Source organism: Xenopus tropicalis, chromosome 6, assembly GCF_000004195.4.
Source record: "Xenopus tropicalis strain Nigerian chromosome 6, UCB_Xtro_10.0, whole genome shotgun sequence".
NCBI classification, from domain to species: domain Eukaryota; kingdom Metazoa; phylum Chordata; class Amphibia; order Anura; family Pipidae; genus Xenopus; species Xenopus tropicalis.
This window is the reverse complement of record NC_030682.2, coordinates 5,965,652-6,076,194: the sequence shown is the minus strand read 5'-3', so window position 1 is coordinate 6,076,194 and position 110,543 is coordinate 5,965,652. Positions and strand designations below refer to the sequence as shown.

Sequence of the window (110,543 nt, the reverse complement as noted above, 5' to 3'; positions counted from 1 at the left end):
CAAATTTTTCTCATGTGTTGCTTGTTTTTCCTTACCATTCATTCCAATTTTAACACTGTGTTTCATCAATAACATCGATTTTAAATCTGTGAAAAGTTCATATACAGGTATCGGACCCCTTATCCGGAAACCCGTTATCCAGAAAGCTCCAAATTACGGAATGCCCGTCTCCCATAGACTCCATTTTAATCAAATAATTCAGAATTTTAAAACTGATTTCCTTTTTCTATGTAGAAATAAAACAAAACCCTGTAATTGATTCCAACTAAGATATAATTAATCCTTATTGGATGCAAAACAATCCTATTGGGTTTAATTAATGTTTTATTGATTTTTTAGTAGACTTAAGGTATTGAGATCCAAATTACGGAAAGACCCCTTGTCCGGAATACCCTTGGTCCCGAGCATTCTGGATAATGGGTCCTATACCTGTACTAAACTTTAGAAGTACAATTACAATATAGATGGTCCCCAACCACCCTACACCATATAGAAATTATTAAAAACAAACATAAACTGGCCAGAACATATCTCATATCCAGTGTTATATTACTACACAGTTTAAAATACATAGATCATTAATTGAATAATAATAATGGTAATCACACCATCAGAAATTACTCTTACCCTTATCTTAATGAAGCTACACACCCTGACGCAAAGGAATTCAAGGCCTGTAAAAAAATCAATCATATTTATAAATACATATTACTAGCACATCATCGAAATATTAAAAATCATTATAAAAAGGGTTTCAGACTCCACGCATCATTGAGGCCATCTGGAGCTAGAGTATTAAGCTTCTTTATCCATTTGCCCTCGAGTTTCAGGAGAACTTTTCACAGATTTAAAATCGATGTTATTGATGAAACACAGTGTTAAAATTGGAATGAATGGTAAGGAAAAACAAGCAACACATGAGAAAAATTTGACTTTTGATGGACACTTCTGAATACCAATCAATGGACACAGAGGGTGGAGTTATGGTTTAAATGGTTCACCTTGTTTAAGTAATACTTACACTTGAGAAAGGGCGTCACACTGCCCGAAACATGTTATGTTTTTTGGTCTGAAATAAATAGCATTTTAGCAGAATTCTGCTTTATGGTGCTCTCCTCTATATTTGGATTGGTGACCTGAAATGTGGGTCCCCCATGATTCTGCATGTGTCACTGGCCACCCGTGATCCTTCTGTGGGTCCCTTTATAGAGGCGACAGACTCGGCCCCCCCTCTATAGTTCTACAAAACTGCACACAAGATTAAAACCTTTACAGTGCAATAAAGTTTAAATGAGTGCTGTTCAGCTGAGAATACTCACAATTTTTAAAAATGTTTTATTTACACATTTTACTCTGGAGTCCACAAAACGTTCTCTTGCATAGATTACATTTTCACCTCTCAGTCTCCCCTACCTCATATAAAAAGGCCAAAATAAAGGATATAATAATCTCTGACCACACCTTAATCTCCTTACATATACGAAATCCTCTGCCTCAACACCGATCATTTAATTGGCGATTCCCCTCACACCTCTCTCACAACGAGGATTTTACACAATATATCAAGACCTCCCTAGCCAACTACATAGATGATAATAAATAAATCTATTCAATATCAAATATACAACCCTTCAACAGAAACTTTCTCAAGCCTATGCACAACTGAAAAACCATAACAACAAAGAAACTGAAAGAAATCAACAATCTCTTTGACACACTATTAACTGAGACAGCGCAGCTAATCTTAGCTTACAAACGCAACAAATACTTCAGATGGGGCAATAAAGCGGGCAAACTATTGGCAAACATAGCAAAAAGACAAAACCCACAATCTTACATACACAAGCTTCAGGGAAAACAAGGCTGAGTTACCAACACAAACAAATAACAGAAGAGATGACACAATACTTTCAATCCTTTTACAATATAGAACCAGACAATCCCACAGAAGCAACATCAAATTCTTACAAGATGCACACCTACCAAAACTAACAATAGAGGAAAGAAACATCCTAAATACACCCATAACAGAATTAAACATCCAAACGACAATGAAAAAGTTAAAACTAGGTAAATCCCCAGGCCCTGACAGCCTAAGTGTGGAATTTTATAAAATCCATGCACCAGAACTTATCCCACTACTCCAAGACCTATACAATAATACACTAGAAGGTCTCCCACTCTGGCCAAAAGCCAATGAAGCCAGAATAATTCTCCTCTCAAAAAAGACAGAGACCCAACCAATCCACAATCTTACTGCCCTATCTCTCTCATAAACCAAGACCTCAAAATTCTCACTAAAATCATGGCAGATTACAACAAATCTTACCTAGAATACTATCCCCCTGTCAACAAGGCTTGACAAAAAGACACCACTCAGTTAAGGCAACATGACAGATCATAGCCCTAATATACCAACATAACATGGAAGAACACAAACATGGAATTCTAGTAAATCTAGACACAGAAAAAGCATTTGACAGAATATTTCATGCCCATTTACTGAGAATACTTCAACTATTAACTCTTCAAGCCTTATATTCTGCCCCAACTGCCTTTCTCACAGTCAACAACCTAAACTCAGACCGCTTTGCCATTAAAAAAAGGCACCAGACAAGGCTGCCCCCTATCCTCTCTATTTTTCAATCTAACATTGGACCCGCTACTTAGACACCTCACACAAAACCCACTATTCCAAGGATTCACAAAAGAATGCTCACACCACAAAATCGTAGCTTTCGCATGTGATATATTATTATTTATTGGCAAACAAGATATCCCAATAATCATTGAGACCATCAACAGATACACAACTTTTACAGGCCAAAAATCAATTACGACAAACCAGAAGCCATAAAACTAAAACATACCCTTACCTCTGACTGGACCCACAATTTTCCCTTCAAAAAAGCCCAACACCACATTACATACCTGGGCATTAAATTCACGGACCACCACACTGACACATAACCCAAGCTATACTATATCTCCAATGTGACCTAAATAAATGGAAAGCAGCAAACCTAACCTTTCTAGGAAGACCATTATTATACAAGATTCAGATGCTACCTTATTACCTCAAACAAAAAGACCTTAAACTAGCAAACATGGCATTTCAAGTATTTATATGGGTAGGCAAAAGACCCAGAATTGCCATGCACAAACTTCAACAAATGAAAATCAATGGAGGTATCAACTTTCCAGACTTACACAACTATAATGCAGCTACCCTTTTATGTCACACTGGGGACTGGATATACAACACTAATACATACAGCAACCTAAAAATTGAATATAATCTTATGGAAACAACACGTCTCAATTTCCTCCTTTACTTACCACCAAATGATCTAACAACTAATGAGCAAAATGACCCTCTATGTATTCACACATACAAAGCCTGGCTCACAATCAGACACTAACATAAAACCACCCAAAACCTCTCTCTATACCTACCCTGGACAGGAAACAAGAATTTTCCTAGTGGCCTAATGACCAATACTTTTATAAAATGGAAACAAGAAGGACTCCACTGCATTAGAGACAAACTCAGAAAACTCTCCCTCGTGACATTTACAGAAGTGACCACTAAAATCCCCTTTCTTCAAACCCAACACTTCTACTTTATGCAAGCCTCCCACTATGCAAGAGAAGTCTTGTGGCAACTAACAGAACAAGACCTCTCCAGCCCCCTGAATCATATATGGAAAGGAGTCAACACCCACCACTCTACAGCATCCATTCATAAACTTATCAGACTAGACCTAGATCACACACAAAGACACATCTCTGAGGAAATGGACAGCTGTTATCCCAAATACCGATGGACAATACATCCTTAAACTCCACTCATATGCCATGAGACTCCCTCCTTCCAGCCAGTACCAAATCATGGCCTTCCAACTATTACATCAATCTTACTTCACTCCATTACGGAGATTCAAAATGGGACAATTTGACGACTCCTGAATGCCTGAGATGCAAAGAGGATGAATGCTCTCTATCCCATTGCATCTGGCAATGTCCAGTCATTCAATCCCTATGGTTATAAGTGTATGACTACTGGCACCAACTGACAAAACAAAGTTTTACACCAGACATGGGCCCTCTTCAGCAAAATAAAAAGTGCACAACATATAACCAAAACCAATAGAGCATTAGCAGGTAAACTGGCCGTGGCAACCAGGAAAGCCATACTTCAGGAGTGGCTATCAGCTACACCGCCATCCATAAGTCCACCTACATCTTGAATCTCTCCCCAGACATCAGACAACTGACAGTTGATACATTTATATATACAACCTGGTATGATCAAGAGAGTCTCAGAGGTACCAAACCTTTACTACACGCCACAATGGCTTCAGGATGAAACAAATCATTGCTGCCTCCCAGGATCCATAATATAACAGAAAACCTCTTAAATAACTTTTTCCAGGACCGGTGAACTCAAATGTAAATAGTTTCTACTGGTTTTATCGAAAGCTTTGTATTATATTCTTTGTTTTGATTTAATTATAACTTGGATTTCGACTACAACATACTTATGGTAATATGGCACACCTAAGTATTGAGACAACCAGATACAAGACAACTCGTGCACATTATTATACTCTGTATTGATACCGTATATACCCAATTCTGTGTCTTGCAATGGACATTATTTTGCACATGTGGAATCTGATTGTTACAAAAAAATAAATAAAAACAATAAAAAAAAGTTTTATTTATTTTCAGACTTAAGGTGGTCATCGATGGGCCAATTGCAGCTGCCGATATCGGTCCCTTAGACCGATTCAGCAGCTTTTCGGCCCTTGTAGGGTCAGCAACAATGGGCCTGCCCGACCAATATCTGGCCTGAAATCGGGCAGATATCGATCGGGCAGGTTAAAAAATTTAGTCAGATCGGGGACCACATAAATAGCTTGTGCGGGGCCCCAAAGTTTCTGTTGGCAGCCCTGTGTGATAACACCCTATAAACAGTATTATACTCTGATTTTTGCCTATTACAGTCAGGCAGGACATTGTTCCTCCAACATTTTGGAGTCCTAATTGTGATCTCTCCCCCCGGCACCCCCTGTGCTCCCCCTAGTGTTATTGTTCTGCCACTGCTGCTAACTCTACTTACTGTACCTAGGCAATAAGATACTACCTACATAGTTACATAGTTACATAGGGTTGAAAAAAGACCAGTGTCCATCAAGTTCAACCCATCCAAGTAAACCCAGCACCCACAGCCTATACTTACCTATCTATACACTCACATACATACACTATATATACAACCACTAGTACTAACTGTAGATATTAGTATCACAATAGCCTTGGGTATTCTGATTGTTCAAGAACTCTTCCAGGCCCTTCTTAAAGGCATTAACAGAATCTAGCAATTACATTACAAGTTAAATCATCAGAATACTAAGGTGCCCATATAATGATTACTAAGGGCAAATTTAAAGGCAACATTACAATAAAAGAAGAAATTAAAAGAAAAGTTACCCCTACTGCATTTAGGAATATGTTGGTGCCATATAAATAGCTGTTATAATTATTAGTAGTATAATTAATAATAATACCTCCTATCCCTGAGACTTTCCTGCCATTGTCATGTAGTTGGTGGGAACCTCTTGGGATCCTGATGAGACGACGATGGGGGTGATGTTGATGCAATCCCCTAACTCACTGGTTTGGAGCAGGTTTAACTTGACGTCTGTACTTAAGAGTTAATCAATTGGAGCAGGACGTGCACTTTGATCAATTAGAGGCTAAAGATTTGACTTTGGGAAGGGTGCTACCAGCCAATCAGGATGCAGCATTCTATATCCCTGTCTCACTTTTTGCAGGTCATTAGGAGTCAGTGGGGCCGATTCATTAAAGGGCATTAACGCTTATCTCATAGTTTTTTGCGTTAAAAAGCATGCGATAAATAAGTATCGATTCATCAACGTTATTTCGCATGCGTTATCACTCATATCACATGCGTTAAAAAGCACATTATCGCAATGCGTTATTTACATCGCATTGCGGTAAGTATCGTATAGAAATAATACTAACGCATAATTCACAGACATATTTGAAGCGTAAAATGTGGTGATAATTACTGTGAATCTTAACACCTCCCAGGAGTGGGCGTTACTAAACAAAATTGTAGCTGGTGATTGGCTGTGGTGACAATATGGACTTTGCAGTGGGATTTTTTCAAGTCTGTGTTGGCCCCAGAGTGATGCAGCCGCCAGTTTGCAGGGAAATGGGCATTTTCAGAAAGTTACTGCTACGTGCGTAATAGCGTGTGCTAATATCGCATGCTACGAAATAACGAATAAATATATATCTATACAAAATTTCACTTAAAAATTGATCTTCGCCAGATAAATAATGACAAGAACATCGCTTCTTAATTATGACAAGTGTCCTCTTAGTGAATCGATCGTTAACTTGCAAAAAATAAGAAGTGATAATATTTTTATAATATGCTATAAATATCACTCGTTTTTTGGCCTTTAGTGAATCAGCCCCATTGTGTCTGGCCACCTGTGAAATTTCAAGGGCCCAAAGAAAGAGAAATAAGGGGCAGGACAATAGACCCCAGGCAGGTGTGGCGCCCCCAGCAGGGGCCTTTAGTAGTTTCTTTAAATTTTGTGCGAAGCCCAGACACCCCAACTCCTTTATCATCGAGATAATGGAAGTGTGTGCTGAGCTGGCTTATCATTGGTTTAAGGCGTAAAAAAAATATTTTATAATACACTTGATCCCAACTAAGATATAATTACCCTTTATTGGGGGCAGAACAGCCCTATTGGGTTTATTTCATGGTTAAATGATTCCCTTTTCTCTGTAATAATAAAACAGTACCTGTACTTGATCCCAACTAAGATATAATTACCCCTTATTGGGGCAGAACAGCCCTATTGGGTTTATTTAATGGTTAAATGATTCCCTTTTCTGTGTAATAATAAAACAGTACCTGTACTTTATCCCAACTAAGATATAATTACCCCTTATTGGGGCAGAACAGCCCTATTGGGTTTATTTAATGGTTAAATGATTCCCTTTTCTGTGTAATAATAAAACAGTACCTGTACTTGATCCCAACTAAGATATAATTACCCCTTATTGGGGCAGAACAGCCCTATTGGGTTTATTTAATGGTTAAATGATTCCCTTTTCTGTGTAATAATAAAACAGTACCTGTACTTGATCCCAACTAAGATATAATTACCCCTTATTGGGGGCAGAACAGCCCTATTGGGTTTATTTCATGGTTAAATGATTCCCTTTTCTCTGTAATAATAAAACAGTACCTGTACTTGATCCCAACTAAGATATAATTACCCCTTATTGGGGGCAGAACAGCCCTATTGGGTTTATTTCATGGTTAAATGATTCCCTTTTCTCTGTAATAATAAAACAGTACCTGTACTTGATCCCAACTAAGATATAATTACCCCTTATTGGGGCAGAACAGCCCTATTGGGTTTAATCAATATTTAAATGAGTTTTAGCAGACTTAAATAGTGGAGATCTAAATGATGGAAAGACCCTTTATTTGGAAAACCCCAGGTCCAAAGCATTCTGGATAACAGGTCCCTTACCTGTACTAGATTCCTGAACCACTATAACCTAGATATCACTATCTAAAGAAGTGGCTAAAAGGTCCTGCCATCAGTGTGTGAAATCCCACCAAACTCACACACGCTCCATACAGTCACCCAATACCCCACTCACCAGTAATCAGTCTTAGTGGCAAGAAATGGGCCAAACCTGCCCCTCATACAAACAACTCCCCAGTGCCCAGTACTTACAGAGAGAAGCTCCCCATCAGGTAAATAATAAAAAAGAGAGAGACCCTGCCTGATTTGAAACTAAAAAGCACCAACACGCATTTCACTTCTTACATTGGGGCTTTATCAAGGCAAATGTACTTCTGTGTTACACCTATATTTATAGCTAAATGGCAATACAAATGCACCACTAAAAAAGAAGCAAAGAAAAAGTTTGTTTCCTTGCTTATTTTTTAGCGGTGCATTTGTTTGTTATAAGTAATTGTTACTTGAAATCCCAAAAGCTGACTGTTTAGCCAGCCTGACTGTCTCTTCTCAGCCTTTCAGTTACAGCTTCTAATGCTAACGGCCTCCTGCTGGACAAATATGGCCGCCCCCTCATAGAGGAACATGGGGGATCAGATAGGGAATGTAAAAGCTTGGCCAAATACTTTTATGGCAATTATAAAGCTCATGCAAAGACAATGTTATGACAGATGTAAAAAAGGTTTCAGTTCTGGTGTCAGTATCTCTTTAAGTGGGCCATTGTGGACAAGTTGCATGACTTCTTGTATGGAGTAGAGTTTGAAGTACGAACAGTACATATATATTTTGACTACTGCTAAACTTGATGCCACAGGGCACCGGTGGTTAGCTGCACTGTCAAACTACTCTTTCACCCTCAAGTACAAACCAGGGCCTAGGAATATAGGAGTGGATGCTCTCTCTAGACGACTGGGTCTGCCTGCCCTGGAGGATGATGGGGAGTGGGAAGAGATATCCAGCATCGGTATGAAGGCCTACTGTGCTACAGCTGTGGTAGTGGATGACAAAGTGGCTTTTTCTGAGTTGAGGGTTGTAGATTCTGTTGGTGGAGGGCCGGAGCCGTACCACATATGTACTGCTGTCCCGTTGCTCTAGTAGGGGGAGAATCCAAGTTAATCAGTCGCAAGGACATGGTTCAAAGCCAGAAAACTGATCCTGTGATAGGGCTCCTGTGGAGAGCATTTAGCACCAGAAATCCTGCTGAATTTTTCCAATGTGACTGGGGGAAGTTCTGTGTGGAACAAGGACTGTTATACCAGTTGATACCATATCATAATCACCCTGGGAGGCGGCAATTAGTGTTGCCCCTTAAATTCAGGAACATTGTTTTAAGGAGTGCATGATCACCATGGACATCTTGGAATGGAGAAGACTTACAGGCTGGTCCAAGACCGTTTTTTCTGTAGGAGGTGCCTATGGTATCTGCAAAGGAAGACACTCCCAGTTCTCGCTGCCCCCATGGGTCACTTAAAAAGTTCAGAGCCCATGGACTTGATGTGCATGGACTTTCTTTGCATTGAGAATGATTTGAGGGGCATCGGTAATGGTCTGGTAGTCACCGATCACTATACCAGGTACGCCCAAGCTTTCCCCACCAAGGACCAAAAAGCCTCCACAGTATGGGAGAAGTTTTTCATTCACTACAGGTTGCCAAGTAGATTACATTCTGATCAAAGCAGAGACTTTGATAGCTGTCTTATTAAAGAGCTTTTGCAACTGTTGAATATTGAAAAGAGCAGAACTACTCCTTTCACCCCCAGGGAGATGCCCTTCCTGAGAGATTTAACCGGACATTGTTGGACATGCTAGGTACCCTGCCAGTGGAGGATAAAAACAGCTGGAGTAAGCATGTGGAGGCTATGGTGCATGCTTATAACAGTACTCAGCATGATAGCACTGGTTTCTCTCCATACTATGTTTGGGAGGGAGCCAAGGTTGCCCCTTGATATCCAGCTGGGTGTATCTACAGATGGATTGAGTCATTGGGACCACTTTCAGTATGTTTCTCGATGGAGGGAAGGCTTGACTACTGCCTATCATTTGAATGCTGGTAACAAAAGGAGGTATGATCTTAAAGTCAAGTACAGAGAGTTACTTCCAGGTGACAAAGTGTTACTGAGGAATTTAGGGGTGCCTGGGAAGCATAAGCTGGCTGACCACTGGAGAAATGAACTATTCGATGTGGTGAGCAAGCTGCCTGGGATTCCGGGGTACAAGATAAAGGGACCAGAGGGTCGAGTAAAAGCCTGGCATAGAAATCACTTACTCCCTGTATCTCAAGCAAGTGATGTTTCTACGGGTATTGACATTGAGGAGGGTCAAATGGAGGGTACTTCTGACTCCCCCAACGCCACGGAAACCCCACCTAAAGTTCAACAGACCCCTATGGATGCTCAAATGCCTAAACCTGATGGGGGTGGAAATGATGTAGCCCAAAGTGACTCTCTTCCCTCTGAGGACCGGCCTATTCCTGTGAGGGATAATTTGAATCCTGCATCCCCGGAGTTTGTACCAAGGTCTGAGACAAACCAGAGGTTGTTGCTGATGGAAACTCTTTTAATGAGGATTTGGGTAGGGGACTCCCCCCGAGAGAGGTGAGACGGGGTGCGCGAGTTCGGCAGCCCCCACCTGTACTGACTTCTTATGTACCACATGCTGGGCTTTACCATGCCTGGGTAGGGGCGGTGTCCAATCTGGTAAATATGCTGCCGGTGTTTGCACCGATTTTGTATGCTTCAAGTTATTGCATTACTTGCAGGGGGAGAATGTAGGGGAGCTGAGTACACTTGTCTCCCCTCTGTGCTGTTACTGTGCAGGAGGAGCCCCCCCCCCCTGTGTGAGCCGACAGGAAGGAAGTGAGAGAGACAAGGGGCTGGGAGCGCACACAGGGTTCTGTATAAGGAAGTAATTGGGAACCCTCAGTGGCAGGAAGTGCGTTATTTTAGGGTGCAGAAGGAAAGGGGGTCCCTGTCAGGGCTCTGAAGGGCAAAGCGCGCTCTCCTCAGGGCACGGAAAGCCAAAGGGAGTTCTTCTCAAGACTCTGAAGTACTTGCCCCATAAGTGGGGATTCCCCTCAGCAGTTCAGGAAGTACCGGCTGGGTTATGTGAGGGAAGTTGCCCCTGGCTGGCAGGCTGTATCTATCCCTGCAAGTATAAAGGTACAGTGTCCTGCCAATAAACCCATCAGCCTTCCCTGTGTGTGTTGTGGATCAGAGAAGTTTCAGAGGAATTTATCAGTGTACCTGCTCCTCCATATAAGCGGAGGCACAAGGATCCTGTAGCGCCACACGCAGGTAAATGCGTTCAGCAGTAGCAAAAGAGGCTACACAGCTTTGTATGTCTGGGTGACAGGTCCCCTTTAAAGGGGTCAATTAGGACCCCCCCAGTGCAGCTGTAATTGTGCAACACTGGCCACAGTCACTGCGTAAGACCTGTCATTCATTAAAGGTATTTGTGCTGCTTTCTTCCCCCCCATAAATGACATAGATAAAATGCTGCTTCTGGAGCTGACTGCTGCTGGCTTTTGATTTTGTGTCTCTTCTACTTGATTAGAAGATAAATTGTGTTTGGAAGTAAAAAATGTGTTTCTACAAATTTACTGCAAAACTGTCTGAGTAGATTGTTCTGTTTCCTCTGCCAGAGAGACGCCGGGGGCGGCTGTTCTACTGCTGATATGGACAAATGCAGACTCAGCCGTGGCTCCCGGGATCCCCAGCTGCTGGGTAAGTAATGAAAGGGTTAATGTTATCTCTAACAGAAAATAACTGCCAGCCCTTTAGAAATGTTTACATGAGACTCCCCCACAGCTGGGCTCTCACAGGCATAGTGGAGGATAAGGGTGACCAAGCTGAACTATAACTCTCACAGGTGCTTGCAGAACAAACCCTGGGTGCTGGTGGTTGTTATCTTTTAACCTGGACGATCGATATCTGGCCACCGTTAGGACACGCCCACCCCTCATGTGAAACCCAGACAGGGACCTGAGAGGATCTATAGGGAGCTCCAATAAAGGGGCCATTGTTACAGATAGGGTTAATGTTAACTTGATACCCCCAGTTAGTTGTGCCAGTGATGAATACATTGCTACCTGCGCCTGATTACTTTGCATTTTTGTATTTAGTGTATTTATTCATTACAGTAACTATAGGATAACCTAATACCCGAGATATTATGAACTTCAGTATGGGAATAAGTCTAACAGCAATTTATTCTTGTTTCTGCAGGTTTCCCAGTGGTTCAGTTGGAGAGGATACAGTTCCATTCTGGGAAATATAAGACAATGTCTGAAGATTTTAAAAGGAAAGAGCAACAAATACTGATTGGGCTTCACCTGAGTAAGTGCACTTTAAGTCATTTTATTTTGCTGTAAGTGGAACAGCCCCATGGGCACTTATTTTCTACAATTTGTAAGTAGATCAGTTTGCTTTGGATAAAAAGTTCCCTGCAGGGCCAGCCAGTTTAGATCAAATTATTTAGGGGGGCACCCTTCTGTCATTGAGCCTTGAGAAAGAAAGAAACTCCTGCTGTTGGTTCCCAGTAGCCGCACACACAGGGGCACATTCAGGCTTTTGCTTCTTACCTTGCTTCCCAGGGGGTAATGCCGGGCTCAGCTTGCCTTCTTCCTGGGGAGTTTTCTCACTGGGAGCCCCACGCCGGCTTCCAACCTCCTGGGCCCGAGCCACTTGCACATTCCTCTGCTTTTGCTTTCTGATCTCAGCCAGACTTTTTTTCTCATTACTGTCACTGCTGTTCCTTCTCCTTGATCCTTGGGTTCCCAGAGAGGAGGAGAGTGACTTCGGACTTGAACGTTCAGCCTGAAGGCTAGGCCCCAAAGCCTGGGCCTCACTTTGTCTGGTATCCCAATCAGCTCTAGCAGGGCCTGGGCTTGTTCTGGAAACAGCAGAGCTCTCTGACCCACACCTTACAATGGGGGGATCAGATAGGATCTGTGCCACTGTGACAGAATGCTCTGTTATACAGATAGCTAGAATCTCAGCCATAAAGCAGGGCAGGACTGCTGCTTACAATGGGGGGATCAGATAGGATCTGTGCCACTGTGACAGAATGCTCTGTTATACAGATAGCTAGAATCTCAGCCATAAAGCAGGGCAGGACTGCTGCTTACAATGGGGGGATCAGATAGGATCTGTGCCACTGTGACAGAATGCTCTGTTATACAGATAGCTAGAATCTCAGCCATAAAGCAGGGCAGGACTGCTGCTTACAATGGGGGGATCAGATAGGATCTGTGCCACTGTGACAGAGCTCTATTTGATAGAATTGGATTAAAACTTCATCCAGTCTAATCTTACTGTATGTCTTCTGCTCCAAGAAATATGAACAAGGGCATTATGCTGCTGTATAGTGAAATAAACACAAACAATAAGGTGACTATAGATCTTTAAGGGGAAGCAACATTGTCATGTGATGGTATATTCAGAGGTGCACTATGGGTGACAGGTTATGTCAGGACTATGGTTACAGCAAGAAAATAGATCTGTTCTTTTAGAGAAGTAATAAGAATGGGACATTTCTGTGTTTTTATTTGAACAGAGAACAAGGAGGAGAGGAGGAGACTCAGTGCTGCTGGATACAGACTGGTTCCATATGGATCAGGAATCACAGAGATGAACAGGGAGAGGAGAGAAGGGCTTGGTGCAAGGAAGCAGACAGGAAGTGACACAAACAGGAAGTTCCCTACATGCAATGGCTTTGTTGCCAGATCTGCCCACAGTAACCAACCTCCGGTGCTTCAGAAACCTCACGCCCAGGAGATGAATTCTGCCCCAAAAGCCCAACAGAACCAAATGCCCCAACTTTGCACAGTAACTGGGGGGAAGCTGATTGTAACCCCCAAATTAACAAAACACACACAGCCTGATGCTGAGGAAAAGCTACATGGAAGTCAGAAAAAGATAAACAATAATTCAGGCAAAATCCAATATTCTACTGTACATCAGACAAGGAAGGCATTAGCCCAAAGCACAAAGCAAACTGTTTTCCCTAAACCATTTGGGGTTATAAATCCGTTTGTCTGTGTTAAGTGCAAGAGAAGGTTCGGCAGCAATGGGAACCTCCTCATCCATCAGCGCATTCACACAGAGAGACCGTTCTCTTGCACTGATTGTGGGAAATGTTTCTCCCAGAGAACCATCCTCCGAGAGCACCGCCGGGCTCATATGGGAAAGGGGCCCTTCCCCCACAGCACTGGGGGCAATAAAATCCCATCAGGTAAGGGCAACTTTCAGAGGCACCAAGGGGCGAGTGCTAAAGGGAAACCACTTACCTGCACTGAGTGTGGGAAATCATTCAAATACAAGTCTGAGTTGCAGAAACATGAACGCACACACACCGGGGAGAAACCTTATGTTTGTACCCAATGTGGTAAAGGCTTTTCCCACAAGGCGAATCTTAATACACATTCAGTTATTCATTCTAGAAAGAAACCATTTACCTGCACTGAGTGTGGGAAAGGATTTATAACAAAACAGCCTCTGCTTGAGCACTTCCTGATTCACACAGGAGAGAAACCATTTGCCTGTCCAGAATGTGGGAAATGTTTCCGACTAAAGGAGTTTCTTACAAGCCACCTTCTGACTCACACTGGATTAAAGCCATATACCTGTACTGAATGTGGGAAAAGTTTTGCTAACAGGGGAAATTTTTATCGACATTGTCATCTTCACACTGGGAATAAGCCCTATTCCTGTACAGAGTGTGGAAACTGTTTTGCAACAAAGATTGAACTGCAAAGGCACCGCCTCGTACACACTGGGGAGAAACCATTTGTCTGTAGAGAGTGTAATTCAAGCTTTGCAAGGTTAGTAAACCTTAGATCACACCAACAGCTTCATACAGGAGAGAAACCATATAAATGCACTGAGTGTGGGAAATGTTTCCGTATGAGGAGCCATCTAGAATCTCATAAGAAGACTCACACTGGGATTAAGGCTTTCGTCTGTGCAGAGTGTGGGAAACAGTTCACTCACAAACACAGCCTCCGCCATCACCAGCTGATGCACACTGGAGAGAAACCATTTGTCTGCAATGAGTGTGGGAAAAGCTACAGGCAGAAGAGGAGCCTAAATGCTCATCTACGAGTTCACACAGGAGAGAAACCCTTTGCCTGTACAGAGTGCAATAAAACCTTCCAATCAATAAGTTGGCTTCAATCCCACAAACAGACTCACACTGGCCTGAAGCCCTATCAGTGTAATGAGTGTGGCAAATCCTTCTTAATGAAGGGAAATCTTAAGGTTCATCAGCAGCGACATATAGGAGAAAAACCTTATACCTGTGCCGAGTGTGGGAAAAGTTTTACCACAAAGGGAAGCTTACACAAACACAGTGACACTCACACTGGGATAAAGCCATACACCTGTACAGAGTGCGGGAAATGTTTTGGAGGAAAGAATGAACTGAAATGCCACCAATCTATCCATACTGGGGAGAAACCATTTGAGTGTACAGAGTGTGGGAAACATTTTGCATCTCGTTCAAAGCTCAATAACCATCAAAAGATTCATACAGGGGAGAAACCATTTGAGTGTACAGAGTGTGGGAAACATTTTGCATCTCGTTCAAAGCTCAATAACCATCAAAAGATTCATACAGGGGAGAAACCATTTGAGTGTACAGAATGTGGGAAAAGCTTCTGTTATAGATGGCACCTTACAGCTCACCAGCGGATTCACACTGGGATTAAAGCTTTTGTCTGTACCGAGTGTGGGAAACAGTTCCCGGCCAAGCACAGACTCCAGCAGCACCAGCTGATTCACACCGGTGAGAAGCCGTTTGTCTGTACTGAGTGTGGGAAAAGCTACAGGCACAAGAGGAACCTAAATATTCATATGAATTCTCACACAGGAGAGAAACTTTAAGACAGTTTGTTCCAAAACATTTTGACCAGAGAATGATGCCAGTTTCCACAAAACATCTCACAAGCTTTGGCCTAACTGATCACACAAATTTTTCCTGGACCCCCACTGGTGACCTGAAATATGGGTCCCCCATGATTCTGCATGTGTCACTGGCCACCTGTGATCCTTCTGTGGGTCCCTTTATAGAGGCGACAGACCCCCCCTCTATAGTGCTACAAAACTACACAAAAGATTAAAACTAGGGATGCACCAAATCCACTATTTCTGGATTCGACGGAATACCGAACCAAGTCCAATTTCTAATTTGCATATGTAAATAAAGATATGGAAGGGTTAAAGACCGGATATATTTCAATTTCTGTGTTTATGTGACAAGGATGAGGAATTGGAATTGATTCAGCCAGGAGTGTGCTCAGATCACACATTCTGATGGGAGGGGGAGTGAATTCTCATGGGAGGGGGGAGGAGAGGGCTGAGCCAACTCTGGCCGTGGGAAAGATGGATTTTTCTGAGAGTGGAAGCCACATACCCTAAGAACAAGTTTACAAAAAAGGAGACAAGAAATCCTGTGTTTCTTTTGGTAGAGGACTCAGCATTTCTATGAGTGCTTATGGCTGTATTTACATAGACCTTACTGAGTTTTTAACCTTTCCTTCTCCTTTAAATAAACACGGACATGTTTTAAAGAGGACATATACCATCATTTTTTACAATGCACTAAACAATACAAAATAATGTAAAACATAAAAAAACACAAAAAAAGTGCTTTTATTTTAAAACCTTTCCATCAGTGAGTTGGCATGTTTATTTGTGAATCAGGCACATTTGCTTTGGAACATACCATTGCACTACAACTTAGCTTATTGGTCAATAACTAGATTATTAATCTGGCAGCAGCACAAACAAAACTGTGCAGCCAGGGAGCAGAGAGACACAGAGGGAGGAAACTGGGAGCTGTTGAGTTAAGCCTGTCAATCAGTGCTGTGACCACTTCCTGTGGGAGACTGAAGGGACACGCCCACCTTCCATTTCACTCTGGCTACTGACTTGGGAGGTTGTCTCTGCAGCTCTCATGTAATGGCAGTTTTAGGAGGTAAAATGCTTCCAAAATGTCTTTTTTCTGCATCATTTCACATTTTGAGGGAGGATGAATATTATAACTGAATATGAACTTTATATAAAATGTCTCCTTTAAAGATAGAACTGATCTAGATAGAGTTATAGGCTCCAAACCAAAAGGCCAAGAACCTTAGACAGTATCTTGTACAGCTGGGGTGTAGTCAGGCTGCTGCCTTGTGTTACACTGTTTCAGGGGTCAGTCTCCCCCAGCGAGTCAGGTCTGTCAGGCTGCTGCCTTGTGTTACACTGTTTCAGGGGTCAGTCTCCCCCAGCGAGTCAGGTCTGTCAGGCTGCTGCCTTGTGTTACAGTGTTTCAGGGGTCAGTCTCCCCCAGCGAGTCAGGTCTGTCAGGCTGCTGCCTTGTGTTACAGTGTTTCAGGGGTCAGTCTCCCCCAGTGAGTCAGGTCTGTCAGGCTGCTGCCTTGTGTTACAGTGTTTCAGGAGTCAGTCTCCCCCAGCGAGTCAGGTCTGTCAGGCTGCTGCCTTGTGTTACACTGTTTCAGGGGTCAGTCTCCCCCAGCGAGTCAGGTCTGTCAGGCTGCTGCCTTGTGTTACAGTGTTTCAGGAGTCAGTCTCCCCCAGCGAGTCAGGTCTGTCAGGCTGCTGCCTTGTGTTACACTGTTTCAGGGGTCAGTCTCCCCCAGCGAGTCAGGTCTGTCAGGCTGCTGCCTTGTGTTACAGTGTTTCAGGGGTCAGTCTCCCCCAGTGAGTCAGGTCTGTCAGGCTGCTGCCTTGTGTTACAGTGTTTCAGGAGTCAGTCTCCCCCAGCGAGTCAGGTCTGTCAGGCTGCTGCCTTGTGTTACAGTGTTTCAGGGGTCAGTCTCCCCCAGCGAGTCAGGTCTGTCAGGCTGCTGCCTTGTGTTACAGTGTTTCAGGAGTCAGTCTCCCCCAGCGAGTCAGGTCTGTCAGGCTGCTGCCTTGTGTTACACTGTTTCAGGGGTCAGTCTCCCCCAGCGAGTCAGGTCTGTCAGGCTGCTGCCTTGTGTTACACTGTTTCAGGGGTCAGTCTCCCCCAGCGAGTCAGGTCTGTCAGGCTGCTGCCTTGTGTTACAGTTTTTCAGGGGTCAGTCTCCCCCAGCGAGTCAGGTCTGTCAGGCTGCTGCCTTGTGTTACACTGTTTCAGGGGTCAGTCTCCCCCAGCGAGTCAGGTCTGTCAGGCTGCTGCCTTGTGTTACACTGTTTCACTTTTACTTTTTAAAACATTTTATTGAAGTTTTGCAATAAACATGTAAGATGAATAATGACAAATTATTTAAACATAGGTTGTACAACAATAGTCACATTCGACAGTTTGTCTTTCAAAAAGATAAGAAATGAAGAAAATAGAATACTTACAGAGAAACAAAATAAGTTATATAAATAGAGAAAAACAAAACAAAAACAAATTAATTAACTTTGCCCAGTGGATAAACTATAAAAAGAAAAGGAAAAAAAAGTTTCCTAGAGAGCAAAATCAAGGATAGTTTTGCTAATATCTTCGTGAATTAGTGAAATAAATCTATATATGCAGCATTTTATAAATCTGATCCTTATTACTTATATCTATAGCATTAAAGAAAAATGACCAGGTATTTTTAAAAGGAATCCTGGATTTAGGTGCACTTGTTTTTCCCTGGTCGTACTCCATATCAGCACTATCTGGGATATCCCCGCCCCCATGCCCCATCAGAAGGATCCTCCCCAAAGCTTTAAAAGCCACCCCCACCCCCTCTATGGCGTCTTTTTTTCCTTCTGCTTTCCTTGCTCCATTGGAAGCAACATTTTTGCTTTTTAGCCTTGGGAAAGCATTAGGTGACCGGAAATGGCACCTAGGGACTGGGGTTTTTTGGTCCATGAGATCTTTTCCCCTGCACATTACCTCATATCCTGGGATCTTCGGCTCTGTTCTGCTTGATAAGGTAGGACAATGCTGTTTGGTATATTTGATCCCATGTGCCTTTCTGGTTTGTCATAATGGCATCCAATGGCAAGTGCTAGTCCCCCCATCCGTATGCCCTCCCAGGCCGTGAGTGTCTGGTGGCAATGGTGTGTGGCCCGACACACTTAATATTTTTGCGGATGGGCGAGGGAGGTGGAAGTTAGCAGTCCTCAACATTTAGTTAGTGGCCTGAGTCTGGCGATCTCCATATTCCTTTTTGTTCTACTGTGTGGAGAGATTTTTTTTTTTTTAATAGAGCCAGAGTTCAAAGCCTACTGCCTCCCTCACAAAGTCTTTCCTAAGGTTTTGTATTAAGAGGTGTTTAAAAAAAAAAAAAAAAAAAAAGGGCCTGACACCCCACTGTCTTTAAACATTGGGCTGCATTATGTACTACAAATGGGTTAGTTTGCCTGCTAGTTGCTACATACCTGGATAGCTTTAGCTGAATGTAACCAGTCAAATATTATGGTTACTTGCAGACAGATTGGGTGATTCATTGAACCTTTCAGTTGCTCTGGATTGTGTTACAGTTGCTAGGGCAGAGCCATGTAGTAACCTTGGGAACTGCCTAATGAAATGCATTCCTGAGTAGCCTCAGGTGAATGTGATTATGTGCTAAGCTACACTCTACCTGAGCTTTCCAGAGATTGCAGCAGTCCTGTGTCATGGCTACTTGCTGATACATGGGGTAATGCGTCAACTCCTTTCAGCTGCCCGCATTGTGTTATGGTTGCTAGGGCACTGTAGTGTAGTTACTAAGAACTGGCTAATTAGATGCATTCCTGAGTAGCCTCAGGTGAATGTGATTACGTGATCAGCTACACTCCAGCTGAGCTTCCCAGAGAGTTGCACCAGTTCTGTGTTATGGCTACTGCTACTACACCAGGTAATGCACTAATATAAACACCTTCCATAGTAAGTGAAATAGTAGTCAGGGCATTATAGAGTTGAAGTACCTCTGAGATCTGTATCTGCATTAGCTGGGTATAATTATGTGTATGCACATGGATCCAGTACTTTGCCATCACGATTGTAGCCAGATTGTATTGCTGCATTAGGGCTGAAGTTGTTCAGGTGCCTCGCTAGTAGTAGCCTGGCTAATTATGTTTAAAACTCTGTATAAGGGTCTGTAGTATAACCCTACTGGCTAATAGGGGTGTAACCAGAGTACCTCTGCTGAAGGTAATTATGTAATTAGCCAAAGGTGTTGTGGCTCTCATTCCAATCCTGAGTTCCCAGAGTATAGCACCATGGCCTGGGAAGGTAAGGTTCTGTATACTGATTTTGTTTGCTGGTTTCCTATAATCAGTCCTCCTTTAGGAACCTCTTTCCAGTTTTTGATGCCTAAGGTAGGCCATAACTATTGGCTTAGAGAGCTATAGTATTATAGAAATCGAGAGCCCTTTATTCTGATCACTTAAAGGTGTTTTGTAGCACACTGCAGAGGGCTGTAATCCTACCTTGTCAGCTAGCAGCAATTATTGGCCGTGCTTTGGGGTCCCCAGGCCAGGCTTGTGTTGCTACCAGTAAACTAACACAATTATTGATTTGTGATTAGCATTATCTGCATATGTGTTAATAGTGTATTGCCATGTAGTTTTCTTTCAGGCTATGCATGGGCACATTGCCATTAAGTGTTCCTATACTTATGCTGTATGTTTCTCTGTACAATAATCACCAGCAGATTTTTTTTTTTTTTTTCACTTTTCTAAGGTTTAGAACCCTGTATTATGCATGCTTAAACTGCAAATGTCTGGGTACCAGATAATATTCATTAGTTCTTGAGCAACCATTGGCTGGTAACAATTTGGGCAGTAAGCATACCTAAAGCTTTAGCTGACTGAATGTTTGCTGTACTGGGCAATGTGCATGTTCATGAATCTGCAGCCCAAACAGAGTGCATCTCTAGCATCTCCAAATATGTGCTATTAGCATGCCTAAAGCTGCAGCACAATTCATGGTTCCTGTATTATGCATGCTTAAACTGCAAATGCCGGGGTACAAAATAATATTCATTAGTTTCTGCAGCAACCAGAGTCTGGCACCAGTTTGGGCAGTAAGCATACCTACAGCTTTAGCTGATTGAATGTTTGCTGTACTGGGCAATGTGCATGTTTATGAATCTGCAGCCCAAACAGAGTACTATCTCCAGCATTTCTTTTATCTGTGCTATTAGCATGCCTAAAGCTGCAGCACAATTCATGGTTCACTGTGTCCTATTATTGATAAGCTTCATAAGCTGTTGCCAGTTCTGGGTTTTGTAGGCCTTTTTTGCAGTACTTCTAAGACCAGGTAGTATGTATGGGCCAAGCTGCAGGTTTCATTGGGCCCTGTGGGTATGCAAGCGGAATGCATTACGGTTATAACTACATCTGAACCAAAAGGGTTATGCTCACATGCTGTAGTTCAACTGTGGGGCCATTGGGCCTGTAGTAATTATTGAGCCTGGCATAAAACCATGATCCATAATATGCTGCAAAACAAACATTCCTCTGAGTTTGCAGTTATTCTAGAGCCCAGCAACATGCATTCCTTTGTGCAGCAGGGAGGCATCACTTTAGTATATACACTTGGTGAACAGCATCTGACTTGCATGTTCTACAGGGCTCTCTCATGAGTTTGATCTACATGGTAAGTCAGTCCAAAAACATTAAATAGTTAAATAGGGGCTGGCTCCATGACCGGTTTGAAGCAAACCCATCAGTGTGTTCATGAATCTCCACATTGCTAGTGTATAACACTAGCCTTTTTTGAAAGGTGCCAGTACACTTGTTGGTATTGCCTCTTGGGAGCTAAAGGCTGGCAGGTTGCAGCCAATCTCATGGCATCTGCGGGATTGCAGTAGCTCAAGCAGGGTAATAAGATGGCATGTACATTACATCTTAATTATGTTGCTGGGTATCTTCTCTGCCTTGAATAGCTTCACAGCTAAACGCTTGTTTTCGAAGCTGTTTTTTGTTGACAGGGGTTAGGTGTTTTTTGCCCAGCAAGCAGCCGTTAAATAGACTATGCATTACCTTGCTAAGCTATCATTGTCACTTCTGTTGGGTTCGGAGGGTCTAACCCTTGCATTGAATTGGCTGTGGGATTACAGCTGTTTAGGCATATTGTATACATTCTACAGGGCTTGAGAATATATAAAGGTTCACCTGGCTTCCAATTACATGCTGTAAGTAAATGTTTTGGGGTAGCTGCCATTCCATACCTGGTTCCCCCAAGAGGACACGTGTTTGCTCTTTGGGTTTTCTGTTATACACTGTTCTGATTGCAGGGCATATGGCAGGGAATGACCTGGTCTCTCAAGGGATGTGTCACATTCGCACTGCTTGGGATGACCTATGCTTTCCAATTTATGGACTGTGCCATCATAGTCTATAGAGGTAAGTTCTACCTACATCTCCCTGCCTAGGGCCCAGTTATCTGGCCCATAGTATTGCCTGCGCAACAGTTAATTACTTGCCCTGAGGTATTCTCCCTTTGGTGAGGGTGCCTCCAGCTGGGAAGCTTGAAACAGGGTGTTTTTGACTTCCATCAAATTAGTCCGGATACAGGGCATACACACTGGTTAGGTCTAGAAGCTCTAACCTTAACTCATACTTGAAAGACATTCCTTATTCCTACCCAGTTGTCTACATTGGCTGGGATTGTCTTCCTGTTCCTATGCTATATATTAGTTTAGCGGCATGGTGGCTATGAGTATGCCTTCCCGTCCAGGGTATATCATATGTAGTGGCATTGCCGTTCATGTCTTCTGTCATGGGTTGCCCTGCTTGTCTCATTTTATGCTAGTCCCCATAAAGGGACAGCATATAGCCCAAAAATTAGGGACTGTTTTGTCATTGCAGTACCTGAGATTCCTGGAATTAGGTTACTCTTGTGGAGGGTTATCATTCTAGTATGTGACCTCGGCATGAGAGCAACCTTTAAAGATTGTTATGGGATAGAATGCTACTAACGGTCAAGAGGTCAGCATAAGCACATATAGGACTCATAAAGGTCTGACAGGGCTCACATGGTTTCTGCCTATAGTACTTCCTTCATGATGCATATCTTCTACCTTGTAATGTTCATGTTGCATTAGTTCCAGATACTGATATGTATAGAGACCGGATTCTCTGCTATGGTTTAGCAGGTATTTTCCACTTGCGGTGAATTTCACAGCTGTCAAATGGTATGTCTCTAAATAGTTTTGTGAAATTCTGGGAGTTTGTTCTTATGGTGTGTCAGGCACTGTCCACCTCTAACCAAGTGGCGATGAGATGGTCAGTTTGGGGTCACACTCACTGTGTGTGTTTCTCTGTGTAGGTCTGGGTCCTAGCAGGATCTTCTTTCCTTAGTATCACTGTTCATTCTTTCTCCTGGTTTGGTTTGAGATCAGCCAATCCTATTAGAAGTCTTCAATACATTGCTAGGTTCTTTTCCTGAAGTTGTTAGCATGACAATGGATAGGTTACTATGACGTTCAGCAAAGTTATTGCAGTACCATCCAGAAGTCTGCCAGAGCCTAGTTTCCCTCCCAACTGGGTATTAGCTTGCTATGTCCCAGATAGTGCTGATATGGAGTACGACCAGGGAAAAGGGAAAATTGTATCATACTTACCGTGATTTTCCTTTCCTGGGAGTACTCCATATCAGCATGTTCCCATCCCTTATGCAATGGTAGTCTTAAAGCTCGTAACAAAGACGCCATAGAGGGGGTGGGGGTGGCTTTTAAAGCTTTGGGGAGGATCCTTCTGATGGGGCATGGGGGCGGGGATATCCCAGATAGTGCTGATATGGAGTACTCCCAGGAAAGGAAAATCACGGTAAGTATGATACAATTTTCCCTTTTGCTCTGATGGCCCCGCGCCGGCTCAGCTGATTAAGATAAGAAATCATTTCTGTTATAGGAGGGGTTTCCTCTTTTACCCAATAATAAAATAATGCTTTTTTAGAGGCAGCCATAAACAAAAATAATAATTTATAAAAATTTTGTGCTAAGCAGACTGGTAAAATGCTTGATAACACCTCCTCTTTTTTTTGTAATAGAGTAAAACAAGGAGATAAATTTATATTTAATTCAAACTGTGGTTCAAGAATCTTTCCACCATGTTCTAGAAGTTCCCAATCTTCGGACAAGACCATAGGTAGTGGAATAAATTTAGTGCAAAATGTAAGGTTCTCTTTTTGCAAATCTCTCACGTTCTGTCTTAATATGAGATTTATTTTCCCTATATACACCAAAGAACATGGGTATAATAATAAATATATACAAAAGTCCATGTGGCATGTATATCTGCCCCTGTATAGCAGTTAGCAAACCAGTCCCCTTCAATGAAAGAATTGCTGGTAGAGCTATTATAACAATTAGCACCCTAAGGGCAAAGACACATGCGGCCATTAGTAGCTGCAACTTTTTAAAAGTTTACAAATTATTTACAAAAGCAGAGAGCAGCTTCTCTGTAGTGGTGAGTGAATCTGTTCCATTTGGCTTTGCCAAACAGTTTGAGAAACAGAGTAAAAATTTGCAAAATGCATTGTAGTCAATGGACTATATTGACCACGCATCAATATAATTTCTTCTTACCAGCTAGTGATGCGCATGGCTGCCAATTAGTGATGAGCAAATTTTTTTTGCCAGGCATGGATTCGCAGCGAATTTCACCATTGGTGAATTGTTTCACGAAACTTCTATGAAAATTCACCATGGAAAAATTCATTGCGCATTAAAAAAAGTTGCGTTCACGGGAAAAAAGGGCACGGACACGTCAAAAAAAGACACAGGCGACAAAAAATTAGTGGAACAAATCTGTAACACCAATTTTTCACTGTTTCGTGAATTTTATGGCGAAATGGGACAGATTCGCTCATCACTACTGACGTGGCTACATTAAAAAGCAGTTGAATCTTGGGTGATCATGGGCTCAGCTGTTTGGACACAACTCCTCCTCGGGGCGGCAAGGATTTTTTTGGCAGGGGGGCCTACAAGTCTTTATAGTTGTGTGAAACGCGTGTCTGATTCAGAGGATTTGCCACAATCTCTAGAGGCTGAAGGTTTCTCTCCTGTGTGAGAATTCATATGATTATTTAGGCTGCTCTTCTGCCTGTAGCTTTTCCCACACTCAGTACAGACAAACAGCTTCTCACCGGTGTGAATCATCAGGTGCTGCTGGAGGGTGCACTTGGCCAGGAATTGTTTCCCACACTCGGTACAGACAAACGGCTTCTCACCGGTGTGAATCATCAGGTGCCGCTGGAGTTTGTACTTGTCTGGGAACTGTTTCCCACACTCGGTACAGACAAACGGCTTCTCACCGGTGTGAATCATCAGGTGCCGCTGGAGTTTGTGCTTGTCCAGGAACTGTTTCCCACACTCGGTACAGACAAACAGCTTCTCACCGGTGTGAATCATCAGGTGCTGCTGGAGGGTGCACTTGGCCAGGAACTGTTTCCCACACTCAGTACAGACAAACGGCTTCTCACCGGTGTGAATCATCAGGTGCCGCTGGAGGCTGCGATTGACCTGGAACTGTTTCCCACACTCGGTACAGACAAACGGCTTCTCACCGGTGTGAATCATCAGGTGCCGCTGGAGGCTGCGCTTGGCAGGGAACTGTTTCCCACACTCGGTACAGTCAAACAGCTTCTCACCGGTGTGAATCATCAGGTGCTGCTGGAGGGTGTGCTTGGCCGGGAACTGTTTCCCACACTCGGTACAGACAAACAGCTTCTCACCGGTGTGAATCATCAGGTGCTGCTGGAGGGTGCACTTGGCCAGGAACTGTTTCCCACACTCAGTACAGACAAACAACTTCTCACCAGTGTGAATCTTCATGTGCAGGTTGAGGTTGGACTTGGCCAGGAACTGTTTCCCACATTCGGTACAGACAAACGGCTTCTCACCAGTGTGAATCATCAGGTGCCGCTGGAGTTTGTGCTTGGCCAGGAACTGTTTCCCACACTCGGTACAGACAAACAGCTTCTCACCGGTGTGAATCATCAGGTGCTGCTGGAGGGTGCGCTTGGCCAGGAACTGTTTCCCACACTCAGTACAGACAAACGGCTTCTCACCGGTGTGAATCATCAGGTGCTGCTGGAGGGTGCACTTGGCCAGGAACTGTTTCCCACACTCAGTACAGACAAACGGCTTCTCACCGGTGTGAATCATCAGGTGCCGCTGGAGGCTGAGCCCGACCTGGAACTGTTTCCCACACTCAGTACAGACAAATGGCTTTTCACCGGTGTGAATCATCAGGTGCTGCTGGAGGCTGCGCTTGGCCAGGAACTGTTTCCCACACTCAGTACAGACAAACGGCTTTTCACCGGTGTGAATCATCAGGTGCTGCTGGAGTCTGCGCTTGGCCGGGAACTGTTTCCCACACTCGGTGCATCCAAAAGCTTTAATCCCAGTGTGAATCCACTGATGAGCTGTAAGAGACTGTCTATAACAGAAGCATTTGCCACATTCCGTACACTGAAATGGTTTCTCCCCTGTATGAATGCGTTGATGACTATTAAGCGCTGCTTGAGATGGAAAGCTTTTCCCACACTCTGTACACTGAAATGGTTTCTCCCCAGTATGGATAGATTGGTGGTATTTCAGTCCATCCTTTTGTCCAAAACATTTCCCACACTCTGTACAGGCGTATGGCTTTAACCCAGTGTGAGTGTGACCGTGTTGATTTAAGGATTCTTGTTTTGTAAAGCTTTTCCCACACTCAGTGCAGGAATAAGGTTTTTCTGTAGAATGAATAACTGAATGTTTATTAAGATTCGCCTTCTGGGAAAAGCCTTTACCACATTGGGTACAAACATAAGGTTTCTCCCCGGTGTGTGTGCGTTCATGTACGCGCAAATCATATTTATCTCTGCATGATTTCCCACACTCAGTGCAGGTAAGTGGTTTCCCTTTAGCACTCGCCCCTTGGTGCCTCTGAAAGTTGCCCTTACCTGATGGGATTTTATTGCCCCCAGTGCTGTGGGGGAAGGGTCCCTTTCCCATATGAGCCCGGCGGTGCTCTCGGAGGATGGTTCTGTGGGAGAAACATTTCCCACAATCAGTGCAAGAGAACGGTCTCTCTGTGTGAATGCGCTGATGGATGAGGAGGTTCCCATTGCTGCCGAACCTTCTCTTGCACTTAACACAGGCAAACGGATTTATAACCCCAAATGGTTTAGGGAACACAGTTTGCTTTGTGCTTTGGGCCTTTCCTGGCTTTAGGTTTTTCCCTGAAATATCAGTTCGCTTTTTCTGACTTCCATGTAGCTTTTCCTCAGCATCAGGCTGTGTGTGTTTTGTTAATTTGGGGGTTACAATCAGCTTCCCCCCAGTTACTGTGCAAAGTTGGGGCATTTGGTTCTGTTGGGCTTTTGGGGCAGAATTCATCTCCTGGGCGTGAGGTTTCTGAAGCACCGGAGGTTGGTTACTGTGGGCAGATCTGGCAACAAAGCCATTGCATGTAGGGGACTTCCTGTTTGTGTCACTTCCTGTCTGCTTCCTTGCTCCAAGCCCTTCTCTCCTCTCCCTGTTCATCTCTGTGATTCCTGATCCATATGGAACCAGTCTGTATCCAGCAGCACTGAGTCTCCTCCTCTCCTCCTTGTTCTCTGTCCAAATAAAAACAACAAAAGACTCAGAGTCAGTCACAGAAATTAAAAACAAGTTCCACTTACATAACAATATTGAGTGCTTTATGTAGCGATGTATGCCCTTATACTTAAAGGGGTTGTTCACCTTTCAGTTACCTATTAATATAATGTAGAGAGTAATATACTGAGACATTTTGCAATTGGTCTTTATTTTTTATATTTATATAGTTATTTAATTATTTATATTTTTGTTCAGCAGCACTCCAGATTGCAGTTTCAGCGGCTTTCTAGTTGCTAGGGTCCAAATTACCTTAGCAACCAAGGAGTGGTTTGAATGGGAGACTGATACAGGTATAGGACCCATTATCCAGAATGCTCGGGACCAAGGGTATTCCAGATAAGGGGTCTTCCCGTAATTTGGATCTCCATACCTCATATCTACTAAAAAATCAATAAAACATTAGGATTCTTCTGCCCCCAATAAGGGGTAATTATATCTTAGTTGGGATCAAGTACAGGTACTGTTTTATTATTACAGAGAAAAGGGAATCATTTAACCATTAAATAAACCCAATAGGGCTGTTCTGCCCCCAATAAGGGGTAATTATATCTTAGTTGGGATCAAGTACAGGTACTGTTTTATTATTACAGAGAAAAGGGAATCATTTAACCATTAAATAAACCCAATAGGGCTGTTCTGCCCCCAATAAGGGGTAATTATATCTTAGTTGGGATCAAGTACAGGTACTGTTTTATTATTACAGAGAAAAGGGAATCATTTAACCATGAAATAAACCCAATAGGGTTGTTCTGCCCCCAATAAGGGGTAATTATATCTTAGTTGGGATCAAGTACAGGTACTGTTTTATTATTACAGAGAAAAGGGAATCATTTAACCATGAAATAAACCCAATAGGGCTGTTCTGCCCCCAATAAGGGGTAATTATATCTTAGTTGGGATCAAGTACAGGTACTGTTTTATTATTACAGAGAAAAGGGAATCATTTAACCATGAAATAAACCCAATAGGACTGTTCTGCCCCCAATAAGGGGTAATTATATCTTAGTTGGGATCAAGTACAGGTACTGTTTTATTATTACAGAGAAAAGGGAATCATTTAACCATTAAATAAACCCAATAGGGCTGTTCTGCCCCCAATAAGGGGTAATTATATCTTAGTTGGGATCAAGTACAGGTACTGTTTTATTATTACAGAGAAAAGGGAATCATTTAACCATGAAATAAACCCAATAGGACTGTTCTGCCCCAATAAGGGGTAATTATATCTTAGTTGGGATCAAGTACAGGTACTGTTTTATTATTACAGAGAAAAGGGAATCATTTAACCATTAAATAAACCCAATAGGGCTGTTCTGCCCCCAATAAGGGGTAATTATATCTTAGTTGGGATCAAGTACAGGTACTGTTTTATTATTACAGAGAAAAGGGAATCATTTAACCATTAAATAAACCCAATAGGGCTGTTCTGCCCCAATAAGGGGTAATTATATCTTAGTTGGGATCAAGTACAGATACTGTTTTATTATTACAGAGAAAAGGGAATCATTTAACCATGAAATAAACCCAATAGGGCTGTTCTGCCCCCAATAAGGGGTAATTATATCTTAGTTGGGATCAAGTACAGGTACTGTTTTATTATTACAGAGAAAAATTCTGAATTATTTGATTAAAATGGAGTCTATGGGAGATGGGCTTTCCGTAATTCAGAGCTTTCTGGATAACGGGTTTCCAGATAAGGGGTCCGATACCTGTATATAAATAACAGAGGGGCTGAATAGAAAAATAAGTTATAAAAAGTAACATTAACAATAAAACTGGAGCTTCACAAATAATCATTTTTGGCTGCCGGGGTCAGTGACCCCCCACATAAAAAAGCTACAAAGAATTAGAAGAAGTCGTCAAATAATTAAAGAAAATGATAAATAAAGTTGCTTAGAACTGGACAGTCTTTTTTGGTTTATCCCACCTTGTGAGCACATAAAAGTTTTGGACTGGGACACCAAGGGCCGAGCAGAGCCTGATGTAAGGGGCCCCACAGCTGAAGTTCTAGGACCTTTTCTTCTTTTTATGTATTTGGGGATACACAGCGATATCTCAGCAACCAGAGCGGCTGCTTCCAAATAGACACATTCTGGGCTAATTCTGTGCGGGCAGCTGTGCTCCCCTGTGTCTTTTCTTTCTTGTATTATTGCTGCCTGCCTGGGGTGATGCGTGAAGTAAAGGGGGCGAGAAAAGGGGAGGAATAATGTCAAAGGGGTGTGGTTACAACACAATAGGCGGGTCCCGGGGGGATTAAGAAGAGATCAGGAAAGAGTAATGGTAAGACTGAAGCAGATCAGGGGCTTAAAGGGGTTGTTCATCTTGTAGAAATTTATATTCCGACACAATTTGCAAATGGTCTTCATTTTTTCATTATTTGTAATTTTTTTTAGTTATTTATTTTCACTTCAGAAGCTCTCCAGTTTGGAGTTTCAGCAGCTATCTGGTTGCTAGGATCCAAGTTACTTTAGCAACCAGGGAGTGTTTGGAGGATAGATACTGATATATGAATAGGAAGGGGGCTGAATAGAAAGAAAAGGAATAAAAAGTAACAGTAACAATAAAACTGGAGCTTCACAGAGCTGCCGGGGTCAGGGACCTCCCATTTGAAAGCTGGAAAAAGTTGGAAGAAGAAGGCAAATAATTCAAAAACTATAACAAATAAATAATGAAGACCAAATGAAAAGTTGATTAGAACTGACCAACACTGCGCAGGAACGGCAGAGACCTGGGGAAGATTTCAGCAGATAAGCTGCCTGTGCTATTGGCATAATAATTCCCCATAATTCCATGCTTCCTGCTTTAGGGTTTAGGGAGGGCCCTTTCAGCACAATAATGGCCCCATGAACATAGTCAGGTCCTACAAAGTGGGTTCCCTGGGATGGGAAGAACCCAAGTACACAGAGCCCTGCCCTGCCGCTGGAAAATTCGTGAATCTTCAAAAAATTTTCAAAATGGGGAAAATATTGTGCGTCAAAAAAAAATGTTGTGTGTGAAAATATGTTTGGCTAGTGATGGGCGCAAAAATTTGCCTGGCATGGAATCGTGGCGAATTTCTGCGTTTCGTCATTGGCAGATTTTTTCAAAAGAATTGTCTCTCATCAAAACAATTGTCACGCGGCTATTTTCTTTTTTCTTGACACGCGACATTTTCGCCATTTTGCGAGATCTTTTGAATGAATGAATTTTTCGCTGAAGCAAAATGGGACAGATTGGCTCATCGCTACATTTGACTAGAGACAATTTTTTTGACATGAGAGACAATTCTTTTGATGAGAAAGACACTTCTTTTGACGCGAGAGACACTTCTTTTGACACGAGAGACAATTCTTTTGATGAGAAAGACACTTCTTTTGATGCGAGAGACAATTCTTTTGATGAGAAAGACACTTCTTTTGACACCAGAGACAATTCTTTTGATGAGAAAGACAATTCTTATGACACGAGAGACAATTCTTTTGATGAGAAAGACACTTCTTTTGACGCGAGAGACACTTCTTTTGACGCGAGAGACAATTCATTTGATGAGAGAGACAATTCTTTTGACACGAGAGACAATTCTTTTGACGCGGGAGACAATTCTTTTGATGAGAAAGACAATTCTTTTGACGCGAGAGACAATTCTTTTGATGAGAAAGACACTTCTTTTGACAGGAGAGACAATTCTTTTGACGCGAGAGACAATTCATTTGATGAGAGAGACAATTCTTTTGACACGAGAGACAATTCTTTTGACGCAAGAGACAATTCATTTGATGAGAGAGACAATTCTTTTGACACGAGAGACAATTCTTTTGACACGAGAGACAATTCATTTGATGAGAGAGACAATTCTTTTGACATGAGGGACAATTCTTTTGACGCGAGAGACAATTCATTTGATGAGAAAGACAATTCTTTTGACATGAGAGACAATTCTTTTGACACAATAGACAATTCTTTTGATGCGAGAGACAATTCTTTTGACATGAGAGACAATTCATTTGATGAGAGAGACAATTCTTTTGATGCGAGAGACAATTCATTTGATGAGAAAGACAATTCTTTTGACATGAGAGACAATTCTTTTGACGCGAGAGACAATTCTTTTGACATGAGAGACAATTCATTTGATGAGAGAGACAATTCTTTTGACGCGAGAGACAATTCATTTGATGAGAAAGACAATTCTTTTGACATGAGAGACAATTCTTTTGACGCGAGAGACAATTCTTTTGACATGAGAGACAATTCATTTGATGAGAGAGACAATTCTTTTGATGCAAAAGACAATTCTTTTGACACGAGAGACACTTCTTTTGACGCGAGAGACAATTCATTTGATGAGAAAGACAATTCTTTTGACATGAGAGACAATTCTTTTGACGCGAGAGACAATTCTTTTGACACGAGAGACAATTCATTTGATGAGAGAGACAATTCTTTTGATGCAAAAGACAATTCTTTTGACACGAGAGACAATTCTTTTGACACGAGAGACAATTCTTTTGACACGAGAGAAAATTCATTTGATGAGAGAGACAATTCATTTGATGAGAGAGACAATTCTTTTGACACAAGAGAAAATTCATTTGATGAGAGAGACAATTCATTTGATGAGAGAGACAATTCTTTTGACACGAGAGACAATTCTTTTGACACGAGAGAAAATTCATTTGATGAGAGAGACAATTCTTTTGATGCGAGAGACAATTCTTTTGACAAGTGACAATGTGTTTGACAAACGACAATATGTTTGACGCTAGCGACAATTCTTTTTTTGACACGCAACAATTCCTTTGACATGGGCGGCAATTTTTGGATGTGCAGTGAATTGTTCACCTCCATTTTTGTGTGTCTAGTTGGGACTTCATATAACCGGAGCCTTAGTCAACACTAAATTGGTAGTGGCCATGTATGCTGTCACGTATGTCACGTATGTCAAAATAAATGTCTCTCTTAGGGCAATGATACACTGGGTGATTTGTAGGCCCTGTTAAAAGTTTGCTACCATGGGCTACAAATTTCCCTGAAAATGCCCTTTGGTAATTGCCGTATTTTATTTAATTACTTATTATTACATTACTATGTCATTTACTTGCAGTGATTACAATGTGAAAGAAGCACAAGGAATTTTGGGATTTGTAGCCCGTAGTGGTGAATTTAATGCAGCTAAGAATCACTTTATATCATTATTTGCAGAAAGTCAAAAATCATGACTAGTGATGAGCAAATCTGTCCTGTTTCGCTTCGCCAAAAAAATTCTTTCAAAAGTTTCGCGAAACGGCGAAAATGTCACGCGGAAAAAAATTTGACTCCCGCAACTATTCTTACGACGCCTGCGACTATTCTTGCGAAATTTTTGGCTGCGCGACTATTCTTTTGACGCCCGCGACAATTTTTGCCCGTGCGACTATTCTTTTGACGCCCGCGACTATTCTTGCGACAATTTTGGGACACGCGACTATTCTTTTGACGCCCGGGACTATTCTTGCATCAATTTTTGGACGCGCGACTATTCTTGCGACAATTTTTGGACGTGTGATTAATTTTTCCGCGGCATATTTTTTTATCCGTTTCACGAAACTATCCGCCAATGGCAAAACGTGTAAATTCGCCACGAATCCATGCCTGGCAAAACATTTCGCCCATCACTAATCATGACTTCCCCACCCCCAGCAATGAGCCAATGGGGTTTCCATGTCGGTCCCGCAATGCAGTTGTCATCGGGCTGAAACCAGAATAACAGCATGTAGGTAGTAATTCTCTTTAATTATTGGTCCTTCACACTGGCAAACTACCTGCTGGGGTTCCCTCTGGGAAGCTGCTGCCACTCAATCCTTAGTGGAGCTTCTAGCTGCCCATATTTACTGTCTCAAAATACTAAGGGCCTGATTCACTAAAGTGCGCTAAAATTTATCGCACGCCTTTTTTGCGTTAAAAAAGATGCGAAAAATAGCGCGCGATTCACTATAGTATTATTGCGTGCATTAAGTCACCATATTGCATGCGTTATTTTTTGCGCGACCGCATGCGCTAGTTTTAACGCATGCATTAATTTTCGCGCTGAAAAGAATACGATCGCATGATTCACAAACACTGAAATTTTCAGTAACACATATGCTATATGGGTTAAATGTTTGCAAATATTCTGCCAACAATTTTGCCTTTAGCCCATTTTGCTGAATAGTAAAACTTGCGCTAATTAGTACGTAGCGTATTTTCTGGCGAGTGGGATAACTGCCAATCCAATGTTTTGTTGCCAGAATAATCGCAATATTATATTTGTCCCAGTTTAATAAAGTGCCCATAACATATTTGCCATTTATTCTGTGTCTAAAATCTCTAACTGAATTTAAGCCACTTTAGCAAACAGACCCCTAAGTATTTGGCTAAATATTTTTAAAGCCCCCCCCTATTTTATTATCTCCAGCACTTCTTTTTTTTTCTTACTTAGATTTTTATTGGTTTTTTGGTTCTTTTTTTGCAAATAAACATTTATACAGCACCTCTCTAGCTCTCCCAGGGCAAAATGTTGCCAGTTTTATGCTGCCGATTGTCGCATGCGTAATGTCTCGACAATTAGCGCTTGCAATAATTAGTGTGCATGCGAAAAATACCGTGACGCTATTTATCGTGACAAAAATATCACATGCAGTATCGCGCGTAATATAGCGCAAGTGTACTAATAGTGAATCATGCGAAAAGTCGCGAAAATTAAGACGCGATAAAATTTTTACCGCACGCTATAAATATCGCACGTTTTATCGCACCTTAGTAAATCGGCCCCTAAGTGTGCTATAACCCACCTTTTCTATGCTGACTAATCTAGTTACTAATCCAATTACTCAATCTAGCAGTGGCCCCACCTCTTCCCCACCCTCTGATGTCATGGGCCCCCAAACCCAGCCACTCTCTTACCTTTGCATGCCTGACACAAATGAACCAAAGAAAGTGGCCAGTCACAAACACAAGGGAATGCGTAGTGGGTAGGGGTTGCTGTGTGCTTCAGAGAAATCCAAAATTATTTTTGCAGGGGAAGCCCAGTGCTATGTAGTTACGCCAGTGGTCCCTATATGCCACATGACCTCTGTCCTTGATATTATAATGTTCTATTTTTGTATGTTAAAAATTTTTATGAGAGCAAATTGTAATATTGCTAGTCAGCTTTCAGGAATTCAATAAAACCTGCTGCCATTAGCATAGTTTGGCAATTTGATGTTGAAAGATATTTTTTTAGCCATTTGGATTCAACAGAATATGTAATTTTCAAAAATATATGGGGGGGGGTTGGCCAATTTTGATGATGTTCCCAAAGATCACCTCAAAGCTTTCACTTTGAAGCATCTTTTCTCCCATATATCCTTAGGTACTGAGATAAAACATCCTAAGTATGTAACGCAGGTTTTTGCTAAATAGTCCGATGCCAAATGTGAATAGGTTTACCTTAGTATGTGGCACGTAGGGGCCCCAAGATGAAGATTGTATGATTTATCATTTGTCAGTTATTGTAAAATAAACATATGTAGAGCATTATATGTGGGGTAAAGCTACTAAAAAGTATGTTCACCCCACACATATATTTTTGTAAAGTACACATTCTCCCAAATCCAAAATGGGGACATGCATCTTTCTACTCCAAACTACCAAACCATAAAGCTTTCCAAAATTTTGTAATTTTTATATTTCCAAAAATCACCTGAGAGCATCCACTTTGCAGGACCTTATCTCCCACATATCATTAGCTAACCAGATAAAACACCCTAAATATCAATTCCAGGGGTGCACGGAACAGTTTGATGCCCAGTGTACATAGGTTTACCTAAGCATGTAGAGACCTCAAAGTTTTACATAAGGTAAAAGTTGGAAAAATGTACAGTGGCCCCTGAAAACCATATATATTTGGACAGTACATGTTCTGACAAATCCATAATCTTTTTTCTCCAAATTACCAAATGGCAATGATTTCTAAACTTAGCTGTTTTAATGGAATTTATGAAAATCACCTAAAAACCTTGCAATTTTCTGACTTCTGTCTCAAAGTTTTACATACAAAGGCAAATCAATCCAAATATGAACCCCAGAGGTCTACTGAACAGTTTGATGCCCAATATGCATAGGTATTCCAAAGTGTGCTATATGTACGGACCCCAAATGAAAATATTGCATATTAATTTTTTCGCCTGCCAAATCAGCTGCTGCAAACAGAGCCCATAACTACATATCATTTGCTTTAAGACCCCCATAACTATACAAAGAACCCAGAAAACCATATCATTTTGGAAATTACTCATTCTGATGAATCCAAAATGCTTAAAGATGTCTTTCTACTCCAAACTAAAACATGGCAAAGATTTTTACTTAATTTTGATGGCATTTCTGAAATTCACCGAGAAATGATGTAAATTGCCGCATTTATCTCACATGCTTTTTTATATACAAAGGCAAATCACACTAAATACGAATACCAGAGGTCTGCTGAATAGTTTGATGCCCAATATGCATAGATTTACCAAAGTCTGTGGTGTATACTGACCCCAAATGAAAATAGTGCCTACTGAGACCCTGACTGTGTATTATCAAAAAACAAAATGATAAAATTAAGAACTAAAAATAATATATAAGCAAAAAATAGTACGTGTGTGTGTGTGTGCATATGTGTACATCTCTAAAAAGTGTGTGAGTGTATAAATATGTGTAAATATGTACAACAAGCCAAGAAAGTAAAAAAAAAAAAAGTAAAAATTGTGTATAGCTTATGTGTGTAAATGAAATAATGTGTATATATATGTGTGTGATAAGTCCCAGGACCATGGAGTTTAGCAGGCAAGTGAATGGGTGGGCACAGGGGGGCTAAAAGGGAAAGTTCATTACCAAGGGGGGTGGTGGTGCAGCCTTTTCCTGCAAGCCCTTATTACATATACAGGTAAATCATACAATCATGCATAGACAGGTAGAGCATGAAATTATTCATAGACAGGAAGGAAGGTGCCATTTTTACCTGAACATCTCCCACCCATCCGCCCGTGTTAATGACAGGGGGTTGTTTTGGAAAGGGGTACATAGTAAGGAGCCATGGAAAAGTGGGGATTTGGTTGTATATATTGACTGTGCCATTGTCAAGACACATTTACCCATTATGGATTCACCAGACGTAGTGCTATGAAAAAGTATAAGTGATTGCTGTTGGGATATGTAACCATAATGGGTAGGCCCACACAGCAATGCTACTATTTGCATTTTATCCCTAAAAGGCTTTAATTTAAAAAAACAATAAATGGCAGACACTATGGGCAGTTATTTATTTACAGAACATTTTCTAATTGGGCCAGTGTGGTTAGTGGGTACCGCAGGGGTCAGTCCTTGGGCCTTTGCTGTTTAACTTGTTTATTAATGACCTGGAGGGGGGCATAGACAGTACTGTTTCTATTTTTGCTGATGACACTAAATTGGGCAAAACTATAAGTTCCATGCAGGATGTGCCGCTTTGCAGAGCGATTTGACAAAATTAGATAACTGGGCAGCAAACTGGAAAATGAGGTTCAATGTTGATAAGTGCAAAGTTATGCACTTTGGTAGGAATAATATAAATGCAAGTTATACACTAAATGGTAGTTTGTTGGAGGATCCTTAATGGAGAAGGATCTAGGGGTTTTTGTTGATAACAAGTTGTCTAATGCCAGGCAGTGTCATTCTGTGGCTACTAAAGCAAATAAAGTGCTGTCTTGTATAAAAAAGGGCATTGACTCAAGGGATGAGAACATCATTTTGCCTCTTTATAGGTCCCTGGTAAGGCCTCACCTTGAGTATGGGGGGCAGTAACAGTGAGTATGGGGGGCAGTGACAGTGAGTATGGGGGCAGTAACAGTGAGTATGGGGGGCAGTAACAGTGAGTATGGGGGCAGTAACAGTGAGTATGGGGGGCAGTAACAGTGAGTATGGGGGCAGTAACAGTGAGTATGGGGGGCAGTAACAGTGAGTATGGGGGCAGTAACAGTGAGTATGGGGGGCAGTAACAGTGAGTATGGGGGGCAGTAACAGTGAGTATGGGGGGCAGTAACAGTGAGTATGGGGGGCAGTAACAGTGAGTATGGGGGGCAGTAACAGTGAGTATGGGGGGCAGTAACAGTGAGTATGGGGGGCAGTAACAGTGAGTATGGGGGGCAGTAACAGTGAGTATGGGGGCAGTAACAGTGAGTATGGGGGCAGTAACAGTGAGTATGGGGGGCAGTAACAGTGAGTATGGGGGGCAGTAACAGTGAGTATGGGGGGCAGTTTTGGGCTCCAGTCCTTAAGAGGGATATTAATGAGCTGGAGAGAGTGCAGAGACTGCAACTAAACTGGTTAAGGGGATGGAAGGGTTAAACTATGAGGTGAGACTGTCGAGGTTGGGGTTGTTTTCTCTGGAAAAGAGGTTCTTGCGAGGGGACATGATTACTTTGTACAAGTACATTAGAGGGGATTATAGGCAGATGGGGGGGTTCTTTTTTCCCCATAAAAACAATCAGCGCACCAGAGGCCCCCCCTTTAGATCAGAGGAACGGAACTTTAATTTTAAGCAGCGTAGGGGGTTCCTCACGGGGAGGGCAGTGAGGAGGTTGGGGAATGCCCTGCCGGGGGATGTTGGGTAAGGGGTTCCTCACGGTGAGGGCAGTGAGGGGGTTGGGGAATGCCCTGCCGGGGGATGTTGGGTAGGGGGTTCCTCATGGTGAGGGCAGTGAGGGGGTTGGGGAATGCCCTGCCGGGGGATGTTGGGTAGGGGTTCCTCACGGTGAGGGCAGTGAGGGGGTTGGGGAATGCCCTGCCCGGGGATGTTGGGTAGGGGGTTCCTCAGGGTGAGGGCAGTGAGGGGGTTGGGGAATGCCCTGCCCGGGGATGTTGGGTAGGGGGTTCCTCAGGGTGAGGGCAGTGAGGGGGTTGGGGAATGCCCTGCCCGGGGATGTTGGGTAGGGGGTTCCCCAGGGTGAGGGCAGTGAGGGGGTTGGGGAATGCCCTGCCGGGGGATGTTGGGTAGGGGGTTCCTCACGGTGAGGGCAGTGAGGGGGTTGGGGAATGCCCTGCCGGGGGATGTTGGGTAGGGGGTTACTCACGGTGAGGGCAGTGAAGGGGTTGGGGAATGCCCTGCCGGGGGATGTTGGGTAGGGGGTTCCTCACGGTGAGGGCAGTGAGGGGGTTGGGGAATGCCCTGCCGGGGGATGTTGGGTAGGGGGTTACTCACGGTGAGGGCAGTGAGGGGGTTGGGGAATGCCCTGCCGGGGGATGTTGGGTAGGGGGTTCCTCACGGTGAGGGCAGTGAGGAGGTTGGGGAATGCCCTGCCGGGGGATGTTGGGTAGGGGGTTCCTCACGGTGAGGGCAGTGAGGGGGTTGGGGAATGCCCTGCCGGGGGATGTTGGGTAGGGGGTTCCTCACGGTGATGGCAGTGAGGGGGTTGGGGAATGCCCTGCCGGGGGATGTTGGGTAGGGGGTTCGTCACGGTGAGGGCAGTGAGGGGGTTGGGGAATGCCCTGCCGGGGGATGTTGGGTAGGGGGTTCCTCACGGTGAGGGCAGTGAGGGGGTTGGGGAATGCCCTGCCGGGGAAGTTGGGTAGGGGGTTCCTCATGGTCAGGGCAGTGAGGGGGTTGGGGAATGCCCTGCCAGAATGTTGGGGGGCAGATTCTGTTACTGCCTATAAGAGGGGCCTGGATGAGAATATCCAATAGCAGAATATCCAAGGCTATTGTGATACTAATACCTACAGTTAGTATTAGTGTTTGTATATTTAGTTTATGTATGTGAGTGTATAGATGGGTAAGAACAGGTTGTGGGTGCTGGGTTTACTTGGAAGGGTTGAACTTGATGGACACAGGTCTTTTTTTAACCCTATCTAACTATATAAAGGCTTGCACCCTATTGCAAACCTTCCCACCCCCTTTTTCCATCACCAGGCAACGTGTCTGATCTAGTGGGGCCCACACAGCACAACTAGATTTATTCTGGTCTAATAATAATCCATGGGACACAAACATTTCAGGGAGGGATTGGGGGGCACTTACTTATCTCAAGGCTGTTCAGTTTCCATTGATGGTCATCAGAAAGTTGATCTTCAGAAAGTTGATTTGCTAAACAAATATTCATCCGCTCCAAAAGAACCACTGGGAATCCTGTAAATACAAGAAAAAATGTATACATATGAATGTCTGCTATTAATCTCATATGGGAAACCAGGCAATGTTTAGCAGTACCCATCTCTATTCATCTAAACCCCTCTATTACAGATCTGCCCTTTGCTGTGGGATATTCATGTTTTTTTTAATAAATGCTTCCCCCTCTCAACCCCAACTGACCCAGGTCATTAGTTCATAAGGATTTAGTCTAAATATTCATTATCTTTCCTTTATGTTTATCAAAGGCTACTTCTTGTACCCTTCTTCCAGCTCCGGTGGGAAAATGACAGTTGGGGGCACAGTGACATTTAGGGGTTAATATTCTGGGCATGAGGTACAAGGCTTATTTGATACTTACTCTGGGGAAGGCCACTCATTTTCCTTTGCTCCATCTTCTGCAATTCTTCAGATATCGGCTGATATTTCCCAGAATCATTCTTTATCCTTTCCAGTCTAACTACTGGGAAACCTGGGGGGGGGGGGTTTAAATGAATTGCATTGAGTCTGAGAAACTGAACTATGAAAATCTCCCTTAACTCAGGCCCAACCCATCCCATTACTCAGCCTTTAAACAGTTTCCTACACACATTTCTCTAGAGAAGCTTCCCCCCATGTAGCCTTACATACCCTCAGTGAGCTCTATATGCTGCTACCTGTAATGCTCAGTGCCACACCCCTCACCTTGCCAACTCCCCATCTTGCCCCTCCCCCACACCCCCTCATACCCCCTCCCCCATTTAGATTGTAAGCTCTTATGGGCAGGGTTATGCCGACAGCCAAAGTTAAAGGGTTTACAGGAGGGGGCCCCCCAACCAATGCTCCCTACCTACCTGCCCCTTCTGCCTCCCCCCAGTTCCAGCCCTGGATCTGAGATATCACATGGAGTATTTCCTTACTGAGCAGCCGGGAATCCTGGGTATCACTGGTAAGTCGCCTTTTGTCCATATCGGCAGCAGAACAGGCGCCGCAGTATCTCTGACCGGGGAGCTGAGACTGATACAGAAGCAACATTTATAGCAGTTTGTTATACAGATGTTACATAATATTGGGGTTAAACAAGATGCATTTAGTTAATTTCTACTGCAACTTTCATTTGATTACTAGTTTCCAAAAACTCAAACCACACAACAGTTGTTTAGAATTTTTGGGTTCAAGGACCACCTTTATATTTGTGTATAAAGTTACAGATATATTTTGGAAATACTGTACCCAGAGCACAAATAAGCACTCACCCCAAATCCCCCCTAATTGGCCTTCAGGCTGGGCCCCCTTAGCCCATAACAAGGTTACAGATATATAGAAACATTGGGGTAACAGTCACCCCGCTATAGTTCCAGGGGTACCCAGGGCACAAATAAGCACTCACCCCAAATCCCCCCCCTAACTGGCCTTCAGGCTGGGCCCCCTTAGCCCATAACAAGGTTACAGATATATAGAAACATTGGGGTAACAGTCACCCCGCTATAGTTCCAGGGGTACCCAGGGCACAAATAAGCACTCACCCCAAATCCCCCCCTAACTGGCCTTCAGACTGGGCCCCCTTAGCCCATAACAAGGTTACAGATATATAGAAACATTGGGGTAACAGTCACCCCGCTATAGTTCCAGGGGTACCCAGGGCACAAATAAGCACTCACCCCAAATCCCCCCCTAACTGGCCTTCAGGCTGGGCCCCCTTAGCCCATAACAAGGTTACAGATATATAGAAACATTGGGGTAACAGTCACCCCGCTATAATTCCAGGGGTACCCAGGGCACAAATAAGCACTCACCCCAAATCCCCCCCTAGCTGGCCTTCAGGCTGGGCCCCCTTAGCCCATAACAAGGTTACAGATATATAGAAACATTGGGGTGACAGTCACCCTGCTATAGTTCCAGGGGTACCCAGAGCACAAATAAGCACTCACCCCAAATCCCCCCCTAACTGGCCTTCAGGCTGGGCCCCCTTAGCCCATAACAAGGTTACAGATATATAGAAACATTGGGGTAACAGTTACCCCGCTATAGTTTCAGGGGTACCCAGGGCACAAATAAGCACTCACCCCAAATCCCCCCCTAACTGGCCTTCAGGCTGGGCCCCCTTAGCCCATAACAAGGTTACAGATATATAGAAACATTGGGGTAACAGTCACCCCGCTATAGTTCCAGGGGTACCCAGGGCACAAATAAGCACTCACCCCAAATCCCCCCCTAACTGGCCTTCAGGCTGGGCCCCCTTAGCCCATAACAAGGTTACAGATATATAGAAACATTGGGGTAACAGTCACCCCGCTATAGTTCCAGGGGTACCCAGGGCACAAATAAGCACTCACCCCAAATCCCCCCCCTAACTGGCCTTCAGGCTGGGCCCCCTTAGCCCATAACAAGGTTACAGATATATAGAAACATTGGGGTAACAGTCACCCCGCTATAGTTCCAGGGGTACCCAGGGCACAAATAAGCACTCACCCCAAATCCCCCCCTAACTGGCCTTCAGACTGGGCCCCCTTAGCCCATAACAAGGTTACAGATATATAGAAACATTGGGGTAACAGTCACCCTGCTATAGTTCCAGGGGTACCCAGGGCACAAATAAGCACTCACCCCAAATCCCCCCCTAACTGGCCTTCAGGCTGGGCCCCCTTAGCCCATAACAAGGTTACAGATATATAGAAACATTGGGGTAACAGTCACCCTGCTATAATTCCAGGGGTACCCAGGGCACAAATAAGCACTCACCCCAAATCCCCCCCTAACTGGCCTTCAGGCTGGGCCCCCTTAGCCCATAACAAGGTTACAGATATATAGAAACATTGGGGTGACAGTCACCCTGCTATAGTTCCAGGGGTACCCAGAGCACAAATAAGCACTCACCCCAAATCCCCCCCTAACTGGCCTTCAGGCTGGGCCCCCTTAGCCCATAACAAGGTTACAGATATATAGAAACATTGGGGTAACAGTTACCCCGCTATAGTTTCAGGGGTACCCAGGGCACAAATAAGCACTCACCCCAAATCCCCCCCTAACTGGCCTTCAGGCTGGGCCCCCTTAGCCCATAACAAGGTTACAGATATATAGAAACATTGGGGTAACAGTCACCCTGCTATAGTTCCAGGGGTACCCAGGGCACAAATAAGCACTCACCCCAAATCCCCCCCTAACTGGCCTTCAGGCTGGGCCCCCTTAGCCCATAACAAGGTTACAGATATATAGAAACATTGGGGTAACAGTCACCCCGCTATAGTTCCAGGGGTACCCAGGGCACAAATAAGCACTCACCCCAAATCCCCCCCCTAACTGGCCTTCAGGCTGGGCCCCCTTAGCCCATAACAAGGTTACAGATATATAGAAACATTGGGGTAACAGTCACCCCGCTATAGTTCCAGGGGTACCCAGGGCACAAATAAGCACTCACCCCAAATCCCCCCCTAACTGGCCTTCAGGCTGGGCCCCCTTAGCCCATAACAAGGTTACAGATATATAGAAACATTGGGGTAACAGTCACCCCGCTATAGTTCCAGGGGTACCCAGGGCACAAATAAGCACTCACCCCAAATCCCCCCCCTAACTGGCCTTCAGGCTGGGCCTCCTTAGCCCATAACAAGGTTACAGATATATAGAAACATTGGGGTAACAGTCACCCCGCTATAGTTCCAGGGGTACCCAGGGCACAAATAAGCACTCACCCCAAATCCCCCCCCCTAACTGGCCTTCAGGCTGGGCCCCCTTAGCCCATAACAAGGTTACAGATATATAGAAACATTGGGGTAACAGTCACCCCGCTATAGTTCCAGGGGTACCCAGGGCACAAATAAGCACTCACCCCAAATCCCCCCTAACTGGCCTTCAGGCTGGGCCCCCTTAGCCCATAACAAGGTTACAGATATATAGAAACATTGGGGTAACAGTCACCCCGCTATAGTTCCAGGGGTACCCAGGGCACAAATAAGCACTCACCCCAAATCCCCCCTAACTGGCCTTCAGGCTGGGCCCCCTTAGCCCATAACAAGGTTACAGATATATAGAAACATTGGGGTAACAGTCACCCCGCTATAGTTCCAGGGGTACCCAGGGCACAAATAAGCACTCACCCCAAAACCCCCCCTAACTGGCCTTCAGGCTGGGCCCCCTTAGCCCATAACAAGGTTACAGATATATAGAAACATTGGGGTAACAGTCACCCCGCTATAGTTCCAGGGGTACCCAGGGCACAAATAAGCACTCACCCCAAATCCCCCCCTAACTGGCCTTCAGGCTGGGCCCCCTTAGCCCATAACAAGGTTACAGATATATAGAAACATTGGGGTAACAGTCACCCTGCTATAATTCCAGGGGTACCCAGGGCACAAATAAGCACTCACCCCAAATCCCCCCCTAACTGGCCTTCAGGCTGGGCCCCCTTAGCCCATAACAAGGTTACAGATATATAGAAACATTGGGGTAACAGTCACCCCGCTATAGTTCCAGGGGTACCCAGGGCACAAATAAGCACTCACCCCAAATCCCCCCCTAACTGGCCTTCAGGCTGGGCCCCCTTAGCCCATAACAAGGTTACAGATATATAGAAACATTGGGGTAACAGTCACCCCGCTATAGTTCCAGGGGTACCCAGGGCACAAATAAGCACTCACCCCAAATCCCCCCCCTAACTGGCCTTCAGGCTGGGCCTCCTTAGCCCATAACAAGGTTACAGATATATAGAAACATTGGGGTAACAGTCACCCCGCTATAGTTCCAGGGGTACCCAGGGCACAAATAAGCACTCACCCCAAATCCCCCCCCTAACTGGCCTTCAGGCTGGGCCCCCTTAGCCCATAACAAGGTTACAGATATATAGAAACATTGGGGTAACAGTCACCCCGCTATAGTTCCAGGGGTACCCAGGGCACAAATAAGCACTCACCCCAAATCCCCCCTAACTGGCCTTCAGGCTGGGCCCCCTTAGCCCATAACAAGGTTACAGATATATAGAAACATTGGGGTAACAGTCACCCCGCTATAGTTCCAGGGGTACCCAGGGCACAAATAAGCACTCACCCCAAATCCCCCCTAACTGGCCTTCAGGCTGGGCCCCCTTAGCCCATAACAAGGTTACAGATATATAGAAACATTGGGGTAACAGTCACCCCGCTATAGTTCCAGGGGTACCCAGGGCACAAATAAGCACTCACCCCAAAACCCCCCCTAACTGGCCTTCAGGCTGGGCCCCCTTAGCCCATAACAAGGTTACAGATATATAGAAACATTGGGGTAACAGTCACCCCGCTATAGTTCCAGGGGTACCCAGGGCACAAATAAGCACTCACCCCAAATCCCCCCCCTAACTGGCCTTCAGGCTGGGCCCCCTTAGCCCATAACAAGGTTACAGATATATAGAAACATTGGGGTAACAGTCACCCTGCTATAATTCCAGGGGTACCCAGGGCACAAATAAGCACTCACCCCAAATCCCCCCCTAACTGGCCTTCAGGCTGGGCCCCCTTAGCCCATAACAAGGTTACAGATATATAGAAACATTGGGGTGACAGTCACCCTGCTATAGTTCCAGGGGTACCCAGAGCACAAATAAGCACTCACCCCAAATCCCCCCCTAACTGGCCTTCAGGCTGGGCCCCCTTAGCCCATAACAAGGTTACAGATATATAGAAACATTGGGGTAACAGTTACCCCGCTATAGTTTCAGGGGTACCCAGGGCACAAATAAGCACTCACCCCAAATCCCCCCCTTACTGGCCTTCAGGCTGGGCCCCCTTAGCCCATAACAAGGTTACAGATATATAGAAACATTGGGGTAACAGTCACCCCGCTATAGTTCCAGGGGTACCCAGGGCACAAATAAGCACTCACCCCAAATCCCCCCCTAACTGGCCTTCAGGCTGGGCCCCCTTAGCCCATAACAAGGTTACAGATATATAGAAACATTGGGGTAACAGTCACCCCGCTATAGTTCCAGGGGTACCCAGGGCACAAATAAGCACTCACCCCAAATCCCCCCCCTAACTGGCCTTCAGGCTGGGCCCCCTTAGCCCATAACAAGGTTACAGATATATAGAAACAGTGGGGTAACAGTCACCCCGCTATAGTTCCAGGGGTACCCAGGGCACAAATAAGCACTCACCCCAAATCCCCCCCCTAACTGGCCTTCAGGCTGGGCCTCCTTAGCCCATAACAAGGTTACAGATATATAGAAACATTGGGGTAACAGTCACCCCGCTATAGTTCCAGGGGTACCCAGGGCACAAATAAGCACTCACCCCAAATCCCCCCCCTAACTGGCCTTCAGGCTGGGCCCCCTTAGCCCATAACAAGGTTACAGATATATAGAAACATTGGGGTAACAGTTACCCCGCTATAGTTTCAGGGGTACCCAGGGCACAAATAAGCACTCACCCCAAATCCCCCCCTAACTGGCCTTCAGGCTGGGCCCCCTTAGCCCATAACAAGGTTACAGATATATAGAAACATTGGGGTAACAGTCACCCCGCTATAGTTCCAGGGGTACCCAGGGCACAAATAAGCACTCACCCCAAATCCCCCCCTAACTGGCCTTCAGGCTGGGCCCCCTTAGCCCATAACAAGGTTACAGATATATAGAAACATTGGGGTAACAGTCACCCCGCTATAGTTCCAGGGGTACCCAGGGCACAAATAAGCACTCACCCCAAATCCCCCCCCTAACTGGCCTTCAGGCTGGGCCCCCTTAGCCCATAACAAGGTTACAGATATATAGAAACATTGGGGTAACAGTCACCCCGCTATAGTTCCAGGGGTACCCAGGGCACAAATAAGCACTCACCCCAAATCCCCCCCCTAACTGGCCTTCAGGCTGGGCCTCCTTAGCCCATAACAAGGTTACAGATATATAGAAACATTGGGGTAACAGTCACCCCGCTATAGTTCCAGGGGTACCCAGGGCACAAATAAGCACTCACCCCAAATCCCCCCTAACTGGCCTTCAGGCTGGGCCCCCTTAGCCCATAACAAGGTTACAGATATATAGAAACATTGGGGTAACAGTCACCCCGCTATAGTTCCAGGGGTACCCAGGGCACAAATAAGCACTCACCCCAAATCCCCCCTAACTGGCCTTCAGGCTGGGCCCCCTTAGCCCATAACAAGGTTACAGATATATAGAAACATTGGGGTAACAGTCACCCCGCTATAGTTCCAGGGGTACCCAGGGCACAAATAAGCACTCACCCCAAAACCCCCCCTAACTGGCCTTCAGGCTGGGCCCCCTTAGCCCATAACAAGGTTACAGATATATAGAAACATTGGGGTAACAGTCACCCCGCTATAGTTCCAGGGGTACCCAGGGCACAAATAAGCACTCACCCCAAATCCCCCCCCTAACTGGCCTTCAGGCTGGGCCCCCTTAGCCCATAACAAGGTTACAGATATATAGAAACATTGGGGTAACAGTCACCCCGCTATAGTTCCAGGGGTACCCAGGGCACAAATAAGCACTCACCCCAAATCCCCCCCCTAACTGGCCTTCAGGCTGGGCCTCCTTAGCCCATAACAAGGTTACAGATATATAGAAACATTGGGGTAACAGTCACCCCGCTATAGTTCCAGGGGTACCCAGGGCACAAATAAGCACTCTGAGTGCAGGCAGAGAGGATGCTGGGAGGTGCAGTTTAGCAGGAAAGCCACACACACAGCTAATTGCTAATTAGTAGCTAATTGCTGGGGGTGAATAAGCAGTGCAGCGGGTGGAGGCCAGGCTGTAGGACAGTATAACAGGGAATAGAATATATAGCAATGACATTACATGGGAGCAGCCACTTACCCAGGGAGCAGATCCGTGTGCACTAAAACTTCCCTCTCTGCCATGTGGGGGGGGCAGGGTTATCCCACAGGAAGTGCCAATGGGAATCCCACCCACCGGCCCAGTCCCAAATCCCAAACACTTGTGCAGCCCCCCTTGGGCTCGACTGACAGGCACAGCTGGGCACCCAGAGTCAGGCAATAGGCCCAGTCACTGCACTCATCCAGCTGCAGAGGGAAATATACAGTTTTGCACATTGCTGCAGCCCTAAGTACCCAAAGCCTCGGGCCGGGATGCCCACCTTACCCATTATTACCAGTGGACTTGTTTAGCTTGGGGAGTATGTCAGTATGGGGACAGTAGTGAAGAGGTAAGGAGTGCCAATAGGCTCTCCTGACAGTACCCCTACTTCTGAGGGGGCCACAGAACCCCCAAGACTAGGTTTCTGAATAAAACAATTGTAGAATTCTCACATGAACCCTGGAGAATGGAGATCAGAGTGTTTCACCCAGGAACCTTCCCCAGGACCAAAACCTTTTCAACAGAGGAGATACCGCAACCTCAGCAGCTGAGGCTGATAAGCAGAGTGATGCTATGGGATGTATACAAGGATCGCCAAAATATGGGGGTACATTATCCCTTATAATACATGAGTGATACTCAGAGTTCCCTGTATAACTCAGCCTGCAGCCTTGTGCCTTTATATGGGGGGCACAGAACCCCTCAGTGACTGCTAATATCCTTATCATTTACAGTAGGGGGTACATTATCCCTTATAATACATGAGTGATACTCAGAGTTCCCTGTATAACTCAGCCTGCAGCCTTGTGCCTTTATATGGGCACAGAACCCCTCAGTGACTGCTAATATCCTTATCATTTACAGTAGGGGGTACATTATCCCTTATAATACATGAGTGATACTCAGAGTTCCCTGTATAACTCAGCCTGCAGCCTTGTGCCTTTATATGGGGGGCACAGAACCCCTCAGTGACTGCTAATATCCTTATCATTTACAGTAGGGGGTACATTATCCCTTATAATACATGAGTGATACTCAGAGTTCCCTGTATAACTCAGCCTGCAGCCTTGTGCCTTTATATGGGGGGCACAGAATCCCTCAGTGACTGCTAATATCCTTATCATTTACAGTAGGGGGTACAGTATCCCTTATAATATATGAGTGATACTCAGAGTTCCCTGTATAACTCAGCCTGCAGCCTTGTGCCTTTATATGGGCACAGAACCCCTCAGTGACTGCTAATATCCTTATCATTTACAGTAGGGGGTACAGTATCCCTTATAATATATGAGTGATACTCAGAGCTCCCTGTATAACTCAGCCTGCAGCCTTGTGCCTTTATATGGGGGGCACAGAACCCCTCAGTGACTGCTAATATCCTTATCATTTACAGTAGGGGGTACATTATCCCTTATAATATATGAGTGATACTCAGAGCTCCCTGTATAACTCAGCCTGCAGCCTTGTGCCTTTATATGGGCACAGAACCCCTCAGTGACTGCTAATATCCTTATCATATACAGTAGGGGGTACATTATCCCTTATAATACATGAGTGATACTCAGAGTTCCCTGTATAACTCAGCCTGCAGCCTTGTGCCTTTATATGGGCACAGAACCCCTCAGTGACTGCTAATATCCTTATCATTTACAGTAGGGGGTACATTATCCCTTATAAAATATGAGTGATACTCAGAGTTCCCTGTATAACTCAGCCTGCATCATCCCCATCTGATCAGTTAGGGTGTTAGCGGTGGGGGCAGGTGGGGAAAACTTGTGTACTGGTAACCCCTTTTTGTCTGTAATCAGACAAACACCAGCTAGATAGGCTGATGGGCTTTCGCTACATGGAAGGAGTAAGAGGAAGGTGGTGCAACTAGAACTCACTTTGGCTGTGTGCAAAATAAGTAGATAAAAGGACACCAGAAGGTTCTTGCAGCAAACTCAAACTGAACTGGTTTTATTGTCCAACACAAATGATCCCCAGGGTAATGCAGTAATACTCACAATGAAGATGTAGAGAAATGGATTGGCAGGTTCAATGCAGAGCAAGCCATGAACAGAGGCTCCACTGTGGGGAGTAGTCTGGGTAGTAACAAAGTCCTTAGGGTTCTACTTCTAGTGGCCCGGATCCCTACAGCCAACTTGAATCAAGGAAAAACCTCTGTTGCCCCAACACTAAGGCAGCATAGGCTGTAAAGGAGACTACTCCCAGCTGTCTCTCCTAGTTGGAGCCAGAAACTGCTCTTTCTAACTAAAACTGTGACTGTCTCACTTTCCTAGAAAGTGCTATAATAATATCTATCCTGTGAGTGTGAAAGGGAGTGGTGTGCATAGGAGCCAATAATGTAAAATATGTAAATAGGAAACTCTGTTACATTGGTCTTTGCCCAGTAACAGTCAAATAAGGAAGTGTAGCGTTTAAAGCTACAGGAATTATTAACCCTATAGGCCCCTACACTTGTATAAATGTGGACTGAATAGTAATGAAGGGGAGCAGCCTATGAAGAGGGGGAGCAGCCTATGAAGAGGAGGAGCAGCCTAAGAAGAGGGGGAGCAGCCTATGAAGAGGGGGAGCAGCCTATGAAGAGGAGGAGCAGCCTAAGAAGAGGGGGAGCAGCCTATGAAGAGGAGGAGCAGTCTAAGAAGAGGGAGAGCAGCCTATGAAGAGGGGGAGCAGCCTATTCGAAGACAGGGGGTCAGCCTTTGAGGAGACAGGGGCAGCACATGGCAAGACGGCACAGAGACTATATGTACTGGAGCCTAGAGAGGGAAGCCATGATGGACCTGCTGGAGAGAAGGAACCAGACCACCATGTTTTGTGTTTGTTGGAAACTATAATATGGACTATAATTAATTGTAACTATAAATAGTGTAAATGTTATTTTAGTTTAAACAATCATTTCATTTTAATGATCACTAGATTTATTTATATATTCTTTATTTGGATTTCAAACATAGATAGGGTACAGAAGAGAAATGGGGGGTAAAAGAAATGGTTAAATAACATTTGAATAAATGCATCAATATTGTACAAGTTTTGACAACTAGATTTATTATTCAATATATTCCCTTTAATATACACTTATTGGTAGTGATGGGTAAAATGTTTCAGCAGGCATGGATTCGGGGCGAATTTCTGCGTTTTACAATTGGTGGATTGTTTCGCGAAATTGATGAAAAAATTCAATGCATGTCCAAAAATTGTCACAAGAATAGTCACAAGCGTCAAAAGAATTGTCGCGGGCGTCAAAAGAATAGTTACAAGCATCAAAAGAATTGTCGCGGGCGTCAAAAGAATAGTCACAAGCGTCAAAAGAATAGTCGCAGGCGTCAAAAGAATAGTCGCGGGTGTCAAAAGAATAGTCGCGGGCGTCAAAAGAATAGTCGCGGGCGTCAAAAGAATAGTCACAAGCGTCAAAAGAATAGTCGCGGGCATCAAAAGAATAGTCGCGGGCGTCAAAAGAATAGTCGCAGGCGTCAAAAGAATAGTCGCGGGTGTCAAAAGAATAGTCGCGGGTGTCAAAAGAATAGTCGCGGGCGTCAAAAGAATAGTCGCGGGCGTCAAAAGAATAGTCACAAGCGTCAAAAGAATAGTCGCGGGCATCAAAAGAATAGTCGCAGGCGTCAAAAGAATAGTCACAAGCGTCAAAAGAATAGTCGCGGGCGTCAAAAGAATAGTCACAAGCGTCAAAAGAATAGTCGCGGGCATCAAAAGAATAGTCGCAGGCGTCAAAAGAATAGTCACGGGCGTCAAAAGAATAGTCGCGGGTGTCAAAAGAATAGTCGCAGACGTCAAAAGAATAGTCGTGGGCGTCAAAAGAATAGTCACAAGCGTCAAAAGAATAGTTGCGGGCGTCAAAAGAATAGTCGATGACGTCAAAAGAATAGTCACAAGCGTCAAAAGAATAGTCGTGGGCGTCAAAAGAATAGTCGATGACGTCAAAAGAATAGTCAATGACGTCAAAAGAATAGTCACAAGCGTCAAAAGAATAGTCGTGGGCATCAAAAGAATAGTCGATGACGTCAAAAGAATAGTCACAAGCGTCAAAAGAATAGTCGTGGGCGTCAAAAGAATAGTCGATGACGTCAAAAGAATAGTCAATGACGTCAAAAGAATAGTCACAAGCGTCAAAAGAATAGTCGTGGGCATCAAAAGAATAGTCGCGGGCGTCAAAAGAATAGTTGTCAATTTTTTTTCACGCAACATTTTCACCGTTTCACAAATTTTTTGCCGTTTTCCGAATCTTTTGAAAGATTTGCGAATTTTTCAGCAAACGGGGCAGATTCGCTCATCACTACTTATTGGTGCGGGTTATTTGTCTTACCCCAGTAAGAGGGGTGAATAATATTATTATTAATATGATTTTACATTTGCCATAAATATGCGCATTTATACAATGTAGAAGGAGTAACAGACTTATTGGCTATTTGTGGCTGTGGGACGTCCCATATCTGCTCTGAGCACTGGGCCTGTTCAGTTTGTGGGTGGGATTTAGCTCTGATAACTGGAAATAAAGTATAATACCCACCGTACCCCAGTTTAGGGAAACATCTATTATGTGTTTCATTATTATAATATCCCAGATATACAGCGTGACATTTTGGAATTCCCACCTTTATCAGGTACCCTGGAAATTCTAAATACATTCTTTTTTTATTAATGGAACTTGTCCTATTTAATCCTTCTAAAAACATTCTCACACTAAATAAAAATGACTCTTTATAAGATATATTTTCCTTAAAAAATAGTTCTTTTTTAAAAAAAATTATATTTCAAGGGTATGTAAACCCAAATGTAAATTTTGTATGAAAATGTAACTTTTTCCAATATACAGGTATGGGATCCCTTATTTGGAAACCCGTTATCCAGAAAGCTCCAAATTACAGAATGCCTGTCTCCCATAGACTCCATTTGAATCAAATAATTCAGAATTTTAAAACTGATTTCCTTTTTCTCTGTAATAATAAAACTAAGATATAATTACCCCTTATTGGGGCAGAACAGCCCTATTGGGTTTATTTAATGGTTAAATGATTCCCTTTTCTCTGTAATAATAAAACAGTACCTGTACTTGATCCCAACTAAGATATAATTACCCCTTATTGGGGCAGAACAGCCCTATTGGGTTTATTTAATGGTTAAATGATTCCCTTTTCTCTGTAATAATAAAACAGTACCTGTACTTGATCCCAACTAAGATATAATTACCCCTTATTGGGGGCAGAACAATCCTATTGGGTTTATTTAATGGTTAAATGATTCCCTTTTCTCTGTAATAATAAAACAGTACCTGTACTTGATCCCAACTAAGATATAATTACCCCTTATTGGGGGCAGAACAGCCCTATTGGGTTTATTTAATGGTTAAATGATTCCCTTTTCTCTGTAATAATAAAACAGTACCTGTACTTGATCCCAGCTAAGATATAATTACCCCTTATTGGGGCAGAACAGCCCTATTGGGTTTATTTAATGGTTAAATGATTCCCTTTTCTCTGTAATAATAAAACAGTACCTGTACTTGATCCCAACTAAGATATAATTACCCCTTATTGGGGCAGAACAGCCCTATTGGGTTTATTTAATGGTTAAATGATTCCCCTTTCTCTGTAATAATAAAACAGTACCTGTACTTGATCCCAACTAAGATATAATTACCCCTTATTGGGGCAGAACAGCCCTATTGGGTTTATTTAATGGTTAAATGATTCCCTTTTCTCTGTAATAATAAAACAGTACCTGTACTTGATCCCAACTAAGATATAATTACCCCTTATTGGGGCAGAACAGCCCTATTGGGTTTATTTAATGGTTAAATGATTCCCTTTTCTCTGTAATAATAAAACAGTACCTGTACTTGATCCCAACTAAGATATAATTACCCCTTATTGGGGGCAGAACAGCCCTATTGGGTTTATTTCATGGTTAAATGATTCCCTTTTCTCTGTAATAATAAAACAGTACCTGTACTTGATCCCAACTAAGATATAATTACCCCTTATTGGGGCAGAACAGCCCTATTGGGTTTATTTAATGGTTAAATGATTCCCTTTTCTCTGTAATAATAAATCAGTAACTTGTAATTAATCCCAACTAAGATATAAATTATCCTTATTGAAAGCAAAGGACAACAACGGTACAAAAGTGATGTCCCAGAAACACACTGTAGGTCTCCCCGAGGACCAGAATTGTCTATTGATCGACTAAATGACTGATCGTCATTATTATTATTAACATTTATTTATAAAGCACCAACATATCCCGCAGCGCTGTACAATAAGTGGGTTACATACATTGGGCATACAGAGTAACATATAAAGCAACCAATAACCGATACAAGAGGGGAAGAGAGCCCTGCCCAAAAGAGCTTACACTCTACAAACGTCATGGTATGAAAATTATTGGGATGATAATTCAGAGCCCAAGCACAGTCTGAAAATCATAAGAAACATCACTTTGTACGATTATATTGGCGCGACTATGGCCACCGCTAGTGTTTTGTTACAGCGCCCCCCCTGGGCAGCAGCAGTTTTACGGCAGGGGGGCTTATCTCAGGTGACACCGCTGTTTAAAGGCCCTTCTCCTTAGTGCGAGTTCCATGAACCTAGCGCTTCTCACCGGTGTGAATCTTCAGGTGCTGCCGGAGGCTTCTTTTGGCCACAAACTGTTTCCCACACTCGGTACAGACAAAAGCTTTAATCCCAGTGTGAGTCAGGTGGTGAGCTGTAAGATGATATTTAGTATCAAAGCTTTTCCCACACTCTGTACACTGAAATGGTTTCAACCCAGTATGGATAAATTGGTGGCGTTTCATTGCAAACTTTTTTGGAAAACATTTCCCACACTCTGTACACTCAAATGGTTTCTCCCCAGTATGGGTATATTGGTGGTATTTCAGATCAGCCTTTTTTCTAAAACGTTTCTCACACTCTGTACAGGCGTATGGCTTTATCCCAGTGTGAGTGTGACTGTGTTGATTTAAGGATTCTTGTGCTGTAAAGCTTTTCCCACATTCAGCACAGGTATAAGGTTTCTCTCCTGTATGTATCCTTTGATGAGCCTTAAGAACTCCCTTTGCTGAGAAGGATTTACCACATTCATTGCACTGAAAAGGCTTCACACCAGTGTGAGTCAGTTTGTGTTCATGTAATCCTTGCACTGATCGGAAGGTTTTATTGCACTCTGTGCAGGCAAAGGGTTTCTCTCCTGTGTGAACTCGCAGATGAGCTTTTAGGCCAATCTTAAGCCTGTAGCTTTTCCCACACTCACTGCAGACAAATGGTTTCTCACCGGTGTGAATCAGCTGGTGTTGGCGGAGGCTGTGTTTTTGAAAGAACTGTTTCCCACACTCTGTACAGACAAAATCTTTAATTCCAGTGTGAGTCTTCTCATGAGATTTGAGATTGATCTTCATAAGGAAACATTTCCCACACTCTGTACAGGCGTATGGCTTTTTCCCGATGTGACTGTCATAGTGTCGACTTAAGGATAAATGCGTTATAAAACTCTTCCCGCATTCAGGACAGGTGTAAGGTCTCTCTCCTGTATGTGTCCGCTGATGAACCTTAAGATGACCCTTTATTAAGAAGGACTGATCACACTCTTTGCACTGAAAAGGCTTCACACCAGTGTGAGTCAGTTTGTGGGCATGGAGCCAACGATCTGATCGGAAGATTTTATTGCACTCTGTGCAGGCAAAGGGTTTCTCTCCTGTGTGAACGCGCAGATGAATCTTTAGGTTTATTTTCTGCGTGTAGCTTTTCCCACACTCACTGCAGACAAATGGTTTCTCACCGGTGTGAATGCGCTGGTGTTGCCGGAGGTGGTTTTGGTGAGCGAATTGTTTCCCACACTCTGTACAGACAAAATCTTTAACCCCAGTGTGAGTCTTCTCATGAGATTTAAGATGTTGCTTCATACGGAAACATTTCCCACACTCAGTGCAGGTAAAAGGTTTCTCTGTAGAATGAATAACTGAATGTGTATTAAGACTCTCCTTCCAGGAAAAGCCTTTACCACATTGGGTACAAACATAAGGTTTCTCCCCGGTGTGTGTGCGTTCATGTACGCGCAAATAAGACTTGCGTTTGAATGATTTCCCACACTCAGTGCAGGTGAGTGGTTTCCCTTTAGCACTCGCCCCTTGGTGCCTCTGAAAGTTGCCCTTACCTGATGGGATTTTATTGCCCCCAGTGCTGTGGGGGAAGGGCCCCTTTCCCATATGAGCCCGGCGGTGCTCTCGGAGGATGGTTCTGTGGGAGAAACATTTCCCACAATCAGTGCAAGAGAACGGTCTCTCTGTGTGAATGCGCTGATGGATGAGGAGGTTCCCATTGCTGCCGAACCTTCTCTTGCACTTAACACAGACAAACGGATTTATAACCCCAAATGGTTTAGGGAACACAGTTTGCTTTGTGCTTTGGGCTAATGTCTTTCTTGTCTGATGTACAGTAGAATATTGGATTTTGCCTGAAATATTGTTCATTTTCTGACTTCCATGTAGCTTTTCCTCAGCATCAGGCTGTGTGTGTTTTGTTAATTTGGGGGTTACAATCAGCTTCCCCCCAGTTACTGTGCAAAGTTGGGGCATTTGGTTCTGTTGGGCTTTTGGGGCAGAATTCATCTCCTGGGCGTGAGGTTTCTGAAGCACCGGAGGTTGGTTACTGTGGGTAGATCTGGCAACAAAGCCATTGCATGTAGGGAACTTCCTGTTTGTGTCACTTCCTGTCTGCTTCCTTGCACCAAGCCCTTCTCTCCTCTCCCTGTTCATCTCTGTGATTCCTGATCCATATGGAACCAGTCTGTATCCAGCAGCACTGAGTCTCAATAAAAGACTCAGTTTTCCAGATGCGGCTCAGGCTGTACAGTTCTTGCAGAGTCACTTACATAACAATATTGTGTACTTTATATATCTCTGTGAATAATTCCCCGTGTTTTAAATAAAAATCATTAATAATCATTCATTAATAAAATAATAAAAATAAATAATTCTGTGCTGGACAAAGTTTATAAATGAGCCCCATTTTAAACTTATTATTATTCACACAGTGACTATATTTGCCCTGCCCTTGTCTATATTTATAAAGCTGGGTGAGACTGGCACATTTAATATGCCAACATAATTGCACATTTTTATTCGTAGCGCAATTGCCCTGAAGCGCTTTTTAAATATGACATAAAAGCAAAGCCAAGTTACGAGGTTATGAGGTACAAGGCTTATTTGATACTTACTCTGGGGAAGGCCACTCATTTTCCTTTGCTCCATCTTCTGCAATTCTTCAGATATCGGCTGATATTTCCCAGAATCATTCTTTATCCTTTCCAGTCTAACTACTGGGAAACCTGGGGGGGAGGGGGGTTTAAATGAATTGCATTGAGTCTGAGAAACTGAACTATGAAAATCTCCCTTAACTCAGGCCCAACCCATCCCATTACTCAGCCTTTAAACAGTTTCTTACACACATTTCTCTAGAGAAGCTTCCCCCCATGTAGCCTTACATACCCTCAGTGAGCTCTATATGCTGCTACATGTAATGCTCAGTGCCACACCCCTCCCCTTGCCCCTCCCCTTGCCCCTCCCCATCTTGCCCCTCCCCAACACCCCCTCATACCCCCTCCTCCATTTAGATTGTAAGCTCTTTTGGGCAGGGCCATCTTTACCTTTTGTATGGGTTATTGGTTGTTTTTGTATGGAATCTTGTTTGGTTAATGTGTACACCCATTTTATGTAGGGTGCTTTTTACATTTGTGTTAATAATAATATATGATTAAATAACACCAGATTGGAACAGATCTGAATAGGGCTGGGCAATAAGATAAGGGTGCCCAAGACAAGCCAACACCTCCAACACAACTTGGCAATAAAAATCCCCTTGCTCACTGATAGTAGACAAACAGGAGAAATATGTGCCCAGTGCCCCCCAAACCATTGCTCCTGCCTACCCCTAGTGTGCTCCAGCCATAAGGCAATTGGAGGCAAGTTTTCCCACCCCTAATTTATCAGGGGTAACAAAAAGCCACATCTTTGCATGAGGGAGGAATAAAATGGCCCTGGAGATATCACACGGAGTATTTCCTTACTGAGCAGCCGGGAATCCTGGGTATCACTGGTAAGTCGCCTTTTGTCCATATCGGCAGCAGAACAGGCGCCGCAGTATCTCTGACCGGGGAGCTGAGACTGATACAGAAGCAACATTTATAGCAGTTTGTTATACAGATGTTACATAATATTGGGGTTAAACAAGATGCATTTAGTTCATTTCTACTGCAATTTTCATTTAAAGGAGAACTAAACCCTAAAAATGAATATGGCTAAAAATGCCATATTTTATTTACTGTACTTAATGCACCAACATAAAGTTTCAGTATTTAAATTCCAACAATGATCCAGGGCCTCAAACTTGTCACAACAGCTGCCCATCTTGAAAAGTGTCTGTGACACGCACTTGCTCAGTGGGCTCTGGGTGGCTTCCTGTAAAATAAGCTGATGGTACAGATATGATTATTCAATTCTTATGTTAACTGCACTGGTTTCTGAGCTGCCATACAATGTGACTCAGTACAGTATATAGTGAGTGGGCCCCTAAGCTCAGGTTATACTGTGACATTTATATTGTATATATACAGTATATAGTGAGTGGGTCCCAATGCTCAGGTTATACTGTGACATTTATATTGTATATACAGTATATAGTGAGTGGGCCCCTAAGCTCAGGTTATACTGTGACATTTATAGTGTATATATACAGTATATAGTGAGTGGGTCCCTAAGCTCAGGTTATACTGTGACATTTATAGTGTATATATACAGTATATAGTGAGTGGGCCCCTAAGCTCAGGTTATACTGTGACATTTATAGTGTATATATACAGTATATAGTGAGTGGGTCCCAATGCTCAGGTTATACTGTGACATTTATATTGTATATATACAGTATATAGTGAGTGGGTCCCAATGCTCAGGTTATACTGTGACATTTATATTGTATATACAGTATATAGTGAGTGGGCCCCTAAGCTCAGGTTATACTGTGACATTTATAGTGTATATATACAGTATATAGTGAGTGGGTCCCTAAGCTCAGGTTATACTGTGACATTTATAGTGTATATATACAGTATATAGTGAGTGGGCCCCTAAGCTCAGGTTATACTGTGACATTTATAGTGTATATATATACAGTATATAGTGAGTGGGTCCCTAAGCTCAGGTTATACTGTGACATTTATAGTGTATATATACAGTATATAGTGAGTGGGCCCCTAAGCTCCAGTTATACTGTGACATTTATATTGTATATATTGTGAGAGATGCAATGGAAAAGGTCATTATTTGGTTTATTTCCACCAGTGTTTAAGGTGGGATACAAATGGCACCAGGTAAAATGCCTGGTTTTGCAGCAGGTGATGCTGGGTTTATGTTAATGGATTAGGAAAAGCCAAATGAATAGGTCCCTGGAGTAAATGGAGGGTTAATGGGTTAGGTCCTCCATTCCAAACTCCCTTTAAGGTTTTGATTTGGCCAGCTGTAGGGTGCTGCCTGACTAGGATGCAGATGAGCAGCCAATAAAAAGGGCTGTGTGATTTACAGAGAGAAGTTGGAATTGAACCTTGATTGAGTGAAGGTCACTCTCAGAGCGGGGCACAGGGCAGGAGGGCTGCCTGTGTCAGGAACTCCCAGAGGAGCTGGAGGGCTGCCTGTGTCAGGAACTCCCAGAGGAGCTGGAGGGCTGCCTGTGTCAGGAACTCCCAGAGGAGCTGGGGGTGCCACCTGCCACTGCAGGGAGCAGAGGGAGTTCTGACCAGACGGATGAGTGCTGAGAGGGCTCAGCAAGGCTTAATGTGAAGCCTGAGTGTTCCAGAGTGTGGAACTAACCCTGGAAGGTGAGAACCCTGAAGTAGGGACAAATCACAACCCTGAACTGTATGTTGATGAACTGTCTTATGTTTCTGTTGGGAAGAATTTGCCCAAATAAACCTGTGTTTTGCCTGAAGACATGGTGTCCCTGTCTCTATGCTCCAGATCCTCTGCATGCCTGCCTACCATTGCTAATTCCCCCAAATTGTGTGTGCAGGCAGTCAGCATGTCACATATGGTGTTATGATGCGGGCACTAAGGAGCTGTTAAAGAGACCTACACATGTAAAGGGATAGTGAGCATTTCCCAAAGAGACTGATACAAAATGGCGCCAGTGAGTGACCGTTTTGCCTTCAGCAAACCAATGTGGGGAAGTGTGTTGAGACACCCACAGCCAAAGCGTGAGCATAGCAGGGTGCTACAGGAGCTGCGAGACTGGCAGCAGCGGTTTAATGCCAAGTTTCTGCAACAGCGGTGTGTGGACTTGCAACAGACGGCAAAGGAAGTGACGGAGACTTCGCGAGTGGCAAAGGTGGTCGCTTCATCTGTATGCAAGCCAGGAAAAGCATTCCAAAGAGGTTTTGGGAAAGGCCAAAGAGATGGTGCCCCAAGGCTGGAGCCGGTGCAGGTGGCGCAAGTGCAGCATGCCAGGCAGAGAGGCAGTGCTGGTTTCACAGTCTGGTCTGGAGAGGTTGGCCAGAGTTTATCCACAGCAGTTCCAGAGTGTATGCCCTACAGGAATGGTAAGACTGTTCTTAAAGGGGTGGTGGAAAGGGAACAGTATGCTGGTGGGGAAAAGACTGGGACTCTGTAATTAAAGGCAAGGTCCTGGGAGCTGAGGTACAGCAAGAGTTAAGTGCATGGCCAGAGTGCACTGTGTCTCTTAAAGGGATGGTTGAAAAATTGGTGGAGGTTAAAGTGAATGGGATTCCATTGTGGGTTACACTGGATGCCAACTTCACTGTCTGTGGTGTGGCAAGAACTGCTGCTTTATGTTCTTTCACCGCAGGAGGTCCCCGAGATGCAAGAGAACTGTATGTCTGACTTTTAAAACCACACAAGGGACAGTTGATCTCTCACTTGTGGTTTCCAGTAACCGTAATGAGGAGGTGGTTCTGGGAACAGACTTTCCCCTATTCTGGGAGTTGTGGGGAAAAGACAAAGTTTTGGTTGAGGAGCAATCAAACCAATGGGTTAATAATGTTTGTTCTATGCAAAATGTTAATGGTAATTTTGCTGAAAAATGTCCAAATGTGAAAAGTGTGACTGTGGGGTGTGAGGTAACGCCCATGGTACAAAGTTTAGGGGTGACCCCTGGTATTAGTGTTCCCCTAGAGAGTGTGACTGGGGGGTGTGAGGTAACACCCATGGTACAAAGTTTAGGGGTGACCCCTGGTATTAGTGTTCCCCTAGAGAGTGTGACTGGGGGGTGTGCGGTAACACCCATGGTACAAAGTTTAGGGGTGACCCCTGGTATTAGTGTTCCCCTAGAGAGTGTGACTGGGGGGGTGCGGTAACACCCATGGTACAAAGTTTAGGGGTGACCCCTGGTATTAGTGTTCCCCTAGAGAGTGTGACTGGGGGGGTGCGGTAACACCCATGGTACAAAGTTTAGGGGTGACCCCTGGTATTAGTGTTCCCCTAGAGAGTGTGAATGAGGTAACTCACAGTGGGAAACACCTGAATGCAGAGAAGGAGTATCTGCAAGAAGATTTCTTAAGCAAGAAATGTGCCAATGTTGTGCCTGAGGTAAAGGGAGTAGGGGCCCCCCAATGTAAATGTGTCCCTAGCAGGTGTGACTGATGCAGTGAGTGTAAACTGCTCTGAGTCTCATAAAACAGAACAAAATGTTATCTGTGTGAATGGTAATTGTGCAGCTTTGTTGCAAAAAGATGTTGCAACTGATGCAAATGAGAGTCTGCATGTAGAACTGCTGAGCAGAGTGTGCTCAAGTTATTCAGTGAACAAGGGGTTAAAGCCATGTGTTTAGAGTAACTCTTTGTTGCTCTGCTGTAGCTCATCTCCTGAAGGTTTTAAAGGGGATGAGTGTACTAATGAGCAATCTCTGTCAACTGCTATAGCTAAATTGACTAAGCTAATTGAAAGGGAAAGATGCACCCACTGTTATGGTACTGGGCATGTTACTGCTACCTGTCCTGTATACGCAGCACTGCAAAGGTCACTAGAAGCCTATAAGGAGTGCTGGGGCAGTAAGGCACTTGGAAGTGGGTTCAGTGAGAAGTCGGGTGAACTTCCTGCACTTATTAAAGGTCAAGCTGTGTGTGTGAACAGAGCTGATGGTGATGTTGAAGAAAAATGGTAACATGGCAGTGAATGGTGGTAAGCCAGACAGTGTGTCTGAGGAGGTAAATGAGAAAAAGGTAAAACTGCCTCCTGATTCTGTGTGTGAGGATGTGCCAGCCACAAAACTGGTCTCCGGTGAGCTGAATTGTATGAGAGTGGAAACACAATGTGCTGGAGAGAAAAATGTCATGACTGGAAAGTTGTGCTTTGCTACCTGAAGGGTTAATGCAAAGTGAGTGTCTTCTTGTTGGGTGGCTGGGAGTACCTTAAAGGTGAGGTAAAAAACAAGCCCTGCACCATGTATGACTTGTCTGAGTGTGTGTGCAAAGTGGAACTGGTAAATTGCACCTATTGCTATGCCCCAGGTCATACTGCAGACAATTGTGCATTTGTGAAGGCAGCGGCTGCGTTGGCCCAGAGAGGCAAATGACCTGCAATTGGGTGAGCAAGGGGACTCGGGTAGAGATTCCCGGGACACAGCTGGACAGGTGAGACAGGTGAATGCGTTGAGCTGACTGAGTGTCAGGTTTTGTGTGAAAAGGTAACTGGCAGCCACATTACCAATGAGAGTAAGCCAGATGGAGTGACTGTGGAGGAAAGTGGAGTTGCTTTGAAACTTCCCCCTAATCCGTGTTGTGAGGCTCTGGGCACCTCAGATTCTGTCTGCAGTGAGAAACTTGTGATGAATCAAGTGACTGAGGAATGTCTTAAAGGCAAAGTAATGAGGTCTTTGCCAAATGCTGTGGAAGGAGATGTTCAGACCGACAATGTGAGTCTGGCAGAGAGTTTAAATTCAAAGGATGCAAAATGTGTGCTGGATGTGAACACTGAGTGTGTGCCAAGCTGTGTGACACAAAACAGTATGCAAGAAGTGACAAATGCTACCAGAGGGCAGGGTGGGGAAAAGGCCACTGTAATTCTTGAAACCGAGATTGAGTATAAAATGCAGAGGGTGGAGAAGATGGGAGAGGCATGTGTGTCTGACAGTGTGGGTACAAGTCTGGCAACTGTTTCTTCCCCATTTGAGGACAGGCAGGAGAAGAAAGTTTGTGTGGCTACTCCCATAGAAACACATGTGTTCGATCCCAATGATAGAACTCTAGGGGGAAAACTTGAGAGAGAGAGTTTCTATTGGGGTTACAAGGTGTTTTGCCCCTGGGTCAAAACAAAGGGGGGATATGTGAGATGCAATGGAAAAGGTCATTATTTGGTGTATTTCCACCACTGTTTAAGGTGGGATACAAATGGCACCAGGTAAAATGCCTGGTTTTGCAGCAGGTGATGCTGGGTTTATGTTAATGGCTTAGGAAAAGCCAAATGAATAGGTCCCTGGAGTAAATGGAGGGTTAATGGGTTAGGTCCTCCATTCCAAACTCCCTTTAAGGTTTTGATTTGGCCAGCTGTAGGGTGCTGCCTGATTAGGATGCAGATGAACAGCCAATAAAAAGGGCTGTGGGATTTACAGAGAGAAGTTGGAATTGAACCTTGAGTGAGTGAAGGTCACTCTCAGAGCGGGGCACAGAGCTGGAGGGCTGCCTGTGTCGGGAACTCCCAGAGGAGCTGGAGGGCTGCCTGTGTCAGGAACTCCCAGAGGAGCTGGAGGGCTGCCTGTGTCGGGAACTCCCAGAGGAGCTGGAGGGCTGCCTGTGTCAGGAACTCCCAGAGGAGCTGGAGGGCTGCCTGTGTCAGGAACTCCCAGAGGAGCTGGAGGGCTGCCTGTGTCAGGAACTCCCAGAGGAGCTGGAGGGCTGCCTGTGTCAGGAACTCCCAGAGGGGCCGGGGGTGCCACCTGCCACTGCAGGGAGCAGAGGGAGTTCTGACCTGACGGATGAGTGCTGAGAGGGCTCAGCAAGGCTTAATGTGAAGCCTGAGTGTTCCAGAGTGTGGAACTAACCCTGGAAGGTGAGAACCCTGATGTAGGGACAAATCACAACCCTGAACTGTATGTTGATGAACTGTCTTATGTTTTTGTTGGGAAGAATTGGCCCAAATAAACCTGTGTTTTGCCTGAAGACGTGGTGTCCCTGTCTCTATGCTCCAGATCCTCTGCATGCCTGCCTGCCATTGCTAATTCCCCCAAATTGTGTGTACAGGCATTCAGCATGTCACAATATACAGTATATAGTGAGTGGGCCCCTAAGCTCAGGTTATACTGTGACCGTTATAGTGTATATATACAGTATATAGTGAGTGGGTCCCTAAGCTCAGGTTATACTGTGACATTTATAGTGTATATATACAGTATATAGTGAGTGGGTCCCTAAGCTCAGGTTATACTGTGACAGTTATAGTGTATATATACAGTATATAGTGAGTGGGCCCCTAAGCTCAGGTTATACTGTGACATTTATAGTGTATATATACAGTATATAGTGAGTGGGCCCCTAAGCTCAGGTTATACTGTGACATTTATAGTGTATATATACAGTATATAGTGAGTGGGTCCCTAAGCTCAGGTTATACTGTGACATTTATAGTGTATATATACAGTATATAGTGAGTGGGTCCCTAAGCTCAGGTTATACTGTGACATTTATAGTGTATATATACAGTATATAGTGAGTGGGTCCCTAAGCTCAGGTTATACTGTGACATTTATAGTGTATATATACAGTATATAGTGAGTGGGCCCCTAAGCTCAGGTTATACTGTGACATTTATAGTGTATATATACAGTATATAGTGAGTGGGTCCCTAAGCTCAGGTTATACTGTGACAGTTATAGTGTATATATACAGTATATAGTGAGTGGGCCCCTAAGCTCAGGTTATACTGTGACATTTATAGTGTATATATACAGTATATAGTGAGTGGGTCCCTAAGCTCAGGTTATACTGTGACATTTATAGTGTATATATACAGTATATAGTGAGTGGGCCCCTAAGCTCAGGTTATACTGTGACATTTATAGTGTATATATACAGTATATAGTGAGTGGGTCCCTAAGCTCAGATTATACTGTGACATTTATAGTGTATATATACAGTATATAGTGAGTGGGCCCCTAAGCTCAGGTTATACTGTGACATTTATAGTGTATATATACAGTATATAGTGAGTGGGCCCCTAAGCTCAGGTTATACTTATACACGTATAAATACGCCCCTAAATACCCGTAATCTTTATAACAAGGTTACAGGTATATTTTAGTCATATTCACAAATAGAAACACAGGCTAAGCCTCCCCTAACCTGCTTGGCGCCTTAAAAAAAGAACAAAAAACCTCACTCCGTTTCTGCCCTGTCCTGGAAATCTTCTCCTGTTCCTGCAAGTCAGTTCTGCTGTAATCAGCTGTGCTCTGATTGGTTCTGTCTTCTTGTGGATTCTCCAATCAGAGCACAGCTTTCGTGACAGAAAGTAAAATTGGCCAATCAAGGCACAGATGCAGACAGGGCTGGGGAGATATTATAAACTGAAGGCAGGGCAGAAATGAAGACTGAAGATGCTATACACAGGTACTATACACGGGTACTATGCACAGGCACTATACCCAGGCACTATACCCAGGCACTATACCCAGGCACTATACCCAGGCACTATACCCAGGCACTATACCCAGGCACTATACCCAGGCACTATACCCAGGCACTATACCCAGGCACTATACCCAGGCACTATACACGGGTACTATACACGGGTACTATACCCAGGCACTATACACGGGTACTATACACTGGTACTATACACGGGTACTATACACGGGTACTATACACGGGTACTATACACGGGTACTATACACGGGTACTATACACGGGTACTATACACGGGTACTATACACGGGTACTATACACGGGTACTATACCCAGGCACTATACCCAGGCACTATACCCAGGCACTATACACGGGTACTATACCCAGGCACTATACCCGGGTACTATACCCAGGCACTATACCCGGGCACTATACCCAGGCACTATACCCAGGTATAGTCCTCTTCTGCTACTGCATGGGATCTAGCATGCATTCACCTGTGTGTGGCACTACAGGAGCCCTGTGCCTCCGCTATATGGAGGAGCAGGTACACTGATAAATGGCGTGCCTCCACCCAGGGTCAGGGCAGGTTGGGCTGCGGTACCCACCCTGGGAAACTGCTCTGATCCACAACACACACAGGGAAGGCTGATGGGTTTATTGGCAGGACACTGTACCTTTATACTTGCAGGGATAGATACAGCCTGCCAGCCAGGGGCAACTTCCCTCACATAACCCAGCCGGTACTTCCTGAACTGCTGAGGGGAATCCCCACTTATGGGGCAAGTACTTCAGAGCCCTGAGAAGAACTCCCTTTGGCTTTCCCCTGAAAGGGACCCCCTTTCCTTCCGCACCCTAAAAGAGTGCAATTTCTGCCACTGGGGGGTCCCAATTACTTCCTTATACAGAACCCTGTGTGAGCCCCTTGCTTGTCTCTCTGCTCCTAGTTCCCAGCAGCCCCTCCTTCCTACTCCTTGCACAGTAACAGCACAGAGGGGAGACAAGTATTCATAGCTCCCCTACATTCTCCCCCTGCTTAAAAACTGTCACCTCCTGGCTGACAAACAATAAAAAACACAGAACCAAGTAATGCAATAACTTGAAGTGTACAAACTCTTCTGGCCTGCTTTAGCTCATAGTGCCTATTTATATAACCACTAGCTGAAAAGGAACTGCATGCAACATACTCAGCTGTATACTTACTAAGGCACATAAACTGAATCAATAATAGTCTAGTCCTGGGGGTGCAAACACCGGCAGCATATTTACCAGATTGGACACTGCCCCTACCCAGGCATGGTAAAGTCCAGCATGTGGTACATAAGAAGGATTTCCCAGCGTATCATAAGTCAGTACAGGTGGGGGCTGCCGAACTTGCGCACCCCGTCTCACCTCTCTCGGGGGAGTCCCCTAGCCAAATCCTTATTAGAAGAGTTTCCATCACTCAGCAACAACCTCTGGTTTGTCTCAGACCTTGGTATAAACTACGGGATTCAAATTATCCCTGAAAGGAATAGGCCGGTCCTCAGAGGGGAGAGAGTCACTCTGAGTTACATCATTTCCACCCTCATCAGGTTTAGGCATTTGAGCATCCATAGGGGTCTGTTGAACTGTAGGTGGGGTTTCTGTGGCGTTGGGGGAGTCAGAAGTACCCTCCATTTGACCCTCCTCAATGTCAATACCCGTAGAAACATCACTTGCTTGAGATACAGGGAGTAAGTGATTTCTATGCCAGGCTTTTACTCGACCCTCTGGTCCCTTTATCTTGTACCCCGGAATCCCAGGCAGCTTGCTCACCACATCGAATAGTTCATTTCTCCAGTGGTCAGCCAGCTTATGCTTCCCAGGCACCCCTAAATTCCTCAGTAACACTTTGTCACCTGGAAGTAACTCTCTGTACTTGACTTTAAGATCATACCTCCTTTTGTTACCAGCATTCAAATGATAGGCAGTAGTCAAGCCTTCCCTCCATCAGGAAACATACAGAAAGTGGTCCCAATGACTCAATCCATCTGTAGATACACCCAGCTGGATATCAAGGGGCAACCTTGGCTCCCTCCCAAACATAGTATGGAGAGAAACCAGTGCTATCATGCCGAGTACTGTTATAAGCATGCACCATAGCCTCCACATGCTTACTCCAGCTGTTTTTATCCTCCACTGGCAGGGTACCTAGCATGTCCAACAATGTCCGGTTAAATCTCTGAGGAAAGGCGTCTCCCTGGGGGTGATAGGGAGTAGTTCTGCTCTTTTTAATATTCAACAGTTGCAAAAGCTCTTTAATAAAATGGTTCTCAAAGTCTCTGCCTTGATCAGAATGTAACCTGTAGTGAATGAAAAACTTCTCCCATAGTACTTCAGCGACTGTGGAGGCTTTTTGGTCCTTGGTGGGGAAAGCTTGGGTGCACCTAGTATAGTGATCGGTGACTACCAGAACATTACCAATGCCCCTCAAATCATTCTCAATACAAAGAAAGTCCATGCACACCAAGTCCATGGGCTCTGAAATTTTTAAGTGACCCATGGGGGCAGCGAGAACCGGGAGTGTCTTCCTTTGCAGACACCTTAGGCACCTCCTACAGTAACATGCAACTGCATCTCTCATTTTAGGCCAGAAAAAAATGGCTTTGGACCAGCCTGTAAGTCTTCTCCATTCCAAGATGTCCATGCTGATCATGCACACTCCTTAACACAATGTTCCTGAATTTAAGGGGCAACCCTAATTGCCACCTCCCAGGGTGATTATGATATGGTATCAACTGGTATAACAGTCCTTGTTCCACACAGAACTTCCCCCAGTCACATTGGAAAAATTCAGCAGGATTTCTGGTGCTAAACGCTCTCCACAGGGGCCCTATCACAGGATCAGTTTTCTGGCTTTGAACCATGTGCTTGTGACTGATTAACTTGGATTCTCCCCCTACTAGAGCAACGGGACAGCAGTACATATGTGGTAAGGCTCCGGCCCTCCACCAACAGAATCTACAACCCTCAACTCAGAAAAAGCCACCTTGTCATCCACTACCACAGCTCTAGCACAGTAGGCCTTCATACCGATGTTGGGTATCTATTCCCACTCCCCATCATCTTCCAGGGCAGGCAGACCCGGTCGTCTAGAGAGAGCATCCACTCCTATATTCCTAGACCCTGGTTTGTGAAAGAGTAGTTTGACAGTGCAGCTAACGACCGGTGCCCTGTGGCATCAAGTTTAGCAGTAGTCAAAATATATATGAGAGGGTTATTATCTGTTCGTACTTCAAACTCTACTCCATACAATAAGTCATGCAACTTGTCCACAATGGCCCACCTAAGAGCCAGGAATTCCAGTTTATGCACAGGATAATTCTTTTCACTGGGTGCCAGACTCCTACTAAGATAGGCCACTGGCTGCAGCCCTTCTGGGTAGCTCTGGTGTAGGACACCTCCCAACGCTTCATAACTGGCATCCCAGGGAGGACATATGGTCTGTGAGCATCTGCATAAGCCAATACAGGGGCTTCTGTCAACTTTTTCTTTAACCGAACAAAGGCCTCTTCACAGGCTGAAGTCCACTTATCACCAAAAGGGGCTTTAGCATCTTTTTGTGTCTCTTCACCATGCACATTAGAAAGCTTCAACAATTTATTTAATAAGTGGGCCACTCTTGAATACCCCTCTACAAATAGCCTGTAGTAACCACAAAACCCGATAAATGATCTCAGTTCAGTGACATTTTGGGGTTTGGGCCAGGTTACCAATGCTTCAATCTTGGCCAGGTCAGTTCCTATTCCTTCTGTAGAGACCACATGGCCTACATAGGTTACTGAGGAGCAACAAAACTTATATTTGTCGATTTAGTCCTTCCGCTATTAATCGATCAATCATATTCATCAGACGCTGCTTATGCTCCTCTAGGGTAGTCCCAAACACAATTATATCATCCATATACACCAGGCACTCTTGGGGTGACAGGTCCCCCAACACCTTCTCCATAAGTCCCTGAAAGGTAGCTGGGGCCCTGCAAATACCTTGGAGAATGCTTTTGAATGATAAAAGCCCAAGGGGCATATAGATGCAGTCTTTTCCTGATCCTCAGACATATAGATACCTGGTAATAGCCAGAGCATAAGTCTATTACAGTGAACCATTTGCTAAAATTAAGGGCTTCCAGAGTCTCCTCAATTCGAGGTAGAGTGTACTGGTCAGGCACAGTGCGTCTATAGATATGTGCTGGTTGAAAGCCCCTCGGAGGCAGTGGCACAGAATTGGTGGCAAGTTATTACGGAGAAGAAAGAGTGGGGCAAAAAAATACCCCTAATTGTTCAAAATCTCTCTCCAAATGCTGTGGTAATCCGGCCTAAACAGGAGTTGGCGTATGACGACCCCGTTCATGAGGTCTCTGACCTTGCTGATGTGCAGTCCACCCCAGTATCTGCTTCTGTATGAAACTTGGCAAATGTGGCTTCCCACATGACATTTGGGGATTCCCCTGTTTCTGAGGAGTGGAAGCAGAGGTTGAGTAACAGTCTGCTAACACACAGACAAGTCTTTTGCACAGACAAAATGGATGTAGGGTATGCTAAGGGTACCCAGCACACTATCCGCTTATCCAACTCCACTCCATTTAGGGAGCGGCCAAGGAGAGTCCCTCCCAAGGACCAGGAGGATCTCCAGCGCACCTTCCAGGAAATAAAAAGGTGAGGAATTATTGCTGACAGTCAAAGCCCCTGTGCTTCCCCTATAGTCACCGTGAGGAAAAAGGATGGTTCAATCCAGTTGTGTGTAGATTATCGTACTATACACAGGCACTATACATGGGTACTATACACAGGCACTATACACGGGTACTATACACGGGTACTATACACAGGCACTATACACAGGCACTATACACAGGCACTATACACAGGCACTATACACAGGGACTATACCCAGGTACTATACACGGGTACTATACACAGGTACTATACCCAGGCACTATACCCAGGCACTATACCCAGGTACTATACCCAGGCACTATACACAGGTACTATACACGGGCACTATACCCAGGCACTATACCCAGGCACTATACCCAGGCACTATACCCAGGTACTATACCCAGGCACTATACACAGGTACTATACCCAGGCACTATACCCAGGCACTATACACAGGCACTATACACAGGGACTATACCCGGGTACTATACACGGGTACTATACACAGGCACTATACACAGGCACTATACACAGGGACTATACCCGGGTACTATACACGGGTACTATACCCAGGTACTATACCCAGGCACTATACCCAGGTACTATACCCAGGCACTATACACAGGCACTATACACAGGCACTATACACAGGGACTATACCCGGGTACTATACACGGGTACTATACCCAGGCACTATACCCAGGCACTATACCCAGGCACTATACCCAGGCACTATACCCAGGTACTATACACGGGCACTATACACGGGCACTATACACGGGCACTATACATGGGTAAATATAGAGAACCCACTGCCTCACTCTCTATGAAACTACATCTAAAGTGGTGGTTCACTTTAAAATTAACTTTTAGTATGTTATAGAAAGGCCTATTCCTAGCAACTTTGTAGTTGGTCTTCCTAATTAATTTTTTTATAGTTCTTGAATAATTTCCCTTTCTCTTCTGCCTCTTTCTAGCTTTCAAATGGGGGTCACTGACCCCGGCAGCCAAAAAAAATTCTTCTGCGAGGCTGCAGTTTTATTATTATTGTAATTTTATTGTAAATGTATTACTTATTTTTCCATGCAGACCCCTTAACTATTCATATTACCATCTCTTGTTTAAACTACTACCTGGTTGCTAGGGTAAATAAAACGCTAGCAACAAAATAGCTGCTGAAATACTAAATGGAGACCTGCTGAACAAAAAGTTAAATAACTGAAAAACCATTAAAAATAAAAAAGGACCAATTGCAAATTGTCTCAGAATATCAATGTCTATTCTTGTCTTATATTAAAAGTTAATTTAAATGTGAACTACCCCTTTACGATAACTGATCCCAAACACAAATGGATGGAGAACCCTCACAGAAGTGCCTGTATGAATACTTTTACATCCTAAGCAGGCCCCCTTAGCCCATAACAAGGTTACAGATATATAGAAACATTGGGGTAACAGTCACCCCACTATAGTTCCAGGGGTACCCAGGGCACAAATAAGCACTCACCCCAAATCCCCCCTAACTGGCCTTCAGGCTGGGCCCCCTTAGCCCATAACAAGGTTACAGATATATAGAAACATTGGGGTAACAGTCACCCCGCTATAGTTCCAGGGGTACCCAGGGCACAAATAAGCACTCACCCCAAATCCCCCCTAACTGGCCTTCAGGCTGGGCCCCCTTAGCCCATAACAAGGTTACAGATATATAGAAACATTGGGGTAACAGTCACCCCGCTATAGTTCCAGGGGTACCCAGGGCACAAATAAGCACTCACCCCAAATCCCCCCCTAACTGGCCTTCAGGCTGGGCCCCCTTAGCCCATAACAAGGTTACAGATATATAGAAACATTGGGGTAACAGTCACCCTGCTATAGTTCCAGGGGTACCCAGGGCACAAATAAGCACTCACCCCAAATCCCCCCCTAACTGGCCTTCAGGCTGGGCCCCCTTAGCCCATAACAAGGTTACAGATATATAGAAACATTGGGGTAACAGTCACCCCGCTTTAGTTCCAGGGGTACCCAGGGCACAAATAAGCACTCACCCCAAATCCCCCCTAACTGGCCTTCAGGCTGGGCCCCCTTAGCCCATAACAAGCTTACAGATATATAGAAACATTGGGGTAACAGTCACCCTGCTATAGTTCCAGGGGTACCCAGGGCACAAATAAGCACTCACCCAAAATCCCCCCCTAACTGGCCTTCAGGCTGGGCCCCCTTAGCCCATAACAAGGTTACAGATATATAGAAACATTGGGGTAACAGTCACCCCGCTATAGTTCCAGGGGTACCCAGGGCACAAATAAGCACTCACCCCAAATCCCCCCTAACTGGCCTTCAGGCTGGGCCCCCTTAGCCCATAACAAGGTTACAGATATATAGAAACATTGGGGTAACAGTCAGCCTGCTATAGTTCCAGGGGTACCCAGGGCACAAATAAGCACTCACCCCAAATCCCCCCTAACTGGCCTTCAGGCTGGGCCCCCTTAGCCCATAACAAGGTTACAGATATATAGAAACATTGGGGTAACAGTCACCCCGCTATAGTTCCAGGGGTACCCAGGGCACAAATAAGCACTCACCCCAAATCCCCCCTAACTGGCCTTCAGGCTGGGCCCCCTTAGCCCATAACAAGGTTACAGATATATAGAAACATTGGGGTAACAGTCAGCCTGCTATAGTTCCAGGGGTACCCAGGGCACAAATAAGCACTCACCCCAAATCCCCCCTAACTGGCCTTCAGGCTGGGCCCCCTTAGCCCATAACAAGGTTACAGATATATAGAAACATTGGGGTAACAGTCACCCCGCTATAGTTCCAGGGGTACCCAGGGCACAAATAAGCACTCACCCCAAATCCCCCCCTAACTGGCCTTCAGGCTGGGCCCCCTTAGCCCATAACAAGGTTACAAATATATAGAAACATTGGGGTAACAGTCACCCCGCTATAGTTTCAGGGGTACCCAGGGCACAAATAAGCACTCACCCCAAATCCCACCTAACTGGCCTTCAGGCTGGGCCCCCTTATAATAAGGTTACAGATACAAGGTTACAAGATTACAGAGCCTCGGGCAAGGATATGCCCACCTTACTATTTATTGGACTTGTTTAGCTGGGGGATATGTAAAAAATGTTGCCACCTGTTTGATTTTCAGCTATTTTCTACTTTGTGCTGGTAGGAAGGAGCCAATCCTGGATCACAAAGACTTTGGCTGGGTCCATCTCAAACCGGTCCTGAGAGATACTATAGCAAAGAAAAGGGACTTGTACCTGCTCTGTGTGGCTGGTTAAGTCTTTAGAGAAAACTTAGAGATCATCTAAGTAGACAACCATAGGATGTCCCAGAAGATCTCTAAAAATATCATAAACATATTCCTGGAAGACAGCAGGAGCATTACAAAGTCTACAGGGCATTACCAGATACTCATAATGCTCATCTCTAGTGATAAAGCCTCTTTTTCCATTCATCCCCCTCACAAATCTGGATCAGGATTTAAGTCCCATAGAGATAAAGTTTAGTAAGGACCCTTGCTCCATTTAGTTTGTTAATTAGTTCAGAGATGAGTGGTAAGGGATAATGGTAATCTTCTTGAGACTCCTATAATCAATACAGGGTTGATGGCCTCCATCCTTCTTTTCTATAAAGAAGAACCCCACCCCAGTAGGATAAGTAGAAGGCCAAATTAACCAACATTGTAAGTTGTCTTGAATGTGTTCCTTCATTGCTTGGGTATCAGAGGGGACAGAAGATAAGTATGGCACGAGGAGGCATGGTTCCAGGAGGGAGTTGATAGGAGGATCATAAGTGATAAAGAGAAAGAATTCCTTTATAAATATGTGGGAAAACTCTTTATATGCTATGGGCAAGGTCTGGAGATCAACTGAGGCAAATAAAGAAAGAAGGCAGACAATGCTTGAGACAGTATAGATTTCAATGAGAGATTTTATTGGAGGACCAGTCAATAGTAGGATTATGCCAAATAAACCAAGATAAACCCAAGACCACTGAAGCAGAAGGAAAATTAATATGAGCAAAGCTCCCACAGTCAGAGGTAATTCTCTCATAGTTTTAGAGATGACTTGGGAAAAAGTGGGATACAGAGGCTTTTGGCTGCATTCATGAGATTCCCTGCAGCTTTGGAATCAAGGAGGGCTTGAAAATTAACAGTTCTGGAAGGTAGTTAAAACGGAATCCTTTGAGTATTCTTGTGGGGAGAATGCCACCCCGATAAGACTCCCCTATCTTAATTAAGCATTGGTACTTCCCTGCTTCAGTGGATAGTTACTAGAAAAATGAGCCGTGCCACCACAGTTCAGACACAGGCCAGCAGAGTGGAACTCTCGGAATGCTCTTTTTCCGCTTGGCATTCTCTAAGGCAAGTGTCAGCCTTGGTGCTGAGAGCAATCACATCTTCCAGCTGTTCATGGTCTCTGGAGACCAAGTCATGCTTTAGTTTGTCAGACAACCCCTTCCAATAGGCTGCCACATACGCCTCATTATTCAAGGCAGTCTCTGCTGCTAGTGTTCAAAATTCAATAGCAAACTGGCCAGCACTGTGATTTCCAACATGGAGATGATATATCCCACCTCAGATGCATAGTTCAAATTAGAGATTAACTGGCCCCCTGCATTGTTCCACTTCAGGCTGCAATTCCCCTGTATTGTTTAAATATGTAATCCCCTGTACTGTTCACACCTTTTAATCTCTGCATTGTTCATTGTTCACCTCTTCACACCTCAGACTGTAGGAGCAGTGCCAGCATTGTGACACTGTATGTACTGCCTGCCCTACCCTGCCTGTGTGTGCCATACTCTGTCTGCCCTATGCTGCCTGTGTGTGCCACACTCTGTCTGCCCTATGCTGCCTGTGTGTGCCATACTCTGTCTGCCCTATGCTGCCTGTGTGTGCCATACTCTGCCTGCCCTTTGCTACCTGTTTGTGCCATACTCTGCCTGCACTATGCTGCCTGTTTGTGCCATAACTCTGCCTGCATTACCCTGCCTGTGTGTGCCATACTCTGCCTGCCCTATGCTGCCTGTGTGTGGCATACCCTCCCTTCCCTATGCTGCCTGTGTGTGCCATACTCTGCCTGCCCTACCCTGCCTGTGTGTGCCATACTCTGCCCATGGGAGGTGAACCTGGCAGTGGTTTATTATGGGAGTTTGTTAGCAGTTGGAAATAGCCATTAAATGGTCCCTAAGGTGTGTAATTATGTGCTGGGGGTTTCTGTGCCATCCACAATTCTTTCACGTATAAATGATGGTTGATATTCCCACAGTGAGCACCAACCATTTGGGGATTTTGCTGCGCTACCACCATTAGTGTGGGTATGGTCTTAAAAATTCTTCTGATAACATGGGTGTGGTTTAAAGTGGGTGCAATTTAAAAAAGGGGAGTGGTCAAAACTGGCTTCCATTAGCGGCCCTCCACTATGTACGCTAGAGAAATTCCGTCCCTTGGCACCACAGAAGTTTGACAGCACTGAACTAGAGTAATCTGTCTGGGGCAAACACACCAGTTGCTTCGTTCCTTTAAAGCTGAGTCAGAAATCAGACTCAATAACCGGAAATCTCACAATACACTTAGAGAAGTCACTAGAACACTAATCCACATGTCTCTCTCCTGAACCTGTAGCTCAGGCAGTGTGGTCAGGTGACTAAGGGTTTTGTAGCTTCCCCTCAAAGCTGATTGGTTACCACTCTTGGAAGGTTTAACTCCCCAAACAGGCGTAGGATATCTTGTGTTACCATGCTTTCCTATGAGTGAATTCATTGTTAACATGAAAATCATATTGGATTGTGTGGACCCCAGGGGTCCTAATAGTTATTCAAAAAATCCCAGCTGTCAATCATATATTGCCTGCCCCGCCTCTATGCTGTAGGCATAGAGGCGGGGCAGACAATTACTTTCACTTTCAATTTAGAACTTCTTTGATGCTGCTGAACTCCTCACATCTCCCCTCCCCCCTCACCATCTAACCTTGTAACCAGTGCAAGGACATGGGTATCAGCCCACCACAGAAACAAGATTTTGTCAGGATGCAAAGTTTGCCTTAATAACAACATCCACAAAATGGCAGCTGCCTGCTTGCTGGGATTGTGATTTCCAAGGCGGAAGAAAATAAGATTAAAATCATTTCTATAGTGTGAGTGAAGTTTGTTTTGCTTGACAAACACAACAGAAAACAATTTGGAATTATTTCTTAGGGTGACAGGTTACCCTTTAAGAAACAGACTGATTCTTTGATTTTAAAAATGGTCACATGATATTTATTTTTCAGGGTAAATTGAACTATTGTGTCTGTTTGAATACTGTATTGAACAGGGGCATATGGGTAATGCTTCTGAAATTGCCCTCTGCACACTGCACTTGTGATCTTACATGACCCCCTTATGGACACCTTGTGCTGGGATATCTTTTTTTCCACTCCAGGTAGAGGGTAATTTAAAGGAGACATACTGGATAAATGAACAAAAAAATCCTAACTCTGTAGGCAATTATGAATAATATATGGTGCTGGTTTCCCTTTGGGCTAAACATTAACCCTATCTGTAACAATGGCCCCTTTATTGGAGCTCCCTATAGATCCTCTCAGGTCCCTATCTGGGTTTCACATGAGGGGTGGGCGTGTCCTAACGGTCCCTGCGAGAAGCACAGTAGGAGGGGGAGAGCCAATTACAGCCCTGCACTCACACAAGCACAGACAGGCTTCAGTTCCCTATCAGGTCAGCTTAGCTGCTGATTGGTTCCTATCCTACAGTGCCGCTGGCCCCCCTGCACAGCCTGGGAAAGGAGGAAGTGGAACAGATGGGCGGGGCTAGTGGGGTTTGGGTGTAATTTCTCAATAAAGCAGTCTGAAACACAACTTCCTTCTTTATTTAGAGGAGTATAATGCACTGGTACATTTTTAATTTTCATGATATGTCTCCTTTAAATTTAATCTTGTTTTCATTTGAACAATATCATTGATAAATGGAGACTACAAGACCAGATATGTATGATGTGCTATGAAATAAAATTATCTCAGTAATCAAAGCAAGTGATGATGCCCTATCCATTTGCAACCCTAATCTAAAGAATCTTATATATCTACAGCTGGGGGTTGGACTCAACTGAGCACTGATCAGAGTATTGGGGAAAGGGGTTCAGATGGTACTGCTCTCTAAAAGAGCTTTGAGTTAGCTTTGTGACATTGTGCTCACTAGGCAAGGCACATTCTCCTGAATCCAAAATGGGTAAATATGTCAGCTACTGCAAAATCAATACATTTACTGCATTTAATGTGGGGTAAAACTTAAAAAAAGTGAGTTCACCCCAAAAAGCCATATATTTTTGGGAAGTACACATTCTCTCAATGGGTAAATATGTCTTTCTACTCAAAAGTACCATAGCACAAAGTTTCCCTAAAGTTAGGGATTTGTAATTACATTTCTGTAAATCACCTCAAAGCTTCCACTTTGCAGCATCCTATCTTCCATAAAGTTATAATACACCTAAGGAACAACAATACATGGATACAAATCATACCATAAACATTATGCAAATCAGTGAAATAAAAATAACTGATATAGTAATTAGTGGTCAAAATAACTGATCCAATAGTTTTACTGTCAAAATATACAGTTTTTAAGGAAAAGACAGAAGGGTAAAATGAACAAGTAAAAAAAAAACCCTTTGTGAGTGTTTGGGCAGACATGCATATACTAGAAAAAGTTGGGTGGGTTTGTGTATATAAGTGTATATAAATGTGCAAAAGTGTCCAAAATAAATAAAGGAAAAAGCAATCTTAACTAAAATGTGTGCAAGTGTGGGAAAGTATATTCAAGTGTGTGTATGGAGGTTGGCCGTGCAACTGACATGGCAGCCCCCTAGCCTGGTTGCCCAGAGGGCTGTGATCACTTCTGACTCTCTGCAGAGGTGACCGAAGCCACCAAGGCAGAAATAAACCTCTGCAAAAAAAGTACTTTTATTTTTATGCCATACACGACATGTTGATAAAGGGCATGAAAGGGGCCCGAAACATGTTGTGTATGGCATAAAAATAAAACAGAAATTCTGTATTTTGTCTCGTGCTCCCCCCATATATATTTTTCGATTGGACATTGGCTCAGAGTGCGGCTCTATTGCTGGGGGTTTGATGCATGAGGTCTGGAAGGCTGGGCGCAGAGGACCTACCTAGTCGAGAAAGAAACCTGTACCTGCACAAGAACATATGTTCTTGGCTAATAGAGCCTTAACCTGCCAGTGTATAGGGCATACGTGCTTGGCAGGCTAAGGGGAGCTATTGTGAAAATTACATTTAATACCAGCTTCATCTCAAGGAAATAAGAAACTTTCTTAATATAAATGACAAATTCTATACTGTTCCCGAAATAATCACATTACTCCTCACAATCCCTCACTCAGCAGCTTTCTCTCTCCGTGCAGGATTTGTGCCGGAGTTAGTTATTTTGAAAGTATGAGTTCTAAAACATCTTCTAGGCAAAGAGAGCCCCCCAAAGGATGTTTTAGATGTAAATATCAATCAAAAACTGACTCTAACTCCTGCTGAGAGACAGACTCTGTGTACTGGAAATGCCAGGGACTATTTTGAATCCCAATCCCCGTCTAGAGTTTTCATGTCTCAAGCAGGGACAGAATACAGAGGGCATGCACAGCACATGTTGATTATGAACAAACAAGCTAACACAGAGCTGTTAACCCAAATATTTTCAGTTTTCCTGGTCTTCTGTCACCCAATAGCATTCACCAGATTTTTGCGCTTTCACCCAAATCTAAACATAGTGTCATTTTTCTTGTGTGGGGTATTATCAGCCAGTAATGGCCACGACTGTCATTATTTAATTTCATGGAAAGGCACGGTTACATAAGAAAGCAGTCACTAAACTGCAATACAGCCGGGGGAGACGGTGGCTCAGGTGGTCACAGGCTCAGCGGTACCGTACCAACTCCCACACCAGCCCCCACTGCCACCCCAGACAGCAGGGAATTCTTTTAAAGGGGGGACCTGGCTCCCTCAAGTGACCCCCCTGTATAAAAGCCCTTCTCCTTAGTGCAAGTTCTCCCAGGAACCTGGGGTTCTGTATTTGTTGTGAAAACATTTCCATGCACGGTGCCCTTAATAGTCTTTATATTTGTGTGAAACGCGTGTCTGATTCAGAGGATTTGCCACAATCTCTAGAGGCTGAAGGTTTCTCTCCTGTGTGAGAATTCATATGAATATTTAGGACTCTCTTGTACCTGTAGCTTTTCCCACACTCAGTACAGACAAATGGCTTCTCACCGGTGTGAACCATCAGGTGCCGCAGGAGGCTGTACTTGGCCGGGAACTGTTTCCCACACTCAGTACAGACAAATGGCTTCTCACCGGTGTGAATCATCAGGTGCCGCTGGAGGCTGCGCTTGGTCAGGAACTGTTTCCCACACTCGGTACAGACAAACGGCTTCTCACCGGTGTGAATCATCAGGTGCTGCTGGAGGTTGCACTTGGTCAGGAACTGTTTCCCACACTCGGTGCATCCAAAAGCTTTAATCCCAATGTGAATCCGCTGATGAGCTGTAAGAGACTGTCTATAACAGAAGCATTTGTCACATTCCGTACACTGAAATGGTTTCTCCCCTGTATGAATGCGTTGATGAATATTAAGCACTCTTTGAGATGGAAAGCTTTTCCCACACTCTGTACACTGAAATGGTTTCTCCCCAGTATGGATAGATTGGTGGTATTTCAGATCAATCTTTTGTCTAAAACATTTCCCACACTCTGTACAGGCGTATGGCTTTATCCCAGTGTGAGTGCCACCGTGTTGGTGTAAGCTTTTCTTTGTGGAAAAACTCTTCCCACATTCAGCACAGGGGTAGGGTTTCTCTCCTGTATGTGTCCGATGATGAGCGTTAAGGTCTGACTTTGTTTTATAGAATTTACTACACTCATTGCACTGAAAGCGCTTCAGGCCAGTGTGAGTCAGTTTGTGGTCATTTAGCCATCTCCTTGATCGGAAGGTTTTATTGCACTCTGTGCAGGCAAAGGGTTTCTCTCCTGTGTGAACTCGCAGATGAACATTTAGGTTCCTCTTCTGCCTGTAGCTTTTCCCACACTCACTGCAGACAAATGGTTTCTCACCGGTGTGAATCAGCTGGTGTTGGCGGAGGCTGTGTTTGTCAATGAATTGTTTCCCACACTCTGTACAGGCAAAATCTTTAACCCCAGTGTGAGTCTTCTCATGAGATTTGAGATAGCCCTTCATACGGAAACATTTCCCACACTCTGTGCAGATAAAAGGTTCCTTTGTTGAATGTATAAGTAAATGGTTTGTAAGGCTTCTTTTCGTTGTGAAGGACTGATCACACTCTTTGCATTGAAAAGGCTTCACACCAGTGTGAGTCAGTTTGTGGGCATGGAGCCAACGATCTGATCGGAAGGTTTTATTGCACTCTGTGCAGGCAAAGGGTTTCTCTCCTGTGTGAATGCGCAGATGAACTTCTAGATGCCTCTTACGCCTGTGGCCTTTCCCACACACATTACACACAAATGGTTTCTCACCGGTGTGAATCAGCAGGTGATGGCGGAGGCTGTGTTTTTGAGTGAACTGTTTCCCACACTCTGTACAGACAAAATCTTTAACCCCAGTGTGAGTCTTCATATGAGATTTGAGATGTTGCTTCAAACGGAAACATTTCCCACACTCTGTGCAGCTAAAAGGTTTCTCTGTAGAATGACTAAGTGAATGTGATTCAAGATGCACCTTCTGGGAAAAGCCTTTACCACATTGGCTACAAACATAAGGTTTCTCCCTGGTGTGTGTGCATTCATGTACACGCAACTCAGATTTGCGTCTGAATGATTTCCCACACTCTGTACAGGCAAAATCTTTAACCCCACTGTGAGTCTTCTCATGAGATTTGAGCTTTTGCTTAAAACGGAAACATTTCCCACACTCTGTGCAGCTAAAAGGTTTCTCTGTAGAATGAATAACTGAATGTGTATTAAGATTCGCCTTCTGGGAAAAGCCTTTACCACATTGGGTACAAACATAAGGTTTCTCCCCGGTGTGTGTGCGTTCATGTACGCGCAAATCAGACTTGTATTTGAATGATTTCCCACACTCAGTGCAGGTAAGTGGTTTCCCTTTAGCACTCGCCCCTTGGTGCCTCTGAAAGTTGCCCTTACCTGATGGGATTTTATTGCCCCCAGTGCTGTGGGGGAAGGGCCCCTTTCCCATATGAGCCCGGCGGTGCTCTCGGAGGATGGTTCTGTGGGAGAAACATTTCCCACAATCAGTGCAAGAGAACGGTCTCTCTGTGTGAATGCGCTGATGGATGAGGAGGTTCCCATTGCTGCCGAACCTTCTCTTGCACTTAACACAGACAAACGGATTTATAACCCCAAATGGTTTAGGGAACACAGTTTGCTTTGTGCTTTGGGCCTTTCCTGGCTTTAGGTTTTTCCCTAAAATAATGTTTATCTTTTTCTGACTTCCATGTAGCTTTTCCTCAGCATCAGGCTGTGTGTGTTTTGTTAATTTGGGGATTACAATCAGCTTCCCCCCAGTTACTGTGCAAAGTTGGGGCATTTGGTTCTGTTGGGCTTTTGGGGCAGAATTCATCTCCTGGGCGTGAGGTTTCTGAAGCACCGGAGGTTGGTTACTGTGGGCAGATCTGGCAACAAAGCCATTGCATGTAGGGAACTTCCTGTTTGTGTCACTTCCTGTCTGCTTCCTTGCACCAAGCCCTTCTCTCCTCTCCCTGTTCATCTCTGTGATTCCTGATCCATATGGAACCAGTCTGTATCCAGCAGCACTGAGTCTCCTCCTCTCCATCTTGTTCTCTGTCCAAATAAAAACAATAAAAGACTCAGTTTCCCAGATGCGGCTCAGGCTGTACAGTTCTTACAGAGTCAGTAACAGAAATCAGAAATAGGTTACATTACAGGCCCGGATTCATGGCAATGCCACAAAGGCCTGGGCCTGGGGCAGCAAAAATTCAGTGTATGCTACCCAGCCGCACGTGAACATACAGAGCCCTGGGGTCTAGTTGAACTGACATTTTCTGCTCATCTTGTACCCAGTGCTCTATGCAGGGGAATATATTTAAAAAATATCCCTATTATTCAATCCATGAAAAATAATATATCGCAAGGCAAACAAATTGTTACAGAATAACCTCTTTGAAATAAAAATATAACACAAGTGGTATAAGGGTGATGCCGTTATTGGCTAACTAACATAACCATAGCAAGCCTGCAGAACAGTTTAGTTCATTTCCAGGCTGATTACAATGAAGCTGTGCTGCTCTCTGATATATATACAACATTCAGCTCATAGATCAAATAACCAGAAAAAAGGAATATTTATCTGTGTGTGAGGCGTTAACCAAGTTATATATAAGGGGGCCTGCATGGGACAAACAGATAAGGTAACAAGATAATATACAAAATAAGATAAGGTAAGTGCTTATTCAACCTAACAAAAATGGAACATACCCCTGTGGCAAATAACAATATAAAACCTGCCCACACATATTGAATTCAGACAAAATACAGATTCCAGACACACTAGACCAGTGATCCCCAAGCAGTGGCTCAGGGGCAACATGTTGCTCCCCAACCCCTTGGATGTTGCCCTCAGTGCCCCCAAACCAGGGAGTTATTTTTGAATTCCTGACTTGGGGGCAAGTTTTGGTTGAATAAAAACAAGATTTCCTACCAAATAAAGCCCCCTGTAAGCTGATAGGGTGCATAGAGGCCCCTAATAGCCAATCACAGCCCTTATTTGGCTCCTCCATGAACTTTTATGGTGCTTGTGTTGCTCCCCAAGTCTTTTTACATTTTACTGTGGCTCCTGAGTAAGAAAGGTTGGGGAGACCTGCATTACAGGAATACAGCATCCATGGCCAGTACAACTGGTCTTCTTGCAACATTGGGTATTTGATACAGTGACTAGACGCCCAACAGGAGGACTGTATATAGTAGAGACTGGTCAAAACCCGAGAAAGAAAAATACACACCCCCACTTTACTATTACAAACAAGAAACTGGACACACCAGTAGGGAACCATTTTAACAGCCCTCACCTCTCCATAAATGATTTAAGAAACTTGGTCCTTAAGGGAAACTTTAAAACAGAAAATAAACAGCCCTATTGGGTTTATTTAATGGTTAAATGATTCAATTTTCTCTGTAATAATAAAACAGTACCTGTACTTGATCCCAACTAAGATATAATTACCCCTTATTGGGGGCAGAACAGCCCTATTGGGTTTATTTAATGGTTAAATGATTCCCTTTTCTCTGTAATAATAAAACAGTACCTGTACTTGATCCCAACTAAGATATAATTACCCCTTATTGGGGCAGAACAGCCCTATTGGGTTTATTTAATGGTTAAATGATTCCCTTTTCTCTGTAATAATAAAACAGTACCTGTACTTGATCCCAACTAAGATATAATTACCCCTTATTGGGGGCAGAACAGCCCTATTGGGTTTATTTAATGGTTAAATGATTCCCTTTTCTCTGTAATAATAAAACAGTACGTTATGGCCCTCAGGCTGGGCCCCCTTAGCTCATAACAAGGTTACAGATATATAGAAACATTGGGGTAACAGTCACCCTGCTATAGTTCCAGGGGTACCCAGGGCACAAATAAGCACTCACCCCAAATCCCCCCCTAACTGGCCTTCAGGCTGGGCCCCCTTAGCCCATAACAAGGTTACAGATATATAGAAACATTGGGGTAACAGTCACCCTGCTATAGTTCCAGGGGTACCCAGGGCACAAATAAGCACTCACCCCAAATCCCCCCCTAACTGGCCTTCAGGCTGGGCCCCCTTAGCCCATAACAAGGTTACAGATATATAGAAACATTGGGGTAACAGTCACCCTGCCAGGGGTACCCAGGGCACAAATAAGCACTCACCCCAAATCCCCCCTAACTGGCCTTCAGGCTGGGCCCCCTTAGCCCATAATAAGCTTACAGATATATAGAAACATTGGGGTAACAGTCACCCCACTATAGTTCCAGGGGTACCCAGGGCACAAATAAGCACTCACCCCAAATCTCCCCCTAACTGGCCTTTAGGCTGGGCCCCCTTAGCCCATAACAAGGTTACAGATATATAGAAACATTGGGGTAACAGTCACCCCACTATAGTTCCAGGGGTACCCAGGGCACAAATAAGCACTCTCCCCAAATCCCCCCCTAACTGGCCTTCAGGCTGGGCCCCCTTAGCTCATAACAAGGTTACAGATATATAGAAACATTGGGGTAACAGTCACCCTGCTATAGTTCCAGGGGTACCCAGGGCACAAATAAGCACTCACCCCAAATCCCCCCCTAACTGGCCTTCAGGCTGGGCCCCCTTAGCCTATAACAAGGTTACAGATATATAGAAACATTGGGGTAACAGTCACCCCGCTATAGTTCCAGGGGTACCCAGGGCACAAATAAGCACTCACCCCAAATCCCCCCCTAACTGGCCTTCAGGCTGGGCCCCCTTAGCCCATAACAAGGTTACAGATATATAGAAACATTGGGGTAACAGTCACCCCACTATAGTTCCAGGGGTACACAGGGCACAAATAAGCACTCACCCCAAATCCCCCCTAACTGGCCTTCAGGCTGGGCCCCCTTAGCCCATAACAAGGTTACAGATATATAGAAACATTGGGGTAACAGTCACCCCACTATAGTTCCAGGGGTACCCAGGGCACAAATAAGCACTCACCCCAAATCCCCCCTAACTGGCCTTCAGGCTGGGCCCCCTTAGCCCATAACAAGGTTACAGATATATAGAAACATTGGGGTAACAGTCACCCCACTATAGTTCCAGGGGTACCCAGGGCACAAATAAGCACTCACCCCAAATCCCCCCCTAACTGGCCTTCAGGCTGGGCCCCCTTAGCCCATAACAAGGTTACAGATATATAGAAACATTGGGGTAACAGTCACCCTGCTATAGTTCCAGGGGTACCCAGGGCACAAATAAGCACTCACCCCAAATCCCCCCCTAACTGGCCTTCAGGCTGGGCCCCCTTAGCCCATAACAGGGTTACAGATATATAGAAACATTGGGGTAACAGTCACCCTGCTATAGTTCCAGGGGTACCCAGGGCACAAATAAGCACTCACCCCAAATCCCCCCCTAACTGGCCTTCAGGCTGGGCCCCCTTAGCCCATAACAAGGTTACAGATATATAGAAACATTGGGGTAATAGTCATCCTGCTGTTACAGATATATAGAAACATTGGGGTAACAGTCACCCCGCTATAGTTCTAGGGGTACCCAGGGCACAAATAAGCACTCACCCCAAATCCCCCCCTAAATGGCCTTCAGGCTGGGCCCCCTTAGCCCATAACAAGGTTACAGATATATAGAAACATTGGGGTAATAGTCATCCTGCTGTTACAGATATATAGAAACATTGGGGTAACAGTCACCCCGCTATAGTTCTAGGGGTACCCAGGGCACAAATAAGCACTCACCCCAAATCCCCCCCTAAATGGCCTTCAGGCTGGGCCCCCTTAGCCCATAACAAGGTTACAGATATATAGAAACATTGGGGTAACAGTCACCCTGCTATAGTTCCAGGGGTACCCAGGGCACAAATAAGCACTCACCCCAAATCCCCCCCTAACTGGCCTTCAGGCTGGGCCCCCTTAGCCCATAACAAGGTTACAGATATATAGAAACATTGGGGTAAGAGTCACCCTGCCAGGGGTACCCAGGAACTATTAGATAAATATGCTTTCGATTTGCCTGATGTTTGCCTCACAGTGGAATTGCCCCAGGTTACATACCTCTCTCACCGGCCCCCCGTGCTGCAGGACGGCCCCATTAAACAGTGGCAGATCCTTATACAAATGTCCCGCTGCTCATTGATCCCCTACAAGCTGCACTGAGCGGCCAGAATACGTTACACAGTGTTAGTTAATGAGATAAGGAGGGTTTGGCTGAATACTCGCCCCCTGCCCTGAGATACAGCTGGAACTAATAAGATAAGCAGGTCTCTTGGGGGAACTGTCACTTGCAGCTTAAATAGGAACTATAAATTGTGCGCAACGGAACCTCAAGGGCTGAATTTGACATTTAATGTACAGTGAGGAACATAAGTATTTGAACACCCTGCGATTTTGCAAGTTCTCCCACTTAGAAATCATGGAGGGGTCTGAAATTCACATTGCAGGTGCATTCCCACTGTGAGAGACAGCATTTAAAGGAGACATATTGGATAAATGGGAAACCCCTAACCCTGTAGGCAATTATGAATAATATCCGGTGCTGGTTTCCCTTTGGGCTAAACATTAACCCTATCTGTAACAATGGCCCCTTTATTGGAGCTCCCTATAGATCCTCTCAGGTCCCTGTCTGGGTTTCACATGAGGGGAGGGCGTGGCCTAACAGTCCCTGCCAGAAGCATAGTAGGAGGGGGAGAGCCAATCACTGCAACAATGTATTTATCTAAAGGATTGTAACTGTATTGGTGTTGGTATACTGGGTTCCATAGCAGTTTCTACAGTAGGTGGTGATTCTACCACTGTGAAAGGAGTGTTGGAAACCAGGGGAACAGCAAGTAGAAGTGAGAGTGAGGCCTCCAGAACTTGAACTAATCAAGTTCTAATCAACTATATGCACTTTATTTATTTATTTATTTGAGGGGCCCCTCCAAATGCTTGTTTGTTTTTATGGGATAGGGCATTTTAGCCTAAGTGGTGTATAAATAACATTTACATTATATTTTATGCATTTGTTGAACATAATTACTATGTGGTTGGCCTCTAGAACTTGCCCCATAGCAGCCAGCGGAACTTCATAGACCTCCATGCGTGTTGTCATGTTACGGAGTCTTTTCTAGTTCAGATGGAGCTTCCTCAGAAGGGTCCATGGCTTTATTATACTGTTAAGGCCTACATGGCCCTTAGTTGTAGTTCAGACAAACAGAAAATCTAATACGCATTATCCAAACAGGTTAAGAGTCTCAAAAGGGTTAAGTAACCTGTGCCTTTTCTCCTTTGAATGGCTGCCCTGTGGCTTCACATCAGCTTTGTTTTATATAAACTAGAGTAATCTGTCTGAGTCAGAAATCAGACTCAATAACTGGAAATCTCACAGTACACTTGGAAAAGTCACTAGAACACTAATCCACATGTCTCTCTCCTGAACCGGTTGCTCAGGCAGTGTGGTCAGGTGAATAAGGGTTTTGTAGCTTCCCTTCAAGGCTGATTGGTTACCACTCTTGGAAGGTCTAACTCCCCAAACAGGCGTAGGATGTCTTGTGTTACCATGCTTTCCTATGAGTGAATTCATTGTTAACATGGGCCCTTATGGTTATTTAGATCTTGTTTTGTGTAAGGTTAAATGTGACCTGTCACCCAGACCTAAAAGCTGTATAAATAAACCGTTTTCAAATTAAAAACGAAACCCAAACGTATTTATTAACACACCCATACCCATTATAAAAGAATTTTAAAATCCCAGCTGTCAATCATATATTGCCTGCCCCACCTCTATGCTTTAGGCATAGAGGCGGGGCAACAATTACTTTCACTTTCAATTCAGAACTTCTTAGATGCTGCTGAACTCCTCCCATTCCCCCTCCCCCCTCACCATCTAAACTTGTAACCAGTGCAAGGACATGGGTATCAGCTCCCCATTCTGACACAGGAACAAGATTTTGGCAAGATGCAAAGCTGGACCCTCCTTTTCTCCCAAAAGTGCACTGGTCACATGATATTTATTTGTCAGGGTAAATTGAACTATTGTGTCTGTTGGAATACCGTATTGAACAGGGGTATATGGGTAATGCTTCTGAAATTGCCCTCTGCACACTGCATTTGCAATCTTAAATGACCCCTTATGGACACAATGGTGGTACCTTGTGCTGATAGCATTATACAACTTTTTATTCATGGATACAGAGTGGGATATCTTTTTTTTTCACTCCAGGTAGAGGGTTATTTAAAGGAGACATATTTCATAAATAAACAATCCCTAACCCTGTAGGGGCTAAACCCCTAACCCTGTAGGCAATTATGAATAATATACGGTGCTGGTTTCCCTTTGGGCTAAACATTAACCCTATCTGTAACAATGGCCCCTTTATTGGAGCTCCCTATAGATCCTCTCAGGTCCCTGTCTGGGTTTCACATGAGGGGTGGGCGTGTCCTAACGGTCCCTGCCAGAAGCACAGTAGGAGGGGAAGAGCCAATCACAGCCCTGCACTCACACAAGCACAGACAGGCTTCAGTTCCCTATCAGGTCAGCCTAGCTGCTGATTGGTTCCTATACTACAGTGCCACTGGCCCTCCTGCACAGCCTGGGAAAGGGGACGGCAGGAAGTGGAACAGATGGGGGGACTAGTAGGATTTGGGGGAATTTCTCAATAAATCAGTCTGAAACACAACTTTCTTAAGCACAATTCTTCTATATTTAGAGGAGTATAATTCACTGGTACATTTTCAATTTTCATGATATGTCTCCTTTAATCTAATCTTGTTTATATTTGAGCAATATCATTGATAAATGGCTACTACAAGACCAGTTATGTATGATTTGCTGTGAAATAAAATTATCTTAGTAATCAAAGCAAGTGATGATGCCCTATCCATTTGTAGGCCTTATCTAAAGAATCTTATATATCTACAGCTGGGGGTTGGACTCAACTGAGCACTGATCAGAGTTTTGGGGGAAAGGGGTTCAGATGGTACTGATCTCTAAAAGAGCTTTGAGTTAGCTTTGTGACATTGTGCTCACTAGGCAAGCTTTATTAAAAAAAAAGTTCAGCACCTAAACTCACATAGGGTTTCAGGCAAAAATGCATTGTTAGTTGAGGTATTTTTCCCATAATGGGCTTTCTTAAATAAAAAACAGTTTGATGAGGTTTAAAGCTAATAAAAAGCATGTTTACTGCAATAAGCCATATAGTTTTTAAACGTACACATTCTCCCGAATCCAAAATGGGTAAATATGCCAGCTACTGTAAAATCAATACATTTACTGGATTTAATGTGGGGTGAAACTTAAAAAAATAAGTTCACCCCAAAAAGCTATATCTTTTTGGGTAGTACATATTCTACCAAAATTGGTAAATATGTCTTTCTACTCAAAAGTACCAAAGTACCAAAAGTTAGGGATTTGTAATTAAATTTCTGAAAATCACCTCAAAGCTTCCAATTTACAGCATCCCCCATAAAGCTATAATACACCTAGGAAACAACAATGCACAAATTGATACAAATCCAATAAAACAATAAAAACTATGCAAATCAGTAAAATAACAAAATAACTGATAATTAGTGGATAATTAGTAATTCGTGTTCAAAATAACTGATTCAATAGTCACACTATCAAAATATACAGTTTTCAAAGAAAAGACAAAAGGGTAAAATGAATAAGTAAAAAAAAAACCCTGTTTGTGAGTGTTTGGGCAGACATGCATATACTAGAAAAAGTTGTGTGACAATGGTTTTGTGTATATAAGTGTATATAAATGTGCAAAAATGTCCAAAATAAATAAAGGAAAAAAGCAATCTTAACTTAAATGTGTGTGCAAGTATGTGAAAGTATATGCAAGTGTGTGTATGTGTGTGGAGGTTGGCCGTGCAACTGATATGATAGCCCCCTAGTCTGGCTACATGGGAGCAGCCACCTTTCCAAAGGGGGGACTTAACAGCTCTTGGGGAAGAGACTGAACTGAATAAAAAGGGTTGTGGTGGACTTCCGGGGGGCGGACCCAAGAGACGACCGCATTTTAAAGAGGCTCCTGCCGCTATTCCCAAATCAACAGCCATCCCACTACCCTTTCCCTACCACCTTTGAAAGCAAAAGGCAAGGTCCAAATGTAAAAAAATGCAAATACATGCTTTGACAAAATGTTTAAGTTTTATTGTTATAATAATAGTTTTAAGGTTAACTCAAATGACCCATAAACCAAAAGCTCAGCCTGATATATTATACTGTATGATAGAAACACAACATTACAGGAGATCACAAAAAGGGAAATGGCCCGCTCGCTGGGACGGACCATACCCTCAAATTTATTCCCAAAATCCCTCTGGAAAACACAGAAAGGGAATAGGATAAAATCACTAAATTTTAAACTATAAAATGACAACTAACTTAGAAAACTCAACTGGTTAACATCTATGCACCTACTAACGAAAACAAACATTTCTTTGCAGAACTACTACAAAAGCTTGACTCCTGGGAGGCATCCAACCTGATCTTGGGCGGAGACGCAAATGTAATCTGGGACACAACTATGGAAAAAACAGGTACACACACCTCACAAACAAAAACCAGAGCAAAACCCTTACAAACACTCTTGAACTTCTTTCAACTACAAGACACGTATAGATACAAACACCCACTTACAAGAGATTTCACACACTACTCAGGAGCACATAACATCCATTCCAGAATAGATTACATATTAATCTCCCAAACACAACTATCAAACTTAACTACAGCAAACATAGGAACAATAGACATTTCAGATCATGCACAGATATCCATAACATTACAACTAACCAAATCACAACCAAACTCAAAAAATTGGCGATTCCCAGCATACCTTACAAAAAATGAAGATTTCAAACTATACATCAAAACATGCTGGGCAAATTATGTAGACGATAACCTAGAACACTGGGATAACCCCCAATTATTCTGGGCAGCAGCGAAATCAGTTCTGAGAGGACATATATAATCTCCTACCAAATCAAACAAAAAAAAACCAACAACGAAAAATATAGATATCTCCAAAAAGAACTGACACAAACCTACAAACTATTCAAAACCATAAGCACCCCCGAAACAAAACAAAAATACATAGAAACTAAAGCCCTATTCGACACCCTAGTGACAGACAAAGCCCACAAAACACTCGGACAAACAATGAACACCTACTATAGATGGGGAAACAAACCAGGATGACTATTAGCCAACATAGTTAAATAACAAAAACCAAACACCTATATACAACGCCTAAAACTTACAAATGGATGGGCTACAGACACCATTAATATAAACAAAACAATGACAGAGCACTTTAAAACTTTCTACAAGAGGGAGCCAGTTGACCCAATAGACGGATTAAGCTTCCTTCAAGAAGCAAAACTCCAAAAATTAACAGTGCAAGACAGAGACATTCTTGACTCCCCCATAACAGAAAAAGAAATAAAAGAAACAATCAAAAACTTAAAATCAGGCAAAACACCAGGACCCGATGGCAATAGTGCAGAATTCTTTAAACTACTATCAATAGATATCTCCACCATTCTGACAACATTATAAAACCAAACACTACAAGGCCATCCACTCTGGCATTCAGCAAATGACGCAAGGATAATCCTGCTATTAAAACCAAACAGAAACCCCACAGAACCATCCTCATATAGACCCATCTCTTTATTAAATCAAGACCTGAAAATCCTAACAAAAACGATAGCAGACAGACTTCAAAAAATTCTCCCAAGAATACTCACTGAAAATCAAGTAGGATTCCTCAAAACAAGACACCCAGTCAAAGCTCTCTGAAAAATCATAGCATTATTATACCAAAGTAACCTAGTGAAAAGAGAACACGGCACGTTCCTAAGCTTAGACGCAGACAAAGCATTCAATTGAATCTCGCACATACACCTTCGCAGACTTCTAAAATTCCAACACTTTGGCATCCATATGCTCAATCTATTTAAAGCACTCTACACCTCACCCATGGGGCAACTTACAGTAAATGGACTCAACTCCGAATACTTTCAAATTCAAAGAGGGACGAGACAGGGCTGCCCCCTCTCTCCACTCCTGTTTAATGTGGCAATAGACCCCCTTATTAGACATATTATACTCCACCCACAATATAAGGGAATTCAAATAGGGCAAACATCCCAAAAATTAGTAGCATTCACGGATGACATCATGTTATTTATCAACAACCCCGTCCAAGATATTCCCATACTACTGCAAATAATAGACAGATTCGGAACCATAGAAGGCTTCAGAATTAACCTAGAAAAATCCGAAGCATTACTCCTGAAACACACCCTTAAAACAGATTGGTCAAAAAATTTTCCCTTCCAAAAAACAAAACAATACATAAAATTCTTAGGCATCAATATGCCAAAGCATTACACAGAATTATACAAACTAAATCTAAGACAGAAAATAGACTCTCTACAACAACAAAAAATTAAATCTCACCTATTTCGGCCGCATATACTTAAAAATGGTATTTTTTCCCCAAACTATTATATATCATACAGATGCTACCCTATTAGATAAGACCCAAAGATCTCAAACGAATAAACCAAACCTTCCGATCTTTTATTTGGAACAAAAAACGCTCCAGAATAAGCTTTATAAAATGACAACAGCCTAAGCAAGAAGGCGGACTTAACCTCCCCAACATAAAAGAATACAATGAAGCAGCTCTTCCCAGATACATAGGGGATTGGTTATGGCATAGAGACATATATACCACAAATAAACTAGACCACTTCCCAATTACTGCACAATCCCTAAACGACCTATTACACACACCGTTTACCATTATCCCGCAAACAATGCGAGAAAACCCTCTATTTATACACTCATACAAAACATGGCAGATACTCCAAAAAAAAATTGAAATCACCCAATACCCACTCAATATACCAAACATGGAACGGAAACACATCATTCCCAACAGGCATAAACAACCCCACACTATTTCAATGGGAACAACAAGGCCTCTATAATATTAAAAACCTATTAGGACCAAATCTCTCAATTCTCCCACAAGAAACGCTACAACTCAAATACCCTTTTATATCACAAAACTTCTTTCTTTTCCTACAAATTTCACATTTCACAACAAGTATATTAAACCACCTTTCAGAAACAGATAAAACCAACTCCCTCAACCTTCTATGGAAAGATAAAACATCAATAAAATCCACATCCCAACTATATCAAATGTTAAGAATCTCGACCTATAAAGAAAACGATGACAAAACATTAGCAAAATGGACAAACATGCCCCCACAGACAACAACAAACGACATACTCAAACTCCATAATCCCTCCATGCAACTTCTCAGCTCAAGCAAATATCAAGAAATGACACTCCAAATCCTCCATAAATCTTACCTGACCCCACTTAAACGATACAAAATGGGCAACCTACCCACCTCCAACTGTTTACGCTGTAAAACCTCAGAAGCAGATTTAGAACACTGTCTCTGGACATGTCCCAAAATACAAAACTTTTGGAAACAAATAGGCAATTATTGGACTAGCTTAACAAACAAAACACTACATCCCTCGTTTGAATGGGCACTTTTCAGCAAACAACCCCACTTACAAAATCCGAAAGAATCCTCGCAGAATATCTCACTGCTGCCGCACGTAAAACAATATTACATCTTTGGTTGACCCCAGAACAACCAACAATAGAACGGGCCAAACAAAAACTACATCATATTTTTTATATGGACTAGCTGGAAAAAATGACACATAGGGGCTGATTTACTAATCCACGAATCCGAATAAGAAAAATTTGGATTGGAAAACGAACATTTTGCGACTTTTTCATATTTTTTGCAATTTTTTCATCGCTGTTACGACTTTTTGTAAATTGCCGCGACTTTTTCGTAACCATTACGACTTGCGCGAATTGTCGCGACTTTTTCATAGCCATTACAAATTTTGTGAATTGTCGCAACTTTTTCATAGCCATTACGACTTTCGTATTGAGCACTCGAACAATTCGCGAAGAAGTCGCAAAATACCGATCATTATGAAAAAAACGCATTCAGATGCTTTTCGGACGTTCGTGGATTAGTAAATGTGCCCCATAGAAAACAAAATACAACCAAATCCTTTACACATTGGGAAAATTACATCATATCCCTCCCAGAATACACAAAATACCTAACAATATACTCCCTACAAAACACAACATGGTACGAAACAGAACTTATAAGAAACAACCAATTACTATTAGAAACCCAGAACTACATACAAACATCACTAAGTGACGAGAGATCACAATGAACGGAGCCTCCCAGGAGTCACAGAATAGCAAGGATACTATCAATGAGAGTGAATACCTCCTAGGTAACAAATAAACAGACTGAGCTCGAAGTTGGGTCATCAAGTTAAAGTTTTATTGATTTATTATTTTGGAAACTGAAACATATATAGAAGGCAAAGACACAAAAATAACACTCAAATGCAAATTACAATGAACAAAAATGTTGACAACTATATATATATATATTGTAAAAAGTACAGAAAACAATGAAAACATAAGATGTATATAACTTCTATATGTTAAAAAAACTCAATAAAAACATTTAAAAAAAAGCTTTTAAACTGCTACAAACTACATTAATGCAGAATAAAGGCATTCATTTACACAGAAAAAAAAGGGTTGTAGTCTATCCGGATCCAAGTTGGGACTGGGCACCTACAGAGACTGTACCAGGAGTGGATAGACTGCACAGGTTCCTCAGGGCAGGAAAATCCATTATCCCTAAAGTTGTTTTACATTCTATTTCAATGGTTCTATAACGTTATCCTTGCTGCAAAGTGTGTGCTAATTATTTTTTTCTAGTGGAAATCCCCTTGTGTCCACTAGGTGGAGGCACTGCGTCCCCAGTTCCCAGTACCTTTCACTATTGCAAAGGGAACCAAATCTCCTGTTTAAACAAGTATACAGCCCAAAGAAGTGAGTGTGCCAAGAAAGGGTTACATAAATGACAAATTCTGTACTGTTTCTGAAATAATCACATTACTTCTCCCAACCCCTCTCTTAGGAACCTCTCTCTCTTCCTTCACTCTTCATGCAGGAATTAAGATTTGTGCCAGAGTTGGTTACTTTGAAAGTTTGAGTTCTAAAACATCTTCTAGGCAATTGGCTAGCTCTGCTAGTATGTAAAGCATTATCCTTACAATCATTGCTTGGGGATATAAGTCTCTTGATCTCCCCACTAGTAATTTATAAAGACCTCTTATTAGGGATGTTATAGACATAGGGGCAGATTCACTAAAGGTCGATAACACTTATTGCATGCTTTTTTACATTAAAAAGCACATTAAGTGCAATACAGCTGGGGCAGACGGTGGCTCAGGTGGTCACAGGCTCAGCGGTACTGTAGCATGAATCTTTTGATGAATATTAAGCACTGTTTGAGATGAAAAGCTTTTCCCACACTCTGTACACTCAAATGGTTTCTCCCCAGTATGGGCAGATTGGTGGTATTTCAGATCAGCCTTATTTCTAAAACATTTCCCACACTCTGTACAGGCGTATGGCTTTATCCCAGTGTGAGTGTGACTGTGTCGGTGTAAGCTTGCCTTTGTGGTAAAACTCCTCCCACATTCGGCACAGGGGTAGGGTTTCTCTCCTGTATGTGTCCGATGATGGATGTTAAGATCTGACTTTGTTTTATAAGTTTTACCACACTCATTGCACAGAAAGCGCTTCAGGCCAGTGTGAGTCAGTTTGTGGACATTTAGCCTTCCCCTCGATCGGAAGGTTTTATTGCACTCTGTGCAGGCAAAGGGTTTCTCTCCTGTGTGAATACACAGATGAGCTTTTAGCTGCTCCTTACGCCTGTGGCCTTTACCACACTCACTGCAGACAAATGGTTTCTCGCCGGTGTGAATCCACTGGTGTTGGCGGAGGCCGCGTTTGTCAATGAACCGTTTCCCACACTCTGTACAGGCAAAATCTTTTTTCCCAGTGTGAGTCTTCTCATGAGATTTGAGATTGCCCTTTATACGGAAACATTTCCCACACTCTGTGCAGATAAAAGGTTTCTTTGTAGAATGTATAAGTGAATGTGCATTAAGATTCTCCTTTCTTGTGAAGGATTGATCACACTCTTTGCACTGAAAAGGCTTCACACCAGTGTGAGTCATTTTGTGGGCATGGAGCCGACTCTTTACTCGGAAGGATTTATTGCACTCTGTGCAGGCAAAGGGTTTCTCTCCTGTGTGAACTCGCAGATGAGCTTTTAGATGCTCATTTCGGCTGTGGCTTTTCCCACACACATTACACACAAATGTTTTCTCACTGGTGTGAATCAGCAGGTGTTGTTGGAGGTTCTGTTTTTGAGTGAACTGTTTCCCACACTCTGTACAGACAAAATCTTTAACCCCAGTGTGAGTCTTCATATGAGATTTGAGATGTTGCTTCAAACGGAAACATTTCCCACACTCTGTGCAGCTAAAAAGTTTCTCTGTATAATGAATAAGTGAATGTGTTTCAAGATTCCCCTTCCGGGAAAAGCCTTTACCACATTGGGTACAAACATAAGGTTTCTCCCCGGTGTGTGTGCGTTCATGTATGTGCAGATGAGCTGTATCTTTGAATGATTTCCCACACTCAGTGCAGCTAAAAGGTTTCTCTGTAGAATGACTAAGTGAATGTGTATTAAGATTCCCCTTCTGGGAAAAGCCTTTACCACATTGGGTACAAACATAAGGTTTCTCCCCGGTGTGTGTGCGTTCATGTACGCGCAAATCAGACTTGTATTTGAATGATTTCCCACACTCAGTGCAGGTAAGTGGTTTCCCTTTAGCACTCGCCCCTTGGTGCCTCTGAAAGTTGCCCTTACCTGATGAGATTTTATTGCCCCCAGTGCTGTGGGGGAAGGGTCCCTTTCCCATATGAGCCCGGCGGTGCTCTCGGAGGATGGTTCTGTGGGAGAAACATTTCCCACAATCAGTGCAAGAGAACGGTCTCTCTGTGTGAATGCGCTGATGGATGAGGAGGTTCCCATTGCTGCCGAACCTTCTCTTGCACTTAACACAGACAAACGGATTTATAACCCTAAACAGTCTAGGAAACACCTTCTGCTTTGTGGTTTTAGGAAATTCCTTCCTTGTTTGATGTAAAGTAGAATTTATGTTTTTTCCTGAAATATCAGTTCGCTTTTTCTGACTTCCATGTAGCTTTTCCTCAGCATCAGGCTGTGTGTGTTTTGTTAGTTTGGGGGTTACAATCAGCTTCCCCCCAGTTACTGTGCAAAGTTGGGGCATTTGGTTCTGTTGGGCTTTTGGGGCAGAATTCATCTCCTGGGCGTGAGGTTTCTGAAGCACCGGAGGTTGGTTACTGTGGGCAGATCTGGCAACAAAGCCATTGCATGTAGGGAACTTCCTGTTTGTGTCACTTCCTGTCTGCTTCCTTGCACCAAGCCCTTCTCTCCTCTCCCTGTTCATCTCTGTGATTCCTGATCCATATGGAACCAGTCTGTATCCAGCAGCACTGAGTCTCCTCCTCTCCTCCTTGTTCTCTGTCCAAATAAAAACAATAAAAGACTCAGTTTCCCAGATGCGGCTCAGGCTGTACAGTTCTTACAGAGTCAGTAACAGAAATCAGAAATAAGTCCCTTGCAGGCCCCCTTATATATAACTTGGTTAACGCCTCACACACAGATGGATATTCATTTTTTTCTGGTTATTTGATCTATGAGCTGAATGTTGTATAGGCCATCTCCCATAGGGGTTGACTCACTAAAGGTCGATAAGCATTATCGCATGCTTTTTTGCGTTAAAATTGATGAAAAAAAAATGCGCGATTCGCTAAAGTATTACCGCATGCGTTAAGTCACATATCACGTGCGTTAAATAGCGCACAACCGAATGTGTTAATTCTCGCGCAGAAATACTAACGCATGATTCACAAACACTTAGACGCGCTAAATATTGCAGTCTGTGCGAAAATTAACCCCTACTTGGGGCAGGAGGTAATTATAGAAAAGTACAGTTAATGAGCTTTTGGCAACACAATAAGGACTTTGCAGTGGGATTTATTCTGTTGATTCTGAAGTCTGTGTTGGCCCCAGAGTGATGCAGCCGCCAGTTTGCAGGGAAATGGGCATTTTCACTTTAGTGAATCAGCCCCATAGACTCTATTATTAGCAAATAATTCTAATCTTTAAAAAAATATTCCCGTTTCTCTGTAATAATAAAACAGTACCTGTACTTGATCCCAACTAAGATATAATTACCCCTTATTGGGGCAGAACAGCCCTATTGGGTTTATTTAATGGTTAAATGATTCCCTTTTCTCTGTAATAATAAAACAGTACCTGTACTTGATCCCAACTAAGATATAATTACCCCTTATTGGGGCAGAACAGCCCTATTGGGTTAATTTAATGGTTAAATGATTCCCTTTTCTCTGTAATAATAAAACAGTACCTGTACTTGATCCCAACTAAGATATAATTACCCCTTATTGGGGGCAGAACAGCCCTATTGGGTTTATTTAATGGTTAAATGATTCCCTTTTCTCTGTAATAATAAAACAGTACCTGTACTTGATCCCAACTAAGATATAATTACCCCTTATTGGGGGCAGAACAGCCCTATTGGGTTTATTTAATGGTTAAATGATTCCCTTTTCTCTGTAATAATAAAACAGTACCTGTACTTGATCCCAACTAAGATATAATTACCCCTTATTGGGGCAGAACAGCCCTATTGGGTTTATTTAATGGTTAAATGATTCCCTTTTCTCTGTAATAATAAAACAGTACCTGTACTTGATCCCAACTAAGGTATAATTACCCCTCATTGGGGCAGAACAGCCCTATTGGGTTTAATTAATGTTAAAATGATTTTTTAGTATATTAAAAGGGGACCTGTCACCCTAAGAAATAATTCCAAATTGTTTTCTATTGCGTTTTTCAAGCAAAATAAACTTCACTTACACTATATAAATTATTTTAATCTTATTTTCTGCGCCCTTGGAAGTTACAATTGCAGGAAACAGGCAGCCGCCATTTTGTGGATACCGTTATTAAGGAAAGCTTTTTATCCTGACAAAATTTTGTTTCTCTGCTGGAATGGGGGGGCTGATACCCATGTCCTTGCAATGGTTACAATGGTTACTCAGTGTGGATCTTGTCACATGTATGTGATCCTGGAGCAGCAGTTCCTAAGGGGGGAACTGGCAGCACTGAGGGGGCTGCAAACATGGGGGAGAACAGGAGGCTCACTGAGCAACCACTGGCAGGGGCCGGTGTAGTGGGGGGGAGAAGGGACAGTAGGGGTTAATGAGGGAGACAGGTTTGTAACAGTTAAGAGGGGCAGTAGGGGACGCAGGGGTAGGGGGGCTGGGTCACAGTTTGTACAAACCAACAGATTTGCCGCTTTAGGTGAAGATGCTGGGGGGCAGCTCTGAGCTGGCAGGTATGGAGCAGGCTGACTCTCAGAGCCCCCTGGGGGGGACAGCACCTCTAATACAGGTGGGGGGAATAGTGCTAGGAAGGGAAGGCAGGCTATAGTTGTAGGGGATTCAGTCAGTAGAAAGGTGGATAGGGGAATTTGTCGCAAAGACCCTACATGCCGAACTGTGTGTTGCTTGCCTGGTGCTAGGGTTCGGCATGTGGTGGAATGAGACAAATTGTTGGGAGGGGCTGGGGAAGACCCGGCGGTCTTGGTACACATAGGTACCAATGGCAAAGTTAGAGGAGGGGGGGAAGTCCTCAAGAACGATTTTAAAAAGCTAGGTGCGAAGTTGAGGGGGAGGACTTCCAAGGTAATTTTCTCAGAGATATTACCTGTGCCACGAGCAACGTTAAGGCAGCGGGAGCTTAGGGAGATTAATGCCCGGCTGAGAGATTGGTGCAGGGAGGAGGGCTTTGGGTTTCTCCAGAACTGGGCTGATTTCTCAATCGGCTACAGGCTCTTTGCCAGGGATGGGCTGCACCTCAATGATGGGGCAGCTGCTTTGGGGGAAAAGATGGCTAGCGGGTTGGGGGAGATTTTAAACTAGGGGTGGGGGGGAGGGTGCAGAGGGAAATTCTGTGGGAGACAGGATAGATGGGGTAGTGGGAATAGTAAGGGAAAATGGGGGAGGAGACTTGCTAGGGGTACTGATAATGGCAGGGAGGGGCATAAGTTGTTTACATGACATGCTCACACTGGTACCAGGAGTAAATGTACGTTACTAATGCAAGGAGTGTGACTGGTACCGTGGGAGAGCTGGGGGTACTGGCACTGGGTATCTGAGGGAATGGGCTAGTACCAGGAGTAAATGTATGTTACTAATGCAAGGAGTCTGACTGGTAAAATGGGAGAGCTGGGGGTACTGGCACTGGGTATCTGAGGGAACGGGCTAGTACCAGGAGTAAATGTATGTTACTAATGCAAGGAGTGTGACTGGTACCGTGGGAGAGCTGGGGGTACTGGCACTGGGTATCTGAGGGAACGGGCTAGTACCAGGAGTAAATGTATGTTACTAATGCAAGGAGTCTGACTGGTAAAATGGGAGAGCTGGGGGTACTGGCACTGGGTATCTGAGGGAACGGGCCGGTACCAGGAGTAAATGTATGTTACTAATGCAAGGAGTCTGACTGGTACCATGGGAGAGCTGGGGGTACTGGCACTGGGTATCTGAGGGAACGGGCCGGTACCAGGAGTAAATGTATGTTACTAATGCAAGGAGTCTGACTGGTACCATGGGAGAGCTGGGGGTACTGGCACTGGGTATCTGAGGGAACGGGCCGGTACCAGGAGTAAATGTATGTTACTAATGCAAGGAGTCTGACTGGTACCATGGGAGAGCTGGGGGTACTGGCACTGGGTATCTGAGGGAACGGGGCGGTACCATGGGGGAGCTGGGGGTACTGGCACTGGGTATCTGAGGGAACGGGCCGGTACCAGGAGTAAATGTATGTTACTAATGCAAGGAGTCTGACTGGTACCATGGGAGAGCTGGAGGTACTGGCACTGGGTATCTGAGGGAACGGGCCGGTACCGTGGGAGAGCTGGAGGTACTGGCACTGGGTATCTGAGGGAACGGGCCGGTACCGTGGGAGAGCTGGAGGTACTGGCACTGGGTATGTGAGGGAACGGGCTGGTACCATGGGAGAGCTGGGGGTACTGGCACTGGGTATGTGAGGGAACGGGCTGGTACCATGGGAGAGCTGGAGGTACTGGCACTGGGTATGTGAGGGAACGGGCTGGTACCATGGGAGAGCTGGAGGTACTGGCGTTGGAGCAGAAATATGAAGTGATTGGTGTTGCTGAAACTTGGTTGAATGAGTCACATGACTGGGCAGTTAATATTGGGGGGTATACATTGTTTCGGAGGGACAGGGGCAATAGAAAAGGAGGAGGAGTGTGTCTGTTCATTAAGCAGGAATTAAAAGCAAATATTAGGGAGGAAGTGATGGGGGAACAGAGGGAGCTGAATCCTTATGGGTTGAGCTTCTCACAGATAGTAAAGAATCTACCAAACTAATTGTAGGGGTATGCTATAGACCCCCTAATGTAAGCGAAGAGGAGGAGGCCCAGCTACTGTTGCAAATAGAAAAGGCTGCTAGTTTGGGGCAAGTGATAATAATGGGGGATTTGAATTACCCTGATATTGACTGGGGCAATAGTACTGCCAGGACAGTAACTGGGAACAAGTTTATTAACTTGCTGCATGACAACTTTATGTCACAAGTTGTTGAGGAGCCAACCAGGAACCTGCTATACTGGATCTAGTGATCTCTAATGGCCCAGAGTGTATAGCAAATGTGCAAGTGGTTGAACCCCTGGGTAATAGTGACCATAATGTTATTTCATTTGATGTTTGGTGCAGGAAACAAATTTACACGGGGGCAACAAAGACAATGAATTTTAGGAAGGCAAATTTTAGCTCCTTAAGGGCAGCGCTTCAGGGCATAGATTGGGGCATTATGTTTTCTGATAAAAACACAGAGCAGAAATGGTTGTCATTTAAAATGATATTAAATCATTACTGTTCTCAATTCATTCCATTAATAAGAAAAAGTAGAAGTGTAAGAATCCCCCTATGTGGCTTAACTCTGAGGTAAAGAAGTTAATAGGGAAAAAAAGGAAAGCTTTTAAGAAATATAAGTCAGAGGGGACAGTAGCTGCGTTTAATGATTATAAACACTATAACAAGTGTTGTAAAACAGCAATCCGGAAGGCAAAGATAGAAAATGGGGAGCGCATCGCGGCCGAGGCCAAGACTAACCCCAAAAAGTTTTTTAAGTATATTAATAGTAAAAAGGTGCAGGTTGAGGGTGTGGCCCCATTGAGTTATAATAACAATATGGCATTATGGGTAGGAATCAGCATGGCTTTATGAAGGACAGGTCATGTCAGACCAATTTAATTGCTTTTTATGATGAGGTGAGTAAGAAGCTGGACAGTGGGGATGCAGTAGTGGGACAGTGGGGGGGCAGTAGTGGGACAGTGGGGGGGCAGTAGTGGGACAGTGGGGGGGCAGTAGTGGGACAGTGGGGGGGCAGTAGTGGGACAGTGGGGGGGCAGTAGTGGGACAGTGGGGATGCAGTAGTGGGACAGTGGGGGGGCAGTAGTGGGACAGTGGGGGGGCAGTAGTGGGACAGTGGGGGGCAGTAGTGGGACAGTGGGGGGGCAGTAGTGGGACAGTGGGGGGGCAGTAGTGGGACAGTGGGGGGGTGCAGTAGTGGGACAGTGGGAGGGCAGTAGTGGGACAGTGGGGGGGGTGCAGTAGTGGGACAGTGGGGGGGCAGTAGTGGGACAGTGGGGATGCAGTAGTGGGACAGTGGGGGGGCAGAAATGGGACAGTGGGGGGGTGCAGTAGTGGGACAGTGGGGGGGCAGTAGTGGGACAGTGGGGGGGCAGTAGTGGGACAGTGGGGGGGCAGTAGTGGGACAGTGGGGGGGCAGTAGTGGGACAGTGGGGGGCAGTAGTGGGACAGTGGGGGGGCAGTAGTGGGACAGTGGGGGGCAGTAGTGGGACAGTGGGGGGGCAGTAGTGGGACAGTGGGGGGGCAGTAATGGGACAGTGGGGGGGCAGTAATGGGACAGTGGGGGCAGTAGTGGGACAGTGGGGGGGCAGTAGTGGGACAGTGGGGGGGCAGTAGTGGGACAGTGGGGGGGCAGTAGTGGGACAGTGGGGGGTCAGTAGTGGGACAGTGGGGGGGCAGTAGTGGGACAGTGGGAGGGCAGTAGTGGGACAGTGGGGGGGTGCAGTAGTGGGACAGTGGGGGGGCAGTAGTGGGACAGTGGGGATGCAGTAGTGGGACAGTGGGGGGGCAGTAATGGGACAGTGGGGGGTGCAGTAGTGGGACAGTGGGGGGGGGCAGTAGTGGGACAGTGGGGGGGTGCAGTAGTGGGACAGTGGGGGGGCAGTAATGGGACAGTGGGGGGGCAGTAGTGGGACAGTGGGGGGTGCAGTAGTGGGACAGTGGGGGGGCAGTAGTGGGACAGTGGGGGGGCAGTAGTGGGACAGTGGGGGGGCAGTAGTGGGACAGTGGGGGGGCAGTAGTGGGACAGTGGGGGGCAGTAGTGGGACAGTGGGGGGGCAGTAGTGGGACAGTGGGGGGCAGTAGTGGGACAGTGGGGGGGCAGTAGTGGGACAGTGGGGGGGCAGTAATGGGACAGTGGGGGGGCAGTAATGGGACAGTGGAGGGGCAGTAGTGGGACAGTGGGGGGGGCAGTAGTGGGACAGTGGGGGGGCAGTAGTGGGACAGTGGGGGGGCAGTAGTGGGACAGTGGGGGGTCAGTAGTGGGACAGTGGGGGGTCAGTAGTGGGACAGTGGGGGGGCAGTAGTGGGACAGTGGGGGGGCAGTAGATATTGTGAGAGAAAAAAATAAACCATCCTGTTTCTGTACTCCATCTTGTTCATATCATTTAATATTAGAAGGGTTGTGAAATACATTGTATAAGAATGTTTCTTTTTGCTGTTGAAAAAACATTTTGATGAGTCCGCAAACTTGTGAAAAGAGGCCTTTTGGGTGTGTTGGGTGTATTGGCCAACTGGGCCCCTCTGCCTGTTCTGTTCTTAGAGATAACAGAGCTACTACTGATAAGAGTGTTTCAGGACTATAAAGGTGGCCACACACGTGGCCACTAATGTTCATGGCTAAAACAGCAGATATGGAGATAGGAACAATAGGATTTCTACCTCCTTCTGCCGATTCAGCCCTGACGGCAGATTTTGCTCAGGCGCCTTCTATGGAGCCCGATCAAAATCTTTTAACCTGGCCGATCGGCGAGTCGACCGATATCAGCAGCTTCCTGCGATACCGACTTGCCGACTTGCCATACATGCACTGAATATCATACGAAACGGGGTTTCCTACAATATCATCGGTGCGTGTATGGCCAGCTTAAGACTAACATGTTTTGTGACATTCAATGTAGTATCAGCTAATGGGGCTGATTCACTAAAATTTATCACACTTTTTTTGCGTTAAATTAGTCGTGATAATTAGCGCGCCATTCACCATAGTATTATCGCGTGCGTTAAGTCGCCATATCGCATACGTTAATTTTTGTGCTGAAAAGAATAAGATCAAATCACAAACACTTAGGCGTGCTAAATATCGCATTGGTCTATGCGAAAATTAACCCCTACTTGGGGCAGGCGATAAATTATAGAAAAGTACAGTAAATGAGCTTTTGGCAATAAAATATGGACTTACAGTGTTATTTATTCAGTCTGTGTCTTTTTACTCAATTTTACTAAAGTCTTGGCATGTATGGAATTTCGCTACTATTGCGGTAAATATTTAGTCGCCATAATATACGACTAAATATGGCGACTAAATATTTACCGCTATAGTACTGTATATTATGGCGACTGAATATTTACCGCTATAGTACTGTATATTATGGCGACTGAATATTTACCGCTATAGTACTGTATATTATGGCGACTGAATATTTACCGCTATAGTACTGTATATTATGGCGACTAAATATTTACCGCTATAGTACTGTATATTATGGCGACTGAATATTTACCGCTATAGTACTGTATATTATGGCGACTGAATATTTACCGCTATAGTACTGTATATTATGGCGACTAAATATTTACCGCTATAGTACTGTATATTATGGCGACTGAATATTTACCGCTATAGTACTGTATATTATGGCGACTGAATATTTACCGCTATAGTACTGTATATTAGTAGGGAAATTCCATACATGCCAAGACTTTAGTAAAACTGAGTAAAAAGACACATATGTGAATAAATAACACTGTAAGTCCATATTTTATTGCCATTTACTGTACTCATTTACTGTACTTTTCTATAATTTTTCACCTGCCTGAAGTAGGAGTTAATTTTCGCATAGCCGAATGCGATATTTAGCGCTCCTAAGTGTTTGTGAATCATGCGATTGTATTCTTTTCAGCGCAAAAATATGTAGTACTGTAGTGGTAAATATTTAGACTTTGTAATCTTGCGACTGGCGGACATTTTGTAGCAATTTTGTAATCTCGTGACATGTGCGACTTGGGGCCATTTTGTGTCATTGAGCCTGCAGTCACACTGATAGGAGCATCATGCCTGGGGTTTCTGATCTGCTACCAGGGGAGAGGCGCTATATTGTCAGCTTTTTCCTACGCTCAGGATATGACGACCCACCGCTGGGGCCTTCAGGGGTCCACGAGAGGAAGAGGGCCATCCTGCGCGACCTCCAAGCTGGGTTGCGCGGGGGCTTTGGAATTGATGTGGGCCTCCGCCTGCTCCAGCGTATATGGTCTGACCTGAAGCGCAGGAGTTCAGATCTGATTGCTGAAATTGCGGAAGGTAATTATTGTACTTTATTATGCTGTTACAATATACGTTCTGTAAAAGATTTAGCAAGTAATTTGAACTAAAAGTACAAATGTAAGAAATGTCAGGGATGATGAAAGTAACATAGTAACATAGTAAGTTGGTTTGAAAAAAGACATACGTCCATCACGTTCAACCATAATGCCAGTGAGGAACTGAAACGTTGGTCACAATAAACCTCTGAATATTATTTCACATCTTTGTGACTCCTTGTGAGAATCCTGTGTGTGCCGTCACCCCATGCCTGTCTAGATTTTGTTTTGCCCCAGGCACCCGGGTATTATTGTTCCTTATGGTGTGCAGCTTCCCAGCACTTCCTATTGTATATATTGTAATAAAGTGCCCATAACATATTTGCCATTTATTCTGTGTCTAAAATCTCCCACTTAATTTAAGCCACTTTAGCAAACGGACCCCTAAGTATTTGGCTAAATATTCTTAAATGCCCCCCCCCCCCCATTTTATTATCTCTAGCACTTCTTACTTATATTTTTATTGTTTTTTGGGGGGTTTTTTGCAAATAAACATTTATACAGCACCTCTCTAGCACTCTGTGCTCTCCCAGGGCAAAATGTCGCCAGTTTTATGCTGCCGATTGTCGCGTGCGTAATGTCTCGACAATTAGCGCTTGCGATAAATAGCGTGCATGCGAAAAATACTGTGCACATTATTTATCGAGACAAAAATATCGCATGAAGTATCACATGTAAATCGGCCCCAGAGTGTTTACTTACTGAGCAGCCGGGAATCCTGGGTATCACTGGTAAGTCGCCTTTTGTCCATATCGGCAGCAGAACAGGCGGCGCAGTATCTCTGACCGGGGAGCTGAGACTGATACAGAAGCAACATTTATAGCAGTTTGTTATACAGATGTTACATAACACAATTAAAACAAGAAGTATTTAGATTATTTACCTTACAATTTTCATTAACCTAAAACCAAAAATGATAAATCATATAGACAGTTTCTTGCACACTTTTTGGGTTCAAAGACCACTTCTACCTGTTACAATCATAATGAGGTTAGAAATATATTTTAGACATATTCACAAATAAAAGCCAAAATTTCCCCCTAACTGGCCTTCAGGCTGGGCCCCCTTAGCCCATAACAAGGTTACAGATATATAGAAACATTGGGGTAACAGTCACCCCGCTATAGTTCCAGGGGTACCCAGGGTACAAATAAGCACTCACCCCAAATCCCCCCCTAACTGGCCTTCAGGCTGGGCCCCCTTAGCCCATAACAAGGTTACAGATATATAGAAACATTGGGGTAACAGTCACCCCGCTATAGTTCCAGGGGTACCCAGGGTACAAATAAGCACTCACCCCAAATCCCCCCTAACTGGCCTTCAGGCTGGGCCCCCTTAGCCCATAACAAGGTTACAGATATATAGAAACATTGGGGTAACAGTCACCCCGCTATAGTTCCAGGGGTACCCAGGGCACAAATAAGCACTCACCCCAAATCCCCCCCTAACTGGCCTTCAGGCTGGGCCCCCTTAGCCCATAACAAGGTTACAGATATATAGAAACATTGGGGTAACAGTCACCCGCTATAGTTCCAGGGGTACCCAGGGCACAAGCACTCACCCCAAATCCCCCCCTAACTGGCCTTCAGGCTGGGCCCCCTTAGCCCATAACAAGGTTACAGATATATAGAAACATTGGGGTAACAGTCACCCTGCTATAGTTCCAGGGGTACCCAGGGCACAAATAAGTACTCACCCCAAATCCCCCCCTAACTGGCCTTCAGGCTGGGCCCCCTTAGCCCATAACAAGGTTACAGATATATAGAAACATTGGGGTAAAAGTCACCCTGCTATAGTTCCAGGGGTACCCAGGGCACAAATAAGTACTCACCCCAAATCCCCCCCTAACTGGCCTTCAGGCTGGGCCCCCTTAGCCCATAACAAGGTTACAGATATATAGAAACATTGGGGTAACAGTCACCCTGCTATAGTTCCAGGGGTACCCAGGGCACAAATAAGCACTCACCCCAAATCCCCCCCTAACTGGCCTTCAGGCTGGGCCCCCTTAGCCCATAACATGGTTACAGATATATAGAAACATTGGGGTAACAGTCACCCCGCTATAGTTCCAGGGGTACCCAGGGCACAAATAAGCACTCACCCCAAATCCCCCCTAACTGGCCTTCAGGCTGGGCCCCCTTAGCCCATAACAAGGTTACAGATATATAGAAACATTGGGGTAACAGTCACCCTGCTATAGTTCCAGGGGTACCCAGGGCACAAATAAGCACTCACCCCAAATCCCCCCTAACTGGCCTTCAGGCTGGGCCCCCTTAGCCCATAACAAGGTTACAGATATATAGAAACATTGGGGTAACAATCACCCCGCTATAGTTCCAGGGGTACCCAGGGCACAAATAAGCACTCACCCCAAATCCCCCCCTAACTGGCCTTCAGGCTGGGCCCCCTTAGCCCATAACAAGGTTACAGATATATAGAAACATTGGGGTAACAGTCACCCCGCTATAGTTCCAGGGGTACCCAGGGCACAAATAAGCACTCACCCCAAATCCCCCCCTAACTGGCCTTCAGGCTGGGCCCCCTTACCCCATAACAAGGTTACAGATATATAGAAACATTGGGGTAACAGTCACCCTGCCAGGGGTACCCAGGAACTATAGACCTTAGATAAATATGCTTTCGATTTGGCTGATGTTTGCCTCACAGTGGAATTGCCCCAGGTTACATACCTCTCTCACCGGCCCCCCGTGCTGCAGGACGGCCCCATTAAACAGTGGCAGATCCTTATACAAATGTGCCGCTGCTCATTGATCCCCTACAAGCTGCACTGAGCGGCCAGAATACGTTACACAGTGTTAGTTAATGAGATAAGGAGGGTTTGGCTGAATACTCGCCCCCTGCCCTGAGATACAGCTGGAACTAATAAGATAAGCAGGTCTCTTGGGGGAACTGTCACTTGCAGCTTAAATAGGAACTTCACTTCGTTAGCTGTAATTACACATAAAACATGGCCCCAGAATGTGTGCAACCTTCCATAACCTGCCAAATGAATGGAACGCTTTCTTGGCAAACTCCTGTAGAACCGGATCACTCCTGATCCCTCTTTGCAGTGTCAGACTGGGTCGCCGGGGTACTGGGGAAAATTCTGGTGGACCCCGGCCCTAGCGGGCCTCAGAGGAACAGATCTGATCCTCCCAGGGTGCTCCTGTGATCCGCCGTCTCCCTCCCCAACACGCTGCAGGTAAATTTCTTTTAGGAGCGCTCAGGGGAGGGTGTTGGGGGCCTGTGCAGGAAGGGGGTGAAGGCAGCGGTTGCCATTGGGGGGTGCAGGGGCCCCTGAGGCAGACCAGAAGTCCCAGTTGGCCATGCACCCCCCAGTCAGACCCTGCCTCTTTGCATGAAAGATGCAAAAACTGGAATTTACAGCTCAGTGCTTCCACCTAGTGGCACTGCAGCATTGATCCCTTTATAGCAGGGATCCCCAACCTTTCTTACTCGGGAGCCACAGTCAAATGTAAAAAGATTGGCTATTAGGCAGCCTCTATGCACCCTATCAGCTTACAGGGGGCTTTATTTGGTAGGAAATCTTGTTTTTATCCAACCAAAACTTGCACCCCAAGTCAGGAATTCAAAAATAACTCCCTGGTTTGGGGGCTCTGGGAGCAACATCCAAGGGGTTGGGGAGCAACATGTTACCCTGAGCCACTGGTTGGGGATCACTGCTTTATAGCCTTGTGCTTTTATATAGTCATGGAATGCCCCTATATTTTACAATATAGTTACATAGTTACATAGGGTTGAAAAAAGACCATTGTCCATCAAGTTCAACCCATCCGAGTAAACCCAGCACACAACCTATACTAACCAATCTATACACTCACATACATAAACTATATATATATACAACCAGTAATACTAACTGTAGATATTAGTATCACAATAGCCCTGGCAAGATCTGTTACGCATAAAACCATGTGGCACAAACTAATAGTATTGTGAACTGCAATGTATTCAACTATCCTATCCCTTATTACCCCTTCCAGAAGCTTTCCTACTACTGATGTCAGACTAACAGGCCTATAGTTTTCAGGCTGAGAACGGGATCCCTTTTTAAATAACGGCACCACATTAGCAATCCGCCAGTCTCTCGGCACCATGCCAGACCTCAATGAATGCTGAAAAATTAAGTGAAGAGGTTTGGCAATCACAGCGCTCAGCTCATTTAATACCCTGGGATGAATCCCATCCGGCCCTGGACCTTTGTTTACCTTTACATGTTCAAGTCTCTTTTGAATTTCCTCCCGAGTGACCCATGCGTCAGTAGCTAAATTACTAGAACTGGGCATATTACAAGGGAAGCCTTCATTATCTGGCTCCTCAGATGTATAGACAGATGAAAAATAAGAGTTCAAAATTTCTGCTTTTTCCCCGTTCTCATCAACCAACTTACCCCCCCGTGATAATAAGGTTCCCGCCCCTTCTTGCTTCATTTTTTTACTATTCACATAATTAAAAAATAATTTTGGATTCTTTTTACTCCTAGCAGCAATATCCCTTTCCATCTCTATTTTAGCTGCTTGATAGATTTTTTGCTGCTTTATTTGCTTCCTTGTACCTGATGAAAGTCCCCGCTGTCCCAGCTAACTTGAATGCTTTAAAAGCACGTTTTTTCTTACCAACCTCGACAATAACACTTTTATTCAGCCATAAAGGTTTTGCTTTGCGATGCCTCTCCTTGCTTACAAGGGGGATATACTGTTGTGTATACCTACAAAGCAATGTTTTAAAGATGTTTCATTTTCCTTCTGTGTCTAACCCCATGAAAAGCCTTTCCCAGTTGACACATTGCAGAGATGCCCTTCACTATATATTATAAGGAACCCCTCGGGGGCTTATAATATCCCTATATGTTACAATAGGGGGCACTTTATTCACTATATATTATTAGGAACCCCTCGGGGGCTTATAATATCCCTATATGTTACAATAGGGGGCACTTTATTCACTATATATTATAAGGAACCCCTCGGGGGCTTATAATATCCCTATATGTTACAATAGGGGGCACTTTATTCACTATATATTATAAGGAACTCCTCGGGGGCTTATAATATCCCTATATGTTACAATAGGGGGCACTTTATTCACTATATTTTATAAGTAACTCCTCTGAGACTTATAATATCCCTATATGTTACAATAGGGGGTACTTTATTCACTATATATTATAAGGAACTCCTCGGGGGCTTATAATATCCCTATATGTTACAATAGGGGGTACTTTATTCAATATATATTATAAGGAACTCCACTGTGACTTATAATATCCCTATATGTTACAATAGGGGGTACTTTATTCACTATATATTATAAGGAACTCCTCTGTGACTTATAATATCCCTATATGTTACAATAGGGGGTACTTTATTCACTATATATTATAAGGAACTCCTTGGTGGCTTATAATATCCCTATATGTTACAATAGGGGGTACTTTATTCACTATATATTATAAGGAACTCCTCTGTGACTTATAATATCCCTATATGTTACAATAGGGGGTACTTTATTCACTATATATTATAAGGAACTCCTCGGGGGCTTATAATATCCCTATATGTTACAATAGGGGGTACTTTATTCA

At 44.1% G+C, this 110,543-nt stretch overlaps 5 protein-coding genes across 6 annotated transcripts; 1 reads left to right on the top strand and 4 right to left on the bottom strand.

Moving 5' to 3' along the window:
- The first annotated feature begins 11,226 nt into the window (after nt 1–11,226).
- Nucleotides 11,227–15,920, top strand: LOC105947707 (oocyte zinc finger protein XlCOF6-like). The gene is made up of 3 exons (XM_031904355.1): nt 11,227–11,305; nt 11,807–11,917; nt 13,137–15,920. Exons 1-3 carry the CDS (start codon nt 11,257–11,259, stop codon nt 15,461–15,463), a joined length of 2,487 nt encoding a protein of 828 aa, XP_031760215.1. The 5' UTR covers nt 11,227–11,256; the 3' UTR covers nt 15,464–15,920.
- An 8,276-nt stretch (nt 15,921–24,196) lies between these two features.
- Nucleotides 24,197–47,169, bottom strand: LOC100494024 (zinc finger protein 665-like). Its single transcript, XM_031904356.1, has 4 exons — nt 47,025–47,169; nt 40,150–40,246; nt 39,612–39,722; nt 24,197–27,086 (listed from the first exon to the last, which is right to left on the bottom strand). Exons 2-4 carry the CDS (start codon nt 40,196–40,198, stop codon nt 24,472–24,474), a joined length of 2,775 nt encoding a protein of 924 aa, XP_031760216.1. The 5' UTR covers nt 40,199–40,246; nt 47,025–47,169; the 3' UTR covers nt 24,197–24,471.
- Nucleotides 47,170–53,118: 5,949 nt separating this feature from the next.
- LOC100493847 (gastrula zinc finger protein XlCGF58.1-like) lies at nt 53,119–55,989 on the bottom strand. Its single transcript, XM_018094740.2, has one exon. The coding sequence runs from the start codon at nt 55,795–55,797 to the stop codon at nt 53,632–53,634; it is 2,166 nt and encodes a 721-aa protein (XP_017950229.2). The 5' UTR covers nt 55,798–55,989; the 3' UTR covers nt 53,119–53,631.
- Nucleotides 55,990–56,243: 254 nt separating this feature from the next.
- Nucleotides 56,244–85,227, bottom strand: LOC100493685 (zinc finger protein 665-like). 2 transcript variants are annotated; one of them, XR_001924705.2, is made up of 3 exons: nt 85,137–85,213; nt 57,108–57,204; nt 56,244–56,369 (listed from the first exon to the last, which is right to left on the bottom strand). XR_001924705.2 is itself a non-coding variant. In XM_018094738.2 (2 exons), exon 2 carries the CDS (start codon nt 81,156–81,158, stop codon nt 78,468–78,470), a length of 2,691 nt encoding a protein of 896 aa, XP_017950227.2. In that variant the 5' UTR covers nt 81,159–81,166; nt 85,137–85,227; the 3' UTR covers nt 77,437–78,467. The 2 variants fall into 2 exon arrangements, 1 of the variants encoding a protein (XP_017950227.2); XM_018094738.2 differs by lacking the exons at nt 56,244–56,369; nt 57,108–57,204 and adding an exon at nt 77,437–81,166 and having other exon boundaries at nt 85,137–85,227.
- An 8,233-nt stretch (nt 85,228–93,460) lies between these two features.
- LOC116406489 (gastrula zinc finger protein XlCGF58.1-like) lies at nt 93,461–107,733 on the bottom strand. Its single transcript, XM_031904358.1, has 3 exons — nt 107,629–107,733; nt 105,641–105,737; nt 93,461–96,617 (listed from the first exon to the last, which is right to left on the bottom strand). Exons 2-3 carry the CDS (start codon nt 105,687–105,689, stop codon nt 94,453–94,455), a joined length of 2,214 nt encoding a protein of 737 aa, XP_031760218.1. The 5' UTR covers nt 105,690–105,737; nt 107,629–107,733; the 3' UTR covers nt 93,461–94,452.
- Nucleotides 107,734–110,543: the final 2,810 nt, after the last annotated feature.

Coding starts and splice junctions, on each gene's coding strand:
- LOC100493685 (XM_018094738.2), bottom strand. CDS start 81,158: ATGGAGAGGAGGAGACTCAGTGCTGCTGGATACAGACTGGTTCCATAT.
- LOC100493847 (XM_018094740.2), bottom strand. CDS start 55,797: ATGAACAGGGAGAGGAGAGAAGGGCTTGGTGCAAGGAAGCAGACAGGA.
- LOC116406489 (XM_031904358.1), bottom strand. CDS start 105,689: ATGGACAAAAGGCGACTTACCAGTGATACCCAGGATTCCCGGCTGCTC. Junction 96,618..105,640: donor CCAGGATTCCCGGCTGCTCA/GTAAGTAAACAC, acceptor TTATTTGGACAG/AGAACAAGGAGGAGAGGAGG.
- LOC105947707 (XM_031904355.1), top strand. CDS start 11,257: ATGGACAAATGCAGACTCAGCCGTGGCTCCCGGGATCCCCAGCTGCTG. Junction 11,306..11,806: donor CCGGGATCCCCAGCTGCTGG/GTAAGTAATGAA, acceptor TTGTTTCTGCAG/GTTTCCCAGTGGTTCAGTTG. Junction 11,918..13,136: donor ACTGATTGGGCTTCACCTGA/GTAAGTGCACTT, acceptor TTATTTGAACAG/AGAACAAGGAGGAGAGGAGG.
- LOC100494024 (XM_031904356.1), bottom strand. CDS start 40,198: ATGGACAAAAGGCGACTTACCAGTGATACCCAGGATTCCCGGCTGCTC. Junction 39,723..40,149: donor CCAGGATTCCCGGCTGCTCA/GTAAGGAAATAC, acceptor CCCCCCCCCCAG/GTTTCCCAGTAGTTAGACTG. Junction 27,087..39,611: donor AATGAGTGGCCTTCCCCAGA/GTAAGTATCAAA, acceptor TTATTTGGACAG/AGAACAAGGAGGAGAGGAGG.